This window comes from Pleuronectes platessa, chromosome 7 (assembly GCF_947347685.1).
Source record: "Pleuronectes platessa chromosome 7, fPlePla1.1, whole genome shotgun sequence".
Classification (NCBI taxonomy): domain Eukaryota; kingdom Metazoa; phylum Chordata; class Actinopteri; order Pleuronectiformes; family Pleuronectidae; genus Pleuronectes; species Pleuronectes platessa.
The window spans coordinates 10,894,189-11,035,911 of record NC_070632.1 but is presented as its reverse complement, the minus strand read 5'-3'; the positions used below and the strand labels follow the sequence as shown (position 1 = coordinate 11,035,911).

At 43.7% G+C, this 141,723-nt stretch overlaps 8 protein-coding genes across 14 annotated transcripts in view; 3 read left to right on the top strand and 5 right to left on the bottom strand.

Moving 5' to 3' along the window:
* The window catches only part of kras (v-Ki-ras2 Kirsten rat sarcoma viral oncogene homolog), a 12,097-nt gene extending 7,858 nt beyond the window's left edge, over positions 1-4,239 (bottom strand). For both annotated transcript variants that reach the window (XM_053426287.1, XM_053426286.1), the window contains exons 1-3: positions 4,067-4,239; positions 1,396-1,513; positions 325-503 (exon numbers count right to left, since the gene is read on the bottom strand). In XM_053426287.1, the coding sequence (XP_053282262.1) occupies positions 325-503; positions 1,396-1,506 (290 nt within the window). In that variant the 5' untranslated portion in view covers positions 1,507-1,513; positions 4,067-4,239. The remainder of the gene's footprint in view (positions 1-324; positions 504-1,395; positions 1,514-4,066) is intronic.
* A 5,249-nt stretch (positions 4,240-9,488) lies between these two features.
* On the top strand, positions 9,489-23,792 carry LOC128444738 (ras association domain-containing protein 8). Of its 4 annotated transcripts, XM_053427365.1 has the most exons (7): positions 9,489-9,844; positions 13,728-13,943; positions 15,759-15,960; positions 17,768-18,567; positions 18,767-18,964; positions 19,711-19,849; positions 21,885-23,792. In XM_053427365.1, the coding sequence occupies exons 3-7, from the start codon at positions 15,858-15,860 to the stop codon at positions 21,998-22,000; spliced, it is 1,356 nt and encodes a 451-aa protein (XP_053283340.1). In that variant the 5' UTR covers positions 9,489-9,844; positions 13,728-13,943; positions 15,759-15,857; the 3' UTR covers positions 22,001-23,792. The 4 variants fall into 4 exon arrangements, with proteins under 4 accessions (XP_053283340.1, XP_053283342.1, XP_053283339.1 ...); XM_053427367.1 differs by lacking the exon at positions 13,728-13,943 and having other exon boundaries at positions 17,768-18,561; XM_053427364.1 differs by lacking the exon at positions 13,728-13,943.
* A 1,186-nt stretch (positions 23,793-24,978) lies between these two features.
* Positions 24,979-29,521, bottom strand: bhlhe41 (basic helix-loop-helix family, member e41). 2 transcript variants are annotated; one of them, XM_053427569.1, is made up of 5 exons: positions 28,455-29,521; positions 28,289-28,355; positions 28,055-28,165; positions 27,840-27,951; positions 24,979-27,505 (listed from the first exon to the last, which is right to left on the bottom strand). In XM_053427569.1, exons 1-5 carry the CDS (start codon positions 28,514-28,516, stop codon positions 26,556-26,558), a joined length of 1,302 nt encoding a protein of 433 aa, XP_053283544.1. In that variant the 5' UTR covers positions 28,517-29,521; the 3' UTR covers positions 24,979-26,555. The 2 variants fall into 2 exon arrangements, with proteins under 2 accessions (XP_053283544.1, XP_053283545.1); XM_053427570.1 differs by having other exon boundaries at positions 28,055-28,162; positions 28,455-29,517.
* Positions 28,871-35,968, top strand: sspn (sarcospan (Kras oncogene-associated gene)). Its single transcript, XM_053427571.1, has 3 exons — positions 28,871-30,602; positions 32,263-32,349; positions 34,450-35,968. The coding sequence occupies exons 1-3, from the start codon at positions 30,381-30,383 to the stop codon at positions 34,807-34,809; spliced, it is 669 nt and encodes a 222-aa protein (XP_053283546.1). The 5' UTR covers positions 28,871-30,380; the 3' UTR covers positions 34,810-35,968.
* Positions 35,969-38,609: 2,641 nt separating this feature from the next.
* itpr2 (inositol 1,4,5-trisphosphate receptor, type 2) lies at positions 38,610-95,026 on the bottom strand. The gene is made up of 57 exons (XM_053426980.1): positions 94,563-95,026; positions 89,083-89,153; positions 88,602-88,720; positions 88,420-88,506; positions 87,208-87,366; positions 86,314-86,412; positions 85,744-85,827; positions 85,491-85,637; positions 84,636-84,731; positions 84,271-84,315; positions 83,057-83,208; positions 81,899-81,998; positions 81,644-81,804; positions 81,403-81,544; positions 80,975-81,133; positions 79,646-79,818; positions 79,274-79,393; positions 78,857-79,039; positions 78,452-78,703; positions 78,223-78,370; positions 77,967-78,114; positions 77,185-77,372; positions 76,956-77,079; positions 76,801-76,858; positions 76,538-76,703; positions 76,145-76,312; positions 75,589-75,675; positions 74,835-74,960; positions 74,620-74,742; positions 74,236-74,436; positions 73,336-73,587; positions 73,050-73,175; positions 72,623-72,751; positions 72,201-72,321; positions 71,822-72,003; positions 71,523-71,665; positions 70,822-70,930; positions 60,014-60,134; positions 59,549-59,736; positions 59,266-59,446; positions 58,385-58,635; positions 58,087-58,287; positions 57,871-57,981; positions 57,510-57,605; positions 57,309-57,428; positions 56,084-56,218; positions 55,784-55,976; positions 55,444-55,569; positions 54,434-54,609; positions 54,149-54,313; positions 53,844-54,027; positions 51,683-51,769; positions 50,111-50,232; positions 49,790-49,955; positions 49,543-49,703; positions 41,660-41,821; positions 38,610-39,888 (listed from the first exon to the last, which is right to left on the bottom strand). Exons 1-57 carry the CDS (start codon positions 94,652-94,654, stop codon positions 39,811-39,813), a joined length of 8,064 nt encoding a protein of 2,687 aa, XP_053282955.1. The 5' UTR covers positions 94,655-95,026; the 3' UTR covers positions 38,610-39,810.
* A 3,039-nt stretch (positions 95,027-98,065) lies between these two features.
* Positions 98,066-113,943, top strand: plekhg7 (pleckstrin homology domain containing, family G (with RhoGef domain) member 7). Its single transcript, XM_053426979.1, has 17 exons — positions 98,066-98,435; positions 100,572-101,346; positions 102,530-102,552; positions 104,725-104,843; positions 105,809-105,849; positions 106,144-106,245; positions 106,756-106,905; positions 107,145-107,240; positions 107,441-107,539; positions 108,580-108,693; positions 109,601-109,775; positions 111,116-111,231; positions 111,387-111,474; positions 111,952-112,031; positions 112,138-112,291; positions 112,461-112,558; positions 113,157-113,943. Exons 2-17 carry the CDS (start codon positions 100,717-100,719, stop codon positions 113,265-113,267), a joined length of 2,196 nt encoding a protein of 731 aa, XP_053282954.1. The 5' UTR covers positions 98,066-98,435; positions 100,572-100,716; the 3' UTR covers positions 113,268-113,943.
* A 761-nt stretch (positions 113,944-114,704) lies between these two features.
* Positions 114,705-131,478, bottom strand: eea1 (early endosome antigen 1). Of its 2 annotated transcripts, XM_053426977.1 has the most exons (29): positions 131,327-131,478; positions 128,647-128,724; positions 128,405-128,517; positions 128,236-128,290; positions 128,067-128,132; positions 127,913-127,943; positions 127,721-127,825; positions 127,347-127,468; positions 126,657-126,812; positions 125,431-125,547; positions 123,885-124,223; positions 123,358-123,507; positions 122,992-123,111; positions 122,547-122,750; positions 122,233-122,433; positions 121,962-122,075; positions 121,653-121,808; positions 121,395-121,534; positions 120,959-121,289; positions 120,773-120,874; positions 120,483-120,677; positions 120,115-120,297; positions 119,719-119,904; positions 119,503-119,634; positions 118,813-118,998; positions 118,488-118,726; positions 117,604-117,724; positions 117,381-117,479; positions 114,705-117,231 (listed from the first exon to the last, which is right to left on the bottom strand). In XM_053426977.1, exons 1-29 carry the CDS (start codon positions 131,348-131,350, stop codon positions 117,109-117,111), a joined length of 4,188 nt encoding a protein of 1,395 aa, XP_053282952.1. In that variant the 5' UTR covers positions 131,351-131,478; the 3' UTR covers positions 114,705-117,108. The 2 variants fall into 2 exon arrangements, with proteins under 2 accessions (XP_053282952.1, XP_053282953.1); XM_053426978.1 differs by lacking the exons at positions 128,236-128,290; positions 128,405-128,517; positions 128,647-128,724; positions 131,327-131,478 and having other exon boundaries at positions 128,071-128,128.
* Positions 131,479-131,693: 215 nt separating this feature from the next.
* nudt4a (nudix (nucleoside diphosphate linked moiety X)-type motif 4a) lies at positions 131,694-141,388 on the bottom strand. Its single transcript, XM_053426397.1, has 5 exons — positions 140,961-141,388; positions 136,720-136,830; positions 135,168-135,212; positions 134,794-134,881; positions 131,694-133,328 (listed from the first exon to the last, which is right to left on the bottom strand). Exons 1-5 carry the CDS (start codon positions 141,057-141,059, stop codon positions 133,102-133,104), a joined length of 570 nt encoding a protein of 189 aa, XP_053282372.1. The 5' UTR covers positions 141,060-141,388; the 3' UTR covers positions 131,694-133,101.
* Between the last annotated feature and the right edge of the window lie 335 nt (positions 141,389-141,723).

The window sequence follows — 141,723 nt, the reverse complement described above, 5'->3', positions numbered from 1 at the left end:
TCCATTGAGTTTAATCCAGCTCAGAACAATATCTGTAATCTGATGCTATTTATTGTGATGTTCAGAGTAACTAGAATGAAATCATAATCAAAGTGAGAATAAGAACATTACTGGCTTTTCAGTTTAAACATTTCACCATTATTAGATAGTGGATTGCTGACACATGACAAGATGTAAACGGTTAGAGAGAATAGAAAAGGTTTTGAAAGAAGGTCTATGACCAGCTTCAAATTAGGGATATTGAGATTATACGATAAGCACCTGATTTATCACTGCGTCCACACCAAGTGCAAATATCTCATTCTCTTTGGTATCTTAGCTCACCTATAGTGGTGAATGTCCTCAAAGGACTTGGTGTTATTGATGGCAAAGACACAGAGGAAACCCTCCCCTGTCCTCATGTACTGGTCCCTCATGGCGCTGTACTCCTCCTGACCTGCAGTGTCCAGGATGTCCAACAGACACGTCTCTCCATCAATCACTACCTGCTTTCTGTAAGAGTCCTGGAAGAGGAAGAAGTCAGAAGGTTATCAGGAAGCTGTAGTTAAGTGGTTTTAACTGTCCAACGGGCAGCTTAAGAAACATAGGATGAAAAAAAAGAATTAAATGTAATACTTATTGATATATATATAGTTTTATAAAAAAAGGAAACTTCCCTGTGATGATCATAATGCTGTGCTAAAACTTTGTCTATTTAATGCATTTTAGCCCATTTAAGGGATATTGAGACCAAATTTCCTGCAATCTACTGGTTATCAAAGGCATACATAATAATTATTTCTAGTTTTCATATTTCTTTATACAGTTGCGATATCAAATTTTAAAGCATGATGAGCATTTGTAATAGTTCAAAAACAGTTGTTGCATCCTGGCATGACTTAACTTACACAGGGATGCATTCTCAAGTGGTAGTAGGGCACTCCACTTTCCAGCAGACCTCAAATTATAATGAGGTTCTAATTTCCACAGTCAAAGCTCTCTGGCTTTTCATCACACTGATGGCTGCACTCAATCTGATTCCACACAAATAACTGCTGTCTGGTCCAGTGAGCAGCCATTGTTTCAGATGTTATCTTGTTTTCAAATAATCTATAGTGAAGCTCTAACCTGCAGCAGCATATCAATAATTGATTGCACTCATAATGAGACTGTTCATTCAATGCGGGCTGGCCCCTTGAGAGAGCAGACAGGCATGGAAAGTTATTAAAAACCTGTTTGGTGTCTTTTTAAGACTTAAACCAGAAGAACCTGCTACAACTCTTTTTCTTCTTCTTCTTCTTCTTCTTGTTCTGCCCCATACCAAAATACACAGAAAACCCCGGAGACTCTTCTGGACCTGATCGCACAAACTTTCACACATATATTGACATGCATGTACACAAACAGTGTCTTTACCTCAATGGTGGGGTCGTATTCATCCACAAAGTGATTCTGGATGAGCTGAATGGTAAGTGCGCTCTTGCCAACGCCACCAGCTCCCACCACTACCAACTTATATTCTGTCATGATTCACCTGCAGGAAAATAACATAAAATAAGATCAGTACACTCAGGTATTTACACAGGCAGTCATCTGGCCCAGCATTTATACATCTTTCGCACCATCGAACACCTTAAAAGGAATTGTTCAGAAGTGTATTCCTCAGATTGTTAAACCCTTCTGCACTGAAGATGCTATTTTCTGTTGAGGGGGGCAAAACACAATTTGAAACCATTTTGTCAGCTAGCTGCATTTTAAACTTTTCATCTCTGTCTAATGAGCTGTCAGCTCGCTGGGAAATCTGCAATCTCAGGTTTGGTGAACTGAGGAAAATGTCCATGTATCATCACTGAAATACACATTATGTAAAATGTATAAAATCCCATTTTTATTTTGCTTTAGTATTTTACAAGACGACCCCTTTTAGAACTAAGCCAATATCTTGCAGAAGAAACTACAAGCACCAAAAACAGAACACAACAGTTCAACTACAAAACAGTATGGGCAAATGGGGAGTGATAAACAGCCCAGAAACTGCTGCAGAATGCATGAGACGGTCATTAAATCTATCCATCAGCCATAAAAAGTAAAACAATACTGATGAAAAAAGACATGAAGGTAGTTGTGAATCCCCTGTATGGAATCAAATGTCTAAATCCAGCAACATATTCCCTGGTATTTTCTGAATAGCATCCACACATAAGAAACCGGCCCCAGGCAGAAAGCTATGACATGACATTAAGGCTCAAAAACTGACAAGCAACTGGGAGGCTCTCTGCTGTCGGACGGCTTTGTGGAGCAGCGCCCATCAATAGCGGCAGCTGGCCTTTTCAGAAGTTACAGTACATACTGCTCACAGCGCTGCACGGCCTGCAGTCAGGGAGGAGTTCCACTGAATATTGTGGCTTTGTCTAGACAAACAAAAACCAGAATGCGGCTTGTTTGGTGCTTGGCTGACAAAAACTTTACTTTTCCTTGTTCCTTTGCTTGTTATGTCAACACTTTAAAATGCACACATCACCGTGAGGTTGTTCTGTCCATTAGGAAACGGTCTAATCTTTTACCTGAGCAGATAAGACCAGTGACTGTAACACAAATCATTCCAGTTAACACTTTGAAAGTTGTCTGCTGCATGCTTGTCATGCCTGTACTTGGAAACGTTTCACTTTAAGAGGCAGTGAAAGTTCCTTTGATTTTCTGAATAGATATCTGTTAAGTCTGTTCAATATAATGGGATAGTGCTTATTTTATGGTACATTAAATAAGTTAACACAAGTTTCTCATCCTCCATTGAGAAGTAGTAGAGGAAACATTATTTTAAGGTTGACAAATTCAGTGAGCAAATCAATGTTTGTTTCAAAACTACGTGATATGCTGAAGATAAAATAATTGTATCAGTCCATGTTGATTATGATTATTATTTTTGTTTAGTTTAAAAGGTGATTTTTGCTGCTGTGTGTAAGTGTTTGGATTTAAACTCTTCTTTGTGGGCAGAGAATGACAAATATACAAATCTTTACACAAAGCATAAGCAATATATCACTGTATATTGAACCTTTGCTATATATATATATATATATGAGTAAAATTATATTGTGATGATTGCTGATGTTGTTCTATTGCCTAGACCCGCCTTAAATGTGGTTAAGTTGTGAAGTAGTGGTATTTAAATGGGAAATTAATTTCTGTGAAACGTGACGATACAAGCCATTGTTGTTGTTGTTGTTTACTTTATGCTGACATCATCTGAATGGCACAAGTGTCCCCACCTTTTTATTTACTGCATAAATGACAACAAGGATTCACCAAACCGACCAAGCTACATTCAACAAACTATATCAGGCAAAAGAGTCCGCAACATTAGGAGAGGACCAACTGAGAAATGGAGTTTCAATGGACACACATGTAAATATTGGGGTAGTTTTTACATTGGTTAGCCTCCTGTGTGAATTAGCTAAGGTTACAACACGGCCCAACTTTTAAAGTGGAAACCTTTTATGTTTGTTCAAGCAGACGACAACACGTGGAACAGGCTTTAAAAAGCCCGAGAGGAGTTTGTTCTGGACCCGCTGCTGTGTGCCCTCGGGTCGGTTGTATGAAAACCTGCGAGCGCTGTGTTAGCTGTGCGGCTAGCTAGCGTAGCACCGACGCTCGCTAGCTAGCAGCCTCGAAGGCTAAGCTAACCAGCCGCTGCGAGGCTAAATTAAGTGTCACATAGTTAAATATTAATCTGAGGCTGTAGTTTCTTCACCGCGTCTCCGGACAGATTCATTACAAGTCATTCAGAGGGGACGGGGAGAGGTGTCGGAGCCGCCATTGATACGCTAGCCCAGCAGGTCTGCAGTGCAGGGCCAGACGTGAGGTTAACAATTGGGCGTAGTTTGCACTCACAGGCGAAAATGAGAGATCTCCACCGTAGGGCTATTCCTCGGCGTTCGCACTGCGGACATGGTGACAGACCCAGTCCCCAGAACCACACCGCCAAACCCCGCAAGGACCCACTATAAAAAAAAACACACACGTACGAATCCCACCCGTTGGATTTTTTGGGGTGTTTTTTGTGTGTGTGTGTGTGTGTGCGTGTTACCTTTTAGCGAGTGGAGTTCCGCGTCCGTAATAAAGTCAAGCTGATAATCCTCCGCTTTCACACGATCTCCGCATTTCCTTCTTCACGCCGAAGCGCCCGCATGTAAAAGTCGTCCTATCGTCGCTCTTGCGGGAACATGCGTGGTGTTGGGGTGGGGACGGGGGTGTCGGGGAGGGGGGGGGGACGGGGAGAGAGAGACGATTTAAAAAAAAAAAAAAAGTGGACAAATTTAATCGATAGAACTTTCCATCTGATCCAGCGTCCGTGCGTCCGGCCTCGCTGCTGCAGCTCAGGTTGGCCTCCTTCACGCGAATATGGGCGGATACCGGGTCGCACTTTACCCAGAAAGCATAGCTGGGGATTTCAACCGGTTTGTAGCTTATCGCTCCTCCGCTCTGTCGCAATAACACAACCACACACAATCTCCCCTTTATCTGGTCTTCATGCACTAATTCATACTTTCTATTCCAATAATCACGCCGTCGGTGTACCTCCGCGCGTTTTATATAACACCAAACACCCCGTGTTACTACGCACGTACACGCTGTTTATTTGTGTCGCTCCACGTTTTTGCTTTTATTAAATCTCAACCGAAACCAGCCAGTGAGTGACACGACAGCTTTGATGGGTATAAAGTGTTCCAGTAGGTATGTAGGTCACAGGGAGAGGGTTTCAGGACGTCTCCTCTCAGGACCGTGATGCTCCGCCGCTGCCGCCGCTGCCTCATGCGGAGTCAACACAGCCTAGGGGGCGACTCCACTATATATAGGCTCTAAATATAACTGGAATGTGCAGGAGAGACGTCATTCCCAGGCACGGAAATGATTTGGCAATCCCCTGTCAGTTTTCCGGAGTGTCCACTAGGCTCGCTGCATATGCACCGCGCATGCGCAGTCTGTGACACACAAACATGGGTCCCTGCACCGGTGAATGGAAACCCTGCAATATCCACTGGATGAGGCTACACTACAAATCTTAGCCTGTAGCAGCAATGCAGAACCATAAGAGGTGTAAAAAAGAACACAAAGATATGATGCAGTATTTATTACTTCGAATACACACGCGGATGTCACGCGGATAAGACGAGATACATTTCCAATTGGCCCCACAACAGGGAATTTGCAATGTTACAGAAGCAAGAGGGCAGTCAAAAATAGATACCAGTAAAGCAATAACAAGTACACATGCAAGATTAAAGGTCCAGTGTGTAAGATGTAGATGAAAGGGATCGATTGGCAGGAGCTGAATGCAAAATAATACAAGATATGTTTCATCTAAATTGTACGAATTGTGGTTTTCTTTACCCTGGAATAGGTATATATATGGCTATATATTTGTATCGAAATACTTTGTAGTAACATCAGGGGCGTGTCCTCTTCACAGCCGCCCCATGTTTTTTACAGAAGTCCAAACTGGACAAACTAAACATCTTTTGAGTTTGTATGACAACGGAAGGCTACCACAGTTTCGCTTTAATATTTGGAAGGGGAGTGTGAGGAGAGGGGTATTCAGCTGCAACATCCAACTTCACCACTACATGTCACTAAATTCTACACACTGAACCTTTAAAAATGTAAGAAAAAAACAAAGAATTAAAGTGGAATAAACTAAATATATACAGTTTGAATACAATATGCACAGTGTGAGAGTACACACACACACATATATATATATATATATATATATATATATATATATATATATATATAGTTCAATGGATTGCACAAAGTCATTGAATCGCACAGACAGAAATAAATATTTCACAGTCAAGAGAGTTAAACCTGAGTTAGAGTCTCTGGCCCAGGGGCGTCAATGATTTCTTTCGAAAGATTCAGTATTCCCTGTCTGGTAGTTTTAATGATGGTGGTGGTAAGAGTTGTCTGACAGGGTGCAAAATCTGTCATTGGTGTTTAATTGGGTTGAGAGCTGCTGACTGCAAAGGTCATAGCTCACGTCCAGCTCATTACCTCGGCCAAGCAGGTCTTATTTCTGTCTGCCTTTGTTTGTTTCTCTGTTATTAGGCAAAAACAACTGAATGAATTACCAAGAAACTTGGTAAAAGGCTGTAAGCTCATACAATTTGGGTGCAGATCCAGGATTTTTCATTTTCACTTTCTTTAACATTGCGAGATCAGAATATTGGTAACTTTTTCATCGATTTCTCAGAGAAAAATTTATGAATCTGGATTTAAAAAAAAGAATCCGGCATTTTTTGGGACTAATATTTATTAGTTTGTGGGGAATTTGGTGAAAATCCCCCCAAAAATCTGGATGTAGTGAATTTGACTGTAGATTTGTAGAGGGGCTGTTGGGTCTTTGCGGAGGTATGTGCCCTCTGTGTGTCCTTCTTGTTGTACCCATCAAACCATTCAGTAACCGATCGTGGCCCATGGAAGGGAGCATTGTCCTTCTGGAGGAGACCCCTCCCACCTGAATAGAAATTATTCCTTGATGAAGGAGATCACTCACAACATATTTTGAATTCGCAGTGATTCTTCCCTCTAACGAGAAAAGTGGATTAAAACCAGGCTATCGACATTTTCCACACACAACAAAATAACTTTGGGTTAGGTTGTTGAAGGATCATTCATTTCACCACAATGAACCAATGAACTTGCATCACAGTCATCAAATATGCGCCATCGACCGCGATCTCCACACTATCCGACCACTCTCTGATATATTCCAGATCTAAATGCATTTAAGCTATGTTCATTGTATGCACCTTCAACCAAAACAAATTCCAGGTAGGTGTAAAACTACTTGGCAATAAATACATTCTGATTCTGATTCTGATTCCCAATTGAAACAGTAGCCAGCTGATCAGTCTTGTCTCCTGCTGCAATAATGAGCTCTCTTTCAGCCCCTTTCATTAGACATCTTGATACAAATCAGAGTCAACAGCTGTGCATATTCATTCATGCCACAGTGCAGGATCAGATGTTAATTGTATAATTGTGCCTTTCAGTGCACCTGCATGGAACCACTTATATTAATCATGTTTTTCATTTATTCAGGTTTTTGATTTAATTTGTCAGCCATCAGGATGTTTTTAATTGAAAATATGTGAAGGTAAATTTTAAGCAAAGACTAAAATTAGGTGTTGTCTAAATTTCATTTATCTCACAACAGGACCCTTTGTCAATAATAGGAACTGAATTAGCAGAGGCCTACAATTTAGGCTATAGTGAATGTATCATAAACATTTACGGTAAATAAATGTTTAAAGATTACTGGACTGTTTTTGAGACTGGAATTAATAATTTGTTTTCTGGTGGTGTTTTATGAGGTTCTTTAATCTACATCACAAAGAAACTCGTTCTGACTTGGCCTCACAGTATTAACTTATAGTTATGCAAAATGACAAACTTATATGATGCACTGTTTGTGAGTAACCCGTCCAACAGAATTCAAATGTTTATAAAATAAATGTTTTCACATAAAACCGTCAATAATTTCACATTAAGAATAGAAATTAACAACTTTCGCAGAAAGGTCACTTGAACGAGAATTCATTCCTATTAACAACCGCATCACACAGGCCATTCGTCACTCTGTATTTATATCACAATGGATATGCAGTTTTATATCACTCACATAATTTACAGTTATAGTTTGCAAATTAAAATGTAGTTTAACATTCAGCTCTTAAAATGTCTCTTCTTCGGTTCATTTCCACAGTTTCATACAGAACAATAATATATGCATAAAATTACTAAAAACACCAGAGAATAAAACGGCCTTAATTTGAAGGGATTCCATAATGCATATGTAAAATAATTGATGAATCAACAGTACTCACAGATGTACTTGATGAAATAAACAATGGCTGAAATTCATGCAGATATCGTGACTCACTGGAATGTACCAATGCTTTATTGAAAAAATACTTTATTGACTTTGTTGAGTTGAACGTCAATGCTGTAAGATTAAAATGGCTGTAATGAAAGATTTCATTTCACTTATATAAAATGAAGCTCATCTTTCTAGCATTATAAAAGTCTGTCATTTTGATATAACTAGACTTGACAGTAAAAGCACTTAAACCTGCTGAAGACATCACCCTGGTTCCTAGAAACCCAGCAGACTCCTGAGAGAGAGAAAAGACATGACAGCTCCAGCTGACATTTCATTTCAATAGGAAGGTCTATTCTGTCACAAGAGGGCAGTAGGCCTCCATTTATACATGGTCCCATGGTTCAGCAGCTGCTTGATTTTAGGATATTAATCCTTTGCTTTTGCAAATATAAAGAATGTGTGAGTTGAAACGGAAAAAAATATATTATACTATTCATTTATGTAAGTTGACTTGTGAGAAACCCTTTTTGTAGGTGTTCTTCTATACAATTTTTCACTTATGGTATATTCTGGCTAATGTGTCTTGTTGCAACTGCACGATATTTAAGTAATTTTATTATAGTGTGTTATAGTTAAAGTTATGTTTTTTTTAAAATTATTATCCTGCTGTGCCTTTAAATTAAAGCACTGCACATGTTTCAATGTTTTCAAAAGTTCTGCTTTGAAAACTTTCAATACTCCACTTTGGACACTATCTATTTATTTTAGTCCAATTACATGATACTTTTATAGTGATAGTGGCTGAAATCCACTGCTGATCATTTCCTAGCTCTACGACTACATTCACACGGCCAGGCCCAAATGGCCTGAATCAGATTTTTTTATTTGGGAAGGAGCCCTGCGAAAAGAACCATGGAAGACAAATGTGACAGAGGTGGTCAGTCAAGCAACAGTGAGGCCTAAAACCTGACTGACTACTGTGAAATGTCTGTACAAGCAAAACTTGAGTGGTCGTGTAGGGTGACCGGTCTGTGTACGCTCACGTCTGTGGCCTCCATGTTTATTACCGACTCCTTCTCTGTGTTTACCTCTGTACACAGCGTGCTACGTGGGACTTCTTATGGTTCCTCTGCCAATGCACACATGGCGGCTGTGGGGTTGACATCCAACCAGAAGGTCAGCGGTATGATCTACATGCCGAGGCGTCCTTGGGCCAGATACTGAACCAATAGCCCATAGATGGACTGTATGAATGTGTGTGAATGGCAAAACTATACCGTAAAGTGCTTTGAGTGGCCATCCAGACCATTCAAATCCAGACCATTTACATTAGGGCAATGACCAGTTCACATTGGAGTCTGATCCTGGCCACATTTTAAAAGATAAATGTGAACAGCTACATAAAAAAAAAATCAGATCAGGAGGAAACACACACTTAAGCAGTAAGTCTTTCAGTGTGAACGCAGCTCTGTGTGAGTATCTAATGGAGGGAGGTGTTTTAATGTCCTGGAAGTGTAGGAGTTGTCTTCGGGCTGTAGGTGGCCCCTCGGCCCCTCGGCCCCTCCGCCCCTGTAGAGTGCATTGCAGCTTTAAAACAGTCCACAATGCCTTGCGGTGTCCCACTTCCAAAGCACAGTATTTACCAGAAGGAGTATTGAAACGGGGAGAGAGGGGCAATTTCCGCAGCGACCGCAAAACACCAGCGCGCAGACACCGGACGGACTCAAAGTTTCGGACCATAACACAGCAGTCGGCTGTTTTTCGGTCACGTCCGCAGCCTCGAGTCGTGCGTCGCGTTTTCCGTCGTCCCGCAGCGAAACGTTACTTTGTCGCAGTTGGTCTGAAGTGATTCACCGGGAGACGGTGAGAGGAGAGGAAACGCTCCCACCGCGGATTTGACGTCTTTCACCTCCGGTTTCCCTTCGTGAACTTCTCCCGGGATAAGGAGCCCTTAAGCCGGACCGGCTCTGCGCAGTGGAGGTGAGATAAGAGCGGATATAACGGTTTGGGTATAACGGTGATGGCTGGATGTGGAAGACGCGTCGTATAGTTGTGACGCCGGATAACGGAAACATTTCTGTAGTAGAATAGTTCTCCTGCCTCCGGGAGACCACTACAGCTAATTATCGCCATTTCTCCAACCTCGTCCTCCTCCACAGCAACTCTGAGGCGGTGGTGCCTTTTAATACTAAAACTAACACTGGAAAACACCACTGAGGAAGGTCTTCTAGGATGTTTAGTGGCTAATATAGTTGTGTCCTCATCTGCTACCTGGCTGAATAAAACGATAATTATCGCAATGTAATTGTTTCTCGATAACAATACCCAAAAGTTCAATATACATCGATATATTGCTTGTCGATTGAACTGCAAAGTAAGGAGGTAAAACACATAACTGATCTTCCTCAGGTTTGGAAAAGGTTTCTCTGCCCACCAAGCGTTTGTCATTCTCTGTCCATGAAAAAGAGTCTTTAAACTTGAGAGAAACCACAATTTATCGTGATAATTATCGATATCGATTGATATGAATGTTTCTTATATGTATAACTTTTTGGGCCATATCGCCCAGCCCTATTATTGACCTCACAAAGGCATTGGTTTATTCTGCCTTAAAATAACTTAGTAGGAAAATATTTACTTTAACGTTTAGTTAAATTGTTATTATTCCCCACATAACTGTGTCTCTCCAGATTGAGCCTCTTCTGTAAACACTACAACCTCCCATCTTCTGAAATGTTTATATTTATCATTACTCATGACAGAGTCATTATTTAAAAAAGTCAGCCACAGTTATTTCTACCTATAACTTCTTCTCTAACATACACCAGGTGTAGCAGAACCAACCTGTGGAGAAGCTGCATTCAGTCAAAACACTGTTTTTGTCTTACTGCTTTGTGATCTATGAGGATTGCTTTATTTTGGTAATAGAATCCTGTAATTCAGAGGTCTTTGCTGTGTTTACTCGTGTCAAAGCACGAAGAAGACCAGGCTGCAAACTAAACTTTCACAGACTGGATAAATAGGTTAAAAAAAACAATTTTTCCTCATGAGTCTTCCGTTACAGCTGCTGTTGTTTAAACCATTTTCTCTCTATATAAATGCTTATATTTTGGAGTGTGATTCAGCTACAAATGCTGTTTTACAAACCGCTGGAACATGTAAACTGAAGCCTCGGAGGCCTCTTATTTTTTTGTTGTTGCCCCGCTGTGCCCCAGTGCAGGAGCCTGCTGCCTATGCCCTGCTGGCTCTTCAAAGCTGGATAGAGAGCAGGGAACATGGCAAGGGAACAAAGGCGGCATTATAGCTGGCTGAACGTGCCGTCCAGATGTTCCAGATCCTGCCAGCGCTGACCTCCCAAATAGGGGAATAGGGGAGGCTGCTCCAGCGCCTAATAGTTTAATATCAGCCAGGCAGAGAAAGAGAGAGAGAGAGGGGGAGGTTTGCTTCGGGGCAGGGGCCACTGGAGCGCTCTCGGGAGCTGTGGGTTTTGTGTATAGCGTGACTGGAAGTGGGTTTAATTCCAAACACCCAGCCTACAGATTGGTGCACCAGCAAAACTTAGGAGTTGTAGCTAAAATTCTGCAGAGGTGCTGGCCAATGCTAGCACCTTTTTTGTCAAAATGTTGCGGTTTCTTTGACTCTGTATGTAGTTGGGCTCCCATTCACTGTTCTCAAAAAACCTGAGACGCAAAAAAGGTGAGTTTGAATGGTCTTTCATCCTCTCTGAAATGTACAATACCCCCTTCAACTGCATTTAAGTGCATATTTATCTTTATTGCAGCCATTAGGTCTTGTAAAAGAGAAAACATTAGGAAACTGGGGTTCATCTTTTAAGTTTCTTCAGAACCAGGAGCTTGATCTTGCTCATTTCCTTTATCCAGAATGTTGCATTGAACACACTTTATCTTGGCTTCAGCTCGTTGAAGTGTCACTGTGTAGCTGTTGCATGGTGCATAGCAGAGATCAGAGAGTGGACAGACCCATATAGCTTTCTTATCTCTTAGTCAGGGCCGGTTGCATTCTCACAGCCCAGGAATGCATACCCAGGACGTTATCAGTTTCCACCCTCCAGGATCAAGGCCCATCTCTGGCAGCAGTCTTTCTCTGTCATGTTCTGTTGTGTTTATATTTACAGAGAGTATTGTGTGCGGGCCCGGCTGGCATGTTGACGATGAGGGACTACTTTATCTTGTTCCCACTGTAAGACTTTTAACCAAGGGGCTGTGATCCTTCCAGCGCACCACTGTTACCACCCAAATATACCTGATGACTCAGGGATTAGTCTGGGCCGGTAGCTCCTGATGACAATCTGAAGGAACTGAGTTGCAGGGAAAAAAAGATTTATCCAATTTGTTCCAACCAAGTTACCACCAGGTCCTCCACAGTAAACCAGTGTCTGTCTCTGGCTGCTCACAGAAATCGACTTCACAACAGATCTGTTACCAATTACAGCAGCGTATAAATTGCTAGTAATTACATGTTTCTCTACAGGGAGTGCAATTTGAATTAAAGTTTGGTTAGCAATAGGGAAAGGAGGTTTAAAGACTAACAGACTGCTGTTTCTCCAGTCTTTAAGAAGTATCCCATTGTCTTTAATTAAAAGCAGTGTGGTGGAGTTTTGCATGTCAGAATCGTATAATAGATAAGTGATAATTCTTCATTAGCTAACTGGGTATTCATTCCTTCAAACTCACAATGAGAAAACCTCCGTGCTGCATGAAATGGATGTGTTGTTTTCCCCCTCTAGTGAACAATGGTCAACAAGTCGGCCGGGAACCAGAGGGTAATGGCATCTATTCAGGGTGGCAGTACTTGTGGAACATTAGTGATTGGTGATTTCCTGTGAGATCATTTTTCTCAGTTTTGTTCAGCTACTGCCCCACAGTGAGCTCTCCTGAGTAAAACGCACTCTTGGTTTTGTTTTGTACGTAACGCCCATTTTGTTTTCCCCCATGTTCAGCAAAGTGTTCAACTGCACGATACACTGGCTTTGTTTTTTTAAAGCTCCTACATTAAAGACTCCTCAGTTTGTCTTAGCGGGTGCTGCAGTGCGTTGGTCATGTTGGAGCCCCCACAGTAGCATATGGTAGGTTGTTGTTTACACCAGCAGCCAGTTGAAGTCTTTTCACTGCCAGCTCAGTGGGCTCATGTAGGCCTGGAGAACTGTCCCCAGCAGCCGGGTGTGCAGCGGGCAGGCTCACACACCTCGCTGTTCTGAGGGGGGATGCATCTCGAGTCAACCCCGCTCAACTGACTGAAACAAATGAATGCGGGGGCTGAAAATCACCTCGCGTCGGAGGTTTTTACTGCAGGAAGTTGATCATCTCTCAACTGAGCTTAAGTGGAATTCACAGGAATTTAAGCCCTCCTCTCGCCTCATGAAATGCTCCTCTGGCACAAGACGGGCTGCACAAATCAGGGAGCGGGCATCTCCCCAGGCTGTGGCTTTGACAGGCCAGAGGAATGGAGCTCACAGGGCTCAGGATGGCACTCTGCCCCACGCCACTGTGCCTGTATCATAAGTTAGGTTTTCTGGGTTAGTGTTAATGGATATACAATAAATGTTTTGAGTCTGGGGCCGAGTGAGTGACATTTGTAAATGCTCCCCTGAGTTTTCTCTGAGGAAGAGACCTTGGATAAGCCTGTTTGTTTTGTCTGTGCTGCACATGAAATGTTCTGCTGTGGCTGAGCACTCTCCTTTTTATTGTTTGTGCATTTTGATACAAATTAAAGTTTCATGACCATTCCCAATGCACAGAAATTCATGAAGTGCTCTGTGTTTATCCATTTTGACTCGATGACATTAGTCTTTACAAGTGTTGTAAAACACAGGAAGTATTTATTTTTCGTCTTCCGCCTCCAGAGTATCCAAATGTTCTCTCTGGCTAAATCCCCTGTGCCTGCTCTGCATCAAGACTTCTCATCCCCATTACTGTTTCCTCATCCGCCCAGAAAAAAGGGTTAAACAAAATGGTGACAGGGTTTTGGGTCACTGCAGAAAAATCTGGCTTGGTGTCGTGCCTGAGTGTCTGACTACTTTCCTGTTCCTCTCCATCCTCCATCCTTAACGCCATTTAAGGTCAGTCTGAATGAAGGACAAAAGCACTTTCCAACCAGCTGTGAATACGCCAAGAATAGAGTGATCAAGAGTCTGGCTGCCAAAAAAAGGGACACTTGCAAACTCACAGACTGTACGTACTCGATTGATACAAAATGTGTGCACTTGAAACACATCTGGATAGTGGCAAGAATTCCAACATTTGCTGTCTGACTGTCAAAAGTCAGGATTTGTTCCACCTTTTGCTTTTTGCTCTGTTAATCAGACCAAGTGGTTTTTATGTCAGCTTGGGAACGTAGGACTTGTGATTGACCTTTAAAAAGTAAACGATAAATTGATCTATTCAAAAAATCAACTCAATAACTACAATAATCAATCATGAAAAGAATCGTTAGCGGCAGCTCTGGTGGTCTCTCTCTCTCTCTCTCTCTCTCTCTCTCTCTCTCTCTCTCTCTCTCTCTCTCTCTCTCTCTCTCTCTCTCTATCGCTACAGATGTTACCTCGCAGCGCTGTTAATGTCTTAACCACATTTGGAGAAGCAGTGGGTTGTGGGTAGGACTGTCTGGTGACTTAGAGTGTGGAGAGAACCCGTGGGCCAGGGGAGGTGTAATTAGTGGGGGGTTGGCGAACAAAAGGACCTTTTGACTCGGCGGTGTAGGTGCAGTGAAGGTTAGATCCAAGGAGACTGATACGGATCTGGAGAGATGCCACTCATTCTCTTCCTGTCCTTCGAGAACGTTTCGGAGAATCTGTTGCTTTTAATGGATTTTCGTAAGCTCTCACTGGTTAACCTTCACATTTTAAGGTGTGCTTATTTTATAACAGCTTATATGATGTATTTATCAGCTGTATGCTACTAAACCCGAAAGAAATTGATTCAATCTATTGTCGATGGCATGCTTTTAGGTTTTACCATTTGAAAAACATACAGAGAATGAATGCCATTGAGCTTCTTTTATTATCTAGATTGTGAGTCACACCTGAAAAAGAAAATACAGATGTATTAATCTAGGAATACACTTCAATTACTTGAATCTGAAGTGTTGCATTTGGTACACGTCGCCATTTAACTTGCAGGACAGCGTGAAATGTTTCCAAATTGCTGACATTTTAGCTACGACTGATTAACGCCACTCTTCATCACTCTAAGAACAGTACTTGCCAGTGGCAGTGCAACCTAACTGCTGTTTTGGAGCAGACAGGAGAACGTGATTCCTGAGGAAATTGCAGTTTTATCTGGGTGAAACCAGTCTACTTTAAAGACAAGGTATTGGATCGATACAAAGATATGTGAACTCGCTGATGCCAAATCCAACAGTTTCAATGCTGGCATCGGTATCAGAACATCTCTTGACACTCTCATTCCTTATTTTTTTTTACATTACTTTACATGTTCTGCCTTCTCTGTTTCCCTCTCTCTTCCTGTCCTTGTCTTCCTGCTCTGTCTTCGCTGCCTCTATCTAGTTCTTTATACAAAAGCAGGAACTGGGCTTGGAAATGTGTCTGCGCACACTCATCTTGCACCCCCAACAGACATGTACCTATTCATAGAGAAGAACAAAACAACAGCGTTTTGGCCAGCTGGTCTTGGCAGGCCTGTCTATCCATTCTCAACTGGGCAACCCTCACCTTACCTAAGCTGTTGCTAAAATAGCCTGACTGCATCTTGTAGTTTTTGCTTATTTGACCACTTGTGTTGGCCAGTATAACCAAAAGGCAGAACTGTTTGTACATCTAGGAAGACTTTTATCCTTAAAGCCGACTGAGCATCATAACTCTGGCCGTGAACACATCCTGACTCACCGTTTCCTGTTTTCCCTTTTGTTTCCTCCCCAGTGAAATACCTAGAGCGGTTTCAACTGCCCTGCACCGCTGGAGCCTTCAATAATGTCGGGGCCAACACATCACAACCGGCCACCTCGCTTCTGACCCAACATGGAGCTCAAGGTCTGGGTGGATGGAGTCCAGAGGGTCGTCTGTGGGGTCACTGAGGCAACCACGTGCCAGGAAGTAGTGATCGCTCTGGCCCAGGCTATAGGTTTGAAAAAAAAAAAACACACACACTTAAGATTGAAGCTACCGTTAAACTTTTAACTGCACTAACTTGGTCTTAATGAATTAGGCTACTCCATCATGGGAAATTTCCGGCTTACATACAGAATTCTATATGAATCAATCATCAGAATTCATAAAGGACTCAACTCAACTGCTATTTAAAGAAATTATGCTAGCTGGTTAGCTTTGGGTTTCAAACTGTATCATGAACATATGCGTCCAATGATTGTATAGATCAGATGGAATTGTTATGTAACACATCAGATTTGTGTTCATTGGGAACAGTATTAATTGAACCGAATGATTCTTAATCAAGTGCCACTTGTCACAGAGTGACTACTTTTGTTAAAGAATAGAGATATTGTTTAGTTACAATATGCTGCATTTCAAGCATAGCAGAACAAAATTTCACTCAGTGAATGTGTGCAGTGCAGTGTAGCTCTTTTTACCCAATAATACAACTGAAAGTAGGCCTGGTGATTTATATGTCATTCACATTCATTTTGCATTTCTGCGGAGAAAACTTCCCCAAAGTTCTTCACACTTGGAAAATCCAAACATGCAAAACAATGGAATCATCAACCCACAACTGTCATCTGGGTTTGCAGCTCTCCAAAAAGCCTTTTGTCAAGTGAGAAGAAGTCGTCATGAAGGACATAAAGAAGGAGTCTCCTGCCTACATGTTCAGCTCCTGCTGAGATTCAGTGGATCTAGTCAGAGGCTTTATTGGTTCTCTGATCACCCCCCCCCCCCCTTCCCATATGGTTCCTCCAGGAACGGGGGCACTTGAGCAGACTTTATTGACATCACTTCCCACAAAGCGCGGGGTAGTAGGAGGGAAAGTCTGACTCATCGCTCTGTGTCCTGCCAAACTGAGAATGCAGCACTTCTGAGCTCCGTCCTCTACCGTCACAATATATTAAACCATATACACGATAGTAAGTCAACATTGATCACATTGATTACACATTACTCAAGTGCTCTGTATAGGTTATTAACACTGAATCATATGTGATGTAAAGATGTTTCTCTTAGTGCTCAAGCCACTGAGAAATACTGTTACACCAACCAACCTATAGATCTATCCAGTTCTTATTCTCGTATTGTTTTACTAGTACATTACGTTTTGCTCTCCTCACTTATAAAACTGCTGCAAGCCGTTTTCAGAAACCACAATTTCAACTTTCTAGTGGAAAAACTATGAAACATTACACCAATGGGGATGATGATATTCCTCTGTCTGCTGAATATTTAAGCAGACGGTTGTGTGCCAACCAGAGACTGTATGGACAACATTTCTCCACTTCCTCTCACTATACAGAAACAAAGCCAAAATATCTCATCTTATTTGGAGCCACTCCAAATAAACAGTGTTTGGGGGGTTTTGGTGATACACGCGCTCAAACAGTCGTGAGTCACACTCTGAGCTGTCATCATGATGTTACACCCTGTTTTAATAGCATCAAATAACTATTTCAAATAAGATATACATCAGGGTAATGAGAACTAGTTTAACCAGAAACAATCTCGGCGCAAAGTCTATTTGACGTTTACTTTATACTCTGTTCCATGTCCCATCTCCCAACATGGAGGAGGCCGGATTTATGACGTTGACCTCAAACAGCCACTAGGGGGCGATCAAGACACTGGCTTTTCTTTTGGAAGGGGCCACCATGCCGTCCATCTTCACAGTCTATGTTTCGCACATGTTAGTTATGTAAGCTGGTAGAGTATTATAGCTGTGTTTCTATGTCTTTGACTTTCATAACCATCTATTGTGATGTTTACAGGTCGCACTGGGAGATACACTCTGGTAGAGAAATGGCGGGACTCAGAGCGCCACCTCGCCCCTCATGAGAGCCCTGTGGCCTCTCTGAACACTTGGGGCCAGTATGCTGGGGATGTCCAGCTGATTCTGCACCGCACAGGCCCCTCCCTAACTGAAAGACCCCCCTCTGAAGGGCCCGGTTTCAGGGGACCTGAACGCGGGCTGCACCGGCAGAGCCTCCCTCCCCTAGCAAAGCTTCGTCATCCCAATGACCGCTCCCTCCGGCGCCGCGAACCGCGCCGCAAGTCTCTCACTTTCACCGGTGCACCTAGAGGACTGAGGGAGATACTGAGCGGGGGTCGCATCGGGGAGGCTGAGGCCAAAAGGAGACTTCTCCTTGGAAACAGTGGGAATCAGCACCATGGAGGTACGGCCATCGGGACCGCATCTCCCAGCCTGTGGGCCTGTCGCATGGAAGACTTGGTCAGACTTGTAGGTCTACAAAGAGAGACTCTCAACGTGCTGGAAAAGAAGCTGGAGGCCTATGAGAGTGAGCTGCAGTCCTGGGCTGAAGGGAGAGGGGTGCGTGGTGGAGTGTGCATTGGAGACCTAGGTGCAGGAGGAGGCCTGAAGGAGGAGATCCTGAGGCTGGAGAAGCACCTGAGGAAGACTGAGGTGGAGATGGAGGAGGAGGAGTTTTGGGCCACTGAGCTGCAGATTGAGCTGGAGAGTGAGAGGCAGCTGGAAGAAAGACTGCAGGAGCTCCGAGGACGCCTGCAGGGCTGTGAACACGACATTGAAGAGAAACTGTCAATGGTACAGGTGTGCTATATCTGGGATAAAAACATGTTTTTGTGTTGAAAGATTTGGAAAGGAAAAGTTGAAAGATATAAGCAGCCAAGAAATAAAGAATAGTTGTTTCGTTACTTCATAGTTGCCTAATTATTACCAGATGTTCCAGTCACGTCTGTGTATTGTCAAAGTTCTTCTTTTTCATGAAGTGTTTTTGTTGTTCCATCAGGGTGTGGAGGCCGGTCTGGAGGAGGAGCGGCTGCAGAGGGAGCGGCAGGAGACCCAGTGGGTTAGTGAGGCAGAGGCTCGGGCTCAGGTCCTCAAGGTTAAAACTGAGCTGAAAGCCCAGGAGAGACAGGCTGTGCAGCTGGAGAGTAGCTGCAGAGCCGTGGACAGGTCCCTTGGACAGAGCAGTAAAAAACTGCAGGTGAGCATTTAAACACCTATTTTCACTACCAGAGATTTTCAGCAAACGAGTGCTGCAGGGCGTTACAGAGATGAGACGGATCATCTTTCAAGAAGATGCCTTTAAAGGTTTCATATACACTATTCATTGCCAAGATTGGTTTTGCACAGAGCTTCATAAACACACACAACCAGAAGCAAAACAGATTAAACTCACACTATCTTTAAGAGACCTTACAATAAACAGTCCATCTAGGCAGCTGCTGTGCAGACTAGTCAAATAGATCTATCAAATCACATCTGCAGGTTAATGTTCCTGTTTTGTCTGAGCCTCTGTGTGAGACACTACAGTGGCTAGCACTTTCAGCTGTGTGTAGCCCATAGACTGGTTGTAACATCAATGTGGGCAGGTGACGGATGAGTTCTGAAAGATGTCACAGTGTGGAAAAGGGGTCAATTGAGGGTGTCCACATGTGTGTAATCCCTACATCACTACCATCTTTCTTTATAACGTGAATGTGCACCAGAGCAGCAAACCAAAACAAAGAACATGGCTGCTCATATCACAAACACAGGGCGTGACATCATTCTCTGCTCAGGTCTCCATCACTCTGCTCTAGACCTTCACATGTTGGCTGCTGTATTATATATATATATATATATATATATATATAACCTCAGTTTCTTGTCACCTGTTTCTGTAGAGGTCAGATTCAAGCTGCTATTAATGATTTACAGTTTTCTGAATGACTGATTGTTTCATTGAAGGACATGCATCATGATCTGGAGCAACTGACCAAGGAGCTGAGGCAAGTTAACCTGCAGCAGTTCATCAAGCAGACAGGCACCAAAGTCACGGTGCTGCCAGCCGAGCCCAGCGAGGAGGATAGTAACCACATCACTCTTGGTATGCATGATGACGATTTTTTTATTCTCAAAAACCACGCACATAAAAACCTTGCATGTGATACAAATTTGCCCTGTGTGCACACGTGGTTCTTTAAGCAGGAGGCTATGATGAGCACAAGTTCAACCATCCCTGTGTGATCGCAACTACAGAACTCTCGCTCAGCAACTCGACTTTTCAGACTTTGGATGAGGAGACAGGGACTTACAGCTCATTTGATCGGTCACTTTCGACATCCTGAGAGACTAAGATGCAATTTTTAATAATCATATTGACAGTTGCACTTCTATTTTTGGATTCTTTAAATGTACGTTATGGATATTTGGAATGTCTGAATGGCTTTGGCCGCCGTTCATCGAGGTGACAAATAGCTCACTTTCAATTAAATGGCAGTTTGACTGTGCATTAGTGAAATAATGAGTTTCCATCTAGAAACGTGTTATTTTTCTACCTAATGTCTTGATAGACTGCTGAGAGGAAATGACTTAGCTGTGTGTGTGTGTGTGTGTGTGTGTGTGTGTGTGTGTGTGTGTGTGTGTGTGTGTGTGTGTGTGTGTGTGTGTGTGTGTGTGTGTGTGTGTGTGTGTGTGTGTGTGTGTGTGTGTGTGTGTGTGTGTGTGTGTGTGTGTGTGTGTGTGTGTGTGTGTGTGTGTGTGTGTGTGTGTGAGTGAAAGAGAGAGAGCAAGAGATTGTGATGATAAAGTGAGGAGGGGGCAATGAAGTATTATATTAGTTTTTACCCACTCCAGTGTCAGTTATAGTCTCCATGCCAACAGCTGCCAGGATACAGGCGGACCTGGCGTCATTCCTTCACTGTTCTCTCTCCTCCTGACTCCGCCCATCACACTGTGCCTCTGTCACATGCTTCTGTGATGGCATTATAGGACCAAAGCTCTGTCGTCCCACAGGAGACCAGCACAGAGCAGTCACAATGCAACAGGGGCTCACCACATTAAATTGACTAGCTGCTTATATAGTTTAAGGGGAAATTAGAGTGCATTATGTGAGGTAACAAGGGACGTAACCACCAATTTGTCAAATTAAGCCCTCCGGGCAAAGAGGTGCATATCCACTCTTGCAAAGCAAAGTTTATAGTCTGAAAAAGAAATACACAAACTTACAAATAAATGTGCACGCAAAGAAATAAATGTACAAATCCAAATGTACAAGCACAGGCCTCAGGTTTAAGCTCTTCTATAGAGCACTAATGAATTATTTAGTATTCTGCATTCCCTCTGCATTAATGAGCAAGTAAATGCAGTGTATGGGATTTCATGTTTGACTTAAACTTGATTGAACAATTTATATCCACTGTAGTCGTAAATTAACTGGGTGGCTGTGTGAAACAGTGGGAGGTAACCTGATTAGATTTTTGGCTCAAATCCTTAACACAACAGTTAACAGTCTTTATCAAACTTAAATATTTGACCTCTCCCAAGAGATTTTCTTTCTGCGTGACACGCACTCCATAGTTGGATTATCAAACTTCATGGTAATGGTTTCCAATTAGGAAAAGTAATGAGTTGAGTGTTCATGTCCTTCTAGTAACCTTCTTCTTCATGTGTGTCAAATCTTTTGTGCTGGGCCATAAACCCCTTGCATCTGCTGATTCACTGCACGGCTCAGCAGTGGCCCCTGGTGGCAAATATATCACATAGCACAAACTTGAAATCTATTTTGTTATCAGGGTTATTGTTATTGGCACTTTTTAGGGATGTCAATAAACGGGACACATTTAAAAACAATGTAATTTTATAAAGAAATTCAACAAAAATCTGAGAAAATCACAGGGAAAATATGTTTTCCTCAAGGCTTATTTTTGACCGTAGGTGTGAATATGTCACTGGTTGTATGTCTCCTTTGTTAAACCAACTTTTTAGGTTGTGCCACAATTCTTGCTCAGTGCCAGTTGGGCTTTGCTCCAGCTCCCGTGTGACCCTCAAAGTGATAAGCGTAGACAATTGATGGATGGATGGACTTACATTCAGTGCATTGTTTTAAATTAATTGTCTGTTGTTCTCTCATTAAAATACAGTTCCCCTCACTGGCTCTCTGAAGCGCCCTGGGTCGACCCACACGATGTCTGGTCACCTACGGGTCCTCCACAACCCGCTCACGTCTGGCCTGAACCCGGAGGGGATCTATGTGTGAGGCTGCTCTGATTGGAAGGAAATGCATCTTGTTTCCCTTCCAGAGCACCCACCCCCCCATCCCCCGCGCCCAAGCCCCCGAACCCATCAATGCGTGGAAGTCGTATAGTACAGGATACCTCAGTAGCACACTACTATGCACTGTTGTTTCAATCACCTGGAGGCAGCCGTGACTGTAAAGACTCCGATAGCGGAGGAATGATGTCGATCACGGAATGGAAGTCATTTAGCACTTAGTGATGAGCCGTCAGAAGTTAGAGCATGAAGAATAAAAATGTTCAGACGTCTCTGAACATGTCAGGACTTTCTAAACATCAGGCTGATGTGGACTTTATTCATGGACATATCCACTCAAAGTACTTTTACTCTCACTTTAGTACCTGCTGAATGATTTGTAATGTTTTCTCACGAGCATCATGATTGAGAACTGTTGCCTTTTGAACAATATTCTTGGTATGTGAATCTATGAACTCTATATCTTTGAAATCATGTTATCTCTGCAGTAAAATGCATTTGACCTGGGTCTTATATAAGTAAAGAGAACTCCTCCTGTGTCTGTAGATGTCTAGATCTGATCGTTTTGCATATGAGAATCTATCCCTGTAGCTCGGACTGTCTGTTCATGTTTAAACTATGCACAAATAGTTAATAGTTTTGTTACTGAAGAATGTTCCCGTCTGTGTGTACCAAAATGATCACTTACTGTAAATGTTTTCTTACTTTCTATCATTATTAAGTGAATGATTATATATTTTATTACGAAGCAGAATGCAGTGCCCTCAATCCCGCATTATGCACAAGCTGCATAATGAAGCAGTATTAATTATCCTTTTGAGCTGTTTTTTTTCTTTTCTTGTCGTTACACAGATTATGTTTTGCCAAATGTATTGTGCTTGTTTTTTCCGTGTGAGGATTGGTGGCCAAAGATTAGCAGGTCTTGTTGCATGATTGTCATGTTATTATAGCCATACGAGGACGTGCAGAGCAGCCACAGTGTAATAAATCCGCGTGGTGAATCTAAAATCGCAGGCATGTAATAATAACACAACGGATCGCTACAGTTACAGTGTGTGTGTGTGTGTATGGAGCCAGAGTAGCCAAGATTAGACACCCCTCTTAGGTTGTAGTTCAGCTACTAATCACATCAAAGTGCCTTATATTCTCAGTAGGTGTATTGAAGAGTTATACAGTAGAGCTTTAGCGGAGACATTGAAGTAACGCTCGTAGTCAGTTAAGCTAAAAAATGTTCGATAGTTGCATTAGTGCCACGTCGCCGCACAGACGATAGAGGAGAATTATAGTGACCTTGTGTCTGTCAGTATTCTGTAAAGATGTCAATGGAAAGAACATAAATGAGAGTACTTTCCACTTTGATACTGTATTACCATTTCCTGTCGTTGGGATCAGCGTTGTCCACCAGGAGTAACAAAAGTTGACGTGAAAGCGAGGGGAGAGAAAAAAAATAAAACCTTTGTCTCTACTTCTCAGTTGAAGGAGAGACACATTTTAAGATTCTTATCCACGATAGTCTATATTTTCAGGTGGATGTGACCCTTTAAGAAACCACTTGTGTGCATTTTTTCCACCGAGGGGGATGAGACATACGTAGCCGTGTTCGCTGTTTACAACTGTATATGTTCAAGAGAACTCTTAAAAGATGTTGACTGTACATAACCTGTTTTTATTTTTTTTCCTGCCTTAATATACTGCAACATGTTGACAGATGTACGGCTGTGTCTGGCTGCTGATATGACTTGGATTGCATGTTTCAATAAACCATCTGACAGATATTATATGTGTCACAAATGGTGTCAACAATTCACTGAGTGTTGGGCTCGTAGGTGTAAATTTGGAATTAATTACCTCCACCCAGGAGATTTATGTTTTTCATTTAGTTGTATTTATTATTTAGCAGGATTATGCCAAAACTACTCAACTGATTTCCGTGAAATTCTGAGGAGAGGTGGGGTACGCCCTCAGCAGCAGTCCATTCAAAATAATTCAGAGAATGATTTATGAATCTTGGTGAACGCTACTAGGTAAGGGACTGATATTTAAGATTGTGTGCAATTCAGTCCAGATTCAAATAATAATCTGGATCAAATTAATTTCAAAGTGGTTTCATAAAGGAACTGTCAGGCCCTAGTGGAGGTATAAACTCTACTGAGTGCCATGATCTCCAAACCTTTCACCAGTAGATGGAGACATTTGCTCAGTAATGGAAGAGGCAAGGGACTCAACATGGCTGGGAGAGAGTGAGAGGAAAACCACTTTTTGAAGAAGAATATTGTCGCGGTATAAAACAGATATTCAAGCAGTAAGTTAACCTTACTTCATATGAGGTTTATAGGAGGATGGTTTCTAGTAAATTAAAGACAAAAACTACACTTGTTGAAGTTTTCAGAGCTCTGGGGGAATAACTTGAGCTCAGAAAGAAAACTTGATTTTTAAAAGTTTGTGGGAACAGGGCCTTGCTCCATCACTACACTGGGAATTAACTGGAAAACGGGCTGCACCTTAAGGCAGCATGCACACTCCTCGCAAGCTTTGAAAGACGTAAACTGGGACTCATTTTGCACGTCTCTAATATCACCACGAAGGCGAGATGTCATTATTCATGAGGATTAAAATAATATTGCAGTTTGTGACAGTTTAATGGGGACAACAAAAGAGTGGATTTGAGTCTGCCTGAAGGTTCTGACTGGTTTGGAGGAGGCCTCTTGTTTTTCATCATGAGGGTAATCTGACTTCATCATCCTTTTATCACATGACATTTGCTAAAAGCCGTGGCTTACTGTACATTCCTCCTCTGTGACCTGTCAGCTGATTAAGTGTTGCATTTCATCTATTTGACTTCCAGGAATGTTTTTCTGTGAATACTGTACTTCTGCTTTTGGCAAGAAAACAGTGAGCTGACCCCCGTCACCTAAAAGTAGCATATAAAGTCCAAACTGTGTGTTAAACAAGAAGAGGCCTGCAGAGTTTGCTTTTGATGTTTATTTTACAACTTATCAGCAATAATTTAGAACAGCATATGTGTAAAGCATTAACGAAATGTGCAACAGTTGCTCAGTTATATATCTTTTCTTTTTTTTTTAATCCATAGACTTCTACAACATTGACATAGACATGTATACTTTATGGTATATCCACACAAAAAAATAACTATTTACAGACGCACATGCCACTTCATAGAACAGTTGATAACAGATTTGAGGCAAAAACAGCTAAAGAAAACTACAAAAGCAACGTCATGTATTGAAAATAGCATGAAAATCATCTGTTCATTCTGTCACGTGTGGAAAAAAAAAGCTGATGACACAACAACTGCAGGAATTAATCTCTTAGAAAATAGACTGAGATAAAGTTAAAGTTCTTAAGACAGTGAGAATCATGGCTGAGGGTCACAGGACCACAGCTTCTCTCCTGTCTTAGTCAAATATATGAAGAGAGGTTTTACAGAGTGGTGGCATACAACACAGAGGATGGAGACGCCTGGCGTGTGATGGGCTTCTCACGTCGGATCATCATTCGAGTCGTGTTTTATTAAAAAAAATCTATTTACTTCAAGAAATCATCACAAAGCATCTGGTCACTCTGCTCCCTCTTTTCAAATCGAAATTATGATTATTTTTTTGTATTTTTTATTTCAAGACAACTCACACAATGAAAATGTTCAAAGAGAAATACAGTGATTGACTTTGAGAAGGATGAGCTGACGTTCGGGTGGGGGGGGGGGGGGTCAAAGCGGGGGAAAAGTGCACTTTACATCTCAAAGAGTAAAGATCATCTTACATTCAATATCATTGATGCCTAAGGTACTACATCCTACAATGTTTCCTGGAGGTCACAGGTCACTGCACCTCTGGGCAGAAATGCCTCAGTCAGGGGATTTACAACATGTTGCTCTTTTATGATCGTTTTGTTTTCTTTAAAGAAAAGATAACCAGAATATCCAGCACCTCTCCATTAATCTCATTATTATCAATATGCAACTGTTAAAGTATATCTGTGTGTGTTGTGTTCCACTAAGAATATCCCCGTGCAAACTTTGGGATGAGGTCCTGTCAGCTTCCCGGGGCACTTCTTTATTTCATAGGCCCGTTTAGTGCACATTTACACGTGAATGAATCACACCGTATTCCAGGTAGTAATATTTACAGTCAAGAGTCAGCCAGGCTCTTAATAACCTTGGCAGAGGTCAGTCGTAACTTCATACATCCAAAAAAAGACTCGCTGATTGGGAGACTGCGCTGCGCACTGTCCAAGTATTCAAAGTTTTGGCACCAATGCTGCCATTTCAAAATATTTTTTATGAAAGAGGATAAAAAACTAACTCCAGCACAACACAGTCGTGTACTAGTGTCAATCATTGTCGATGATCATTCTAACATGTGTGCAAAAGGCACGCGCCGTCACAACTGTCCCCTTCTCCAACATCTTGGACACGAGGAACTCTTCAGTGAGACCTCGTTTTTTTTAAAGTACCCAAATTCATTCGTTTTTACGGAATACATACATTTCTCAGCAGGACGCACAGAGGTAACACGGACAGATTAGCTCATCGGACACGCGGGGAACTGATCACGAGTGCTGCTCTTGTTCTCCTGGAACGCGTCACCTGCGTCACCCTCCCCGTCGTCACTGGCGAGACTCTCCTCACGCTCGTCAGGTGAGCTCGCCTCAGTCTCGTGGGACTCCTCTCCGTCCGGGGAGAGGCAGTCCTTGGACTGATCAGAGCCGCCAAAGTGCGCAGACAAGCCGGGAAACGCGGCTGCAGCAGCCGCCGCCGCAGCGGCTGACGCGTGTGCAGGGTAAAGCCAGGGGAATGGGGACGCAAGAGCGGCCGCTGCTGCTGCTGGGTACATGTACTTTTCAATGTTGCTTTTGTCGAACAAAGGCATGTAAGAGGCCGCGGCCGAGGGGTTGATGAAGTAAAAAGGCATACAGATTGGTGTCTGCTGTCCCACACTGCTTATTCCCATCAGAGAGTTCATTAGCGCCAGGTCAGGCCTGGAGGCGTCTGCGCCCCCTAGCCCGCTCCCAGACCAGCTCATCTTTGGCTTCTTGGCAGCGTGCTCGTCTCCAAACTCTTGCTTGATCTTCACAGCCTTTGGCCCCTGCCCCTTGTTGCGCGCACAGTCTTTATCTTTGCCTTCGCTCTTCTCTGCCTCGCCCCCGTATCCACTATCCGTGTCTGTGTCATTCTCGTTAAGCTCCCCGCCCTGGGTCCTCTGGATGACCGGGACGCAGTTGGCTTGGCTGTCGGCTTTCGGCCCCTCCTGTGCGTCCCCGGCTGGGAGCTGGTGCTGGAGCAGCGGCGCGCCGGGCTGGACCTGCGCCAGCACCTTGTGAAGGTGGCCGATGAGCTGCGCGCACCTCTGCTCCCGCGCCGTCCAGTTCTCAAACTGACTCAGGTACTGCAGGACCTCCTTGGCACAGGCCTGGAACCCGGAGTGGAACGCGTCCAGGTCCGCGTGAATGGAAGATTTCATCGACCGGTCCCCTGCGAGACACGCAGTTCAGAGATTAACAGAGCACTATTCTGTAAAGTGGAGCTCATCAGAAGTCAATGACGAGACGAGGCGGACGTGTGTCAACAGCACGTCTGCCTGTCTGCATACTAACAAGTAAACACGTCCTCGATCAACTGCGTAAATCTAAGGAGTTTTGTCCAAAAAAAATGATATTTGCATAATGCATTTACATTCTCTATGATTTCAAACACTTTACATGGATTCATAGATTTAAATTTAATCTCACAACTTTGTTCATGCGACCCGAGAAACCCACGCAACCGCTTCTCTTACATCACAATTGTCAATAAGTGTTTCTCTTACCATTCTGCAAAGCGATGATCTTCTGGTGCTGCTGCTCGGTCACAGCAGTCAGTGCGTTTAAGTGTTTCAGTGTTAACTCCAGGACAACTGCTTTCTCCAGGTGCCCGAGCGTCTGTGGAGGGAAACAAAACATGCAGCTGTGTGTTCACCATGATTTCTTGTTATAACGGAACAGGATCTGCGCAAGGTCGTGTAAAAAAGTTTGGTGAGCTCACCGACAGCTTCAGATGCTCGGGTAACAAATCCTTCAGCTGCCCGATACATTCGTTGATTCGGTCTCTCCTCTTCTTCTCTATCAACCGGTGTGGTAACTTGTACGCGTCCTGCTGGGGGAAAACACAACCGGTTACTGCTTTATGGCAGAAATATTAAAGCCAAAAGTTATTGTATGCGACAAGCGGATTGTGCGTAAAAAATAAGGGGAAAAAAGTGGATTTGAGGATTCTCACCTTCCCTCCATCCTCTCGTTTTATTCCTCTTTTGGATTTGCACATGTAGATAGAGGGGTAGTCCACCCTGAATAAAGAGCAAAGTGTCCCGTTATTCTCCGCACCGCCATCACAGTTTACCAGAGGTAGTTTGACAAGAGTTTTTGCCCAAAAAAGCGACACTCACCCCAAGAAGTCTGCGTGCTCCATGAACTGTCTGTCCTGTAAATGCGGTATTCTTTCATCCATCACTTCTCTGCTGCTGCTGCTAATGCTGCTGCTGCTGCTGTTTATCCTTCCCGAGCTTCTTCTCCCTCTTCTGCAGGGAACGGATTTGTCCACACACGGGCGGCTGCGGGGGCGACAGATGCACAGTGCGTGTCCTCCGGTGGAGCTGCTTCCTCAGACTGATCTGTCTATGGTTCCCTGAGCTGCCACTTTGCAAAGCCGACAGTGCTTGTGGTTAGAGCGCACGCGCGCCTCCGGTGGGGAACAGCTTCCGACTCACGTGTAGCCTGCACCAGCACAAAGTCCGGTAATTAGAGCTTTCTCTGTGTTGCCGCCGCTGTTCCTATAGCGATGTCGTCCGAGCCACGCTGACCTGCTGGGGGGAAACGTGATTCGTGCGCGGAACGTGGCACAAGGCGCACAGGCGTGAAGAGGAGCCGAGAAGGAAGATCAGGCTCACGACAGGTTTAATGCTGAGCAGTGTCAGTGTCCTCAAACTTTGCAGGAGTGGCACGTGGTGTGAGGGCTGATGATGAGGAATTATCCGGAGTGGAGTCCACGGGGTTAAATGTCCACGTCTCTTAAATGGTGCACCCCCCCCGCCATTTTAACATCAGATCTATTTTGGTTTGGCAATAAAAATTCAACTTTCAACATCCTAATCTTTCCAAACCACCAAAACAATCCCCCTTTCTAACGCCTTTGGTGAAAACACGGGGATTAACGGGAAGTAAACACCGCGCGTAAACACGGCGCGACCTCTTCCCAAGGTGTGTGAGTGTGCGCGCCCCTGTGAATGTGTGTGTGTGTGTGTGTGTGTGTGTGTGTGTTGTTGCCCGGAGCAGGGAAGGTTTACCCACTCAGAGCTGCGTTGTCAGTAACCATGGCTCCGGCCCAGCTGTGTGCGCCAACACGTGCCTCTCGCCTCTTTATTAATCTCAGCATGTGCGCTGCTCTCCCACCTTCATCTCGATGTCTCTGTCTAACTATGGGGAAATGACGGTGATCGTAATATTAATGGTGATTATAATTATTTCTAATGGAAGGTTTAATGACTTTGGCCGATTTTTCAGATCCACTAAAATAATCTGAGCCGATTCACCCCCCAAAATAACCCAGAGTCACTGGTTTGGTGATGTTTTTTTTTACTGTTCTCACTAATGACACAAGTCAGCAGGGTCTGGATCTGTGAATATACACATTACCAGTGATTTATCAACCTCTCCGGGAAGTTAATCTGATATTAAGTGACACCTGTTACCCTCCTCGGAACATTAAACTGTTCAAAAACAACCAAATCCGAGCCCCTGTAATGCCCTCACATGCCTTATGATCACATTACTTCTCCCTGTGAGTCATGTGACTCTTGTCGGGCTGGCAGCGTATGGCTCTCTTGTGTAACAGTGCTGACAAAGAGGGATCCAATCACTCCTGATCTCAAATGAAGTGTGACCTCCTCTGCACTGGCTTTTCATTAACTCGTACCTGCTGATGTGGCCCTGCACTTTCCCTTTCTCGTGTTTAATGTAACTACAAGAGAAACCCTCTCGCTGCCGCACGTTGGAGTACCCCTTTGTGTCTTCCTCCCCCCCACGCCTCCTTCCCCTCTCTTGCTTTCCTCCACAGTATGCCGCCTGCTCTATATGTGGCACTAGGGCGGCTCTAGGAATCCAGTCCAAATGTTTTCCATATTAGTTCAGAGCCTTCTCTGTTTCCAAATAGCAACCGGGCTGCGGGCTTTTGGTGAGAGGAGGCCTCAGCAGGGAGGGGACGGGGCAGGAGGCAGTCGGCAGGCAGACAGGCAGGCTCATCCACCCTAAACACTGCAATAGTTCAAGTTGAGAGGGACAGAGGGGGGAAAGGGAGTGAGAAGACAGGAGGAGAAATGGGGCAGAAAGGTTCCACAGAGAAGACGGAGGCCAAGAAGAGGAGAGATGGAAGTCCAGAGCCAGGACAAAGCAAAAGGTGCAGAGGCTGCTGCTTCCCGCTGCTCGTCGCCCTGCTCCAGCTGCTGCTGGGGGTGGCTGTCGCAGTCGTGGCCTTCCTCATGTCGGCCATCAGCCCCTCGCTCCTGACCCGGGAGACCCCACACTGGGCGGGGATCATCGTAAGCTCCGTCCTCACGCTCTAACATCAGCCTCTGCATGCACACGTTTGCATGGATACTTCTCTCCACACTGCATTTCAACACCGGCCCAGACCCTCCTCTCACAGTCACTGCTGTTGTCATGTTCTGATAAATCTCATCTGTCACATTCGTCTGACTGCCCACACCTGGATCTCCACTCTGTCTCCGGGGTCCTGCCTGAGCCTCCTGGTGCTTCTGCTGCATGTCCGGTGAATCCTCAACATCTGGGCGGATGAAACAAGCCAGCCAATCCCAGAATGCCCTGTTCTGGCTTGACCTTTGATCAACTAGTATCTAAACACCTTGTTGTTACTTGCAAATGTGCTGCTGTGCTTACTCACATGTCGTCATCACTGTCAGTACACTCAGATAAATTAACCACACGTTTTACCTACGTTATTATAAGGTTTGACTTTGACGAGGTACGCTCTAATTCCCTTTATCTGTAACTGCAACAATGATATTTTTGATTCAGCAGGATGGGAAAGGCAACATTTTTCTTAAAAGTCTAAAAAACTTTAAAAAAAATTATTAATGTGAAATCAGGTTTGGAGTTTTTGTTTAGGTTGATGCACTGAGTGATACTGAAATCAGTTTAACTGTTAAATCTCAGTAGTTGAATGTAACAGCTGAACAGGGTTATTGCTGGAAGCAGCTGAACTTTTAACGATACACTAGGTCGAAATCTCCGTCAATGTCAGAGGTAATGTAAGTGTGGAGGGGGGGGGGGGGGTGTAAGTTTCATTCGATTTGAAATTTAATTTAAAACAACAGAAAGTTGAAGTGCGCTGACAGATCGCATGTCATACATTAAAAACAAATGAAGTGTAATTTTAAGTCTTCAAATGTCAGTTTCAGTCGAAGCTGTAGAGGCGAATCTTTCCGTTGACAACAAGTGAACAATGATTAACTGTCTCTGATAAACAACAAGTGACGTTCCAGTCTTATTTTGAATCATGAAACAAGTAAAACATCATAATTCTGAATTAGATTTAAAATCACATTTCAGAGTTAAAAATAGAAGAAGAAAAAAAACCCCGTGGTGTTCCTGTGTGTGGCTCCTCGCCTGTCACAGATGCAATTTCCTCTGTCGAAAAACATCCCTAGACACTAACATCCCGAGTCCGAGGCTCACGAGATCCAGCCCACTGAAAAACACTGAGGTCATCAGGAACTTTCCACAGAACCCTGAACACTTACAAACCTGGGAAAAACATTTAAATAAGATGCTGAACGTTGGTCACAAGACTCCAATTGCACTGAAGAGACAGAGTGTGAGTGTGTCTGAGAGAGAGAGAGAGAGAGAGAGAGAGAGAGAGAGAGAGAGAGAGAGAGCAATGTAATCAGATGACAGCTTTCTGCTGAATCATGCAATATTAAGAGGAAAACGTGGCCACGAGAGGTTTTCTTCAACAAACATCCTGTTTCTATAGCAAGAATGCAAACCTGTATATCACATCTACAGCAACACGGTGCAGAATATATAAATAATATCATCCATCAGAGCTCAGGCACAGAATTGAATGGGGTTGATCACATTCCTTTGGATCGTGAGAGGCCACAAAATGACTCAGAACTGTTCCACTAAGAGTGGATCTAACCAGACTATGCTGAATGTTGTCTGCTGTTGTTGTTGCAGCTCTTTTTCGTCTCCATCGTGGGCTTCGTCCTCTGCTGTATCACCTACGTCCCCGACGAGAGGACGTCTCTGCAGTTCATTGTCAAGGTGATTCACAATCGCACATCCTCGCACACCCTCTGCAAACAAATGAAAGTAGGTGGGATATGTGATCGAGTGTCACGTACGCAGTCAAACCAGGTTCCTTGAGGATGCACAACAGGACTCTTTGTAACCGGATCAGTGTATTTTTCCATTTTCCTCGGTGACCTTCGCAGGAACAATGTTTTACTCAGTAACGCTGTTGTTGTTAGATCTCTGTTTTCTGAGAACTGCCACTGTCTGAGGCGTGGAGTAAGAGAGAGAGAGAGAGAGAGAGAGAGAGAGGGAGGCATTCAACTGCATTCCTGTTTAACGGAGCTCTGCAGGGATTCCTATGAGTGGATTAGTGCATTGATTAATGCGACCGGATTGTACGGCTTAATTAGCTATACAATATATGCAGTTGGAATTTCAAGGCAATTAAAATCAGTCCACCATTGTTTGCCGCTGAGAAGAAGGTCGCTGGAAGCAGCATCCTCCCGTTTCTCTCCTCCTGTGTGGCTGTTGTGTGCATACTGGGTTCAAATATGTACACAGACTGTTTCAAAACAACTCAGACGCATTGTCTAGAAAGATTTACTGAACGGTATGAGCACAGAGAAAATGGTAAACTCTCTGAATCACAAAAATTACATTTGAATGTACATCCTCAAGTTGTTTGAAATTAGGGATGTTTGAAAAAATTAAGGGATAAATAACATATATCCAACACTTTCTTTCCCTGTAACTGATAAGATATATTGTATATATATATATATATACAGAGAGAGAGAGAGAGAGATTTTCAGAAGTAGAACCTATAATTCTGATGTTCTAGTGATTCTATTCTATTCTATTACTTATTCTTACATACACTATATAGAAACATTAATATTTAGTTTTTCCTGGAGCAGTTTTGTTCAACTAAATCTTGTGCTGTATGATTTTTGTTGACTAAAATTTACCTTTAATGTTTGTGGTCTTATGTGTTTTCACTGACATTGTTGTATCAGCATCTAAGTCTTATAAATGTATAAACCAGAGTAGCTGCAGTCAGTCCACCATGTGTCTCAAAACAACTGAGCTTTACTGTGTTTTTGTGATTGACTCAAAGAGCTGAATGAAACCAGGGCTTTAAGATTGCATGGCTTTACAGTCGGACCGTTAATTTCAGTTGCCCTCGGCTCAACGTTATCAAGAGGGGAGATACAAGTGGAGTTAGTAGCAAATGTGCTATAAGTAGAGATATTCCTGAAGTTAAGGGTTACTGTTGTGGCAGATACGGATCCTGGCTCTCCGGTATCCCCGATCAGCCTGCCCTGCATTGTGTCCAGACACTCAGTTTGTCAAATGGGAGCCCTGTGAGTTCCTAAGTGCTCACTAAAAAAGTGCTGCAGTGTGCAAACACGGACTGTCAACCACAATATGAATGTTGATGCCTTTCGCTTTCTTCCCGCTTCGGTGTTTCATTTCCACTTAGTGAATCACATTATGCTTTACAGCACTTGTTGAGGCGCTCGCTGTACATACGTCTCCCTGTAACCAATTATAGCCCAGATCTCACAGCTGCTCCCAAATGAACATAAATTCCGTCTCAAAGCGTGTGCGGCTCATCACTTGCATAATTCCATAAGCATAACAGAGAGCAAAATACACCAGCGAATGAGCGCCGCCGCTGTGTAAGTCCTGGATTAAGATGAAGGTTTAGTGTTATTGAGATTGTGCAATTGCATAAACAACACAAAGCCTCCATCACATTTTACAACTGTATTTTTAGACTCGCTCTGAGGCTACACACACACTCACGCAGGATGTGCACGGAGGTCGGAAGCCGCTGGAGCTGCAGGGCCTGTCTTTGTCTTACTTGTGCTGTGTCGGCTGCGTGCTAGAAGTTGGGCTCCTGCTCTGATGGTCAGACCTTGCCCTGTGGTATTGTGGGTAATCTCTTTGAAATGAAGTTGCCATAGGCACTGAGCCGTGCACGTCGGTTTCTAAGCTACAGTTTTGGCTCTCTGGGTTGATCACGAGACAACAGGCTGGGGCAGGAGTCAGATTTCTAGGATAAAAAGGAGGTTTTTTTTTAAGCTTTCAAGGTTAAATGCACGACCTCATTCTCCCCCTCCACAGCTCCTCTACTTTATCCTGTGTGTCATCGGCCTGGTCATTTCCGTGCTGGTTATAGCGTTCGCTGGGCACCACTACTCACTGACCAGTAGCCTCAGCTGCGAGCAGGTGGAAGGGGACTGCGTGTGCACCCTGGACCGAGACGACCCAATCGCCCGCACCTTCGTCTACGAGGCCGCCGGCGACTGTGAGGCGATCAGCGGGACGCTCACGCTCTACTTCCTGATCCAGATCATGCTGAACGTGGCCCAAGCGCTCGTCTGTGCCGTCGGGGCCTTCATCATGTGGAAGGACCGGTACCAGGTGTTCTTCGCCGGGCTTCAGATCGCCGCCCCCTCCACTCAGCACTGGCAGAGGGTTTAATGTGATGAGGACAGGGTAGATGGGCTGAGTCTAATCAGCCGGTTCAGGATGGAGGGAATCTGCTTCTGGTGTGTGTGTTTACTTTGATCAGTTTATATCAACCTTGAATGGCTTTTTGCACAGATTTTGTATAAGTAAGATTTTTCACTTCCAGCTGCTGATGTTATAAAATTGTATAGTATGAAAAGAAGAAGATCTAGTATCATGGAAAAAGTTAAAGTGATTATCTGTGTTCCAGCACGATAATGAACTCTTCACAATGTTTCTAATTATGTTGATGTTGATCTTGAGACATATGATTTATATATAATTACAGAACGAGACAACACATGTATTTGTTTTGCACTTAACTCTCAAAATATATCGGCAAAAATGTCCTTTGGTTTGAGTGACATTGTTTTAATGATCCGAATTAGCTGCTTCAATGATTGAAACAACAAATGGTGGTTTGCAAATACACAAAGATGCAGCCTCAAGCTTTATTAGTTCATTGCTTTAAAACACTGGAGATTAAACTCTGTATTGCGACTCACTTCCATGTTGTTTATCACAAAAAGAGCACAAATTCCACAAATAACCATTTTTATTAAGTTTGCCACCGTGCTCACAGAGATCCAAAACCCAGACAGCTCAGTTAGACACAGTGAGAACTGATCCTGACAGACTCTCTGCTCCGTGACACTGGATCCGGACTGAGCCGGGCTGTGGCTCGTGAAGGCGGATGCCAGGCCGGGAGCCAGCAGTGACTCAAAACAGCCTGTAGGAGTCAAAAGACTGCAGCCACAAAGGGAGGAGGGGGGAGGGGAGTGCTGGGGTGAGGTGAGGGGGGACTCAGACAGGCAGCTGGACCCAACTATGTTCTCTGTGTGTTTACAGCATTTTCACATGTTGGGACGAGCACAAAAAGAATGAAACAAGCACAGAAGTTTAGGGACTGGAGGCCTCAACGTGACTCAGTCTCCTCTGCAGATTCAGAGGAGTGTAATCCCTGTGCAGTTTTGAATCTAATTTGTCAGTGATGAAAAAAGTTTGACTGACTGTTTTATTTCTCGGAGAAGCCAGAAAACAGCGTACTGTCTGGGAATAAAGAATCCAGGATGTGCATTGCAAGCTGTCAAACGTTTTGTGGTTACAAATACAAATCTTTGATTCAGCTAAATGAAGTTTCCTCATTTTTCCGTTTCGTTACCACAAATATGAAGCTAACGGACAAAAAAAAAGAAGGGATTTGCTCTGTAGAGAATTTTGAAAACTGAGAGCAGGAAAAAGAATCTGTCACACTCTATGTATCCTCAAGTCTCAACCAGTTTCCCTAAACATGAGGCCAGAAGGGAAAACACAAATTATATCAGAAGTTGCTCAGTTTTCCGAATTAAGACAGATTCCAAACCCTTTACTGAGTCACTTTTACATTTTCCCACTTTTTTGTTTAATGTATCTTCACAATAACAATCTGGTATATTGAGGAAACTGGTATCTATGAGTGTGTGAAATTTGGTGCTGCATCATTGAATTTAAGGGCCTGTTTTCACCTGTACCTGTTCACGTTGGTTTCCTCAGGGATCATGTTTTGATGAAACATCGTCACCACTTTCTCTTACAACACTCAACAAATCATGAGGATATTAAAATAGCTGCCGTTTAATTAGGGGAGTGAACTATCATGTCTTTGTAATGACACATTTCACACATTCCATAAGTTGATTCTGTGACACTGCAGTGTGCACAGCGTGTGATCAGGGTGGGGGTTTGCAGTATTTTTCCTCGTACTTAAGTTTTGTGATGTTGACGCATATAATGTGACTTAAAAAAAAAGGCTGAAATCTCACAATCGGACACAGGAAGTCACATGCCAGTCATCACGGGGGCATGTTTATTTATAAAAGATGACAGCGAGGAGGGACCTTCCAACCTCCTGCTCTCTGTGTGGTCCGTCAGTCGGTCATAGCAAAAAATAAAAAGATATCTTACTCTTCTTGAGACACAACTTTCTCTTCAACTTAAAAAAGCGACAGGGTGAACTCCCGTCCAGTGTTTTGATTGAAGAGCCAACAACGTTACATTCACTTGTATATGCATAAAGTTATTGCCAGCTATTCATATGGTTGAGCTTTAATTTCGAAGCTTCCTGTGAGATGTAGTTCTGCTGCGTTCCCTTCAGGGAATTACAGTCGATACAAGTCCCTCAACCTGCTTCCAGCCTCACTGGTGTTTTGGGTGTTTCCTTGTATTTACTGACCTTCGCTTGGTGTTTTTCTCGCTCTCACCACCGAACACACACAGGCCCGAGCACGTGACCCCCTCGGCTGTGGCTCGCAGAGAGATAAAAAAAATGATGGGATCCCAATGTGTCTAAGGTTGTGCTCCAAAAGTAAATAATACACTGCTCACGTGTGCACGGCTGCTTCGCTGTGCGTTCGGAGGACAAAATGAAGCGGAGCGTTTTACCCCTAAGCTGATTTCCCCGAAGTAATTTGACAAGTTTTTTGGCTAAGGGGACACCGAAGTTTAATGTCGAATGTTCTGCGTGATCCGAATACAGATGGCAGCTGAGAGAGAGGCTGCTCAGGAGGCAGCGCGTGTTTGCATGTTTGTTGGCTATCACACGGCGGCCCCGGTATTATCCTCTCCCCTCCCTCGCCTCTCTGAGTCCAGCACATTCCAGTCGTGATGCACTTTACCCTTCTTGTCTATGCAGTGACAGCTGCTCACCATTATGGCGCTGCATGAGCTAATTTTAATGGCTGTCACAGGCAGCAGGAGCAAACGCAGGCCTGCCAGCGTAAACAGCGAGCTGCAGCCAAGAAGGACGGGCGTCTCTGTGGAGGGTAAATGATAGCACGGGATGGAGGAGCGGTCGAGGCCTTGCTGGGATGACTGTGTGTCGGCTGAAATATGCTACACAAGCACAAACACACCAGCAGACATCCAGTCATAGGTTTGACATATCCACAAAGACTAAATTATATTCAAAATACTGGTAACATGCCGACATATAATCCATTAACATTTTTCTACATCAGTGGTTCCAACTTTGTTTGTCTTTATCCCTCAGCTCTGTCAGATGAACCCTTTCTCTGACACATCATCACCTTCAACGATGAAGTTATGTTTGCATCTGCAGTATTTGTTACATGAATATATATTATTACACAATAGTCTTTGTACAGTTGAAATGTCAATATTAAGTTCTGTTTGGATTCTCACCTCTGCCAGTTGGCGTTTTATAACTTTTAGCCACTTGTATCACATATCCACGACTCTTAGCCACTGGTCAGACTCACTTTTCACACACCCTCAATGTGTGTGAATAGTTTTATTTTGCCAAAGTTAATTGAGCCTCTCTGAAGTTTTCAAGGTAGCCCTGGTTGGAGATCACAGTTTACATTCCTAATCCCATATTTCTGTATTTTAATAACTTAGTCTATTCAGAAGAGTGTTAGAATTGAGAATCAGCTTTTAAAGTGGACTGGGGTGAGAACAAAGATCGAATTCAAGAGTCTGCTGTTATCTCCATGCCTCATATCAGATGTTTATTAGCTGCAGTAAAATTACAATTTGTGATGACAATTAACAAATAGAAGCTTGAGCTGAAATGGGATCACTCTGAATATAAGTATTTTCCAAGGTCCTGTGCTCCCTGCATTGGGACAAGTACATGTGTGAGTAAACACCGTGTGGGTGGTTGCAGAGTGGGTCAGGGTGACTGTGTGTGTGTGTGTGGGGGGGGAGGGGGGGGGGGGGAGGGGAGGGGGGGGGGGGGTCACTGAGGAAAACAGCTCGAGAGCAAAGCAAACGAGTCTTGTTACAAATTTATTACAACCACATAAAATATGTCTATACAGTTTATTTCAACAGGAAGTGTCACAGGACAGTTACCATCAAGTGCAACTATCTGCCATTCGCATGTGCAAGTTTTTTAAAATTCTGACTTAACAATCATCTGCAGTCCGACAGGGACTGATAAAGATTAATTACACTGAGAAAAAAACAACGTTAACAAACAGTAGGAGATTGATCTGAGCAGACAAGATTTTCAGTATTGGCCGACAGCTTAATAAACATGAGGACGTCCATTTTGCAACAAAGAACTGTAAGCTCACCATCATCAGTCAGCACCACATCATGTACCAATATAAGATTTAGATTAAAAAAGAAATTTCAAGTAAGTTATGAGCAAGTCATTATTATTTGTATTCACATTTAGTTTAATAGAAATCTGTAAAAAAAAAAAAGGCGTCTGAAATGGTGCAGCGAAGGCATTTTAAAAAACAAGACAAACACACAAATAATACCCCAAACTACGCTTCCAGTTCAGTTACACGCTCGACTTTTTACCCTTTTTATTAGTGCACATTCAGTAATTGCAGTTTACTGATTATAAAATGAGTAAGGCAGCATGAATCCTTTTTTTTTTATTATCCAAAATGCAAAAATAATACTCCAGTTTATTAACAGCACATCTTCTTATCAATACCATCTAAAAGGTAAAGTTGTGAATAGATGATAGTTAGTACTCACACTTGTCCCCCTGGAGGCCAATCAGAGATGCACAAACCCCTCGGCCTCTCTTATCTCAGCCAATCCCTGACCTCTGGGCGACAGGTTGGCCCACGCTGAGGCAGGTGAGGAGCGGAGGCCGAGACATGTCCATCCACAGACCTGACAGCACTTAACCAGTCACCTTAACACCTCCCTCCGTCTCTGAGTGGCGCACTAACACGACACTGGCAGATGTGTGCCGTGCCTGGTCAATCTTTCACAGGGACGACTTCCTCAGCCCACGAGATCCGGTGAAGGGTTCTCCCCCAGGCACGTCTTATATCCGATAAGACAGTGTTGTGTCACAGAAAAGGCACCGAGTGTGAAATCTTGCTGCCATCAGTAATTATAGGTTGACATCTGTGTATTGTTAAGCTGGAGTTTGTGTGAGTGCATTCCTATTGCAGGCCTGCACCCCCGAGAGGCCCGTGTCTGTGTCCTGTGGGAACCTGGAGTCCGTCAGTGTGCAGGGATGTGATGGTTGGGCTGAGGACCCAGGAATCCCATCCTCTGCTTGTTCTTCCTCTGCTCTGTCATCTGCGGAGGATGAAGAGAGAATAAACATCAACCTTGAGCGCCTTTTCCTCTGTTGGTTTTTTTTGCATGTCGCATACACCATGAAACACTAACCTGTGTTTTTGCAACTGCTGCTCTAGTAGACACTTTATCATGCAAAACACAATATTCCCACTGCGTTCATACATAGTTATTAAATTCAATGGGGGGAAATTTGGGGGCAAATTTCATCCATTTGAAAGTGACGTGTAGGTAAAATCACACTCTGAATCTTTTGACGTTTCAAACAATACACACAATTATTGCGACAGTTTTGTTTTAATTCTAATTTTCATCCGACTGAAATGTTATAAAAGAGGTACATGTTGTTTCCACAGTGGTATGCAAATCACTCCATTCAGCGCCAGTGTTGTGACTGGAAACTAAAATGTTCCTCGGAAACTTCACCGGAGGACACAGCCGTGTGTGGGCGTGTTTTCTTGCAGAACTGCGACCTGCACGTTTGTCGTTGTGGAAGTGTGGAGGAAGCGTCTGATCACACACAACAACCGCATTTGCAGAAACGAAGGTTTGTACACGCAGATCGAAGGATACGGAGCGATCTGTGCCGAACCCCTAAACCCACACAGAAGCACAAAGGCGGGATATACGATCCCAGCTTGGATAGCGCCGAGGTCAGCGGAGGTTGTAATGGGAGGAGCTGGAGCAGAACATTTCTCCCAGTCAGAACTGGTGTCGGACCTGCAGCCCCCCCCGTGACTGCTGGGCTGTAGAGATCCCGCCTAAACCCCATGCCTCCATATTGGCGGCGGCTGTGGCTCGGGGGGAGAGCAGCTGTCCTCTGGAAGGCCGGTTGTTTGATCCCAGTCTTCCCCATTTCACATTGGGAAATGTCCTGAGGCAACATACTGAACCTCAAAATTGCCCCTTCTCATTAAGAAGTGTTGCACATAGATGCATTGTATGAATGTGTGTGTGTTTGTGTGTAAATGGGTGAATGTAAATCTGTACTGTAAAGCACTTTGAGTGGTCATCAAGACTAAAGCAGCTTTATATGAATACAGTCCATTTAGCATTAGACCTGGATTAGAAAAACAAATGACCTGAATTCGACCCAAACTGCATCTTGCTCAAGGGCACTTCAACAGCACATGAATTTTGCTGTATCAAGGAGAGGAGGGGGTGGGCTGTTTACACGGGGGATGCGGGCCAGAAAAGAGATGTTAAGAGACTTTACAGCCCGCTGAGTTTGACAGAGGTTGTTGTTTTGTTTACTGGAGTGTGATCCTCCCCCGGTGGGAGTTGTTTTCGCACATCTGGCAAAAGAGGAACAAGGACAGGCCTGTGACTGGAATCACATGCAGGGGAGGCAGGTGATGAGGATGATCAGTCACACTGCAGCAGCAGAGCCAGACATCCAAACAGCCAGAGGCTCAGTGGCGGCTCCGAGTCGCGCTGATCGCTGACATGATAGTCAAACCGCCATGCTGCGTTCAGGAGCATCAAGGCTCGGATAGAACCATCTCGATTCCCGAGCTCGGCACAGGGCCGGATTGCAAAATGGGAGAGCGCTGACGTAGCCCCTGCAATGTGACCCTTTGTACGGGGGGGGGGGGGGGGTTTAGGTGAAAGAAGTCTCAAGGTCAGGTGGCACGTGGACTGTGAAGAACACAGCCAAACCTTTTGTACTTATATACTTTTTAAAACAGGAGGATTTTGCTTATCTTCTTGCAGTGAGTGCTACCACGGTGCACACACCAGAGCTGACAAAGGGCCTGAAGTGGCACTCTACCTGTTCCTTGAGCTCGGCCAGCTGGCCTGAGAGCTGAGTCACCAGCGTGACGGTGCCGTCCAGTTTGTCCTGCAGGGAGCGCATCTCGTTCTGCTCGCCGTCGCCCTCGCTGCTCACCAGGGACATGGCTCTCATTCGGGGGAACCACTCCAGGTTCTTCTCCTGGGGGGAGAGAAGAGATGCAAGAGAAACAGTAAGAAAGGCGAAAGGGATAAAAGGCTGAGATAAAGCAACAGTATGAAAGATTTGCATGGAAATTAGCCGTTTTCTGACATGACCTCGACAGGAAGTCCGCAGAATTGGGTCCAGAGTCTCTGCCGGTTTTCCTCTCACACATGCACAACGCAGTGGGAGATTCTCCTCTCAGGCACGTTCACAACAACACAGCTTGAAATCTCTGGGGCGTTCATGTGAGGGATGGTGCAGCAGGACTGAGGCAGAAATATATACGTATAAATTCTGCTGAGGAGATCATGCCTTTTGATTACCGCACATGGACACAGGCATTTGGTTATTATCACCAAAAGTATGCTTGAGATCGCTGTCAGTGTCTTTTACTTGTATGGCTCCGCTTTAACCTGAAATATTCTCTTTATCTTTTTACTTTTCGTTTTGCATCTGTCACGTGTTAGAAACGTCTCCACTTGGTCATGGTGAATCCTTTGGAGAATCCTGTGCTTTGTTCTCACATCCCCTCCAGACATCCCCTTCACAGCCCCTCCAGACTTTCTGCGGACTTTATACTCGGGGGGGCCAGGCAGAGAAAATCCCCTGAAACTTGCACTCGGACATTTGCGCTCACACATACAAGCCCCTGCATTCGGAAAAAGTGCGGAGATTCTCTAGAGTTCAGTGCCTGTCTGAAAGCAGCTTTACGGGGACTGTGTGCTTTTTTCTTGTGCATCTGAAAGTGAGGGGGGTTTCATAGACACAGACTGCCATCAGATGATCTTACGTAATATTCCTTTGCCATTTCTTCCGATAAAAATTACTTAAAAGGTGCAGAGAGTGGGATTTGACTGGCACCACGCTAGGTCCAGCGGGAGGAGTGAGGTAGTCTCCCACCTACTCTTATGTAAAAATAGACTGGAGCGATAGAGAAACTGATCTGAGTGTGAGACTCCGAGGACAAAAGAAGAGGACAGGAGGCGAGTGGAGTCTGAGGACGGAGACAAATGTGGAGTGTGAGGTTTTCTTTGAATGATGGGTTTATCTTACTTTAATGAGTAAGACATTAATGGCTGTGAAATATCATGCATCATCCCAAATATAATTCTCTCTGTCAGGAAAATGCCTTTACTTTCTATTCTAGGAACTCAAATCATTTTGACATAATGGTTAGCATTGATAAATCCATGCTTTAATTCTAAAACTGAAGTCAGTCCAAAGCTGGAACATTTTGAATTTGAAACGGATTCTTTTTTTGGCAAAAAAAATGCAGTCCGTTCAATTATTAATTTTATATTTATAGAAAAGCAATGGAGCGCAAACATGTTAACAGGCTAACTTTTTAACTCACAATGCTAATTAAGCTTATCGCTCAGCTATACGTCAGCATATATATACAAACAAAATCGGACTTCTCCCATAAGTGAAGCTAAAGCATCTTGATCACCACCTGGTGGCGGACTGCAGTTTAGGTTATAAATCCTGCCTCCTTCATGTTAGTGGATGGGACCAAACAAAAAAGTCAAAATACACGTCACACAAAAGGTGGCTTCCGTCCTTTTAGGTAGTTCTCATCACTTATAACCAAACTTGTCCAGCAAGTTTGTTTTTAATTAGTAATTAGTTAACCTATTATCGTGACCAAATTACTTCCTGTGTATTTTGTAAGGTCAAAAGTCATGTTACTCTTCTTACACGTATTTCTAAACTGCAATATGACATATTTCATTCCTCTCTATCACCCCCCCCCCCCCCCCCCCCAGTTTTACCAAGTCCATGTTAGCCTACATGCACACAAGCAGATACTCTAGAAAAAAGAAGCACTTGTTTAGTGTACTTGTTTTCAACATTTGGACTAATTTTCCTATTGACTAGAATACTTGTTGACCACAGAGGAAGCAGTTAGACTGATTACGACTGCTCAGCTATACAGTATGAATCAACTCATTCTATGAGCGCTTCCCTCAAGGTCTTTGGCTAATTTAGGCCTCTGGCATCAAGAGGCCGGTTAAAAGAATCGTTTCTTTTCTCAATTTTTTTTCGAAAAACACAGCAAAGTCTCTGTGAGCTCAAAGATAAAGCGCCAGCATCCCTGGAACTGGGGACTATATTATAATACACGGAGTCATTCGTATATAATGGATTAAGTAACCTTAAAGATTAGATAAAGAAACCTAAGAGCTGCTATTAGGGGTGAATGCAATGTCCTGTTTGAATATACATTAACTCATGTTGGTTGAAGCCTCATTTCTGGGTTAACGACATTACGTTGAACAGTTGCTGTACACAAGCTGAATATCGCAGAATGCCCGCATGTTGCTATTCATTAGAATGTACAGTAGTCCAGTGTGTGCTGTGCTGCACTGACTTGATGAGTCAGGCTTTAGTGATGCTTCACTGATGTATTTAAACACCTCAGTGAGCGTGAAGTCAGAGACATTCACGAGCACATTACGGTGGCCTTGAGGGTACAAACACAACAGCAATTCACAAAACTCAACATCTCACTAAACACCACCTTTAATAAGAACACGACAGTTCAGATCCTGGAAGGGGTGGGACACAGCTTCCTGTTAGTGATGGGACAGAATCCAAGTCAATTCAGGGTTTAATCAGATTATTCAGGGTTTAAATGTGTTGAAGTGCGTTGTTGCTGGATTGGATCGGCTGAAGGGAGGCTCAAAATTCTACCCTGATGTGATTGGTTGTTTGGTTTACAGGTAACTGACGTTCTGGGCATTTGTTGAAGTTCAGCTACACTTGGACGGCTCACTGGCCAACCCCTAACACAGGTCTGTATCCAAACATCTGTCAAGGGGCCTGTGCCACTAAACAGGGTTTGTGGGTTGTTTTTATCTGCATCACATATTCATTATAGTATGAATATTTGAATATAATAATAGAATATAGCCACCCTCTGAAACTCAATAATATTCCTGTGTTTTCTTTACAATATATCCTCAGCCAGACTTTAGTACGGTAGCCCTGAGAGCTCAACGAACAGCAACTTAAGAAAACACATGCAAGTTAAGAAAACACATGCAAGTTGACAAAACGCAAGCAAAGTAAGAAAACATCTTCATCAAGTTCACAACACAACACAACACATTACAGAAATATGCAGCAAATAGACACACGCGCTGCAAATAGACAAACGCGCTGCAAATAGAGAAGAAACGACAACGGAAGTGTTTCCAGAGGACAGCTAAAAGGGATGGACACTGCTGCCACAGCAGACACAAAAACGTCCAATACACCATACAAATTTTGTTCCACACAGGGGTCTGCCACCCGCGGCTCTGGAGCCGAATGCGGCTCTTCAGCCCCTCTGTGTGTGTGTGTGTGTGTGTGCGAGCGAGCGCACTGGCACCTGGGCTCCGACCCCGCCCACTCGCTCAGAAGAAGGGGCAAAATGTCTCTTTTGATAGTAAAGGTTTCCTACCCCTGCACACTATGGACAATACATTGCCTCCCAAATAGGGGCTTGCTTGTTAGCGCTGTTTATTCAGTTTAACAGGAGAAGACGGCATGTCTCTAGATCGGACCATCTCCGTGATCAGATCCCACTGTGGGTCTCTCTGAGCGAGTGGGCGGGGTCGGGGCGCCGGGACACACACACACACACACACGCACGCACGCCCGCCCGCCCGCCCGCCCGCTCCTGGTATTTCATGATGGCCTGATACGATGATGATTTAAAAAACGAACATGACGTTCACTCACGTTCATCGTTACGTTCACGTTAATAATATGAAAACTGATTCGTTAAGTTCAGCGTTCGCGAAAAATATGCACAACACTGTATCTACAGCCACTGCAGAGGGGCTGAAGAGCCGCATTCGGCTCCAGAGCCGCGGGTGGCAGACCCCTGTGTGGAACCGAATTTGTTTGGTGTATTGGACGTTTTTGTGTCTGCTGTGGCAGCAGTGTCCATCACTCCTAGCTGTCCTCTGGAAACACTTCCGTTGTCGTTTCTTCTCTATTTGCTGCGCGTTTGTCTATTTGCAGCGCGTTTGTCTATTTGCAGCGCGTGTGTCTCTTTGCTGCGCGTTTCTGTAATGTGTTGTCTTCTGTTGTGAACTTGATGAAGATGTTTTCTTACTTTGCTTGTGTTTTGTCAACTTGCATGTGTTTTCTTAACTTGCATGTGTTTTCTTAAGTTGCTGTTCGTTGACCTCTCAGGGCCACCGTACTTTAGAGATGGGATATTATTCCCTCCACCGAGGAGGATATGTTTTCACCCCTGTTTGTCTGTTGGTTGGCGATAGGGCAGGATTACGTCAACTGGATTAAACAAAAACTACGTGACAGATTTTCATGGAACTTGGAGGAAGGATGGGAAATTGGCCAAGAAATAGCCCACGGATTTTTGGCACAGATCCAAACAATTAACTTACTAACTTAACTTGCGAGACTTGCAGATAGTAGCGTTTCTTTCTTTCTTCTCGTTTCAAATTTGGTAATTTCTTCATGGCTCAGACGACAGCGCTTGTAATTAATTATAGGAAAGGATAGGAAGACCCAGAGTAAAGTGAGACCATAGATAACCAGCTTCAGATTATCCAGGATAAATTCAGAGAAGCTAGATAAGGAACTGATATCCTGGGTGTGCTGAACTGGCCTCGTAGTACAGGCCTCCACTCCAGGCAGCTCTGATAAGATAAACTCCTGTAATGTCACTCGTTAAAGCGTAGCCGCCACGTCTCCAGGTCCTAATGTTTTTAAGCCACGGGACATTTATTGTCGAGAATGACATCATTTTAATGTCCTTCAGTAAAGAAATCAGTGACGATTTCAAACTCATTCAAACACTTAAAATTGGAATCAGGCACAGAAACAGGAAATGATATTGAACTGTCATAAGGGACTTGGATTCTGTCCAATCACAAAAAAGAAATATTGTCCCTCCCTTATCATCATCTGAAACATCTTTTTGTTTTGTGAAATATTGTGTTTTGAAGCCAGTAAAAAATGCTCTAGTTGCTTGTGTTGCTGCTGTCACCACACAGCTGGGGTGTTTCATCAAAGACTCTCTCTCTCTCTCACACACACACACACACACACATCCCCACACACGCACACAGATAAGTTATTCACCTGATCAGAGACCCACGTTACGTAACAAAACAATCTTTGACCTCTGACTTCAATTTACATCATCACATGTGTAGGCTCCTTTTTATTTATCCATTATTTAGTTAGTGCTGCTGTTAACATGTCACATGTGTGTTGTAAACGAAGAGTGTGATGTGACGGTGACTCACTGTGGGTGAGTGAGGGCGTGTGTGTGTGTGTGTGTGTGTGTGTGTGTGTGTGTGTGTGTGTGTGCGTGTGTGTGTGTGTGAGAGAGAGACAGGGACAGGAGAGCACGTGCCAGGCAGGGCTGAGCTATTAGCAGGCCACTTGAGATGGGTTATGTAACAGCATTGTGGCTGCTGCAGTACCTGCTGGGCCTGTAGTCGCTGTCATAATTTTACACACAAACACCCCACACACTGATTCACATCCACATGCACAACACGGCAGCAGAACAGACACTCAGTGTAACGTGATCCTACTCTTTTGCTCGGCACCGCATCAGTCTATCCTAGCTGGTGCACTCATTATAAGAGTCAGTGTGTGTGCGTGTGGGTCTGTGTGTGTGTGTGTGTGTTCGGTCATCGAGTTTCAGGCGTGGGGAGGGGAGGGTAGAGTTTTCCTCAGTCCAGGAGCTTCACACTGAGTCGTACTTTAGTGCAGTGAGTGTTTCGAATAAAGATAGAGTTTAACAAGTGGAGCCACAAAGTGAAAACTGACAATTCCTGACTAGACACAAGTCAAACCTGAGTCTGAGAGGACAAATGAAGCCGGGCGGCTGCAGACATCATGAACTCATCTACTCTACAATTTAGAGATTAAGAATTTGCCGAAGTCATTCAACACTTGATTTCTTCTGGATGCCATTGTTTCGTCATTGCATCGTATGTTTCTACTGCACATCTTGTAACCATGATTCAAATCAAAGGTCAAAATCAAAGCAAAGGGTAGTAGAGGTAGAAACCTTAAAAAAAAAAAAAATGTCTGAAAAATAAAAAACAATAAACACATTTTATAATTTGTTATTCATTATTAGAAGATCTGTTTTATAACCTATATCTAGCAAACTGTTATAGATCTGTCATTCTATCAGAAAGATAACAACAAAACGCCAATGTCCGACGCACGCCAGTCTACAAATCAATCAGTGTCAAGTACATGCTGACGCAGCACATGAAAGTGACGACGTCAGGACACACTTAATGAAACAAAGCTAGTGCTCTCCCTAAATTATAATGTGAAAGTGATCAAATGTTAATGGAACAAAGACATGAATCTTGGACTTCAGGTGTGAAAACGCCATCAGGGACTATTTTATTCAATGTTGAACGTAAATTAGATCAAAATAGACGACTACAAACTGCCTTAGAATCGAATTGGTCTAAAACCACTAGACCAAATACTAAACCTGAATACCCAGTGGCTGCTACATACAGTACGTAAACTGTATGTATACTTATAGAGTAAATACATGTTTTTCCCCCATATGCTTCATATATAAATGTTGTTTGTATTAAATGTGATAAATTAAAACTCAAAAAACGTTGGTCTGAATATAAAGTTGTTTGCAATATTACAAATGGAATTATGACCTTTTATGTCGTTCTTAACCCTGTTGAGCCATTTTTATGAGAATGGAGAATTGCATATAAAACACAAGTTGACACAGGTTGTTTCAGTCCGTCACCTCCCTGTGTTTCTACTCTGCAGGTGTGAGTATGAATTCCTGACTCATCATTACCTCACCACACAGTAACACTGTGGCCTGGCATCACAGAAGTGACCTGGAGGAAGACCTGCTGATGCATATTAACTCAATGTCCGTGACTTGTTTGTTATGCAAATCGTTGGTTATAATGCGACCGATCTCATGCCCATCACGGCTGAATGGTAATCAGAAAATGTGCCATTTCGCTCCTGGGGGGGTGTCATATGAATCCATTAACCTGATGGCAACACCTTTAACTGGCCTAACATCCTTCAACTTCTCTTCTGTGTGTCACAGCAGCAAGTTGGTGCATTGATGATAATGGACCTGGACTGGGTTTAATTACTATTTAGCCACACTGTGTCCCAGCAGGTTAGGAGCCCAGTGAAGCTCAGCATAGCGACGACTACCTCGCCACAGAGAGCCATCTCACTCTCTCTCTCTCTCTCTCTCTCTATCTCTCTCAGTGAGGGGGAAGGAGAATAAATTGGGATGCTTGGCACAGGCCTAGAGGCTCAGTCTCATTTTTTCGATCGCTTGTCTGCTGTGGAGGCGCACGCTCCTCTAGCACACTGTGGACTTCTGCTCAGCGAGGAGGGCTGCACAACTTTCAGACTCCGACACTCAGACATCTGTATGCTGACTGGTGCAGCTCGCCGGCAAAATATGAATTAGGCTGTGAAATGAATGTGTTTGTGTGTCCATATGCTCCATATGGAATAATGAACACAATCCCTCAGGCTCGGGTGTGTTTATGTGCTTGTGTGCTACATTAACACAACTGTGCAACACTCTTTTATACACATTGCAAAAGTAAAACACTGTAGCAACATTGATTTCAAGGTGACTGTGTGCAGCAACTTTTAAGCTGATTGAAACTGCATTGCAACAAAAGTGTGTGTGTGTCTGTGAGTGTGTTTCTTCTACTGACCGCAATCATCTGAGCCACGTAGCTCTCAGGGCCGGTGTACTCGGTCGGATCCTTCACCCTCACCAGGACCAGGAAGTAAAGGTAGTGCCACATGCTGTGCTCAGACTTGATGTGCTCCTCAAACGACACCGTCTTGTTGTCGAACTTGTCTCTTTCCAAGCCTGAAAAACAGCAGCAGCCCTTTCTATTTACATGCTGTTTTCACCATTTGCACACGATGGGAGGTGAAGCGCGCCACTGAACTCACCACAGATGAAACAGGAGGTTTTCAGGATCTCCTCCTTCCGTTGTTTCTCACTCCTCAGGTCCGCAAAGGTGTCAATGATGACACCAAAGATGAGGTTGAGGACGATGATGATGACGATGAAGAAGAACAGGAGATCGTAAACGACGCGGGCGGCAAACAGAGGCTCCTGGAGGGTGAGGTTATTGGTTTAATATGGAAATGTGTCATTTTAAACAGAAGTTGGTTCAGCACAAGTGACATTTATGTGTCGTTCAGGCCATTTAGCATTCAAACAATTTCCATAATAAGTAAATTCAGCAATATATTGTTTCATCTGCTCACATCTTTGGAGGGTCTCCTGAGAATGTCTCCCACACCTCCTCCGTTACGCAGCCCCTGGTTCAACACTGTGATTATACACATGAGCAGCGTGTCGCACACCCGCTCTATCCCATCATCATCACCTTTAACGAGACACATGCACCGAACAACATGTGAGTGGCAGGTGACAAACAACAAAGACGTCATTAACATAAAAAGAAAGAAACAGAAAATACATCACAACATTGGTGGCTCCTTTATATCTGAATTTGTGTTACAGCAAAGGTTGCGGTGGAATAAATACACATTTTCTTCTACCAGAACTGGACATGTGGATCGGCACCACACTGTCCAAACTTATAGTATGTCTGACAATTTTTCCTGATCAACTGGCAGACGTCCAGAAAAAGCCTGTTCTCACAATATTAAATAAAGGGTTTAACCAAATTCCTGAATCTACCCCTTTTACCAGATCTGCACCGATATTTTACTGGGATTTTTTTGGCTCATGCACCACCCCATGACCAAAATTGGTTTATTTGAATTTTGTGTAATCCTACGGACAAACACAACCTATTTACTCAAATGAACACATTGTCCACTTAGATTTAGTCTTAGTCTCTTTTTCATTACCCTTGTCCTCCTTCTTTAATGACTTGATTTATGTGACTTTCATAATCACAAATTGTGATTTCATTTTCCATATTAGTTATATGAATGGAGCTGAAATTCACTGAATTAAATTAAAGTAAGTGAAAGGGTGATTTTGAGAAAATTCAAGTTCAGGAAAATCAACTGTTTAATTGGTTAAAATGCAGTCGGACCTCATTTCAAACAATGATCACCTAGCTTTTATTACTGACTGATAATCAGCTGTAAACAAGTCTGACTACAGATAAAATACATGTCTCCACCTGATCAATAAATGTATCTGTATCTGGTTTTTCTCTTTAAATGTGAGACTAAAATAGAAAAAAGATAAAAAGGTGCTGAAAATCTATGACTAACTCAAATATATTATTCATATCAGATGTGAAATGTCCGTATGAAAGGGCTTTGGAGAGAACATGCCATGTACAGCGTGAGAGCTTAGGAGCAAGGGGAAGCGAAGGATGTGGATGAGATCACGTGCGTGCCCCCATAGTGCAGGTGATCCATGGAGACGCAAGAGAACAAACAGGAGTGTGAGTCACCCACTCTGCCTCATCAAGTTTCTTTGTGTGCACACCTCTCAGTGTGTATGTGTGTGTGTGTGTGTGTGTGTGTGAGAAACAGTGAGTGACAATTGGACCGTGTGCGTGTGTATGAAACTGTTTGACGTATGTATGCATTTCTCAGTGTGTGTCCACTTGCAAGTGTGTGTATGAAACAGTGTTTGATAGTGTGTGTGTGTGTGTGTGTGTGTGTGTGTGTCTCAGTGTGCGTGCCTGTGTGTGAGTGTGTGTGAGTAACCTTTCAGGAAGTGACTACTGCCAGAAAGGTCACAAACTGCAATATGTTGAAATTACTGTCCTCTTAACGGGGATTTTCGTAAGTGGTAAAATGAAATAAAATAAAATACTAATTTGTTTTTAATTTAATCTTTAAACTTACCAGCAGCAGATTTGGCTGTTGAGACTGGGCAGCCATCTTTTATACATGTGTCAGCAACTTCACTGTTACTCAATAAATCCCTTTTTCCTACAAAGAAATACAGAGAAAAAAAATTCAAAATTATGTAGAGTGGATTAATGGTAAAAGCACGGAGAACTTACAGATGAAAGAAGATGATTAAATTGTGCTCTAGCGTTTGAACTCCTCCCTGATTAATTCTCATCAGCGGCAGTAAAATCAGCCAGAAGGATATAGACAGACATTATGTAAACTGAGGCAGCAGCTGCTGGGTGGGCGGTGAAGTGTTGCTGAAAAAAACCCTGAACAAATCATTTGCACACCGGCAAAGCAGCAGAGGAGCTTGAATGAGATCAGCTCACGCAGATGGGCAGAGCTGTGCACATGGGCCAGAGTGTCACCGAGAGGTCCGTGCTCGCTGACGGGCAGGAGGACAGAGGACAGGGCAGGGAATCAAGAGACAGAGGAAGAGGAAGAGGAAGAAGAAGAGCGGAGGAGACAGTCCGACTGAGACGGGGCATAGGGGGCGTAGGGGTCACAGGCCTGAGGCGGCAGCAGCCTGGACCGGGTGCTCCTCTGCTTTGATGGAGCTCCGGCCTTGTGTCTCGGCTCAGCCCCCAGCTAACAGACAGACAGGCGCGAGGCAGGCTGGTTACATAACCCGCCACTGCTCTGCTGTGCCTGCTGCGCTCTGTTCAGCAAAACACAGGATGGCACGGCCACCAGGTTATGCAACAGGTGCACATGTGCTGGCAGGTTGTCTTCCTGACCGTCGGAGCACCGTGCCGGAGCTCATTAGCGCGCCCCTGCTCTCCACAGTGTTTTCAAAACATGTGTCTGAGAATGTACAGAATATATACAGTGGAGGAGGTGCAGCGATTCTGAAACCAAGACCAAACCCGTGACACATACGTCCACAGTCTCGTATCGTGCTACAGGAAGAGGAACCGCCTCCCCAGACCCAAAAGTAGAAAAACAATTTTAAGGCTCAAAAGTTGAGGTTTTCAGGAATTGCTACACACAACAGCGAACTGTAACACTAACAACTCTTTGAAACTAACACTTTTAGTAGCACTTAAATGGCACTTACTTATAGCACTTTGTAGTTTTGTTTTATTTTCAAGAAATTGTACTTTCTTGATTCTTGTTGTTCTGGGTCTGTACCCTCGGGGTCGATGCACTTATTGTAAGTCGCTTATGATAAAAGCGTCAGGTAAATGAAATGTAATGTAATGTAATGTACCTGATCTACTATTTTGATGTAGAGATTGTACGTATGGAATCATTGATTTGACCATTTTTATGTAAGAGAGAGAGAGGGTAGACAACGGTGAACAAATTAGTTCAGCAAGTGATTAATTCTGACCCAAGAATCCTTGATTAATGGTTTAATGCAGACCAAATATTAAGATGTTTGATATATGTCGAACTGCCCCTTCTGTATCAAGTATCTTTAATTCCTTCCTAAGTTAAAACCGATAACCATTGACTGTATAAAAAGATAGACGACATGATAGCTCTTCAAACGTGAAGCCAAAGCGTCTTGATTGCCACCTGGTGGCTGGTTGCAGCATAGGTCCTAAACCATTGCAATGGATGAGACATCTATGCCATCAAAACGTCATAACTGACAGCTGAGGCTGACTCATGAATGGTCGAGCGTGTGTACCGGCGGGACATCGCTACCCTGGTACCATCACCCTGTTAGCTACTGGCTCCAAATACACAAAATGGCAGCTTTCGTATCCGGAATATTTTGGACTCTCAATAATGACAGGAAGTAGAGATACGGTCTATTTAATATTTAAATACCTTCTTTTCTATAAACCAGTAGGACAAACAATCTCTTAAGATATTGATGACTTTTTTTATAGATGATAATGACAGGACAGTGAAAGAATTGAGGTTTAGGACATGTTTTAGGTTAAATGTTTCAAGGCTTAATTCCAGAGCATCCAACCAGGAATATTAGAGTCTCAGATCACTATGGTTGACATGACAATTCCCAAATAAGTGAAGCCAAAGTGCCTCGGTTTACCCCCTTTGGTGGAAATATTACAAGACAGAAAGTCTGGTCCCTTCACAGTTCACAGCGCGGCTAAATAATGACTGAGAGTGTTTTAACAGTCGATGGAGTCCAGACCTGTTGCAGGAAGGCGGTCCACCTCCATGCGGAAGTCATCCTTGAGGAACAGGAAGCCGATGATAGAGAAGAAGTAGACGAGGAAGATGGCCAGGACAGCCGTCAGAATAATGGAGCGGCCATTCCTCGTCACACTTTTTATCACATTGAGCAGCGTCTCCTCCCGGATCACCAGGTCGAAGAGCTGTGGAGGATTATAGGCAAATTGATTTTAGAACTCTTGAGTACAGGGAACGCTTGTGACGTGCTGCGCCGATCCATCAGTCTTAATATCATGGAAGATAAATGGGAGAGGGATTTCTCACTAAAAAGCTGTAGAAGAACTCGTGCACGAAGAGGCCCAGGACACAGATCATGGCGTAGCTCAAATGGTAGATGAAGAGCATGTCCATAACCACTGCTTTGTAGCCTCGGGTGAACGTCCCCTGGTTCCCCACAAAACTTACAAGAAAGACGATCTTGTTGAAGAGCTGAAAGAGAAGAAAATAAACCAGAGGAATAAAAAAGAAGAAGAAAACGATTTACATATCCTTATATGTATATAAGACCTTATATGTTCCTTCCTTTTCTTTAAACCTTCCTGTACTTACATTGATGGTACCCAACAACAACAGAGCAGGACCGAGGCCCATTGTGTAGATGGCCCGTAGAATCAGGGAGACCAGGAAGAACAGGATGCCACACGGCTTGGGTAAGACAGGCAGTAAGGCAGTGAACACCCCCAGGGCCACCCACAGTAGGATGTTCCAAAACGAGGACAAGGTGCCTGGACAGAGGAGGGAATCATCAAAACATGGAACCAGCACATCGATAATGTGAACATGGTGTTTCTCAGACCTGAGTTTAGACTTTAATTCAGCACAGTCAGAGGCAACACTTGAAAATGTCAAACAGTGGTTCACTGCCAACTGCATTACTCAAAAAGCACTTAGTACGGCTGGAGAACCACAGGTGTTCACATTGTAGTGGGACAATAAAACTCATTTTCCTCACATGTGTGTAAGATGTTTAAAACCGATATATATATATATATAATGTGATGCATTTTATTAACCTATAAACAAACGTGCAACACTTAATATACTATAAATACCGTGTAAAGAGTTGAAGAGGGAAAGTAGGACAAAGTAAAAGATACTGTTTCAAGGTTTAAACTGCCAAAGAGATCATAGTCCCATTCTTCAATGACTTGGTTTTCAAGTCTCATCACACATATAAGAGAAAACACATCTGTGGGTGAATCATGGATCTGTGGGGCCATTAAATAAATACCAAAAAAATATAAATATAAAAAATTTGTATATTTATATTACATAAAATCTGCGCAATGTTATGTGAATTATATCATTAAGAATTTTTCATTTAGTTTGAAAAGTACTTTTCCTGAAATTTGTTTTTATGATTAATAAAACTGGTCGATATTTGAGTTAATCCTGGTGTATCATAGCACTTTTTAGCATCATTGTTAGATTGTAAAAAAAAATTCTTGGGCGGAAAAATAATTAAATAAATAATAATAAACCTTTTTTTTTAATTAAATTTCATCTAAACGTCACTAGTTGTCCACTCTTGATTTATTCAATTTTTAACTTCATCTCACCCTCATCTCCGTCATCACCAAATGGGTAAAACACGGCCACAGCGATGTTGAGGAGGCAGGCCAGGTAGAAGGAGATGCTCCCCCACAGAGAGATTTGGCGTGAGAACCAAAACAGAACCTTGTTTTCTGCACAAACAAAACAGGGAGGTTACAGCATGAACGGAGACACAGACCAAACACACACAAACAACACAACACCACTGCAGGCCCCTTCAATTTATTCGGAACATAACACTAGCCACACACTCGGGATGATAATCATTATTTACCATCCTGCAACCGGCTTCGGCTGCCACCATCATTATTTTCCATACACTGGATTCAGGGGGATACAACTTACTGCGGATCTTCTTCTGCCACGTCATCTCATTGTAGAGGTTGTCAAACTGTTGGAAGAAGTCGTTAACCTTGCTGCCCTGGTCGTCTCGCTCGGTGGTGGTGAACACGCGCACCTTGGACTCCTCGGTGAGGTACTCGCAGATGTTGGGCACGGGGAAGACGATCTGCTCCATGCTGCGGTCATGACGCACAATCTGGGAAATGGATTTATAACATGTCCTCGTTACAGGCTACCGTGGATTGTACGCTACAGGTTTTTGAGATTGAGATGATAAAAGGACAAAGTGACGATGAGGCTGACCTCTATCTGAGCTGTGTGTTTGGCATAGTAATGAAGAGCGTCGTCCTCCTCACTGTCGGAGTCCACCAGCGACACCTGCCCCAACACAGAACCTGGCCTCAGGCTCTGCTGCAGGATCTTGTTGTGTCTGGCTAGCTAGAATCCAAAGAAGAAAACACACACTGACTTATTTCAAGAAATAAGGATCATAATTGACTCAAAGGTCAGAAAGCCTCCAAATATATATATATATATACACACACAATATATTTATCATTTGGCCAATAAAATCGTCCAATATGAGCCAACACTGACATATTGTTGGCAGTTATGTTTTTTTTTAAACTTTTCCCCAAAAACTTTTTTAACTTTTAGTTACAGAATAAAAAAAAATTACATTTATGCTTAAGTCTTTTATTTTCTTATTTTTGTTATAGCAAGACTCAATTATATTTCTGTGTCATGAGGGTCTTTGGTCTGAGGAATGATGGAGGATTTTCACTATTCGCCTTCAAAAGTCTATATCGATCAGCCTCTACTTTAACAGTACAAATAATGTTTCTGATTTTGAGTCTTTTGAATCTTAAAATGAATCACAACAATCTTGCGCCAAACATGCGTGCGTGTGCATGTTATTTTCACATTTTCATACTCTGAGGTCAAAAATGAATCAACAGTGTAACAGAAAAAAAAAAGAAAGAAACATTTCCTCTTCATCATGAAACTCGTCTGTTTGGACTGAAATACCCTGTCTGACACTGAAGAAGAAGAAGAAGTGAAAACCCGCTAGACTCTGCCTACCCTCTTCAAATTACATCAAGAGGCAGAGATGCACAACAGACTCACAATACCACCACTCTCTCAGTGGCGCGGCACCAGTCTCATTTCCATTTTACTGTTGGGACCCTGGTAAACCACAGTGAACACTGGCAGTCTACCTCTGTGCACAACCGGTGTAGCAAGCCGAAAACTAATTTAAGCAAAACTGGCAGAGCGGCTCAGTCACAGAAGAGCAGTGTTCCATCATTTAGCACAGACAACACACTCTAATAGGGAATTGCATGTTAACACACACGCACCCGCACACACACGCGCACACGCACGCACACACGCACGCACACACACACATACACACCAGCTCCTGCAGCAGAGGGCCCTGAGGTGAGCACATGGTTAGACAGACCGAGAGAAAACGCAGTAATGGCCCAAGTCACAGACAAAAACAAAGCTCAGGCTCTTTTATTACCTGGTGGGCCAGGATGTAAATGTTGTGTCCGACGTCTTTGGGCTTGATGTGGTCCCCGACACTGTCCCCGTCCTCCTCACTCTCCAGGCCCTGAGCGTACGCCTCCTTCAGCACATCCACCTGAGGCACAGCAATTATGAAAAGTCACTGGTCCTTTGGGTGAAGCGTTTTACGTCCTTGTGTACACACAGACACACTCACCAGCTCGTTGGGTCTCATCTTGTAGAGGATCTTCTCCGCGTTCTCACTGTCATGGCGGCTCTCCATGATAGCCAGTAGGAGCTTGGAGGCATTGTTCTAAATCGGAAAAAAGGCTCCGTTAATGAGCTCACAAAACATCATCAATGATTCAGGTCTTAGCGATTCCTTTTCACTAATAATAGATTAAGTCTTTAGCAGAATCCCCGTTTGAATCTCCGCAGTGCAACAAACAAACAGGACAGCGCAACACAAGAATAAGCCCCTAACATTTATTAAATATATCACATTATATTTGAAGTACTAAAGGGTAAATCAGTGTCACGGTTCCGGGCCTTTCTGAGAGCAACACCCTCCATTTTACCTTGAGCTCCAGCACCAGGTCCAGGCGATGCTTCCCCAGTGGATTGATGGAGTTGACAATCAGTGCGATGATAATGTCAATGCCATTGGACTCATGCCTGGCTATGCAGGTCTAGGAAATAGAATAGAAAAACAGTTAGAGACAACAAAATCCCCAGTCATAAATAATCTATGACCCTCTTGACTATTCACTACACCCAGCCTATTGTCCACTCACCTGGTTTTCGTGGCAGGGTCCCTGGCAGTACTCGGTGATGGTTTCCAGGGTTTGGCGAACCAGACCCACGTTATTCTCATTTATATACAGGCCCAGCAGCCCGAGACCTCCTGTGGTGCTTCCGCAAATACAGTCCAGGAACTGAAGAGTCTCACACACCAGATTGTAGTTGGTCTTGTTGTTCTGGTTACGCAGAAAGTTCTGGATTCAGAGCAGAAACAAAAGTCAGTCAGAAGTCAATTCAACGGCAGCTGGACTTAAAGGTTGTCTACTCTCAATCGCAGAGGGGGTGTAGTACCTGTAGGCCTAGATTGTGGTTCTCGCAGAGCAGCTGCAGGTAACGCAGGATGGGATTCATGATGGTGATGGCCAGGCTCATCTGAGTTTCTTCGATCACCTCATCAGGCCCAACTATCTCACTGTTCTGGCCAAGGCCCTCGAGTTCGGGATCCGTGTTCCTGAAGTAGCAGAAGGCCTTCGAGGTTTGAGAGGAAGCCTCCTTCAGCTGCTCTCGCATGTCCTCCCTCATGTGAAGCCCCGAGTCCTTCCCTGCAGCATCCGGGATGAAATACAGAAGCAAGTTTCCTTTCCATTCATGATTGGACAGTACAGATTTGGCAGAGGGTTAAACGTGCATTCGACACGTTCTAAAAAATGTAATCCAGAGACCCCCTGGAGAAAGCATTCAATCTCGATACAATGGTCTTTTGATAGGCTTGTGATGTGGGCCGTCACATGGCCTCTGACATGTGACTGCAGGAGTCGGGAACAACAGTCTGCACAGAGGTCGGCAGAGCAACAAAGATCATTTTTGGGGATTTATCCGACACCATTGTTTAAAGTCGAGGCCGAGCCGAGGGAGACCACACATGCTGTAGAGGCACTGGGATTTCCAAGTTTATATCTGAGCAGCGTCTGTGGCTTTCCGCTCACCCCGTGGCCTGTTTCCATTGAAATGCTTGGCTGTGCTCTGGACATGACCTCAATGACTCAGTGTTTTCACTTCTCAATGCACATCTCTCGGTACCTGTGACGTTATTATTCCTTTAAAAATCAACTTCACTGAGGTGCTCTCACCTTCGAGTTGACACAGAGGTTTGCTGTATGTTCCAGGCGAGTGGAGGAGATACATGATTTTCTAGTTTCACATATAAACACGTACAAAATGAATTCCTGCACCTTTTCTTAACCTGATGCCGCTGTTGTCAGAGTCGTCGTCCCATTTCCTGCAGCTGAGCTCAAACATGTTGACGGACACGGTGGCTCGGATCTCCTGCTGGGCCAGACGCATGCGGTCGTAGAAAACCTTGAAGAAGCGCTCGGAGCTCTTCTGCTTGTACAGGAGGGTGTAGAAGGAGTTCTGGGCGGGAAGCGGAGTGGTGGTGAGTAGAAATCGTCTAAATCTGAGATTACGCATTTATGTAAATGGCGGAGAAATGAAGGACTTGTGGCGCACACCCACCTGTGTCTGTGTGTTCCCCCCCTGCAGAAGGGCGATACCCAGCAGGAGGCTCTCCTCAAACACCCGGTCGTTCTTAGTGTTGACGATGAGGTCGATCACCAGCTCCGACGCCCCGACGTTGTCAAGCAGACACTGGATCTCCACTAGGTTGCTGCTTGGTTTGTCAGAGTCCAGCGCGGGAGAGCCTCCTGCAGAGATTCAATATCAGTATTTAACATAATTGTGCTCTGAAGAGACATAGCTGCAGACATTACTGATATTTTTCCATCATAATAAAAATGTTTGGACAGAAATAATGTATATATTTATGTGGCGCTTTGAATGTGGCGATTCCTGAAGTCTGCCAGCGACTGTCAAGCAGCACTTCTTCCATGAGGCAGAGTGCTGTCATGTTAGCTTCTGTGGTTTCTCCTGCTGTGAGCAGTCTCTGCAGTGTCTACCGGGTTTATTTGGGGTTCTCAGTACCTCCGGATGACGGCTTGACAAAGCCGCCAGATGAGCTGCTTCCACTCCCGAGCTCCGACTTGGAGATAAGCTTTTGATTTCCAAAGTATCGTGTGAGGAGAATCTTCCTTAAGTCATTTCCCTGTGGGGACAGAAATCATAATGTTGGATCCACATCACAGTCTGAGAGAGTACACATTCACATTTTACCACATTTGAAAAAGTAAAATTTTGTGGGACATGAACATGAAGACAATGACAAAGTGAAAGATGCATTAACAAACATGAGGATACTTATGTTGAGGCTGAGGTGTCATCACTGTTATCTCTATAATAGCAGATTTCATCTTGCATCTGAAGTGAAGAATCACATTTATGCTTTTCTTCCTTGATCCAAATGAGTACTTATTAACCAGGAATCTGATTGAGGAGCATGACAATGACTGTCGCCCAATGAGTAGATCTAAACGTAGCTTTGATGGGAGGTTTTCATCTGAAAAAAATATTTCAAAACCATTAAAAATATATATTATATCTACCTCCACAGTGAAAATTATGTTTTCATTGCTGTCAGTTAAATTACAGCACTGCTTTTCATGAAACACAGTGATTTCACACAAACGGACAAATCCAGGAAGGATTTTTTTTTTCCATGTGTTTCACCAGGAAATAATTCATAAATCTTGAAAAAAAAAATGATTTAGCTTTAGGGCAATTTACTGGGACTGTTGGGCCTTGGCAACGATATGAATCCTTCTAATTTGGTTTGTTGTAATTAGTGCTGGTCTGTCCTGAAATCTTAAATATTGATATTTTCTTTATCCTGTGTTGATAAATTTGACCTTGATATTAAAGTTCTGGACCAGAACCGTTGTCTCATTATTACACAACCTGACAACTGCACAAACTATGGCCAAATTTGTGCCTCTTCCGTTCATTCCAACGTATCATTTTCAGTTTATGACAATTTCATTCACCGACACTGGTTTCAGTGATTGTTTATGGACACAAACTCTAAAGTGGAAAGTGATGAAATGCAGCTGGATGTGGTATTCTTTAAGAGATGATGATGTTCTTTGTTCTTCAGGGAAAAACTACATCACAAACCTCCTGAGCTTTGTACGGCACATCTTTATAGGGAAGGTGATTTCCATCTCTTGAAAACATTTCCTCAGCATGAGATTAGATTCTAAATAGATTTTCTCCCTACAATGCGAGAGTGACTGACGGGTGGGTGATGTGTCACCACCTGTTTGTTAGTGAACAACAGAAGTAAGGGCGAGAGGAGGACATGTGAAGAAGAAGAAGAAGAAGAAGAAGAAGAAGAAGAAGAAGAAGAAGAAGGTACGGACACTGAAGGTGGTCAGCATCAGTTTCTATGACAACCCGACAACTCAAAACCGGCCTCGTCATTTGCGATCAGTGGGGGGGAGGGGGGGCAGGATGGATGAATAGACTGAATGAAAGGTGGAGCTGACGGATGAATGGCCAGCAGGGAGCCACCTGAGGTTTCCATGGAAACGTGTTAGTAAGACAATCAGCCTGTCCCCAAAATGGCGTACAGGTGGAGGACAAGATGAAACAGAAATACCCCCCCCCCCCCCCCCGAAATAAATATCTGTTCTACTAAACTCAAACAGTCTGCGGTGCTGAATCAACCGATCATTGCGTGTGCATGATGGTGCAAACACCATTACACATAATGCTGTTCACCATATTTAAATTTTAAGCTGTAGGCATCAAATTAGTGCTGAATTATTAATTGATTAATCAATTAGTGGATCAGCTGAAAGTACATCACCAGGGACGTTAATGCATTAGAAATGAAAATAAATAGTGATGAAACTCTCCTCGAGCTTCACAGGGTGGCTGCTTCACACCCAGCTGCTCAGACAGAAAAGGCAATCTGAGGACACCGTGCAAGTGACGGGCATTTTTATCGGTTTGATAATTTATCAGAAAGTAAAAGGTCATATTTTGTGCATCTTTATTGTTGTTTTTTTGTGATTGATGCTGAAGGCGGTGATTTTTAAGCTTACAGGTGTCTTATTGGGATTGTCTCGCCACTGTTCATAATCTTTGTAATTGGTATTCAGCTCAGTGTGACTCATTTGTGTAGATCATTATATACGTGTTGTTTTAAGTTGCTGCTTCCGATATGCAAATGTCATAAAACTGTAATGCAGGAAGAAAATCTCCTAGACACTGAGACTAAATTATCAAAGATCAATTGAGGGTAGGTTTTCTACCGAAAAAATCCAAACAGCACCCTTTAATTATCTGACAGTGACAGATCAGGCAAATTAGATCCGTGCTTGGCCATGAGGGGCCATCCGGGCAAAGTCCAGCTGAAGAGCCTCAAACTAAGCAAAGCTGGAGAGGAGCACGTGCAGCTGATGCTCCCTGTGTCAGTAAACACTCCATCTCATCTGCAGTCAGCAGAGACGCTTGTCTGCCTGCACTGTCTGGCTGAGCTGTCTCCCAAACACACACACACACCATCCGACACACACACACACACACACACACACACACACACACAAACTCAGTGCAAGTGCAAATACAATCTCAGCTCCACTCTCTATGAGGCGGCGCATCCCCATGCTCTCTTTAACTGATTGCATATGTTAAACTTCTGACAGAGGACGTGTCTTTTGCATGACTCTCAATCACCGGTGAAAGACACATCCCGGTGGGGGGGGGTGGGGGGGCTGAAAGTAGTGACAAGTTTTTTTCTGCTCGCGTCCACGTCCCTTCGGGGGGTGATGCAGTCTGTCTGCAGAGTGAGAGGGGAGCCGGGGAGAGGAGAGGGGAGGCAGCATGGCTGTAGAGGAGAGTCAACCGAGCCTGACTCATCTGCCTGCTGCTGCATTGACAAGAAAAACTCCAGTCAGGTGATGTAAGAGCCACGATAGAAAGAAGGGAGATAGAAATAGAGGTATGAGAAGATCTGATAGAAGTAAGGGGAGGAGGGGGAGGAGGAAAGGAACAAACAAAAACCTAGCGAGGAGCAGACAACCCGTGGTGTTTTTAAAATGTGCCCCGGCACGCCACACTGCGGCTCTGGTGTCCAGGCTGGAGAGGAGCTGCCGATCCCCACCTCTGGTATCCTCACTCACCCTCCCTCCCTCCCTCCCTCCTCTGTCTGCAGATCTCTCCGGCTCTGGAGAGTTGCACGGAGAGAAAGACAAAGACACAGACCGCCCTGAGCTTCTTTAGGTGGTTTGAAACACTCGCGCAGGCAGCGAAGGGCAGCGCCAGCGGAGAAACAAGACAGACGCTGCCAGGAATAGGCAGGAGGAGGCTCGAGCCGCTCAGGTCACACAAGGTCGATTATAGACTAGAGCGGCAGCGGAGAGGGATCTTACCCAAACAACATTCAAATTGGCGGGGCTAATAGTTTTGCTTCTGTGTTACTTTCTCCCATGACAGAAACATGAGAGGACACTGGGTGTGTGTCTTTTGTAAACACCGTGATGGAGTACAATGTGACACAGCACAAGTTTCCCCCGCAGGCCATGTGAGGCCCGAGCAACATCCGACAACCTCAGGAAGCAACACTTAGATCCCGTGTAGAAACGCCAGTCAACACACTTTGTTCAGCACAGAGTTTCATCCGGAAACTTTACCCTCAGAGTATTATTTTCTATCACTTCCACTCGATACTAAAACTCGGTTTGAAATTCAATCTGATCATGTACAGTGTCGCAATGTGTGTTTTCAATGTTATCTAGGAATTCAGTTTCATTCTCTGAGGAGTCACTGGAGGGAAAAGGAGCCCTCTGTAATATAAAACAATTTCAATGTTGTTGTTTTTTCCCAACAGTCACACTAGCCTGTGGTTTCTGTGCAAACACGATGGGAATATGAAGAGAGAGAGTGAAAACAGACACTGAGGTCATGACATTTGCAGCATTGCAGAAGTTTAATTTCCAAAGGTGAAATCTTTTTAAGACAGATTCCACATTTGTTAGGACGAGCAATTTTTTCCCAACTAAACTATGTTTCTCAGTCTCACTCCTGACAGTTTAAAACACCATTTACACATTATTAGAAACTAGAAGCACTCAGTAACCAAACCTCCGCCAAGGACCAAGTCTCCTAAGATTCAATCAAGCCGCTACAAGTTGAAGACACTCATAAATATTAGTCCCTTAAATATGCCTTATATTTTCATCAAGATCCCTGAATTATTCTGTGAGGTAATTAAAGTAAAAAAGAGAGTCCTGAAGCCGACCCTTTGTCTGGATCTGTGCCAACATTTAATGGGTTCTCTCTTGGCTCGTGTCCCATCTTTCCACCCGGTTTCATGGAAATCCGTTCAGTAGCTTATGCGTAATCCTGCTGACAAACAAACCAACCAATCAACCAACAAAAGTAGAATGTCACTCAGTAGAGTACATACCTTCACAAAAGGTCCAACAGACCCCTTGTGAAACCACATTAAAACCAGTAGATCCAGATTTTTTTTTAATGTAAATATCAATTATTGAAAATGTTGAAAAAAGGCCATCTCACAATATTCAAAAATGATCTTCCTAACCCATACCGCATCCCTCCACTAGGTTCTGTAGTGATCTGTCCAGTAATATTTGCACAATGCTTCTAACAGACAGACAGACAAAGAAACCAACAAACAAACGGTCAGGTAATAAAGCTATTATGCTTAGTTTTCCAGCAGGTTCAGCCTCCTGGAAGTACATCACCTAAAAGTAAAAAGGTTTTGGCCACTAATAACAAATCTCAGCAATATAAGTGGTGGCGTCTTGTCTTGACAGTCGTGCATCTGAGTAAACAGGAGCTGGATCAGCATGGCCTGCTGCTGTTGCTAATCACTGAGTGAATTACTGCTGAAGCACTGTGATGTTTGGCCGTGCTACACAACAGTATGTTCGCTGATCCTGTTTAAATGAAGTTAGGATAACACAGACAGAACTGTCCCTGCTCCCTCTCTGCTCCGTTTCATCCCAGCTCTCTTCCCCTCTGTGGGATAAGAAAACGTCTCCTGGTCCGTGGTCACAGCTCTGCAGCTTAGCACACAGGACCGGTCAGGTGTCTGCCGTGCGCCGCCATGCATCTGATGAGATCCTGCAGGAGACACACGTGCTGACGTACGCATCATGTGCGGCCATTTACACAGCTTTCAAGCTGCAATCCCTCAGCACATGAGATGAGTGAGTACATAAGCAAAACAAATTAGGGGCCACATGTGAAAGGAATTGGTGAAACGGATTCAGGGAAATACAGGACCAACAGGGTCAAGAAGCATTCAGCAAAAGGCCATCTGTTAGCCGGCAGAGTCACTGTGGAAGCGTGCTTAACGCTATTAAGCACTGATTGTGTTTGTTGGGTGGGCTGTAATGTTGAAGAATGGTTGGCTGACAACAGGGACGGACTGAAACGGTAATGGGAATTTGATTCCATCCCAGGAAACCCTGTTCGTGCGATTGCCATGACGTACAACACTCGGGATCGTGGAAAAGCTACGGGCGGTTCACGTGGAGCAACGTGAGGATATCATCTTTCACACCGAAGCAAGGCAGCCTTCAACTCATTCCTGTTAAAGGTGCACACAGGCAAATGGAAAATTTACTGGACCGACTGGTGCCAAATGTTATTCAGACTGTCATGGTTTCCAGATAATGCGTCCTGATGACTGTGGTGACCTCTTGCACCACCGTGAGGTTCACATTTATGCTTTTGAGTGTAACATATCCAAAACATTTATAGTGAAAATGTAGCCACACTGACACAAGCTTTGAGCTCAGAAAGCCGTTAGTGTAGCTGTAGTGTAGACTCTTTGACTTCCTGTCAGTGTCTCAGGACTACGCCGAATGTTGCAACAAGTTTTCAGCCTTTTGCCTTCTTCAAACTACAGATTTGTTTGTTTGTGTCTGATGCAATTCTGTCAATCAATCAATTATATCTCTAAATATACATCTATATATAAAGTACATTTACAGATTCTGCAGTGTGGCGAATCCTACAGCCATGACACCTACTGAAACACACTTAGCACTAAACTACAAACTCTGAACTGGTCAACGAAGGTCAAATGGTGTGAACTTCCCCAAATTGTTGATTTACTTTTGGGCTCTTGTTTTGAGGTATTTCTAGGATTTTGTGCAGCAACTCTTCTGCATGAGCAAAATTGAAAGCCAGCAGCAACTGGTGAAAACTGTCATGTGCCTCCCTGAGCACAAGTGACCTAACTCACATGCAAATCAGATTCAAGTAGCACGCCACATGTCGAAACAATCTTCACACTGACAATTCATCTCTTCCACAGCGGCTCAGAACTTTTGGTAAGAGTGTTTCTTATTCCCATTTCATCTCTTTCCTTCAGAGCTCAGAGCAAAAAAAAAAGTCTGCAAATCATCTGTGGTCTGAGGGCATTACTCCACACGTCCTGTGCCCAGTCAGGACCAGACCGGAGAGATAAACAACATGGGCTAATCCGTCATCGCTATGGCAACCAAAACATAATACTCAACTAACAGACACCTGACTGGACGATCGAGAGAGAGAGAAAGTGAGAGAGAGAGAAACTCCAGTGGTAAAAACAATAGACGACTAACAGTTTTGCACTGAGATTGTTGTTATTGTTGTTCTTTGGTGTTTGATAATAAAAAGGTATAGAGATCAACATTTTCTGAATTGAGATTTTCTATTACTAGCCATTATTGTTACCATCCATGGTAGACTTAGCACAAACTACGGGATTATATAATGATACTATCTGCTCCTGTTGAAGCCACAAGTCTGTATGATATCAACTGCATTGTCAAGGATAAGGACTACATTACCCACAATTCCCAGGTGTAAAAGCCACGCATGTTGGTGGAGCTCGCTGTTACCATTGGAAATATTGACAACAGCCGCGAAAATACAGTCCAAAGGCACTAGAAGTCGAAGGAAATGGACCAATCACAACGGTTTATTGGATGCATAGTTCTTACATTCTTAAAAACCTATGTACAGAGTCTTGTACCTTCAACTTTTGTCCATTTTCTAATATATATTTTTGCTCTGAATCATTCTTATAGTCACGATTCATCTCATAGCTGGTCGGCCTGGTTCATCACACCAATCTATTCTCAAAACTTCCAGGGAGAAAACAAATGGGAACCCTAACCCTAACCCTTACTTCCTGGAACCACAGCCGTCACGCTCTGTTCAGGTTGCACATTTTAAATCTCTTTGCTCACAAGTCCAACTTTCTAATTTGATCCACGCTGCTGCGTCATCCTGGAACCGGCCAAAGGTCAAACCATCCCTGAGCTCAGATTGCTCCCTGGCCGCTGACCTGCTCCCTGTGGATGAACCTAAGCCATGTTCCACTGCTCCCATCAACAGACAGATAATCAGGGAAAACACTACAGGATGAGCTCACACAGGGACAGCCAGCGTGACACTGCATGCCCAGGAGTGAGTGTGTGTGTGTGTGTGTGTGTGTGTATGTGTGAGTGAGTGACTGTGTGTGTGTGTGTGTGTGTGTCTAAGTCAGGCTTTCCATATACATGCATGTGATGCACTTAGGTGGTAATCTGTAAATCAGCTTTGCCTTGGGCAGGTGGTGCAAAACTTGGCGAGCAGGGGAGGGAGAGAGAGGGGCGGGAAGACGAGCAGAGATGGTGTGTTAATGACAGGGATGAGTGTGAAAGAGAGGGAGGAATGAAGAGAATGAGTGATTTGTGTTACATAACTGGCTTTTTGAGTCCCGGCTAAACAGGACGACGCAATTACATGATTGCATGCACATTACATGCGTACTGTACATGCAGGTCTTCACAGAAACAACAGCTACATTATGAACTACACGCTGGTGTCATCTGCAGAGGACAGACGTTTTATAATTTCTCTTTTTGTCAACAAGTTTCCTAATAAATCTTATTCCTTTGCACATGGACAAAAATCATTAAAAATATTCTGACTGTTCCTCCATCACAATTAGCGTGGGTGGTGGTTTATTTTGAGCAAGTCCTAAACGGTCCTACTTTTGTAATTAAATTCTCCTGTCAAATGTTTGATGAGAATCATCCCAACAAGATATATTTACCCCTGTTTGAATGACGTTGGCTAAATCTATAGCGCCCGGCTGTTTCTGAGAGTAACTTAATTGAAGAAAAAAATAAAGGAATATATATGTATTAGTGATTTTACTGGTAGGTTTTTACAGTTCTCTGTAGAAAGGATTGGCCCTGTGGTTGAGTGCCAGAGTCAGTGTAGAGAAACTTGACATTAGGATGCATCTTGGGTAATCTGATCACCACTGGACAGCTCCAAAGTCGTTAACTCACCCTCTCACTTCTCTGTTGGTGGTCTATAAAAATGTACAAGACTGTTAAGGCACAGATAAAATACTTTGTTTTCTTTTAACCCTTTTGAAACACTAAGAAATAACTGAAAAGAAAATGATCCTCCTCTAAAAATTGAATCAACGTTTAGGGGAAATCGCAGACGTTTTTGGTTCCCTGTGAAACTGTAGCGTGTCAGAGGATGTCAGCTGAGTGGGCGGTCCTTCACATGTGGCCTAAGAAGCTTTTGCGTTGACACAGTTGAAAGAACCTCATTGGATCTCAAATGCATCCTCAATATGTCTTGGATGAGTTCACACCTGATGGGAGCTGATCCCATCACCTGAGACAGATGTTAGTGCCTGGTCGTCTGAGCCGAAGAGAAGGACCAACAAACAACTGGGTGTGTTTTTTCCCCCCATTGTTTACAACAGAAAAAACAGAGACGAATGTAAGTGCATGTGGTGAATTGAATTTATATCGTCTCAAAATAGTTATGCATCAAGTCATGTTTTCTTCAAGTCTTTACACATTGAAAGACGCCCCGAGAGGTCTTGAGGGCGAGTGAGAGCACGAGCATTTGCAAAGCTTCGCTTATCTGACAGTTAGGTGCAGGAATAAGAGCCAACACATCCCCCACACAGCGTCTCCTGCAGACTTTGTCCTCACTGCCCGACCAGCACCCTGAGTGTGACCCAAAGTAAACAGAGAGCAGGGCTTGGGTGGAGCAGAGAAAAAATAATTCAGGCGGGCAGACAGAATGCGATAGACCGAGACAAAGCACGGAGGGGGCAAAGGAGGAAGAGAGAGGCAGCGAGTGGACAGAGCAGCGAGAGTAAGGAGGGAGGGAGGGAGGGAGGCGGGGAGGAAGGGAGGGAGGGAGAACGTGATGATCCACGTGACGCTGGCTCAGCCACTGCAGGCTGTTACGTAAGCGCACCCCCTGCCCTGTCTCCTCATGGACTGAGCAGACTCTGCTTCTCTCCAATCCCTCACCCTGCAGCCGCTGCCCACTTTTCTTTTTTTCCCTTCCACTCACATGGCTCCTCACATGGCTCCCTCACTCACTACCTCCCTCCCCTCCCTCCCACCATCACTCCATCTCTTTCTCTCACACTCCTCCACCCACCACTTGCACCCCAGGGGAGCCACCAACCTCTGCTGCCTCTGCTGTCACTCTGTCTCTCTCTCTCTCTCCTTCTGTTTTTGTCTGTCTGGTTCTCCCTCTCTCATTATTTCCATCACCCGCTCTCTCTCTCTCTCTGTTTCTTCACTCCCTCCCTCTCTCTCTCCTCCTGTGCAGTGATGCTGCAGCTCCACGCTCAGGGCTACAGGGATATGACAAAGAGCGGCTACAAATACATGCTCGATCACACTCACACACACCTACACAAACTGACATTTCACATATCGTTACCGCACTGTCTGGCTGCTCGAATGCGCAGAGAGGCTTTTTTTTTTGAGAAAGTGAATGTTTTTCCACTTTGAATCCGTCTGATCCTCTTCCACATAACTGTTGAATCATTTGCCTTTTGAAAAAAATAAATAAACATCTTGGCTGAGTGACATAAATAGGGAAAAACAAAACTGTGACTCCTCCAGCTGCTGTAAGCGACACTGGCTGCCTGGCCTGTTACTATACAGAGAGAGTTAGTCCTGACAGTGTTATGAATGCAATCACACCCACGGAGAGAGGGTATAGCAACATGCATACTGTACGTTCTATTTAAATAGGTGATGCAACAGAAACAGGCCCAAAAATATTCCTATCTGCACGGAGTCCCTCGTGGTCAGAAGACACATGTTTTCTCACTTTACTTCAACTTGTTGTGAGCAGGAGAAGAAGCAGCTCCGGGCGACGCCAAACAAAGAACCATTCTCCGGAGTTGTTTCCCTCTCACTGAGATTTCATTACCCACACTGACTGAAGTCTTGACTAGAGTTCGGTTAATTGCACGGTGTCACCTCAAAAACTAGATAACAGACTTTTTGTATACTTTGGCTGTCACCTTGCACACATACTTCGAACCAGCATCAGTCTCTTCTACCGACTATTGTCTGCTCGCACTCCTGGTCTCTCTGGCTGAGAGGGGGGGCAGCAGGAGATGGGCTCCCGCGCCCCAAACTCGCTGCAGTATTGATTTGCTTGTTCAGTGTTTGTGCTCCCCCCCCCTGCTCTCAACCCTCACTCCTCCTCCTTCCCTTACTTCCTCCCTCCTATTCTCCCTCTCAGTGCGAGTGTGTCCTCAAGTGCCTCCCTGCCTTATGTAACACAGCGAGGCCCACAGCATACTGATGAAGGGGAGTCTGGGCTCTGGGCCGACAGACCTGGGAGAAAACAAGGACTACACTGCACTGCTGGTAGGATCGCGGCACTGCTGGCACATGAGGTCGGGGCTGAATCCACCGCAATCTTTGCATTGATTTCACCCAATTATAGAATCCTGAGATTTTACTTCTTAAAGTATCATATTTTTTTATTAAAACCACGTTTGAGTGACGTCCCCCCCCCCCTCAGGGTCCGGTACTCACAGCTTCCTGGAAGCACGCCTTCTTGTCCAGCATCTCTCGGAGGGTCTGCAGGATCTTGATGCACAGCTTCTCCTCTTTGTCCATGAGCTGCTTGGTGTGTTTGATCAACCTGGCAGAGTCACGACAAGCGCTCGGTCATTCATCATGGCGTCCTGCTAATGCAGTCACTGGCTCACACGTTAAAAACAAAGCAACATTTCATTTGTCATCACAGGTGAACTCTCCTCTGCTGCTCTCCAGGGAGGTCAGAGAGCTGCAGCAGAGTAACAGCACCCCTAGAGGCTCCATCATGTATCATCAATTTGTATGTCTAATATCACAGTGTGATTAGTCCAATATGAAGAGATTTTAATCAGTTTTTCTTTATATATTTACTATTTTGTCATTTAAACCTATTATTATATAAATACAGCTCTTTATGATTTGTTTCTTGGATTTACTGTTACGTCTCCAAAGTTTATGATGATAGTGAATAAATATAAAATTATAGTTATTGGTAGTAATTCATTTGTGAAGATTTAGGTTGATCCTAGATTTTCCATCCTGCCCCCCCAAAAAAATCAACTGTTGCTTTTTTCCACGGCAATATCTAGAGAAAGACATGTTGAATAAATACTAGCGGAGAAAAAATAACTGCTGTCAGCAACTCTCTGAGTTCATTCCTGAAAACATTGATGTCAGACGTGCCGACGCAGACTCACTTGGACATGAAGGCTCCGCTCTCACAGCGTAACCGAGCAGCTTCTGGAAACAGCAGTTCAGGACTGTGGAGAACGTCCACCAGCACGGAAAACTCTGCCTGAACCTTTGGGCTGAACTGCTCCTCCAGACGGGACACAACCCCCTGAACACACACACACACACACACACACACACAGATGAATGCTGAGCTTAATGCTGTCCTAGAGATATTGACTCTGCTGAGTATAATACATAAAGCCCTCATAAAAGTACATGTGGAGTCTGGTGTTTTCATTCGACTCTTTTCTTGTCTGTGCACCTGCAGCTTCTCGATGATGTTCTTGTAGTCAGGGTCACCCAGCATCTCCTTGCGTGGCCGCGTGCGGGCAGTGCTCCTCCAGTCCTTGGCCGCTCGCTGCACCATGTTGGTGTGGACCCTCAGGGACAAAGTGTTGACCTGACTATCCAGGTCCACTGGGATGGCGATGGCACGAGCTTTGGCTGTGGAGGAACATGAAGCTATAAATGTCAGTGTGATAGCTCAGGCATCCAAAGGCCACAGCTGCTGGGACATAAACATGAGAATTGAAAGAAATCTCTAAATGGATGGCGGTACACAACGGTTCACTTTTAATGAGGACAGCATTAATGGATTTGAAGTCTTCTTTCTCCATCAACGCTGGAGGAGCGGCACTCACCCACATCCGCCAGTGTTTTAATACAGCTCTCTATATTAGGCTTCTGAGCCGAGTTGAGCCAGGTGCAGTTGTGGAGCCTGAAAGATGACTGGAGCAGCTTGATGAAGATAGACTGGTTTGTCTATGAAAACAGGAGAGAGGAGGGGATCGAGTTTTTTATAGGACACAAGTGAATGGAAAGTTACATATAAGCTTAATGGGAACACGTTAAGTCAGACTCCTGCATTTCACAGCTCAGACAGCTGCTCTAAGAACGAAACAACACAGTCCCAGGTGGGAGTCCTGTTAACGCAGCTGTCTGCTGTCAAATACTTTTTTACTGTACAGAGGGAAAAAAATTGACAAAAGGATTTAGATGTGGCGTGAGTGAGCCTCCTGCTGCGGGCACATTTCAGCCGCTTGTCAGGGGAGGAAAACAATACCTGAAGGTTGGAATGGTTGACGGAGAAAGGCGAACTGAAGAAACCCTTAACTATGGCCATCACCGTCTCTGTCACATACTTCTCCAGACCCAGATCGGCATGGTTACGGTCGGTGGTTGAGTTGCAAACCTTAAAAAAGCAAAAAGCAAATTGACGAGCGTTCCTTTACCAGAAAACTCTCACATCCCGTCGCTGTTATTGTCACTGAACATGCAGTTTTCCAAAAAGATTTACAATATAAGTTTAGGTCCTTTGGGGCAGTTCAACGAAATAAACCAGGGAATCACTTGTGGATCTTGATGAAACTCATCAGGCATATTTACGCAACTGATATCAATGAGTGTGTGAAACTTGGTGGAGTTTGATTGTATTTAAGGTGACTGTTGGGCCTTGAGGGATGTGTGCGCTCTGGTTGATTGAGCCTTACAGTGGCCATGTCCACCAGGAAGTTGTCAAAGAGTTTCCAGATATGACTGGAGGTGTAGATCTCCTTCATTTCCACCTCTGTGTCCACGTAGCAGTGATTCACAAAGTTCACGTACGCAGTTTTAACCTATTGGGGTCAAGAAAAAAAAGAAAAAATGTGATGTCTTAAACTTTAAATTAACAAACGTTTTTTTTTTAATAAAATTACATAAAAAATATTGTTAATTTTAACAATGTAAAAAATCAAGCTGTTCTATTATTTTCTAGAAAAACTATCTGGCTACTACCTCTGGTATACAGTTGATGTCAGTGACAACTTTCACTATGTCGTCCAGCGGCAGCAGAGAGTTGCACTTCAGCTCCGTGTAGACGTTCTTGCCCTCGGTGCAGGCAGCCAGCAGCTCCACCAGCATGTTGTGATAGGCCAGAGCTCCGTCTTCATCCGCCCGCTCGCGCTCCGAGCCCATCATCTGCAGCAGCACGGAGAACGAGGAGCGGTCGTTGTAGAACACCAGCACGTCCTCGCCGCCGTTCACCAACTGGACACAGGAATAAACAGGTCACGGGCAGGGTCAACCTCCATCACCAGAAACATTCAACAGCTTGACTGGCATATTTCTAAAAGTTACTTTAACCTTTTTTAAGCATAGAATTATATTTTTTACACATTTTTACAAATCTTGAGTAAATGTCATCCAATCAAACAAAGTCCTCCTGCAACAGTACACACACTTATATGACTGTAAGGTGTGTGCCCTAGAATGAATGTGCTCAGGTGATAATATGAAATCCTCTTCCCGATATAACTTCCCACAAAGATCCCATCTGTACGATTTTCCATAATTAATATATTTTTTTAAATGTTTACCTTCTAGAAGTGAAAACCTGCACATCTAGAAGCAGCTGTTTAAGTATTTTATTTGCCGTAGCGATGTTTAGGCAATAGCCTCGTCCTCAAAGTTCTGATCATTACAGTCGCCAACTTAAATACCCACAATCCATGTTATACAACTCACGGGATATGTCACAACGGTAATCAGCATCAAAGAATACATATCACAGTAAACACCAAACTAAATATGTGCAAAAAATTATCAAAGATACTAGATATTTTTAGTTTTCACCAAACAATAACCAGTATCCATGCAATGTGGGATTAAATGTTGATTACAAAAACTAAATCCCACCTCTGTCATCACTTTGTCCTGACATTTCTTCGCATACTTCCCATCAGCTTTCACAATGGTCTGCAGGAACCTGAGGTACTGCACGTGGCGTCCGTGGGTTTCGATGCAGTGGACGAAGTGATGAACCACTCGGTCGCTGATTTCATTGCACAGCTGGAAGTTGCTCATGAAGATGTAGCGCATCGTCTCAGCTTCCAGCAACTGGTGAAGAAACAGCAGAAGTCAAGTTTAAGTCTTAAGTGGAGATCGGGTTTCACGCAAACAGAATATTGACTCATTTGTGTAACAGAAAAAAAGTAGTTTAAGAAACCTTGTACTTAATATAAAATGATGCCACTGGACATGTCAACAAAGAAGAAGAACCTCAAGGTCATATCCACATACCCCCGGAGTGAGGAACAGGTTGAAGTGTTTATGTAGCAGAACTTGATTCTGAGGATTTCCTCTGCAGAAGTTCTGCAGGAAGGTGTGAGCCAGGGTCATGACCTCATTCATCTTCTCGTCACTCTGTGCCAAGGCAGAACCAGACACGAGCAAAGATGTTTAGTGAGACAGCTGCACAGGAAGATACCATCAAGCAGGAGGACACATCCATTCACCTTCTCATAGGGGATCTGCAGCAGGTCCAGCACCACAGTGTGAGCCCCCATGTTCTTCAGGAGCCTCTGCTGCTGCACACGACTCTTCTTACCGAGGAAACACAGCTTACTGAGCCGCAGTAAGATCTGGAGATGACACGGAGAAATATTATTACCTCAACCACTGTTATGTTTTTTTCTGGATTTATTTGTCAGGTAGCAGGATTACACAAACACAAGACAGACTTCCTCAAAACTTGGTGGAAGGGTGTGAAATGGGTCAGGGAAGACCCCATTACATGCTGGTGCAAATCTGGATTAGGCAGCAGATCCAGGAAATGTTTTACTTTCGCCAACTCTGAGAAATATGTATATTTTGTTTCTGTCTCAGAGTGTATAATTCAGTGGACCAATATTTATGAGTTTGTGCAAATTTATGTAGTATGCACTCTCTTATGTGTCATTCTAATTATTAGTTTTAATGCTGCTCTAAAGATATTTTCAGACACTTCGGACAGAATCTTAGTGGGAAAGAGGGAGAGAGAGAGAGAGAGAGAGAGAGAGAGAGAGAAAGAGAGAGAAAGAGAGAGAAAGAGAGAGAAAGAGAGAGAGAGAGACCCTGTGGCTGCTGCAGAGAACTCAAGCCTCAGTCTCAGTGCATGAGGTGCACGATCCACCAGGTGAGTTGACAGAGAGAAATATTTGATGTAATATACACAAGAGCAGAAAAAGTCATCGAGCAAGAAAAACTTGGATTTGCAGACATGGAGCTCACCTCTTTGACAATGTTATAGTTGTTTGCCTTGTTAAAGTCAATCTGAGGTTTATTATCACCGTCCTGGACCGGGCTCAGAACAACCTCCTGGCAGAAACACAAAGACAAACAAAAACACAACAACACTTTAGCAACATTCAGCCCCTGACAGTTTATCTGCGGCACAAAGCAGCCTCTGTATCCTGTGTCTAATTAATGGGCATTTATCACAGTGTAGAGAAAACCCAGCAGTCGTAACTTTCCTCAAACAATTAAAGTAAGAATAATGTTTGAGAAATGAAACAAGTTGCAGGCTTGACTCTTAAAACGTATTAAGCTGTATTCCTGTTCTGAAGAGCATTGCTATTATATATTATATACGTGCTATGCTACATAACAAAACAGTTTCCACCAACCCTGTTTCACAACAACAAAGAAAGCATTCTTTCCCCATGCAGCTGACTAATGGGACGTTAGGCCACACCCACTTCCTGTGGAGCTCTTAATGTCACTGTGAAGTCGGGAAGGCCGAACTTTGTTCTAGATGATGGATACCATAAAAAGGATGGTGCCGCACCTCAGTGTTCTCTTCGTTGCCCTGTCTGACCACCAGGTCCTCGCTGCTGTAGACGCTGCTCTTCTCCACCCACAGCTCCGACTTCTCCACAGTCAGACGCAGCTGGTCCAGGTCCGTCTTGATCTGCTTGTAGTTCTCTACATCCTGCGCTGACACCAGCAGCTGGACCTGGAGAACGCACGGACACACACAAACACACACTCTGGGTGAGAAATAAACCAGACAGAGAGATGTTAAAAGAAAGAACGCGCGTGAAAGCAAGATCTCTGCCAAGAAATCTCAGAGCACCACTTTGGAGAAATGATCAAAATACATCAACCATGACAGACAACTCACTTTACACTCACGATCCCCAGCTATCAAAGGCTTGTGTGTAACCTGCTCTGTCCTCACCTGTTTGAAGGCCTGCAGCACCTCGGATCTCTGGCTGAAGTGTTTGAAGATGAGCTGCAGCGAGCCGGACACCAGCGGGGGGTAGTCTTGCATGATGAGATGGATCAGAACCCTCAGAAAAGTCCTGCCGCCCTCGTCGTCAAGCTCCACTGCTCCCAGCTCAGAGCTGGAATCAGAAAACCGCACTTATCCAGCTTTCAAGTTTCTTTGGCGTGGGTCGAATAGCGTATTAAAAAGAAACTGGCACCCTGAGCTTCACCCACCTTCCTGCAAACATGCTCTCTGCTTTGGTGGCAATCTCATCGATGTCTGGCTCAGACGCTACAGACAAAATAAAGTGAACGACAGGTCAGTTCAGTACAGTTGGCAGCAAAAGGCCTGATTTAGGATATTTGCAGTAAGAGTAATTCTTTCTCACGCATCACGAACGGCATCTCAGCCACTGAGGCCGAGGTGTCGATGACGGACTTGTCCCCAAACTCTTTCTTGTAGATGGACAACAAGTACGTGATCCTGTAATCTAACCTCACGCTCAGGATGAACTAAACAGCAATTAGAGAAAAGCACAAAAATAAAGTCACTCACTTATGCAGGAAGGTGAACATTTTTTTAAATAGCACCACCCACATCCAGAGAGCAGCGCTTACTTGCAGGATCTCGATGATCTTTAGCTTGGTGTCCATCACCATGACGTCCTCGTTGTCCGGCAGGAAGTGCCCTTTGCTGTAGCGCAGAGAGGGGGGGGTGTCGGCGAGGCTGTGGGGCACCCCGCGACTCATCACCATCTGAGTCATCAACTCTCCAACGCCGTGGATAGTTCGAAGGACATTGTTGCCTGAAGGAAACATTTATCTTTACATATTTGTTGCTTTATGTGTGTGTGTGTGTGTGTGTGTGTGTGTGTGTGTGTGTGTGTGTGTAGGCGATCATCATCAAGTTAAATTTGCAGCCTGTGAAAATTTGATAGCCTAGGAGAACATTGTGTTATTCTCTTCAGTCCATTAAACTGAGCCAAAAGTGTTATGTTATTAATGTCTTTGTCCACTTTGAAACACTTCCAAAAAAACTTTTGTCAATCCAGTTGCATTTTTATTGTGAATCATTTCCTTGAACGGATCAATCTTGTGATCTGCAGACAGATGATCTTCATCCTCATATCAACATGCCTCAATTTCAGTATCTTTATATATTTGTTCCACTGATACCTCAGCTTCTCGATCAGGTCCCCATGTTTTTTCTCCCTGATACCTTTAGAAATCACCTTAAGCTATTTTTTTATCTCCTGCATCTAAAACCTGAAAGCTCTCTCTGCCCTGTTCAATTATCTTACCCCTTAAATAAGGAAACAACAAAACACAACATAACTTGTTACCTTTAACTTTCTATTGAATATTTAAAGGGCTTCATTACAATGTAATAATGCACTGACCAGCCTCTGGGCTCTTGTTGAGCTTGTTCATGAAGGCGAGTGGCTGCTGGACAATATCCAGGATGGCCAGCAGGGTGCGTGTTAGACGCAGCAGCTCACTGAAGCTGTAGAAACCAAAGTAAACCAGGTTCCGAGCCAGATTCACCACCTGGAAGAGAGAAGTGAATTGAGAGCAGTTCAATTTGAGCCTATTCAAGAAAATGTGGTTGACAGTAGGAGTAATCACATTTGAAATATATGCAACAGTTGATGTTACCTCTAGTGTCAGCTCATTCTTGTCTTTATCCCCGAATGGAAAATTCTGGCAGACCACGTCTTTGAGATAGTCTTCCACAAACTCCATCGTGGGAGCAAACTTCTTCTTCATATCCTCTCTCGAGCTGTCGGTGGAATCGTACTCAAACCTGCGCCAAACAAACACAATCTGTCTAATTGTGCATCAGACACCGTACAAGCGCTCACTCAATCTCAGCAGGGTCTCTCACTCGTGGACGGTGATCGTGGAAGGGATCTCGGTCCAGAGGCGGGCGTAGCGTACGGGCACCACAGCTTCCTGCGGGTCGCGGTCCACGTGCATGTGCAGCATCAGGCGGCAGAACGAGGCTCGGAGGTTGTACGGCAAGCAGTCGTCGAACATGCTGCGTAGGATCAGATCCACGGGAAGCTGACAGGAGATCTGGTTGATGGCTAGATACTGACGGTCCAGACACATTTTAGCAAACAGGTTCAGCTGATATCTGCAGAGGAGGTGGAGGAGAAGAAACCCTTTTTTTATTTTGCAGATTGAACAAAATTTGGTTTCTCTATGTTTGTTTCAGCCATTTTTGTGTTTCCGCGGGAAATAAGGCTCAGCACATTGGCACAACTGAAGGTAAGAGCGCAACCGCCACCTGTAGTAGGTGATGATGTCGACATCCATCTTGTGGTTGTCCTTGGCATCCTGGGCCAGGTGGCGGATGGACTTGCCGTGAGGCTCCTTGTGGCTGTCGATCCAGTAGAGCCAGACCTCCTCGTCCTCCACCTCGTCCTGCAGCAGGGAGGGCTCTAGGGTGTTGTCTGTGTTAGAGATTAGTCTGGGGGGGGGGGGGATGATGAGGAAGGAGGGAGAGAGTGTGACAGAAAGCGGTTACGAGACCAAACTGCACACGTTACACTTTGACGCAGAGGTGCTGCTGGAAATATCTATCGAGCGGGAGGAAACAGCAATCGCACGTGCTGGGGAGATTGAACACGTTTTAAAAAATGAACGAGGGAAATGCAACAGGAGCAACTCTGACGTTTTTTTTTTTTTAAATAAACCCACTCACTTGGTCTGGATGAGGATATCTGCATTGGCGGGGTTCAGCATAAATTTACAGATGAGCTCCTGTGTGACGGGGATGGCCGTCTTGTTGGACACACAGAGATCAGAGAGATAATCCAAGAACCTGGACGAGCAGACACGAGCACAGAAACACACAAACCGACAAGTTATAGTTGGTGTAAGTTGTCTTTAACAGGATATACGGTATTGTGGATAAGACGCACATATTGTGTTGTGTTACGTGATAAAATGTAACCTCTCGCTACATAAATGATGCCTTCTAATTTTCTTTCACAGCGTCGGGGTTGTTCTGTATTTTCTGTAATTGAATTGTCCCCTGGGTTCTTCTGCTCTCTGGCGGTGGAACGGGTCTGACCTGGGCTCTCTGTTGCGCCGCAGCAGGTTGACAAACGTCTCGATCTCTCTGGCTGTGATGTGTTTTTCCAGCAGCTTGCGGTTGTTGTGCAGCAGCGCAGTGATCGTGTCCTCGGCCAGGATCTCATACCCGATCTGAGACTGCATGATTGAGAACTTTTTGGCTATATATTCCTGCGAGGAACAAGAAACATATGGTTTTAAACACTGCACTTTTGTAGATGGTTGTGAAATCACGCAGAAATAGTCAGAGCCAGTAACACAGAAGGATTAAATTAGCTGAATCACTGCGCTAAGCTTGGTGTTTGTTTGAACATTATCTAGAGAGAACTTGTTCAACAAGTTTATTTTGTTATTTTTAGGCCTTATTTCACATTCAAGAGGTTTTCCCACAGTTACAAATGACAGCTGCTTGTAAGGTTCACATTAATTTCATCACAGTTGAGGGTTGGAATCATCAATCACAACTGATTGATCTTACACATGAGTGTCAAGCTAAAGTTCAACAGGTTTCACTGCTTGTAGGTTTTAACGAAAGACTGTACACAATAATGGACGAGGTGACAGCTCCTCAAAGTGAAGCCTACCACCACCCGGTGGCAGGCTGCAGTATTTATCCCCTCTCCTCCATGTTAATTGATGAGACACACAAAAGTCAAAGCACAAGTCAAATAAATTTTGAGTAGTTCTTATCACATTGATCCATTTTGGCTTTGATTAGTGACCTAATGCTATAAAACGGGATGAAACATCATGATTGACAGCTGACATTAGCTTGTGATTGGTCAAGGGTGTTTATTGCTCAGAATCTGACTCCAAATGAGCAAAAATGGCCAAGGTTTACTTTGGATATTTTAGCTTCATTTCTGGATAGTGTAAGAGGAAGTTGAGCTGCTTCGTCCATCTTCATACAGTCTATGGTTGTGCCTGATAGACGAACACAGTGTAGCAGAAATACCAACGAGTGCCCTGAGTCCCGAGTGTATTCAACATAAATTCAATCTTTTCATTTACGTAAAAGAAACTGTGCTGTGAGCTCACGTTCATTATGAGATTTGTCATGAATTATTTATGTTGATCCACTGATCTATTGAAAGACTGATTGACCACTGCTTGGGTTTTTTTAATAGGAAGCATCATTACACCAGTTGCTCTGCCCGCATAGATTTTCCAAGTCAATCTGGAAGAATCTATACTTCTAAGCTCCCAGTTAAATCTCCACCTCTCTGTCATCGCACTGCCCTGCATCCTGTTGATAACGACCATATTAATGAGCCGGATGACAACCCAGTGAACAACTCAATAGTAGACGTGTGTAGAAAAACCATGCCTGGTTTTTGCGGTAGTCCTGTTGGGAGTGCCGTAGCACCCGGTAGCAGAGTCTCAACATGTACTTGAAGTGGGCATAGCGCTGGTCTCCCAAATCCTCCAACCTCAGCATGGCACCGTCTCCCTGATCGGTGAAGGGTGCCTTCAGGACGCCAAAGATCTAGAGGATCAGAAACCCAGACATGGCAATGAAGAATTGAGGTTCTACAGCCTGTAATGCAATAAACAGACTTCCTGAGGCTAATCTGTAGCTATTATAAAATATCTCACTAATGGAAACACAATACAATTAAGATTTGCTCTGGGCATTACTGTCCTTCTGTCACACTTCAGTTGAATCTGTCTCAACATAAGGGACATAAAGGACATAAAGAAAAGTGTGTGTGTGTGTGTGTGTGTGTGTGTCTGTGTGTGTGTACTTGTGCTGACCTGGGCAAGGATGTTCTGCTCCCTCATGAGTTTCTGCCTCTCTCGGTTGGGTGTAGAGGTGACAACCGATAACACATCCTGGCCATTGTTTGGAACCACACACACAAAGAAAACCAGGTCCTCCAAAAGTTTAGTCACAAACCTGAAATAGATATTAATGCAAAAAATAACACGTGAACTCATGGAAATATTCACACCACCCCGTACGACCTGCATCAACACGCTCATATCGTCTCCGTACCTCCTCTCGTTCTGAGCGATGTTGCCGTACTGAAGCTTTCTCACGGTGGACTCCAAAACTTTGCTGGCATCGTTGGCAAAGTCCAGGTCCCTGACCTCCGACAGGGGAACTGACACGATGGCAAAAGCCTCTTTGTCCTCTTTAGTGGGACAGGTGCCAATCTGTTGTGACAGTCCAAGAAATTTCCAAATAATGAATCCCTTGTCTTAATTGAGTGAAAATATTCAGAATAAGTGTGTGTGTCAGGGTTCAGACCTTTAGCATAACCTGCCGCTCCTCCTCTGCGTCAATGGGGACGTTGGTGCTGGTCACCCAGGTGTTGGTGCACAGGTGCCGAAGCCTCACGTACGAGTTTCTGAGGAAGGATGGTACCAAATATATACAGCACGTTGATTGGATGACCTTGCTGCTGTTATTAAATTGAAAAGTAGACATTCTGGTGAAGTACTAGAACATGATGTCTTGGCCGGGGTACCAAGATGGCTCTTGGTGTATGTGTCCATGTGGTGTGCTTCAAAACCATTGAAATAACTCGACAACTACAGAATAGTTTGCGTTGGTATTGGGTAAAACCATTCATGATCCACTGAGGATATATCCAGTTGACTTTGTTGATGACCTTACTTTTACTTTAGCTCCACGATGTGATCAATACATAGCTCAACGTTTACTAGGCACAAAGTTTGGTGCCACAAATACAGTTTTCCTACAAGGAATCCCAATTATTGTTTCTCTGGCGCCACCATGAGGTTGACATTTTTTATTGTTTTTAATCAAATTCTCAACAACTGGATGAACTGCCATGAAATCTGATTAACCTCCAGAGACATCATAAACCTCGGGGTTTTCATTTAGCACAATCCTTCGATCCGTAACTATAGTTTATCAGATACCTGAAAAAGATGATATTCCAACCGATCACAGTTCTACTATGTCTTTAGCATGAATTAGCAAATAGCATGCTAACATCCTAAAATAATATAAACGCGCGTGAAACAACCTCTGCTTAATATCAGCATGTAACACATTCTGTATCAAGCAAGCACTTAAGCATGCTAATGTTAGCATTTAGCAATAGGCAGCATTGTGCAGGTGCAGCGTCACTCGCCTACTAAAATGACTACAGACTCTTTGTCTTGGTATGATATATTAAATATACTGCAATTTGAATGAGAAACTTCAAATATCTTTTATTTGATTTTCACTTCAGAATTGATCCAGTTATGTATACACACGTATTTTAGACTGCTCTCATAAAATAATAATAATAAAATAACATATGAGCAGATGATTTCAATTAAGTAACAGTCTTCCCTAACGGCAGATTTTCTGAAAGGACCTGTTGTTGGTCCCCCTGTGGCTGGTTAGGGTTAGGTTGTTATTGTCGGTGTTGCCCCCATGTGAGTGACTGACCTGGGCACCAGACAGTCGGCCCGCTGCAGGGTGGTGGCATCCAGCTCAAACAGAGAGGCGATGTCATTCCCGTGGGGAACAGACACCAGGGTGAACGCAATCTTCTCCGCTGCCTGATGCTTCCTCTTGGAGAACACAGCGTCGGTTTCATTCTGCAGCCGCACACACAAGGACACAGGCAAACAGGCACACACAGGGGCGGTGAAAATGATTATATACACTACTTGAAGTAAGTGTCTCTGAACTTTGTGACCATGAAGAGGAGCGTGGACATGATTTGTCTCTGGCTTTCATATCTCTCTGCGCATGCGCCCCTTAATACTGACAGATGAGCTCCACTGTGGATAAACTCCATCAGTGAGAGTGGATGGATGATCAGAACTACATTTAACAAAGACATGATGCCAGAGATCTATGACTTCTCTGTGCTGCGTGTGAGACTCTGCAGTACGTCTGCAGGCTGCAGATGCAACCCATAATGACGCGGGTTCATTTCTCCCGCTGTTCGCTGCATGTCAATGGAAGGGTCCCTAGAGCTGCCTCCGCGCCTCAACTTCTCTTTCTTCCCACTCCTTCCCCTCTCTCTCCCCGTCCCCCTCCGCCGGTGACTCACCTCACCAGCTTAGCACAGGCAAGTGGAGCAGAGCAGACAGCACGTCTGCCTCCCCTCCATCCGCTCTTGCAGGGCACCCCCACACCCAGATGTTATGTAAGGAGCCCCCAGTGTGTCTGAAACTCGGCATGTGCATGAGTAAGTGTGTGAGGCGGAGAGAGTTTGTGTGCGGGTTCCTTGCATTGCCGGAATACAAATGTGCGAGGCAGTGAAGAGCTGAAAGAAATGTCTCGATATAGATGCAGACTTTTGGCAGACTTTGCGTTTGCGTGTGTGCGTGTCTGTGTGTGTGCACTTGAAGTGTGAGAGAACTGGTGGTGTTGCTTAACCAACGGATGAGGAGACAGAGAAGGGACTGAAATTCAACCAAAAAATGTTCAACTGCTGAGATAATAACTCTTTGCACTAAAACACTTGATTTCTTAGTCACAAACTCATTTTATCTTTCAGTCAAGTGCAATCTGACTCATTCATGGTGAGAAGTGACGACCTAATTGCACTGCTGATGCACAGAGCTGTAATTATCAGCCCTGTAGAGTAGTTAGTGAGACAGTCAGCTGTGAGTGGTTTGCAGCTACATGTGCTTGTTTGAATGACTCACCTCTCCTTGGGACTCCACTGTGGTCTCTTTGAATTCAGGGTTCGCCTATAAAAGATATTGAACAGTCTCAGATCTCGGATGTGGAGACAATCATCATGTCATTATCGTCCTTATCACTCAAATCCAGACTGTTTTACAGCAGAAGATGGGGGATACAGGCCATATCAATGGGAACACTGCCACCTACAGCACATCACCTAAAGTCCCCCTCAAATGTGCTTACACAGACACTGAGAAGCAGACAGTGTCATTCTAATAAAAGGTTTTGCTACTTTTCAAAAAGAACTATTTAATTTAACACAATGAGAAGCATCGTTAAAAAATGAAAGTAAAGGCTCTGACACGAGCGTAAGAGCAGAACTCACCTCGGATGCAAGATAATTCCCAGTCGCAAGGTGTTTAAAGCGGAAGAGACTGTTCCACTGGCCGGCTCCGCCTCTACAGGGGTCATAGTGCACGACCTGGGAGCAACAAATGACACATCACACATCTGGAAATAGTGTCAGTCAGTTCCTCCTTCAATCTAACTTCTAATGTAGCAGGGGGATTTTCCGTTTTATAGTTTTTCAGTTTGTCTGTATGGGGATTACTATGACATTTCAACACACATAGATAAGGATGAGTTCTGTTAAATATCTCTGGTTCTCCTGAGTCAGGATTACTTCACAAACCAAATGGAGAAAAAAAATGCACGTCTTCATCTGCAGCGTTTGCACCGACTTCAGTGCAGCGACTGAATGAGTCAGAATGCGAGTCATCCGATTCGCTTAGTACAAAAGGAATTTGTGTTTTGTCATACTGGTACTAAAACACGTCAACCGCAGATATGTTAAGAACATGCAGGAACAAACAGCAGAGGGACAAGAGGAACTCAAGTTTAGAGTGTAAACTGATAAAGAGGAACACGCAGTACAACAGATAGAAGATGACAAAGAACTGTAGGTTGAAAGGGACGAAAGAAGGACATTATAATAACGTATAATAAAGGGAGGGAATAACGGCCTGAACCTGTGAGAAACTGTCCTTAATAATGAAAAAGCTGTTAATCTAAGTGTGTAGGAATATATTAGGTTTATTAAGTAGGGTCTTTATTTTGTTGATGTACCGTATGACTTTCAATTTCCCAAAAAGTCATGATGATGATCAACTCCAGCTACATTAAGCGTCACTGATGAATTCAGACTGAGAGTGAGACGTTATTAGTTGCGTCTGTGTTTTACCTCGACCTCCCACAGAGCCTTGGAGCTGGTGGCGGAGGTGGCCGTCTGCCTCAGCGTGGTCCTGAGGAACACGTGCTGCTGCTTCTTGTAATCGTCCGAGGTGAGAAACTTCTCCTGCTCGGCGTGAAACAGCCTCACGACGTCTCCCTGACAGAGGACACACGCAAAAAGGATTTGGTGTTGATTAGCCGTTACAAATTCTGCTAAAAGACGGACTGAATAAACAGACTCAAATGTTATAAAAACTAAATACCCCCTTGAGGATATCTTCCTTGTAGTCGCTAAACTTCATAAACAAGGTGACCTTCCAGCTGGTGGTACAGCTGACAGCATTAACCTGCAGCATGAAGAAAGAAAGTAGAAAAGAAAAACAGAAAACAAAATCAAGATTTTATTTTATCATGCACAAGTCCCATGCAGTCTCCTAAATCCTTGAAAGGCAACTTTTTTTGTTGATTTTCACATTTTAACCACGGTTAGAGTATTAGAAGCTTCTCTCTGGGCCAACACGATGTGTGTATAATATTCCATTCCATCGAATATAGACATATTTCATCGATATATAACATTATAAACTATTCCCTAAACTACGAGCTGTTTTAATATTAATACATCTTATTTCGTAAAGTGCTTTGAACAATGCTCAGACACTTTTCATAGAATAAAAAAAAAACTGATAAAGCAGATAAAAGCAAATAACTTAAAAAATATAAAAATACACATCTCAATCATACATGGAGATATAAGATAGAGATCATCATTTAAACATTAAAAGTATCTTGTTTAACAGACTCTTGAAATGATATAGATGAATTAGTCCCACCTCTTTGCAGCCGGGGTTGTCCAGCAGCTCGATGTTACTGGCGTGGAGCGGCTGACCAGCGTTCACCGGCATCAGCACCACCTTGTCTCCAACCACCACCTTGAACCGAACCATAGACAAGTCACATCACAGCAGGAGACAGAGGGTGGTCAAGTTCCACCAGAGTTCAGATGGATTCGAACAGAGAGTGAGAGTGGGGTCCATGCAAAGGAAGGGGTTTGTCTCAGGTCTGCAAACATCTACTTCAGAACACAGAAGGCGCTAAGTGCAGCGGCTACAGGCCGAGATTCACACGAGAGAGAGAGCGGTGTTTTATTCAGACCATGGTGAGCGGACACGAATGCAGCATACAGAGACATGGTGGCTGAAAAGTATACAACCTGTTATTGTATCGTTGTTTTGCAAAATACATGCCCAGTCTACTTATAATAAACAATTATAATAGACTGTCCACAGTCAACTGTATCTCATTGAGCAGCTGTGCACAAGCACACAAGGTTTGATGTGGGTGGTTCATCACATCTGTTTCAATTCTGTGCAGGAATATTACAAACACTTGACAACAGCTATGATGTCACTATCAATGTCATACAGCAGACAGGAGGGAGAAACTTACCGAATACTTTTTTAAGCTCAACCTGAAAATCGACATGCAATGGGGAGGCCAGTGCATCCATGCGTTTAACATGATATTCTGTGTCTGACCTAATATTGCACAAACACCATGCACAATCAAGAGCAATACCTTTAACCATAGGATGCTAAAGCCAAAAGGGGGGAGGACAAAATCAGAAATGTTACTGGGACAGGACAAACGATGACCTGACAGTGTAAACAGAGAGACACGTCATGGCTTTGTACAGAAACGTGATTCCGGCCGGAGGGGACACCTACATTGTCTCCCTCGCTGCGGAGCTTCCAGAAGGGCTGGATGTAGAACCAGGAGCCCTCGTTACCGTCCGTGTCCAGGGACACACGCATGGCGTTCTTCTCCAGCAAAGCAGGGAGTCGCTTGTTCACCGTCAGGTACTTGTTGCTCTTAATGTGCAGGAGCTGAGACAGAGGAACCAGAGGGTTGTGACAGGGGCTGATCTACGACTTTTCTAAACCAGGTGCAACAGAGGGGGGGGGGCACAGTTCACACAGGCCCCAAAGGGTGCTGCACTATTATATATTACATCATAAGATTGTTATTACTCAAGCAATAAACAGTTGATTTTATATAATTGAATATAGACAGGCAATTTCACATTGTATTGATTAAGTATTCATCTACTGATTACTTTATGATGAATATTTTATAAAATTCAGATTTCTTAATGTTACAACTCAAACCTGAAAACCTGTGGAGGTTTTACATCAGAAAATATTTAAAAAACTCATAAAAATAGTTGACATATCATCAACTGATCAATTAATGAATTAAGCAATTTATATTGTATGTTTTGGGTATATTCCAAAGCATCATATTTTATAAGTTTTGTGGAAAGTAACTAGCAGCTAAGGGTGTTGGATGAGTATATAGTATAGTAAGTAATGCACACAAATATGATTATAATATTAGATAGAAATAAATCACAGTTTTAAAACTTAATTAAATGTTAGTCTATAAACAAATAGTAAATAGCTAATATTCAATAATTAGTGATCTATAGGTAAGTGCTGCGTAAGCACTTAAATACCTCCCACCATTTTACAAGAGTAATAAGATATCCACTTTTTAAATAAAAAGTTTGTTTATCACCTCAAGGTAACTTCAAATTTCATTCAGTCTGACAGTCTGAAAAAAGTGTGTCCGACCACCCTGCACATGACAGGACTCCACTGATCAGACGAGAGGTGAATTACACCAGCTTTCAAAGTCAAACCTCATAAACTGTTTGAACATGTTTTTTCCAACAGCAGTTTGGATGACGTTTCTTTTCTCAACTCAACACCTGGAACAAGAGCCAAGTGATCACTGACAACACGTCCTATTTTTCAGACTTTTACAGACCTGCCTGGGTAATCAGACTGGATCCCAGTAACGTAACCCTGGTTAAACAGATAAACAAAACAAAAAGCTGTGGACTGGAGCCAGTGTGACATTGCAGTAGAGATCTGTACCTGGATGACATTACTGTATTTGACAACCTCTCCGAGCAGCTTCTTGTTCTCTGACTCGTTCTGCTTCTGTTCCAGTTCTGCTGCATGCTGGGTAATACAAGAGAAATCTGTTAGAGCTTTCGGATTCACAAGAACAAAGAAATCTAGATGCAGACTGAGATTAAAAAAAAAGGGGGTTGTACCTGTAACTTCTTGAAAAGATCTCCCTGTGTGTTGTTATTTCCTTGTTTTCCTTGTTTTGCCTTCCAGAACTGCTTCTGGGCCGAGTATCTGTTCATGGGACACACCTTGAAGAGGCAATCTGCAGAGGACGAGAAGCATTCAGGCACAAGGGAGTCACTCCCTGTAAGTCAGGTTGAGTTCCACTCAAGGTTCTTAATGTGGTGAAGCTGCCTTTTTGAGGTTAGTGGTTGTTTACCCACCGGGCGACTGCAGAGCCAGTTAAACCTATTAAAGCTTCATGAAAACCACAATGTTGTGTTTAAAAACAATGCAAGCAAAGGATCTGGTCAGCTTTGACAGTGTGTGTGTGTGTGTGTGTCTGTCTGTGTGCCTGTGTCTGTATGAGGGTGTGTGTGCGTGCGTGCGTGCTTGCGTACGTGCGTGTGTGAGTGAGTGTTTGTGTAACCCTGAACCAGTGTGACTAGTCTAAATCATACATACCTCTAAATTTCTTAGGCGGGTTTGCAAGGTCTCCGGCATCAGGCTGAACCACACACCTGTCATCGACAAGCCTGTAGAGAAAAACACAAATACAAGATTTCACTCACCATCATTTCTTAAGTACATTACAGTTGTAGCAAGAGGAGTAAAGAATCACCCTCTAATCCAATAAAAGTTTAGATTTTTTTATTCAATATCCATGATTCACTCTCTGAGAAACTATTTTTCTGAAAAATGTCCTATCTCTCAAAGTTAAAGAAAAAGAAGAAAACACTCCTGGATCTGCTGATCCGCACAGAGATGGTTCCTCCTTGGGTCATGGCTCACCTCTCCACAACATTACATGGAATTAGGTAGGGTAGTTTCTGTGTAATCCTGCTAACTAACAAATAAATAAGCAAATAGAGACGAAAACACATTATCTCTTGGCGGAGGTTAATATGCAATTTTCCCACACTTCAAAAATAATGATGAATGAAAAATGGCAGCAGGTTGCGGCTGTATTGCGATACAAGATCATGGACGTATGATTTAGTGTTTAGGTGCAATTCATACGCCATGTTTTCCACTTGCCAGTTATTATCCCTGAAAAATAAAGATTTACATGACACAAACAGTCGTCCAATTATGGTGCCGCATACAAATGCAAATGCATGAATTCTACAACCACTCATTTCAATCCACGGCTCAAAACCGCACTTGAGTGGCAGTTCACCTGGCACCTGCAGGATGAAAAGCTCAGCTGGTGACACAGCTCTCAGAGTCTGGACTGATGCTCTAAACATTTTCTGGAGCTCATCTAATCTAAAGCTGCTCTGATCGCTGTTTACCGAGCCAGCGGTGGGAAGGTCTGCTGAGTCTCGTGGTTTGTATTTAGATAAATGACATCCGACTTTCTGTTGTGTCAAATATATTAAGAGTAACAATCAAACAAGATGACAATGCACAGTGTCTGCGTGTAAGATGAAGCGTTTAGAAACACCATTGTTTAGGTCACTGGAGGATCCTCAAGGCCTCTGGAGGAAACCATGTGGTTTCTGTGCAGGGTTGATTAGAGGGAATTTGAAGTGGTGTCATCCACTGAATAACGGCCTAGTTACCCACATCCTAGACTTGTATTTGCTCTTTGCTGACTGCTTTACACACTACAGACTTTTCACTGGCTCAGCAGGTCTCTGCAATTCACAAGTTAAAATCTACACAGACTGTTAAAGCTGCAAAGCTGATGATGACAGATATCTAGAGTCACTGCCGTGGTTCACAAGTTGTCAGTTTGTTTTGTTTTAACTTGTGATTATGAAGTCGATTCTGATTGCACTCTGTGACGGCTGCACGATTTGTTTTGGAATTGATTCCCTACAAGAGTCACCCCAATGTAAGAAATCTCATGGAAAAAAATTTGGCAAAATTTTCGTCCGCCACTGTCTAACCAAAACAGGAAGAGGATGGCACTTTTGTTTCCTCGGCAGCTATCGGTAGCTTTCCCCCCAAAACTGGAAAAGGCAGATGGAACCAGCGGAGTGACTGTTTGAAACTCTACCCGGCAAAAGAAAAGAAAAAGTTCTCGATGTCTGAGGAGGAAGAAAACAAGGTGAACAGAAGGACAGATGGAAAACAAGTAGTCTCTCTCTGCACGCCGCGAATGAGTCACTGATAAATAGACTGATTAGGCTAGTGAAAACTTGACGGATATTTTTGATGTTCCATCAACAACGCAGCCTTATCACTTCCCTGCCTTTTAAAAGGGTTTAGTGTAAATAGGGATTTTGCACCTCGCTGTTCCTTGCTTTGGGCAGGAACCAGGCTTTTTGTCATGTTGCGCCCAGTAATACCACTTAGAAACACTAGGGGTATTACTCAAAGTAGGGACGGTGCCAATTGTGAACACTGCTGGTATTTGTAAACACAAGCTAATTGATCCCATTCGCTACAAGGAACATTTGAAACACTGGATTCAGTCGGCCATTAGTCAGTGGAACTGAATGCGTGAAACCAGAAAATACAAAGGGTAATGGAATTTCCCCTGAGGAAATGTTTAACATGCTCATTATTAAAGAGTTGGCTTCTCTTTCTGAGAACAAATTCAGATCTGGGCTCGAGCAGTGAATCTGCTTTTACTTAATTTTCCTCGTAGATGTGAAAAAGGTCTTATTTTATCTGAATGGTTGAACTTTAAGGTTTCTTGTGTCGGTAAATCAGTGTCTAGGCTGTGCTGTTTGTTGGTCTTCGTTCAGACAGACCTAATCAGATTCTGAGGCACCATGTATGACTGATCTCAGACTTTATTCCCATGCACAGATGCACAAGCACATCCATTCATCCACCGAAGAGAAACATAATGCAACACACAATTCCTCAAATTCATTCAAAGAGAGCAGCCATGCTTAAATTAACTGAGCCATTTCCTTTTTTTAGGCCACGACACTTGATCAGTGTGTCAATTCACGGTGTGTGTGTGTGTGTGTATTATTTCTTCTATCTCTGTATCAGGGTTACATCTAAATGAGAAACAATAGGGCCCAACAGGAAACATTATCATGTGCTACATGGCTAAACAGGAAGGCCCCGTGGAAAAGGCCCTCCAGCTCATTAATAAGTCATCCTAGGTCCGCAGAGGGGCTGACCCTGCAAACACGGGGGCTTTGACGGTGGCTGACACTCAGCGAGCAGGAGAGGTTTTCTGTGTAACCGAGTTAAACATGAACCAAAGATAAATCTACCAGGCTGGACACAGACGAGCTAATAATAGCTGCATAGCTTGTGTGATGTGGACTGAGACAACAACACAGAGAAGGCCACATTGTGTGATGACGACCAGAAAAAAAAAACACTCTGATATGTTGCACAACAACTACATAGAATGACTCTAAAGTTAAAAAGGTTTTACAACCATTTTCTGTCACTGCATGTTTCAACCTGCTGACCGAGCAGACTCAGTCATGCACTTCCTCTTTATTACCCTGCGATTACTTCATTTCTGCAGAAAGCTACAGGCTATTCCATGGGAAAACCCTCAAATACTAAATGACGTATGGAGTATGACATCTTGACGTAACTACAAAACAAATGTCCAGTTGCTTGTGATTCAAACCAATCTTGGATAACACCATGAATCGCTTGATTACTGAGAAACATTAAATGTCACAGATCTCCAAAATAAAGCCTCTTGACAACCATAAACATGGGAAAGCACGATATCCAAAAGGTCAAGGACACCTGTGGATTTTAATCAACCTCATGACCTTTGTGTTCCTTATAAGATCATCCGGTTTGTGTGTGTTTACAGTATAAGGTGTGTAAGGAACTCACTGATTCATTAATATATTCCTGAGCAAACAGCCTGGGTAGCCTTGTGCGGCCGTGGCAACATTGTGCTCACCAGGGCCGAGGTTCCTGCAGCTCTTTGCTCTAGATACTTATTTCTCTAGACCTTGGTGAGCTCAGCCCTTGATAAAATACACAGCGCCCCTGTCAAACTGCATGAGTTATTCAACGCTGATAAGAATTTCACTTCTTTGCCTCACAAAAACAGGAGGTGTGAACAATTGCTTTGGGGGGATTTTATAATGTTGTCTGCCCCGGTGTGCTGTTGTCATTGGCACAGAGCTTTCTAGACACATAAAATAGTTTGGCTGTGTGTTGTCCTGCAGACAGTGAGTCGGGGAACATTGTGTAAGTGAAGGTAAAACATTCTACATCTGCCATTTACTCAAATACTCTCTAGATCCTCCACAGAACAAGACCTTAAAGCTGAGGTGTTTACATCCAAACGTGCATGCTCTGCCTGTTGGAGGAATTTAAGGCAGGAACAGGAACAACCGAAAGTAGGAAACAGAAAAACGAGGGAAAAGGGAGAGAAGGTGGGAGGGGCAGGGCTCATTCCTCAGGGCCAGTCGATCTTTCCACACTTGTTCTGTGGGTTTAGGGGCCAGAGAGCAACTGGAACCACGAAAGGTATTTCACCTTGCACTGACACTTTACCCGGTCAGCACAGGAGGAAATACAGCCAAGCAAACCATAGTGATGCTGCAGGAGAATGACCCAATGAAAAGTAGTTTCTATCACAACTACACAAAAGCCAGCTGAGAGATAAAAGAAAAAAAAACATTGAAAAGTAGTGGTCGACATTACATGAGTATGTACCTTGAAAATAAAGCAGTGTCTACTTATTCCTATGAGCAAATTACCCCCCAAAAAAGATATTTTAACTTAATTAATTATTAATTATTATTTACAAAAAGAAGTTTGAAAAATGTAATAGTTAGATTAGTTAATAGTTAATAGGTTTTTTATCCTGACCCACCACTTATCTGCTAATCTCTATTAACAGATTCTACAGTTTAATATGCAGAATCTCTTTTCACGGGGCAACATTTGGGGGCCAGAAGCCTTCAGGTGTCTGTTTCTAGTTTGATCAGTCACGTTTGAGCAGCCTTCGGTCGTCCACACACACAAACAGTAAGTGTAGAGAGCAAAATAGGCAGAACACAAACCGGCTATCAGCTTTTTAACTAAACTGCATTCATATGAAGGTGGCTGTTAGTAGAGATCCTCCCAAAATATAATTTGGACCGGAAACACCTACAAAAAGAATCACTGTTTGTGTTTTGTGTGAAACAGCCTTTAAACGTTGAACTACATACAAAGGAAGGAGTCTTGGCCTGGATATTGTCTGTCTACACCGGAAGCCCCAAAATATTAGTTGTTTCCCCCAGAGGCAAATCCTTGACAGACAATAGCCAATTGCTTATCTGGTGACCCCTCAGATTCTTCATCCTCGTGTTAATCAGCACAGACACGGAGGATTTTCTTTCGCTGACTATTGTATCTATCACTTGTGTTTTTGTTGTCCTTATCTAATTTATCGTTACAGTCTGCACCACTGGGACAATTAATTTGGTTGAACCCTGAGCAGTGACAATAAAGGAACAGAAATTAAATGAATATAATCACAGTATTTTAAGGGGAGACATTGTGCTGCCCTTTAAAGTCACTAAGCCCCCATACAGGCACAATGTAAATGTATGTAAATGTCTCAGTTACTCTAAACATTTAGTTGAATATCGTCTGCATATCATTTGATCTTCATTATTGGATCTCCCAGACGTTTTTTTGAAAGGGGCCTCCTTGAAGTCTTCTCGTGTCCTCAAGTGGGTCCCCGGGTCCCTACTTTGACTACCAGGTGCCACACAGAGCTCCGGTAACATTTAGCAGCGTCCACCTGGGCAACACGCTGCTTTGCATTCCTGTTGCGTTTGCGTAAACGTGAAGAATTTCCTGAGAAGCGACCGATTACGCGTTGACAGGCCTGTGCCACAACAAGTCCCACACGGGAACCTCTTCCTCGATCGGCTCGCAGGGGCCGATCAAAGATCAGGAAAGTGACACAGATGCAGCGAAGGCATTAAAACACAGCACATGTGGGGGGGGGGGGGGGGGGGTAAAGGTGAGAATAAGAGGAGAAGCACGGAGGAACATACCCCAACGTGCTGATGAAGCCATTCACCGAGCCTTCCGCGTAAAGAGACACAATGTCTCCGATGTGAAGGAAACTGGATCTGTGCTCTGACATGTTTCTTCTTTGAACTTTTGCGCAAACTACGAAGAAGATCCCCCCTGGTTCTCCATGCGTGAAAGTGTGGCTCCTGCCTTCGTCTGAAAGTAATCCACACGCGTTAGAGCAGCGCCTCCTCCTCACATTCACCTCCAACTCCTCTTCCTCTTCTGCATTTCAGCCAGGGCGCCAGACAGGAGGCGAGGGAGGCAGAGAAATCAAGAAAATAAATACACAACTGAAGACGTGCGCGTAAAAAAAAAAAAGCGTTTCTGGGTTGTTGCTGTTTTCTTCTTCTTTACACTTGTTTAACTTCTTCCTGTATGTGAGGCAGAGCCGAGAGAGAGAGAGGGGGGGAGAGAGCTCCTCTTCACATCCACTTCAGGGGGAGGAGACTGCTGCTGTCAGAGCTCTGAGCCAACTCTGCTCATTGACATGTTTTGGTTTCATTCAGATCGCAGGGCCTCTGATGAGGAGGAGCTGCTCTTCATATCATCGCTGTAAACTGCACATCCCGATGTACCTGTGGATGCAGAGAACGTTTAACTATAGTGTCGCTAAGGAGCATCAAACTAGATTAAAACTATAAGATTAAATCCAATCCATACACTTAAAGGTCCAGGGTAAGATTTTAAGCTAAGGGATCGATTGGCAGTAATGTTTTCACTGTTGTTTTTCATCTAAATGTACAAATTGTTGTTTTTTTCTCCCAGAATGGACCTTTTATATTTAAATACTTTATATTTACATCGGGAGCAGTTCCTCTAGGACCACCATGTTTCTTACAGTAGTCCAAACTGGACAAACTAAACACCTTTTGAGTTTTTCTGACAACTACAGGCTGCCACAGGTTCTCTTTTGATGGGCAGTGAGAGGTGAGTACAAAATGCAAAAGTCACCACTAGAGTGTGTAAATCCTACACACTGAACCTTTAAACCAATGACGCCAACTTGTCTCCATTTAAATATTGCACTATGAGTCTTAAACCTGCAAGGACCAAAACATACATTTGTGTGTGTGTGTGTGTGTGTGTGTGTGTGTGTGTGTGTGTGTGTGTGTGTGTGTGTGTGTGTGTGTGTGTGTGTGTGTCTGTGTGTGAGTAGACAAGCAGATAACATTATATAATTGACAGCGTGGACCCATAGTGATCAGTATTAAATAAATAAGCTAATATAGGCTAAATAGAATCATGAAATGACACAATATTTTCTAAAACAATATTTAATTTTGCTTCTTTTCACTATCACAGCTTTTATTGCAGGTCATTCCACAATTATACAGTTGGTATAAATTATGTCATTAAAACATTAAATAGTTTCTTGGTTTCCAAGAGGTGAAGTAAGGCAGCAGCTCAGAAATAGTAAAAATCTGTGAAATCCATTAAAAGTAAAATCACAAGCCAGGAGAACACTAGATGGCGATGCAACTGCAGTAATCATAAATCACACATAAACAGTCTCTTGACATGTTTTCAAATTGTTTCTTTTATTTTCGTCGGAAAAAAAGTAGGGTTGTGCAAACATTTGGCAGGAAATCAAACAATGACACATGGTCGGAGAGAATCTGTTTCTCAGGCCTCCACACTGATACAGGAGCAGGACTGACAAACAAAAATACACACAAAATAATAAACGTATCTTTTTCTCTTTGCACAAAAGCCAAAGATTGTCATACGATGTAATTTGTCTGTTTTAAAGTCTTTTGTTTTGACATGTATTCTCAAGTCTTGTTGTTTTCTCCTTTGTTCATTTGTTCCTTTCAGACCAAAATCTTCAGGCCTGAAATACACAGCCACCAGAGGTGGAAAGTAACAAAAATACCTTCATTCAGTACTTTGGCAGAAAATAGTATGAAGTTGTCGAAAAATACAGTCTGATCCTCATTTGAATAGACAAATGCAATCTATTTCATTTAATAATACAAATTATTGTGCTGTTCCTTTTAGGTACATAATATTATATAGACCATGTATGTGAGGTAGTTAAACGTAGCTCCACCTTCGCCTGCTAAACATTAAAATGTTGCATAAACTTGGATTTGTCAGTATTGATGAAGTTATAAAGTAATGATCTAATATCAGTCACAGGGAACAGAATGAGTATTTTTACTGAGTTTTAAAGAAAGTAAAATCCTATTACATCGTTGTAATAGTGCTTTTACTGAAGTAAAGTATCTTTGATCAGCAGTAAATTATCTGAATGAGCTGCAGTGACAGGAAAACAGTGGCCGATGCTCATGTGGGATATTTTAGTGTACTACCTACATTCATACACCAGAGGTCGCTAATTATCTGCTGCAAATGTCACACAGACAATCCAGTTATCTCAACTATATCACCCTCTAGTGTTCATCTTAGTGAAGTGTCAGGTAACTCAGCTGCTGTTTTCTGTGTGGTATATACAAACAAGTGGGCCATGAAAGGTTAGCTCTTACAAAGACTGGTTCTTCAGGCCATACACACAGTCTGCAGGTGAGACAGAGATTATCACTGACCTTTTTATGCTGTAACGTCATCAAATGATACTGAAATGTTTGTATGCCAACACGGACCTAACGTTTACATGCAAACTAAGGCACGCCGTCTGGGAAGTCAACACGGTTACAGGCTGAAACAGTGTGATCCTCATTGTGATGCAAACAAATCTGTAATAGAAAATAAGAAGTTAAAGAACACTTCACATTCGGGTCAGTTAAAAATGGCCTCTGTGGCAAAAACCTTCCTCAAGAACAGTATTACCCATAGATACTGCATCTTATAAATACACTGTAATTTTTACCTTGTAAAAGAAATACATGTTACTTCCTGACATACACATTAAAGACAATACAGAGGTTAAAAATTACAAAGTACATTCATTCAACTACTGATCTCAAGTACTTACAACTTTTTGAGTATTTCTCAACAGGGGATTTATTAGTTAAAAAAGGAGAACTTTTTTTTTTTGACCAGGCCGACTACGCTGCAGTTCACTACCAACTGTTTAGTGGTAATAAATTACAAAGAAAAATGTAATATATAATTCTAATCCATAAAAAGAAAACTCTGTGTTTCAAGATAAACCAGATAGTTGAAAGTTAAAGTAAAAAAAAAAAAGTAAAACTATGTTTTAACTTGTTGTCGACGATGCTGATATTTAGGTCTAAATACACATTGTTATGATTTGGTTTCAAATAGAGACACATTTTGAGCATCTGTAGCTTACGTGTAGTCAATGTAGTAACACATAACTTCATTCATAGATTTCCCATATATAACTAGGCTATATTCATATATTCTATTTATAATCGTTAGGGAGGGGTGTGTTTTGTTTTCTTCTCCTATGACAGCACTGTGCGTGTGAGAGAGAGAGAGAGAGAGAGAGAGAGAGAGAGAGAGAGAGAGAGAGAGAGAGAGAGAGAGAGAGAGAGAGAGAGAGAGAGAGACATTGATGTTCCATGTAGTCAGTCTGAACAGTCGCACCTTTCCTCCTCCTCCACCGCCTCCTCCAGCAGTGTGATCGGCTCCCCTCCCTCCTCCTCCTCCTCCTCTCCCTCCACTCGGACCTGAACCGTCGCCACCAGAAGCCGGAGCGTCTCTCTCTCTCTCTCTCTCTCTCACACACAACCAAAGAAGAAAAAGACGAAGACTCTCCTCTGCTTCTGGATCAGCGATCTTCTTTATACATAGAGAGTGAGTGTGTGTGTGTGTGTGTGAGAGAGAGTCCGTGTGTGAGTCTCTCTCTCTCTCTCTCCCTCTCTCTCTCTCCCCGGCTCCACTCCTCCACCAGTCGGTCAGGTCGTCGCGTGGCTCCGGTGGATGTAAGTAAACCAGACTTTCTCACGTTAAAATGTATTTAGAGAACACGTGGTGTTTTATTCTTTTCCACATTTTCTTACCTCGTGGACATGATTAAACAATGGCAGTAATCCTACATGGTGGGCAAACAGGAGTAAAGACATATTATAGCAGATACAGTGCCTTGCATAAGTATTCACCCCCCTTGGACTTTTTCCCATTATGTACTGTTACTAACTGGAATTCAAATAGACTTAAATAAACTTTTTCCCGTTTGATCAACAAAACATGCATAGTACTTTGGAGGTGCAAAATAAATTTTATTGTGACACAAACAATAATGAGAACAAAAAAGTTGACATCTGTTGGGTGCATAAGTATTCACCCCCCTGTGTCAATACTTGGTAGAACCCCCTTTCACTGCAATTACAGCTGCAAGTCTTTTGGGGTATGTCTCTACCAGCTTTGCACATCTAGAGATGGAAAGGTTTGTCCATTCTTCTTGGCAAAAAAGATGAAGCTCAGTCAGATTGGATGGAGACCGTCTGTGAACCGCAATCTTCAAGTCTTGCCATAGATTCTCTATTGGATTGAGGTCTGGGCTTTGACTGGGCCATTTTAAGACATTAACATTCTTTAATCCAAACCATTCCTTTGTAGCTCTGGCTGTATGTTTAGGGTCATTGTCCTGCTGGAAGATGAACCTCCGCCCCAGTCTCAAGTCTTTTGCAGACTGCATCAGATTTTCTTCAAGGATTTCCCTGTATTTGGCTCCATCCATCTTTCCCTCTATTCTGACCAGTTTCCCTGTACCTGCTGAAGAGAAGCATCCCCACAGCATGATGCTATACCACCATGTTTCACTGTTGGGATGGTGTGCTCAGGGTGATGGGCAGTGTTGGGTTTTCGCCACACATAGCGTTTTGCATTGAGGCCAAAAAGTTCAATTTTGGTCTCATCTGACCAGAGCACCTTCTTCCACATGTTTGCTGTGTCTCCCACATGGCTTCTGGCAAACTCCAAACGGGATTTTTTATGGATTTCAACAATGGCTTTCTTCTTGCCACTCTTCCATAAAGGCCAGATTTGTGGAGTAGACGACTAATAGTTGTCCTGTGGACAGATTCTCCCACCTCAGCTGTGGATCTCTGCAACTCCTCCAGAGTAACCATGGGCCTCCTGGTTGCTTCTCTGATTAATTTTCTCCTTGTCCGACTCTTCAGTTTGGGTGGACGGCCTCCTCTTGGTAGGTTTGCGGTTGTGCCATATTCTTTCCATTTTCTTATGATGGATTTTATGGTGCTCAGAGAGATGTTCAAAGCTCTGGATATTTTTTTATAACCTAACCCTGCTTCATATTTCTCCACAACTTTATCCCTGACCTGTTTGGTGAGCTCCTTGGTCTTCATGATGCTGTTTGTTCAGTAATGATCTCCAACAAACTCTGAGTCCGTCACAGAACAGGTGTATTTATACTGAGATTAAATTGCAGACAGGTGGACCCTATTTACTAATTATGTGACTTGCAAATGTGACTTGTGAATGCAATTGGTCGCACCAGATCTTTGTTAGGGGTTTCACAGTAAAGGGGGTGAATACATATGCACTCAACACTTTTCAGATTTTTATTTGTAAATAATTGTGAAATCCATGTAATATTTCCCCCCACTTCCAAATGATGCACTATTTTGTGTTGGTCCATTACATGAACTCACGATGAAATAAATTTTAATCTGTGGTTATACCATGACAAAATGTAGAAAAGTCCAAAGGGGGTGAATACTTATGCAAGGCACTGTATGTTGTGTGCAGTCGAATCCATAAGGAAGGAGGATATACACACCAGAGATTAGTCTGGGACATAGGAGCTGTGGTCAGGTGCATTGTCTCCTTTCCCTCTTTGTGTGTCCTAGATTCACACTGTGCAACACATTTCATACATTTTACTGTTCACTGTGATATTTGCGCCGTACATCAGGACCAAGTCTAATCCACCCTTCACAGACACATGAATTATTGCACCTTATTTTTGTTTAAAGCTCTGATAGTTCTGCACACCCCTGATCAAATCCCCTCTCAGAAGATTAGGAGCTAAGTCTGTGCCCGGTCTGCTTTATTTTGTGTGTGTATTGACGCATTTTCTGCTCTTTTTCTCCCAGAGGCTTGAGAAGTGCACGGTGTGAAGAGTGTTGGAATGCGACAGGATTATCATCTGACCTTAACCCAGAGGAGGCGAACCCAGAGCAGACCGTCAGATCCCAGGTTTTCTGATCCCCGCTGCACTACCATGCCTGTGAGGCTACAATGTCTACGCTGAAGCACGTTATCCTGCAGGGCAAAGACGAGGACGTGGAGAAGACGCTGGACTGGAGTTACATCAATTGGGCCGAGAATGAAGACGTGGGCCCAGGTGTCGCCAACGCACAGACTCAAACGGACTGTGGGCCCTTCGAGCACAAGGAGAGCCAGACCAGCAGCCCGGTCATCATGCACATTGACCTCACACGGACACACTCCAGGCTCAGACAATCATCCCTGGTGGACACTGACAGTTTGGTGGTACCTTTGTTCCAGTTTGACCGGCAGGCCCCCGCACGCATCTCCACCTCTCCCACTTTGAGGAGGATGAGGAGCACCCGGCGTCCTCTGATGGACTTTCGGGACCCTGTGAGGATGGGGAGCACGGAGGAGGAGCCCCTCTCTGCCGGCACGCTATCCAGAGCACACAGAGCCAAATCTCCTCTAGCGGCAGGGACGCTCTCCGATGGCGAGCTCTGTCGCGATCACCAGCCCGTTTCATCCTCAGGCCGACAGAGAACCAGATCACATAGATCAAAGACGTTTGACAATGGTAGCAGCTCCGCGAGACTGGAATGTCACAGTGCTCTTCCTACTCTGGAGAAAGCCTTTGGATTTCTAGATGGGGAGGAACAGGTGAGCTTATACTTGCAGGGCAAAGTGTTATTTGAATTGAGGCAAGCCCACACAATAAATAAGACCATTGTCCAGCATAAACCATTTGTTTCCCCCTAATCGCCACACAAACATCAAGGAAGACCACAAGTCATGTGCTGCGGACTGGTGTGGATTTTTTTTTTTATCCCAAAGCCTGCAAATGAAATAGTTACACATTCCTTCCTGGGAGAGAAACCCTTCTCTCCGCCTCATTCTGCGTTGCCTCCTGCGGTGGTCACTCACAATGCGAGCTTTTGACAGCAAATGAATCAGCAGTTACATGCACTGACAGCTCTGGCCAAGCCCACTGCCCTGGAGAGCCCTGGGAAGTGCTCTCCTCGGGCCCCCATTCACCGCAGTCAGCAGTCACCCAATAATGGAGGGGTCAGTGAGCGATGGGGAAAGATAATGGAGAGATCTATTCATCAACTGGCGGTATTCAAGCGCGCACATTCTCAATGGAGTGCCGACATTCTCCTCAGATATCAGAGGCTTTTGAATCCGAGCGGCCACTTAAAACACTGATTGAGATTTGAATGTGTTTGAAAGTGATACAGTGGTGTCGGTAGGGGGTCCCCGCGGCCCCTGTTCACTGCTGAGAGGACAGTGAGACACACACTCGAATTAAAGGTTCAGCGTGTAAGATTTAGGTGAAAGGGATCTATTGGCAGAAATGAAATATAAGATAAACTTAGTTATGTTTTCACTCGTGGGTTTCATCCAAATTGTACAACTGGTTGTTTTCTTTATCCTAGAATGGGCCATTTATATTTAAATACTTTATATTAACAACAGGAGGGGGTCCTCTCTATGGAGGCCGCCATGTTCTTTACAGTAGCCCAGACTGGACAATCGAAACAGGCTGAAATTGAAGGCACAGGTTCTCTTTCATATTTGGGGGGGGAGGGGGAGGTGAGGGGTGTTCAGCTGCAAAATGCAACTTCACGAGTAGATGTCACTAAATTCTACACATTGAACCTTTAAAGCTTTGTAAACTTTTTTCACCCTTTTCAAGGATAGAAGTAGAGGATTCATTTGTACTAAAGTAAGTGAATCATCTCTCTGTGTGTTTCCAGTGAACAGTGATGTATTGGTGTGTAATGTGGGCACAGTGTAAAGTGTTACACTGGCTGATGCTGAGTTGTTTTTGTTTTTTTTGCAGGAGAAGGACCACTGCTGTTCTCGGTAGGTGAACCTCGGACTGATTTGCATGTTGCCTGTGTGTGAGAACATGTTTGCATAACACGAACGTAGTAAATATTCCCTGTAACCGACAAGCTGCACGCCGGCACGTTTTTTTTTTTTTTATGGAGGTATGCAAAATACTTAAAATGACGCAGAAACGAAAGCCGTAACTTATCACGACGTAGCCTCAGGAGCGGCCTGCGACTCGGGATGACAGGAACTTTTGGTTTGAGGGGCCCCATTGTGCATTCATTGTCATTCATGCCTTTGTTAATGGAGCATAAACTTGGTGGGTTAAGTTTTGAGAGTCCCATGGTTATGGACGGACTAGACAGGCTCTCATTAAGGCGATTTTCTCTCACTGCCACCCACACCCCTGCTAATGGGCTGCCTGGGCTCTTCCCCTCACTGGATAATTAGGCAGCTATTGTCCCAGTAATTACACACTGGCACTGCGCCTCTTACAGTGGCCGGGCCTCGTGAGCCATTGGTTGGGACAGTTTTGTTGTGGGGCATCATTATTTCTCGTCTTGGGCGGGAACAAAGCGCCTATTTTCCCAAGTGCCCTGCGTGGCAGAGAGGCTGACACAGAGGAGACTCTTTCTGAGCGGCCACAAAGCAACAGGATGTCATTGTGAGGATGCCGCGGAGTGAACTGCAAGGAGGCACTGACCTGGTTTACAGGAGTGCCTCGCTCACTGTCCCATCAGCTGCACATTCTCTACAGCGCCCAGGTGCTGCTGACTGTTTACTGCGGCACCCACTTGCGGTTGTATCAGTTTACCAGTCGGGGAACACGGCCTCCGTCAGGGAGCTCGGTGAACAGTCGGTGCCTCTGCAGCTCAACAAAAGCTCCCTGGAGGAAAGTCCTGGTTTCTCCTGTTCAGCTGCAGACCAAGTTTCCTCCTGGCCCCTGCAGCCATGTGGCCTCACATGTGTTTGTCTCCCCTGCTGCTTGTGCAACCGTGCAGCAGAAATGTGCAGCTACTGTACCAGGAGAGGAGAGGGTGACCTTTCAGTCCAGCAGAGCCGATTTTACATATACTAGTAGACAGTGACTCAGCAGAGCCAGCATTGTTCCTCCTGCTTGTACTTCTGCTCCAGTTTGTTGAATCACCATCATAAACACATTAACTGTAAAGTCAGACTTCCTTTATGACCCGACCTTTATCAACCGGAGAGAGTGTTCTCCAGAAATGAGGATGTTCTTACAATGCACCACCTGATTTTTACATAACAAGGATCTAGTTAAGTTTCCCGTCAACGTTTCTTCTTTTTTTTTTTCTCGTCCTCTTATCTCTAAACTCTTCTTTTTTGAAGTCAAGCCCCTGAAAACTTTAGACGTGACATCGCAGCGTGACTGCATGGGTCACTGACAAGCTGTCGATCAATGTCAGCCGGCTGAAAGTGAACCTAACTTTTGGCAAAACCAGCTCGTCCGGTTGCCGCACGTCCTATTTCTGACGACTGATGCAACGTGAAACTACTGCAAATTTTTGACAGCGATTCTTAACCACACAGTCTGTCAGATTAATTGTTACTGCATGCGTTAAAACCTTTCTCGTATCAAATCGTTCATTCAGGGGATCGGTCTGCACACTGCGTCTCAGCCACAGCTTCGTCACATGATTGAATTCTATTTATTAAGGGTCCTTGATTTGTGATTGCAACAGCTTTAATCCCTGAAGTGAATTTGTAAGAGATTAAGTCAGAGCACTTGAGAAAAGTGGCTGTTTGAGTTTTGCCTGAGGTCAAATGGCAGGCCGGAAAAAAACTATGAAAGGGACACTTAGAGGATTATAACTGGTTAACACTGACGGTCGCCTTCTACACAAACAGGGTGATCCATTAATCAGCAGCTACCCCCCCCCCCCCCCCCCATAATCCAGACACACAACACTTATCCTTTATGAATTCCCCGACTCATGTTAATCACCAATTTGCCGCACAAAGCAGATGGTAGTCAGTGGTATTTAAAACGACAAAAGGAATTCTGTTATCTCCTGTGGGCTCGCATTAAGTCTGTGCTCTTCGTGCTGGATTACACGGACAATAGAATAATAACGCTGCTTGTTACAGTGACTCACGGTCGCTGGTTGTAGAATGTTCAGCGTCGCTTTCGGTTTTCACGTCGGCACGAAGACGCTCACCTGTCGGCTTCTGTTCCCTCAGGCTCCAGGAGAGGAGACGGAGTTCTGTGGTGGTCAGTTTGCCCGGATTGGATGTTTCCCCCGGAGATCTCTTTGTGTCCAATGGAGCAGCAGGAATATTAAGTGGTGTAAACTTCTCTGGTAAAATTATATATTATTTTATATATATATATATATTGTTAATATTGTTTCTCATACTGTGAATTCCACCATTTCAGCTCCAGCAGGAGACCTGTGTTTCTAATTGAGGCTTCCCCGATTAACTGAAATGAACATAGCTTGTTACATTTCAACACCTCAACAGTTCCTAGAAGCAAACGTTGCATTATGAGGAAAGAGGCTTTAGAGAGCTCACTGATTATATTTATACTTAATCTGTTAAAGCCTGTAGTTAATCAGTTACATCAAATCCCTCACAGAAACCCTACCCTATAATTAACTTTTATCATTCACAGTTTAAGAATAAAAAAAGATATCCTTGGCAAACCCAAATTCTGCATGTGAATGATCCAGCATAAGCCTGATAGTTCCCTTATGAAACCACATTTAAAGTCACTAGATCCAGATTTTGGTGATCTGCATCAACCTGCACATCATAATCACAAAATCATATTTTCATCAGGATCCATGAATTCATCTCTGTGAAAAATAATAATAAACCCCAGATCCACATCAACATGTATCCTCCAACCCTCCACAGCACTTCATGATAATCAGATGGGTAGTTTTGGGTTCATCCTGCAAACGAAAAAAATCACACATCAAACTTTTGTTCAGGGACCACAAATTAATAAGAGAGTCAGATAAATGGAATCAGCTCCAGCCTGAGGATGACAGATTTTAGCCGTGTCCAGTTTTTAATTTGTCTTAATACGCGAATGAATTTACATTATCAGTGTTTCTGATTGTGGTGTCAAACCACAGATCATGTCCCAAAGGCACATCTGCAACACACTACACTATTTGTTCTCAGTTCTGTGTGTTTAATCAGCCGTAATTACTGTTTCCTCACAGTTTTTTATCCCAACACGCTGATGTGTTTGTTTGATTCTAATCCCATTTGCTGAACATGTTAATAACCGGCATTTCATGTTTGCCTTTCACAGATACAAAGAAGTCGAAGTGGCCGTTCTCGAGGCGCAGCACGGTGCGTGTGTTGTTTGTCTGCCGCTGGTTGTTGTGCGGCTGCCTGTGTGAAGCTTGTGGTCTGAACCGATTGTTTTCTCAGTGAGCGGTTGGTTCGGGACATTGTTCTCTGACCCACTTCTCCAAGCAGATTAATGTGGTTCCTCTTAGTCCCTTCAGGCCCTTTTGTAATTGGCAAACACTGGAATTGCAGAACTTTAGCCAAATCTGTTTGTTTAGATTTAGAGAAAAAACAACACCTTTATGTGATAATATGTTCCTTTTGTCATTGTTTTCCTTGTGCTTCCCATTTCAGACTAAAGGGAAGTCGCAGACAGGCACGGTGTCAGACATAGAGAATTATCTCTCCACGGCACAGATTCAAGACTGGAGAAACTCTGAGCCTCAGAAGTATAAGGTGAGAAATGATTACTGTCATCTGTGCTGTGTTGTAAATCATCAGGTTGGTTCTTTCTGCACAGCGACTTCTAATCCAAGCAAAGTTTGAACAGATCCAGATTCCCAAACCAAATAGAGTTCAGTGTTTAACAAGTGACTCACGAGTAACAGGACTGAGGTTTGTAGCTCGAAGCTGTTTCTGCAACGTTGTGCAAAAACCTGAATTTCGAGGCGGCAACTCGCCCGGTCGACTCTGAGCTCGTATGTAAACAAACCGTGACATGTGTTAGATGTGTGTCAGGCTGGTGGATGGAGCTCTGCAGTGACAGACGATACAGCCGTTATACAAATATGCTGTACATGATGTTTGAGGAACATGTGAAGATACAGATCCCCTTCGTGTTTGTTCATTTATTCGTCTTCTTGCTGACGCCGTGATTTGTCTTTCTGTCCGTGTCCGTGTGTTTGTGTCTGTGTGTTTGTGTGTGTGTGTTTGTGTGTGTGTCTGTGCGTTTGTTTGTGTGTGCAGGACTTCACTGTGGCAGAGTTCCTGCGGGACCAGTCTTCCCAGGTGAACACCACCTCGTGTCCTCAGGGCTCCAAGAGAGAAGAGGCCATTTGGGAGCTCTTCACTAGTGAGTGTGTCTACTTCCTGGATCAGCTCATGGTGCTCAAAGAGGTGACTCTAAAAGCACACAAACACACACACACACACAAACAAACACACTCATGCAAATAGACCCAAACCAAATGAAACCCAACACCTGATGCTTTGTGTTTTTCGTGCTCTCACTGAATTCCTGTCACCGAGTTTAAAGTAAAGGTTTCTTTCTTTTCTTTAAGGCCCTGGATTAGAAATCGGATGCAGTAGATAGTGTGAGTCCATTCTCTCTGTCTGACTCCTCTTGTTGCTTTCAGGTGTTTTCGGCTACACTCACAAACCTGCAGATGAGGAACTCCCTGACAGACGTCGACACCTGGGGACTGTTTGCAAACCTCAACGAGCTCTGCCTGGTGAGACTGGATCCCAATAAGAAGCACGAGCGCTGTGGTTTATTAACTGGTTCATTCAGTGATGGTGTTGTGCCGCTGCTCGGCCGTCTGCTCGCCTCCCTCTCTTTCTTTTGTGTAATGTGATTCTGTTGAAACTGAGCGAGGACAGTGTCTCATGGCTCCGCGCGGACATTTGACACTGAGTGTTTTTCCGGCTGCAGGTGAGCTTCGGTTTCCTGACCAACCTCCTCCGCGTCATAAAGGACACGTTGGCGATTACCAAGGGTGGCGGGTCCACCCTGCTGGAGCTGCTGAGCAAGGCAAGTGTGACCAACCTGTGCACGCACACAAACACACACACACACAACACAAACTCTTTGATCCCAGTCTACACTCACACAGTTGTACAAAAACAACAAGCAGACAAAGGAAGCATTTCTCCCTGAACTCTCAAAATATTTGCTGGAGAGTTGTGCAAATATTGCGAAACTAGAGAGATTAAACCTCACACGTTTAAGTGAATAGATTCATTTTGTAATGCCGAATAATAATAATTAGGAATATTGATAGAATTACTATATTTCCTAATCATGCACACATTTTTATTTGGTTTGTGTTTTGTATTATTTCTACCCTGACTATAGAAAGCAGGTAAAACCAGAATGACAGTTGAGTGCATACCTCCGCCAACTGTCCTTTTGAATTCTGCAAAGAATCTGTCATATTCATTTAGACATAGTTCTGTGGAAGATGCATGTAAACTGTTGCTTCTGGCTGAATGCATGTTATCTCAGCTAGAGCTTTGGTGATAGTTACAGGTTCTCATTCCTGTTTGTTCCGGTTCAGCAGATGAAAACGCCCTAACTCCGTAAATAAAAACATATCTCAATCTAAATTTGGATCAGCACTGAATTTCACACACTCATAGTAACTCCTAAATCCTGTTTTTTTTTCATCAAGATCCATAAATAATTAGGTGAAAATTTTAAAACAAACAATCTCACATCATTCTAGATGTGCACCTGTGTTCAGATCCAGGTCAAAATTCAACCTGTACCTTCTCGACCCATCCTTACTCCAACTTTTGCAGCAATGTTCTGAAGTTCTTGTGTAATTTTTGTATAAAACAAACAAGAAACGGAAAGGGGGGGAGTATACAGACTAGTTGTTAAATGTCAGACTCTTGATTTGATTTAATGTTCCGTCAATAATAAAGTGAGTTCCAAAGAAATCTCTGGAAGATAATGATAATGTTTTTTTTCCATCACAAAGTTAAATGATTCACAGGTTTCCCTTTAATGATCTGTTTATCAGCGGCCTGTAGGGACAGCTCTACTGTAACAGCGCTTTCTGTTGACAGGCTTTCCAGGAGGGCATATGTCACAGTCTGCAGACGTACTGCCTGAACTACTCCACCGCTCTGCTTTATCTGGACAGTCTGAAGCCTCGAGAGGACTTTGGGACCTACGTGAAGGTACAGGAGGGCAGCTGACTGGGGGGTGTGTGTGTGTGTCTGTGTGTGTGTATGTGTATGTGTATGTGTGTGTGTGTGTGTGTGTGTGTGAGTGAGTGAGAGCGGTGGCAGGGACACCGTGTACCAATCGACAACGCGCTGCCAACTATGAGAGAGGACACTCAGCCACGTTGCAGCCTAAACAGCAAACAACCAATTCAGTGTCACCACAGCTCAGCAAAACAGGAATGTGAGCATTTGTCCCTTGTGTAACCTCGTCTGTCGTGAGAGGCAAGGAAAACGATTACCTGCTTTACAGTATTACTTGGTCATAAAATGTGATTATCAGAAGTACTGATAATCACTGATAATCACGTTATGCTTCAGTTAGTTATGTAGAAACTCCTGCGTCTTTATTACTTTACTTAAGTCAAATGTTTGTTCACTTCCTCCACCTCTGCCCTCGGAGTCCTTACGCAGCTTTATCCTCAAACAAGAGCTCGAATCAGACTCGGACTCGGCCGCTCCGAAAAGCCTATTTCTTTCTGATCAGATTCGTATCACCACTCTTTTGAGGAGCTTGTGAAACATTCAGCTTCGTGCACGTCAACAGCTGTTGATCAGAAAAATCTGAGTAAAGTAGCTCCAGCTCACACCCGACTGGACTCTGCTGCCTCCTGACTCCAATAAGCTTTTATTGATGTCATTATCCTTAAATAAATAAAATTTTATTATGTTTTGATCTTAGATATCATTTCTGTTCACAATCTTTTCTGTGCCCATCCTCCCCCCCTCTCTCCTCTGTTTCAACAAACACCGTGACAAGCTCCCTCACCCCTCTGACCTCCCTAATTTTCGCAGCCCTCCTCTCACCCTCTCCTCTTTTCTTTTTTCTTTCTTTCTTTCTCCCCCCCTTTTCTCTCTCTAGTGGTGTGAGAGGAACGAGCAGTGCCGGCGGCTGCAGCTGCGTGACCTGTTGGTGGCGCCACTGCAGAGGCTGACCCGATACCCACTGCTGCTGCGGAACATCGCGAAGAGGTGTGAGACGGAGGACGAGACCAGAGGCCTGCAGGCGATAGCAGAGCAGGTGGACACGTCCATATGTGAGCAGCACACACACACACATCTTCACGGATGGTGGATGGACGGATGGACAGATAGATAGATAGATAGATAGATAGATAGATAGACAACAGATAGATAGATAGATAGACAGACAGGCATCATTGTGTTGTTTCTCAGGGTTCTCAGTCCGACTATTGTTAAAAAGGGTGTTCCACAAGGTTCTACTCTGGGACCATTTTTTTTTTTTTTTTTTTACTAATTACCTTCCTCTAATATGTTCAAATTTCCATGTTCATCTTTATGCCTAAGGCAGCTATTTATAGTCTGAGAATTCTCCTCAGTTCATTTGTTACTTGGTAAACATCTGGTTTCATAGCAACAAACCTTTTTGAAATCAGAAGTCCTGCAGCAGGTTTGTTCTGTACACGACACAGTCACTCACTTCTTATACCTCGTGAAAATGTTGTTGTTTAAATTTGTCTGTTTAAATATCTCGACCTGGAACTTTCCTTCTCTTAACTGTTATAACAATCGTTTTTGTTTTTACTCTTTTCTTTTTTAAACGATTCCTTTACACCCTGAGCCTTTCAGCTCTGCCCTATCAGCAGAATCTAAACGACAGCGTGAGTGTGCATTGTGTGACTCACCACCGGCACTTAGATATTTGTCAGCTGCTGATGACAAGTGTTCCAGGTGTCAGGTGTCTCAGCGGAGTCCCACAGCTCAGTAGTGGGACTACAATGTGCCGGCGGTGTGTCAGCATATTAAGATGCAGGAATGATGTTAAGTGCATGTGAGGCGGTTTATCTCCGTCAACACAAACAGAGCAGCTCGTGTGTTTTAGAGCAAACAGGCCTCACGCAGCCTTGAACCTCTGCCAGCGGCCCTGACGGTGCACTCACCACATCGCTTCCTGCAGACCGGCTGGGGCTGTTTACTCTTTAACTAGACAGACAGGCTGTGGGAAATTGCATTGAACAAACAACCCAGATGAAGCCGACCAGCGCGGCTTCACAAATCTTTAATTGAAGCGTTTCACCTTACCTATAAAAAAAAGGTGCGGCTGAGCTGCAGCAGTGACGTGAAGCATGTGCAGGCCAACGTCCTCTGGGTGTGGAGGGATATTTACTGTAAAACCAGAGTGAGCTGTGATCTGTCATGATACCGTCACGCCTGTGTTTGGCAACCAGGTAACCATCACTACAGAGGCAAACACAGTGTTTTACCATGACGTGCTATCACACGGCAGAGAACAGTTTAAATATAAACATTAGAATAAAAGGTGTCATTAATGTGACTAAAGTATGTACTTATTCTTAATTACAATAAGGTAGGTCATTAAGAATATGGGTTTTAAGCGTCCTTGTCTGTTTTCCAGGTGATTTAGAGGGAAAGGTGAAATGGCTGGATAACTACCAGAAGGTGAAGCAGCTGCGGGACGCCCTGGTGTGGCTGCCCGTGTGGGAGAGAGACAAGCGCTCCTTCGTCCCTGAGGTCTGTTTGTGTAATATTCGTGCATGTTTGCAGAGCAAAGATTAAAACCGACAGATCCGCGGCAACGCTTCATCCTCCAATACCTCTCGCGGGCAGATAAGACGATGAAGGTGAGATGTGTTTTCTTCTTATCTAAACGGCTGCTTCTCTTTCAGAATCTGAAACATCTCCTGAAGACCGTCACGCTGGAGAATCTCATTTCTCACAGGAGTCTGCTGCATGAAGGGAAAGTGCTGCTCACAGGTTTGTTCAGCTGCCGCTAGTCCCACACATTTGACCTGTGACCGGTGGATTCTCACGAGGCCGGCGTTGGGAATTGTTTTGACTCAAAAGGGCCAAACCGTGAATGTGTTTTTAAGCCGATTTCTAAACAACAAAATCCTCCTACACAACTTAAACATCAAAACCACAACACTTTAGTTTTAAACAATCGAGGAAACTTATACACATACTATCAGAGAGGCTCACAGGGGTTTAGATGTAAAGTATTTCATGGAGCTCATTAGAAAGAGGGGAAGTGAAGCAGGAGACACACTCTTTATAACGAGGGGTCCCCCAAAAGTGGACGTAGGGTTACAGGTCAAACGTTCCACATATTGACATAGAGGACTATTTACACAGATTTGCTTTAGTTAATAAATATTACAAATGCATATTGGACCGCTGTATTATTTGCATTGTTCCTCTCACTGATTCGTCCTCTGTTTGGTTCCTGTGCAGAGAACACAAAGCCGGTCGATGTTTACGTGTTCCTGTTCGATGAGTTCCTGCTCATCACAAAGATAAAGAGAAACAAGAAGGTACGTGGCTCCCTGGTGCTGTCCTCACTGTCCTCTGGACCCGTGACAGATGTCCAGTGGAAGTGAAACAGCTTCCGTAATGTCTTCCACTCGTCTTCCTGTGTAGAGGCTGATGGGTCCGGACCAGAATCCTCTGAGGCTGCCGCAGAACCTGGAGCTGGATCAGCTGCTGAAGGAGGGATGCACCTTCACCATTCTGGACCAGCCCGTCTCACTGGACCGACTCCAGCTCAAGAACATCGATCAGCTAAATGCATCAAGTAATTAGAGCACACAGAGAGAACAACATATTTATAGTGACACATTCACCTCTGTGCCTCTATTTGATGTCAGGTCAGATAGTTCATAAGTTTGATTTGAGCCGAACTCAATGGTGCTCTGTTCATTGATGTTATTTGATGTTCTTGTTCTTCTGTGTGTTCCTCACAGCATCGGGGCTGCCTCACTCCTTCATCATCATGCACCAGAACCGCTACCAGCAGTGCATCGGGGCCTTCATCCTGCAGGCGGCGTCCGAATCTGCCAAGGTAGATCAGTCCAGTGAGAAGTCTGTGAGGCTGCAGTCCACTGAGAGCGGTTCTGTTCTCTCTTATACCCTCATGTCGCACAATGTGTTAATTAAACAAAAACATGTCTGCTTTGTGATCACATCTACACAGAACCACACAACGAACAAGGAATTGTTTCTCACCTACTTTAACATTTTCGTTGATTCTTTTTGAGAAAATAATTCCTGGATTCTCAATGGAGGAAAAAAAGTCTGACATGTTTAGGGGACTGACATTTATGAGAGTGTGTAATTTGCTGCAGATTCAAAATCATGATCTTGTGAATTAAAAGGTGATTGCATTAGGGGAGTCTACTGAGTGACATTAGAGTTTAAAAATGTTAAAATCTCTACATGGGTTTTATCATAATGGATATTCCAGTTTTATCTCCATACATTACTACATATGCACATATTTTCACTGGCTTGTTGCCGTTTAAATGTGAAATTCAGCACAGTTGAACTCATCTAAAGAATAAAGATCTACACAGTAAAGTTAAATATTCAGTATAATCTGATCAATCCACCCAAACTGCTGCAACTAACTGGCGATCATGTCCACTTCATGTGTTTTCCAGAAAGTGTGGATGTCAAAGATAGAGGGCGCTGTGATGGCGCTGCTGAAGCTGGACTCTCAGCAGCCGCGAATGAAGAGCTCCTCCCTGTGGCTGGAGTCTTCTCAGATCTGAGCCACTGTGCAGCATCTCCACTGTCAACTGTGCACTTCACCGACCCCTGGACTCTTGTAAATGACTGTAGTTGCACTAGGATCCTTTTGTACTAAACCTACCGTTGGCCTTTAAAGGCGGCAGCTGCTGCAGTAGTGGACAATAAATACCTGAAGGTATTGTTCTGCAGGGTGGTTCCTTTTGTTTAAGAACACGTCACTTCATTTAGTTTTTTTTAAGCTTCTCATCTGGTTTCGTCATGGAGAGATTCACAGGTTCGATAAATCAATCTCACCTCAACGTCCATCTTACTTCATTATACATGTTTGTCACCAGCAGAACAGTTTGGTCATTTTTCACATTTTTCAAACCAGCATGGACAAGAGGACCTTAAAAGTGGACATAAGGTGACAGCGCCATCTGCTGACCAAGATCGTGTGATGCGAGTGAAAGCTCCACAACAGCTACTAAAGGGACCTGGAGTTGAAATCGTCCAAAATCAAGAACTTAGATCCTCAATTTCAATGTCTGTCTACATTTAGTTTAGGTATCGATTGTTTGGGAAGTCTAGCAGGGAAGAGGAATCAAGTTTTTTTCATGAAACTTGGTTTAAGCTGAAGTTTTCATTCTCAATACTGGATGCATGAGTGAGACCAAGCTGATTGAGAACTAATAAATTCAAAGCTGTCGACAAGGAGCATTATAATCTGAGTCTTCACATGGAGCTGCTGGACAAACATCTAAACCTGGGCCTATCTTGTCCCTTCTTGCTGTGCCCAAGAAAGTCAGTGTCCTCTTGTAGATATATTATGTTTTCAATCCTGCTTCCTAACTCAACCTTGGGTCCTACAAATAATAAAAATATAGAAAACACTTAGAATTACTTTACAATTGTATGATATAAAATTATCCTACATTTAGGACAATCATCCTCTAAATTTAGTTCCTGGATTACAGGCCCAGAAATAAGACAATACAGATAAGGTGAAAAATAAAGACCTGAGTCATTCAAATGTCCATAATATTGATAGATCCGTTTGCTAAACCTTCAAATGTTATGTGCACAAAATAACAGACAAAAGTAGAAACATACTGTAGGTTTTATTTATGTCATGACATGTTACAAAATCAACTGGTGCATGTGAACATAAATTACATGAATCCTCTCGTGCCCTCAGGTGAAGCCAGGTCCCCTGACTCTGGTATCGCTCGCCGCACGTCACCGCCGGCAGCGAGCGGCCACGTGCGGCGAGTCGAGGGCCTGAGGCAAAACCTGGCCACCACCAGATATGAGTCTAAACATGGAGACAACATTAAGTGTGAGCCACAGGCCAGTTAAGTCATCATGCACGATAACTGACAGCAACACGAAGCAGGCCACTATTCAGTGTGTGTGTGTGTGTGTGTGTCTGTGATGCCGTTTAGTAGAAAATGAGTAAGACACTGATGAAGCCACAGTTTCATGTTTCTACATCCATGTGTGTTATATATTTCCTTTTTTCTCTTTCATTACAAACATTTACAAAGATAATTATGACAGACTGTGTATTAATGAGCAGGTTAAAGTACATCGGGGGGGTTAGAAACGCTGAAGTCTGAATAAAGTCCTAATGTTTGTGGCCGGGTTCTCGTACGGACGAGCCCAGAGCAGAGTAAGGTGCAAATTATCTCTAGAGGTTTTCTGGACTGTACAAGTTGATGGATCAAATTCCTCGAACGCAGGCGATAATACAACATCTGTGACATCTGTAGAAATAGTGCTGTTCCTGTGCCAATCTGAGGTAGACGAAACAAAAGTGAGGCGACGCAACTAAAGAGGCAGGCGCTTCTGAGAGTTTGCAACTGAGATGGAAAAGTGTATCGATCTAAATTCGGTTCAACCTGAGTCTGAAACAAGCGGCATGTTGCAAAACAACAGAACCAGAACCACCTGCGTTGTCGCCGGGCTTTCAGTGTTGTCGTCCACTCCGGTCTGTAGACAATTGCACAAAAAGATCTTAATGACATCTGTCAACACATTTAAATTAAACAAAGCAGGGAGGAGCTTTTACAGTGTTCTCAGCTGCAGGCGTGTTGGACAGAGAGCAGACGGTGGCCGCTGCACCTGAACGCAGCACAGACGTCTCAACGGCCGACATTCACACGGTGCATGTGAGCAGACGAGCACAAGCAGGCCTAAAAAACTAACACACACGTACTCGGTTACAGTGATGCCACACCCAGCTAAAGCCCTTGCTCTCTCACACAAACAAACACACAAGCGCACACACACACACACACAGTAGTCAGGGCTGTTGTGTGGATGAAACAAGCAGCAAGAAAATAAAACATTTATAAAATCAACATGCAGACACCTTCGATGACTGAGTCTGCAGAAAGCACCACAATCTGTAGAAAACAACACAACTGTACATTTAAAACAAAACAAAAAAAAGCCTCTCAGATCGTCACACATCTTCTGTTCGAGATAAAATTGTCAGACCCTGGGATTTAAAACTCAAAAACTTCGTAAAAATACTGAAATGTGAAGAACCAAACTCTGGGCTTTTCGTCGTGCCTGTTTTCCTGCTGCAGACATTCTTTGGTCGTGAAATACATTTATTAATTCCCACTAGTTCATTAACGCGCTGCCACACAAAGGAATCATGCAGGAACTGATTTGACATCGAGTTATGTACAGAAGATCGCTGGTGCATAAACTGACGGATGGCGTGTTTTCTTTAAAAGGTTTTAAAAAACTGTTTTTACTGTTCGAGACTAATAAACAAAACAAAATGCTCAGAGAAAAATCTCAAGCTTTCCCTTCCTCCCTTTTCACTCTACAGTGTCTGTACAGTGTCCACATTTACTCATGTGCGTGGACACAACATCATGGACATACATGAAACCCTGTCCACAACCCTAAAATTCTAACTGCAGCTGTCCAACTGTTAACTTAGTTTTTACTGCCAAAGGAAATGGAATCTGCGTTTAACAAATGAACTATTACAACAGAGAATTAGAGGCATGTAAAGGCAACACAAATTTGAAGTCTCACGAAACAATGACTTGGGTTTCAGACTTTGGATCCAGAAGGAGTAGATCTTCTAAAAGATTTCCTAATACTTTTTAATTAATTCATGTACAATTACGACATTAAACTCAAACTCTATGAATTAGTTTTTCTTCAATTTGGCTCTAGTACTCTGTTGTAAAATAAAGTTTGTCTGCTTAACCGAAACGTGTTAGAAAAATATTTTCATCATCATATTACTTGGGTTTAACTATAAAAATCGGATTACTTAGTTAGTGATTAATTTGATGTGAATCTTTACAGTTGTATTTTTAATTATATTTACAGATATTTAATTTTTTGGGACACAATCGTTACCTGCATATACCTTTGTAGGGCAGCAGTGGTTTTCAGCCTCACCACAGTGACTTCTTCATTCACTCTCTCAGACTCACGCTGACCTCTCTCGCCTTCAGACGTATCACAACGCACAAGAAGCAGCCGCCTTGCAGTCGCGCTGATGAAGCCAAACAAAGATGGAGATGTGAAGGCAAACGTAAAGAGATGGATGGCGTTGGGTTCCAGCTGTCTCCGCTCTCTGGCAGTCCACAGGAGGAGCAAAGGCACAAAAACAGATACAGACAGTCCCGACCCAGATCCCACGCCATCTCGCCACGTGGCTCCCTCCGGTCACTTCCCTCCGCGCCAGAGCCACAAGTCGCATGCAGGTGGGAGTCTGTCCTTTTATAGTGCACAGTAAATACGACAAAGACCTTCTGCCCGCTGGAGTAGGTAGGAGGAGGGACGGAGCGGCGGGAGGGGTAGGGGGGGTGGGGGTGTTGGGGTTAGGTAGAACCCATGAGAGGGGGATCAGCCTTGGAGATCCTCAAAACATGTCTCACACACCCGTACTGGCTTTTTAGAGGACGGCGTCAGGGCGTTCTTCGCCGAACACTCGTTGCAGAAAATATTCCCACAGTGTCGGCAGTGGTGCTGGATGTTCCCAGAGGAGGAGGAGGAGGAGGAGGAAGAGGAGAGATAGAAGGCACACGATTAATCATGTGCAAAACATTTAAGAGGAAACTGAAATTATGTCCCTTTGATGTCAAACTAAAAGCTCTTGAAGGAAACTGAAGTCTTACCTTCCTGACGGTGACACTGAAGCCCTTCCCACAGGCCATGCAGTTCTGCACCTCATGATCCTCGGCCCACTTCCTGGTCAGAGACTGGGACTGCTTGATCTGAGAATAAGCAACAGACAACATTCGACTTTCCCCTGTGACAAACTACTGACTAACTGTGGCACATCACCGCTACATAAACATACAGACAATATTTGTCGACGTCTGTGGTTTTGCGACTGACCTGCAGCGACTGGTTCTCTCTGCCCAGCTCCTGCATGGCTGCCGTCGTGTCGTCCACCTTCCTCCTCATCTCCACCACCTTGGCCTGCAGCTTCTCTATCTCACCCTCTCCCTTGACACACCTGAAACACATCCGCAGAGCATTGGTGATGTGTGTGTGTTTGTGTGTTTGCGTGTGCTCATGTTAATTAATGTCTCGGAGAATTTCCCACCACCACCACCACTTGGCTGGTTTGTTAATTAGTACTATGTTTAGGACTCAGGGGACTAATGATGATCCCAACTGCCTGATTGTTTATTCACCACAGCGGTTTGTTAGCAGGTGTTTCTGCCTCACTTTACATTACACACATTCACTTCAGCATGAAGCACTGGGACAAATTTAAATAACCTTTAATTTTCAGTATTGACAGTTAAGAGATGAATAAATGTTTTCAGAGGTAATTCATCGATTGTGCTATTAGAAGTTGAGATAAGGAGTTAATGCTGAAACACATCAGGACTCAAAGGTCAGTCAATCAAATATAATAAATAATACAAATTACAAAATTTGTTTAATGAGTACAGATATATGGAGAAATTATCTCTTCTATTTCGAACTATGTACATTTTTAGTTTTTAAAATCTGCCCATTGAGATTTCCTCAGCTTCTCTCCTGCCACTCTCAAACACCACTGCATGGAAGAGCCACATTTTGCATCTCAGGAAAAGAAACATCTGAGGAACTTTCTCAGGTAACCAACTCAGACAGAATCAAAGCTTCCTGCTGCTGCTAATCTTTTCAGAGAGCACATTCAAAACCTTTTTTTAAGATTTAGATTATCAATTAGAAGAGTAAACACCTGCAACGTTACACATAAGTCTAAGGAACAAATATCAACACACCTTTCCAGAAGAGCCCGCCTCTCGTCCTGGTTGTTCTGGACCGTGGCCTCCAGCACGGCGATCTCTCCCCTCAGCTCGTCCGTCTGCTTCTCCAGTTCACCGACTCTCCTCTGGCTGCCCTGACACTCTCTCTTCAGCGTGGCCACGTTTTCATTCAGCGCCGTCACCTGCACGCCCAGCTTGGCTTCAGCCTCCTCTCGCAGCTTCACCTGCTCCTCTCTGGCTCGCTTCTCTGCAGCCTTTATCAGAGACAAACATCATGTCACCAAAAAGGAAATCAAAAGGAAAATGATATTTAATCCGCTTAATCCAACGGATGGTCTACCAGCTGATCATGGACAGCGTTGGTTTTGGAGAGGAGCTGGTCCTCCCTGTGGCTCCTGCTGTCCGTGGTGGCCTGATGTTCTTTCTGCTCTTGCTCCAGTGCTCCCTTTACCGCCTCCACCTGACCTTGCAACTCCAGTTTCTGCTGAATCAACAGTTGTTTGGCTTCTCGCAGCTCAGCCAGCTCCTGTAAATAAACAGATAAGAAACCACAGGCGTAACTGGTGGGTATCTGGTTTGGTTAAGGAAAGAAAAAGGGCCTCACATATGAAAAATGTGATTGGAGATTTCAAAAGGGTTTGAGCTGATTTGATCTTTGGGAAATTCTTGCTCTGAGAACTGCTTGCGATCAATTATAAGGCTTAGTTTACATTTCTCAAGTCCTCTTATTTCTAAGTTCTTTAGAGCAAAATTTTTAAAGCTTTAGTTTTAAGATATGAAGAACTTGTCAATTCAAGTATGCTCAGTTATAGCGTTGAGGAATGTGGCCCTGATGACCTGCAGTGTCCCAGAGTTAAGCTGTTTATGTAAGACACAAGCATGGGAAGCAGGTCAAATCAGAATGAGACCATACTGTGGTCGTTGCCCACAGGAGCTTTAACAGTTGTAATATTAAGGATTTTTCTGAGGTGTAGTTTGAAATGAAAAGTCTCTCTTCTCCCTGAAATAAAAACAACATGGTGGAACTGACCTTTTCATTCCTCTCTGTTAGTGCTTTTAACTCCGATGTTAACTTGCTGTTACTCTTTTCCAGGACACTCTTGGCTTTGTTCAGCTCCTCCACTTTGCTCTTCTCCTTCTCCAGCTCTTCCTTCGACTGGTTCTGGGCGAGTGGATGAAATTCTGAAGTTATTAACCTTATCACATAAAGTCAAGTGTGTATGTGTGTTAATCCGTTTTGACTGACCTGTTGCTTCTGTAGCTCCTTCAGTGTTTGCTCCTGCTGGTGGCGCTTCTGCTCCTGTTTGGTGAGCTCCTGCTCCAACGAGCTGCGACTGGTCCTCAGCTCCTGGATCTGAGCCTCCAAACCGGTCAGATGGGTTTGATTAGCAGCCAGCTCCTCCTGGGCTACACCCAACTTCTCATCAGAGGCCTTCAGTAACAGAGAGGTCAAAAGTTAACCAACTAACGTAGCCTTAGTGTCGGTGAGAACAGAAATCATTAAAAACAAGAAGTGACCTTGTGAGAGCGCCTCAAAAGAGTTTCAGACGTTGATCTCTATGAATTCAACTTGTAACATAACCTCCGTAGATCAAGTTGTTATCAGCCTGTAGCTCCTCCTTCCCGTCCTGCATTAACGTACCTTGAGGTCTTGACGTAGAGCCGAGACCTCCGACTCTTTGCCATAGAAGTCGGACTGAAGCTTGGTCAGACCTTCCTGACTTTGCACAAAGCTCTTCTGCAGCTCGGCCACTTGGCTCTTCTCAGAGGTCAGCTCCTGGCCGAGTGCCGACACCTGGGCCCTCAGCTGACCCTCCTCCTCCGCCTGGAGATAAAGAGGCAAATCCACACGTTTATAAACATATACACAAATATAGAAGAAGAATATCATCATACAATTCCCTTTACAACAAGCCTGTGGAAAATAAAGTTAATATCAATAATTTAAACCCGTAAATGTATGCATGTGGTTCTGGATGATAAAATACAAAATGACAAAATACTACTGACTTTCTTGGCATTGACTTCCTGTGACTCTGTCACTTGTCTGTTCAGTTTCTTCATCTCCTCCTCAAAGGACCCCTGGGCTGTCTTCAGCTGTGCCCGCAGCTTCTCCAGCTCTTTCTCCTTTTCCTTCAGTGTCTCCTGAGTCTTTGACTGGTGCTTCTCTAACGAGCTCAGCTGCCCTTTCAGCTTTTTCTCTGCCTGATCATTTTTAGACAGAAAAATTGTAATTAAGGTGTTGCATTAAAAACATTAATGCTGTGTCTTTTATGTTTGTTCTTTTAGCAGAAGCTTACCTCTCTCATCTGCTCCAACTGTTCTTTAGATTCTTGCATTGTCTTGGTAATGATCTCATTATTCTTGAGAAGCTCCTGTCGGGCCTTCTCGTTGGACTTTTCCTGAGGGTTGAGACAGATGAATGTGATTATTGATTATATGTTTCTGAGCTGCATCTATCACCGTCTTTAGGTTACTGAACCTACCTTTTCGTCCATGGCTGCCTTGTGGCTCTTCCTCTCCGTGTCCAGTTGACTCTGACTGTCTTTCTGAGCCTTTCTAGCCTTTCCTAGGTTCTCCTGAGTAGAGCCAAGCTCCTTCCTTTGAGCCTCCTTCTCCTGCTGGGCTTTTTGTAGCTCTGCTGCCAGACTCTGTGATTTTCTGTCCAGCTCTGCATGCTGAGTCTTTCCCTCCTGTGTCACCTTGTCCAGGTTCACCTTCAGAGCAGCTTTGTCCTGCTCACAGCACTGCAGCTGCTGCTGGGTGTCGCTCAAAGCCGCAGCCTGCTTCTTTAACTCCTCTTGTAGCGTAGAAGCCCTTAACAGCGGAACAATTCATTTTAAATATAGTAAAATAAACAAAATATCCCTTGAAAGGATTAATTGTTTTCAAAACCAGTGCATCGGAACACTTCTATCTCACCCTGTTTTCTCTGTTTCCAGTGAGCGCTGCAGCTCCTTAGCTTTCTGTTTAACCTCTGACCCTTCCTTCTGCAACTTCTCAACTTCCTGCTGCGCCTGATCACGTGTAGCCTGCATCTCCCCGACCTGTGACTCCAATTTCTGTCAATGTAAAACATCAAATTCACATTAAAAAAAATGTATTCATACTCATGACATTAGACAGAACAGTCACTGGACTCTTTAGTTTCCGTATTAGTCACTCTATTAAGACTCAAACCTTATTTAGCCCCTCCACCTGCTCTACACTCTGCTCTGAGGCCAGCAGTTTGTCTTTGAATTCTTTAAGACCCGCTTCCAGCTGCGTGCACTGCTCCTGCCTCTCCTTGAGCCTCTGGACCTGCTCTTCCACCTTCTGCTGAACTTTATTCAGCTCCTACACAAGAAGACAAGCAAGAGTTTGGGATAAGAGTGATAAATAAGTCAGGAGGGTAAGGAAAAACACAGCACTGAGAAGTTAGGGCTTGAGTGGAGTGAAGGGTCGAGAGGAATATGGGGTATGACATGGGACACTGCAGCGGAAGCTCACCTGCTGCTTATCCTGCAGTGCATGCTGGGCAGTCTCCAGGTTGTTTTCCAGGTTGGCCTTCTGTGCAGCTTTAGCCGCCTCAGTAGAGAGCAACATTTCTGTCTTTGCCTTCAGCTGCAAGTAAACAAACCAACTAAAGCTTTCACTTCTGTTCTCACCATCAAAGAATGTAAATCAAAAAGAACATACTGTGTTTAGATCAGCATTTTCCATGAAACCACCATCTTGTATATATCATGTATTACACAGACATGCTCATGTAGAGGTTTACCTGGGCGTCCAGCTGGGCGACTTTCTCCTTGCTGTCTGTGAGCTGGGTGGTGACCTCTGTGACTGACGTCTCCAGGGTGTGGGCTCGGTCCTGGGCCGAACGCAGCAGAGTCTTCTGCTCCTGGACCTGCTTGTGTAGGTTATCCTGGGCTTGCTTGTTGCTCTCCGACTGGTTCTTCAGCTTGTCTGTCAAGTGCGTCACCTTAAGATCCACACATACATAGTCAATGTGACTGACGAGGGGGTTAGCATATGTCTGCTGTCATTTCACTTTTTCACAACCAAAAAGAGGAAGTAATCTGTGCTTTCAGCCACCTGTTCTTGTAGTGCATGGTTTTTCTCTTTCAGCTGGCTCAGCACAGCCGTCTCTCCCTCCCCGGCCTGGATCTTGGCACATAAGTCTTCTCTCTCGGTTTCAAGTTGGCTCACAATGTCTTTGCCCTTCTGCAGCAGAGCCTCCAGGTTCTGGATCTTCTGGTCCTTATCCCCAATCTGACGCAGCACCTGCTCCAGGTCGTTCTGCAGAATGAAGAAAAGTAAAAAAGGGTGAAGGTTTTATTTTGTTGTTACTAGTTTCTTCTAAAGCACTGGCACACAACAGCAGGAGCTGAATAACTTAGTATAAGACTATGTCACACATTGTTCCAAAGAGGACCTCTTAGTGATTTTAAAACGAACTGTTCTACACTTTTTCTCTTGGCTTCATACTCACTTCTATTATTATCTAATCCTGATGTGAGGGTGTGTCTTGTGAACAGACCTGTGCTTCGCGGAGTTTGCCGTTTGTGTTTTGCTGCAGCGCCTGGAGCTCCTGGTGCTGCTGCTTGGCTTTTTCTAGCTGGTGCTGCAGGTCGGTGTTCTTACTGGCACCTTCCTTCAGCTGAAAAGGGAAACCATATTATTTCTACAATAAACCTGAAGTCATTGTTGATATCATAGTCATTTTGTGAATCTTACTACAGGTCATTGATTGACTTGCTTGAATCACTCTTCTTTCACATTTGCGGATCTCACAGCATCTATCACATCTTACGAGCGACACCTTTTTGCACAGATGTTCTGACTGTTGTGCTGCATTAATTAAGTGTCCCCGCAGTGATCTTTTAACGTTTCATCTGACACCAACCTGTTCTTCTGTACGGGAGAGATTGAGCTGCAGGTCGGCTGACTGCTGCTCGCGGTCTTTCAGTTTCTCTCCAGACAGTTGCCTCTGTTCTTTCAGACGACCTTGCACCTCGCCCAGCTGTCGCTCTGCCTCCAGAAGTTTGGCGTGAAGCTAAGATGAGTGCAGAGAGAGGGGTGACGATTAAGATGGAGAACAAAAGGTGACAAATGGCAAGCAATGTGTCAAATACTATGATGAAGGATATGGACATCGGGAATCCTCTTTGACATTAGATTTTAACGTTACAGGATTTGTGATGTCTTTTTTGGTTAACTCTGTTATTGTGAATTTTAAAAAAACTAGGATTAGCGTGATGAGTTCTTTGGTTTTATTCTTGGGTGGGTTAAATACTACTGGGTTTCTTAATTAGTGCTGACATATAGTGTGTTTTTTGACATGGTGAAGATAACAATGTCCTTTCTATATAATTTGTCTTGTTGTCCTACATGCAGTCACCTGTATTTGTCTCCGCTATGAGTACAACTCACCTGACTGATCTCGGTCTGCTGCTGAGCACCTTGACTCTCTTTTTCTTCCCTCTGCTGGTTAAGCTGTTTCCTCTCAACCTTCAGCTCTGCATGCTTCACCTCGAGCTCACCAATCTCACTCTTCAGCTTCGTCACCTCCTCAGTTCTCTCTCCAAGCTCTGTCTGGGTCTTGTGCAGAGAGGCCTCAGCTCCAGAGGCCCGAGCCTGGAGCTCTTGGACCTCCTGCTCTCTTTCGCTCAGGCTGCCCTGGACTCCCTTCTTGGCAGCTTTCTCAGCTCCCAGACTCTCCTCCAGTTGCTGGTGCTCCTTCTCCTTATGTGCCAGTTTTTCAGACAGGCTCTGTTGGAGAGGGAGATGACAACATCAGTCACAGGGCCACTGGTTGACCAGAAATATGGATGAAGGCAGCCATGGACACCAGGCTCTTGTGAAAGGGGATAAGGATTGACAGCATTGAAAAAATGAATCAGGAATTGTTTGAGTCATTAATTAAGCCACGTAGAACCAAGAACCATTCTATATTAAAACGGTTGGTGTGATTGCAGCAACAAGGCACAAACACCAACACGTGTGATATAACCAATGGAAAAGAACAGTGGCCTGTCGGGCGAAGGTGTGGCATTTCTAATGGGAGGTTTATGACTTGGAAAACTGGGATATTTGCACAGCACGGTATTAAACTTGGCAACAAGGTGATAAAGAACAAAATGTTGTTAATAGAGCAGCGGGCTGCTAACTAAGGAGTTTGACAGGGCACCTGGAATCCACAGACATCCAATAAACCTCAGCGGGCCAACACAGCAGCTGGCCAACATTAACAACCTTCCCAGTAAACGTTGTGCGTTGCCCTCCTCTTTTTGTTCTCCCTCTCACAGCCCTGTCATTTTGTCATTGTCACAGCTTCCTGCTTTGTTACTGACCTATGAAATCCTAATTGGTGCTTTGACTGTCTATTCTTAGACCTGACCGTCTGTGTTTCCCTGTTTTGTATCTGCATCAGGTCTCAGGGTATCCTGTTCGGAGTAGAAGCTAAGAGAGGGGCACGGCACTGAAGATCCATTTTTGTAACCCTCTCCCCTTACCCAGAAACCTATTTGGCTTAGAGGGCACTGACGTGTCTGGTGTGGGAGGATTTAATCTTGCAGGAGACCGGTTCTTTCAGTTCCCATTGCACCAGTGAAGTTACCTATATTTGTATTTCAGCCACACTGGCATAGCTGGCATGGGCAGAGACGCCACCCTTTTGGTTTAAATATAGAGCTCTGTGAAATTGTTGTCATTTTAATGTCACAGCTGCAAAGGAAGACCGATGACACCTGGGCATTGTGATCCTTCCAGATTCTGAGGAACACAGAGCTGACAGAGAACAGTTACTGAAAGTGAGAGGGCGGTTGTGTTTAAGGGAGTCTTGGCAAGGCTTGTTAGTCAAAGTAAATCTTGCTGCATATCGGGCAACACTGTCACATAACCTTATCAACTGTAGCTGTTTGGTTTTGGCAGTGTGTGTGTTTGGGTGTGTGTTTGTGTGGCTGTTTGGGTGTGTTACCTGGCTTTGCTGCTGCAGATTATTCAGATTGCTCTGAAGCTGGTGGATCTCTTGGGTGTAGACGGCTGCTTCTTGTGGACCCTTCTCCAGCTCTGCTTTTAGTTGGGATATGGTCAACTGAAAATAAAATAGACAGGAGCATTACAGTCTTTCTGCAGTGAATTGTAGTGTACAATAATGGAAGTGAAGCACCACTGTGAAGGACTGAAACAGAAGTAAAAAGATGTATTAAAAATATATATCGGGTTAAAAATAATCAGGCATGAGTCGCACAAAACCCAACAAAAGAGCTCATATAATGTTTAAAAAAACTTTGGTGAAACTCATAAAGATGAAAGTGAATTTGGGGTCAACTGGTAACGACATGTTTTACCTCCAGGTTACGGATCTTGAGGAAAGAGTTAAGTGTTGCAGAGGGGTGGATTATTTGAGAGGCAGAAGGAAAGGGAAAGAGAGACACGACCAAAGGTAAGACACCAAACAACAGCAGCAGGCAAGTTTGTACCACACAGCTGCTACAATGTTTTATACAAAATAAGAGAACAAAGCAAGATGTTCTTGCTTTGTACAGTTGCAGCTGCCTACGATGCACGAGGCTGAATGTGATGTTAGCTGTTAACCTTATATTTTGAAATGTCTTTTTTGAGATTCCCCTGTCTGACATGAAGACTACTGATTGCATCAATTCATAACATGGAAATTAAATACAGATAATGATCAGAACCGCACCAAAACCTCTTGGTTGTAACATATTTAAGTTGCCATGTAATCAAAAACCAGACAGTTTTCAAATATTTTATAAAATGTGTTTTCTTATTGTTCAGAGAAAATGAATCTGTGCTTTGAGATAATTTCCAGAGATGTGCAGGAAGAGGCCTGGAGCTTCCTGACAGAGACTTATTAATAGTTCTCCTGTTCAGGGATCAAAAATGCAGGAAATTAGGATGAATTATTCACCAGATATTAATTAATTAGAATTAGGAACAAAGTTCTCTGATATGACATAACTACAGTAGTTCCACATTATTTCACAGCTATCTTTCAATAAGGATCTAAAAGGGAAAGGGGGTACAATCAGAACTACACTAGACTATATTTTCTAGTGCTATAGATGATTATGTAAACTGTGGGAATCATTGTGCACATTTATGCCCTTGAAAAACATAAACTTAAATCAGCAGAGCTACATTTGACCTTCATGACATTATATCATGTGCCCTCCTCACCTCTGAGGTAGTGTAGTTAGCCTGCAGTTGCTCGTATTGGCATTTGAGGCGTTCAGACTCGTCCTCCCTCTCACGCGTCATTTGGTCCATCAACGTCTGCACCTGTATTAGCTCCTTCTGCAGGACCTCCACGTCCTCCACTCCCGGTCGCTGCAGCTAGGGGGCAGAGAAGAGGCTGAAGACAGGAAGATTGGGTGGCAGAAAGATGAGCTCGAAACTCCACGTTTTACCTCCAGTTTAAGATGTTTTGGTATTGAGATAAATCTAAAATCGGTGTCCTGAGGAATGGCTGAGGTGCTCAGGTGTATATAGGAGCATTCAGACATTCCATTAAAATCAAGCAACAGATGGAAAAATCAGCAGGGGGTCTCAATTCTAGCACTACACTCAATTTAATAGTATTTTTAAACCACTCTGATTAGTTTAGAACATTTCAGATCAGATAACAGGTGAGTGTGTCTAACTGTGTACTCTAGTCTAAAGTAACCTTTTGCTCTTTTGATATACATTTTTTGGATAAAGTTCTTGTTTGTGTTTCTATAACAACGATGAGAGGACTGAACGATCTGAATAGGAGCCGTGTCAATTCAGCACAGAGCCAAACTGATTTCTTTCAAACTCCAAACCGAGTCTGTTAAGCCAAATAAAAAGAGTATACATAGCAACAGAGACTTGAAGTGTGTGTTGTACCAGTTCTGTTTTGAGTCTCTCGATCTCCTGCGTCTCTTTCTGCAGGTGCTCTGTCAACTTGGCCAGCCTCTGGTCCGCAGCCTCTTTTAAGCTCTTCTCCTCATCATAGCGGGACTTTAAATCTGTTGCATACAAGAATCCAAAGCAATCTCATTGAATATCATTCAATTTGAAAAAAACAGATATACACTTGATTAACAATTGCCCTAACTGAATAGAATGGTTCACACAGAGTCAAATTGAACATCTGTGCCAACAATTTATGCACAGCTGCATAAAGGACAGAGGGTTGATTGAGTTGAACAGTGGTAAGATAGTACTTCAGTTGTTAAATGATGGAGACAGGCCTTCCACTTGTCTGGGCCGACACTGACCTACTATCTCCGTGGCTCGCTGTGCAGCCTTCTGCTCAAACAGGTCTTTCATCTGCTTGATGTTGAACTTTTCTGTCTCTGCTTCATTCAGCTTCTTTTCAAGGACTGCAGGAAGAAAAGCAACACATTTTGTTTTGAAACTGACACCGTTTTATTTTTGTCAGGAGGTATTCTAAATAGAAAACCACTAACCTGCATCCTCTGAGGTCACCTGTCCATCATTCTGTGAAAGACGAAGGAGAGGAGCATGTACAGTAAGAGCAGGCATCACCATTATGTCTTATTAAGCAGTTGTTTATTCAGAAAGTTTCATAATGTATCATGTTAAATATCTTGGTGGAATTACTTGCTTCAGGTGTCCTTGGACTTTATCTAACTCCTTCTTTAGCTCTCCAGAGAACCACCTTTCCTCCTAATAAAATGAGAAAAACACACACACGTGCACACGCACACGTAGTGAGTCTTTGTATTAACCCATCCGTTTACACACATCTGTAGCAGCCTCAGTTCCATACCTTGAGAGAAGTATGCAGGTCCTGAACTTCTTGCCGCAGCATTGTAAGGTCTTCCCTAAATTCAGAAAAAAGTCCACCAACCAAAATACAGTAAAGTAAAATTCTGCACAAGTGCACAATGACGTCAGACACTATGTCACAATTTATGTAACATAAATATCTGTCTCACCGAGTGGGGGCCATGTGAGCGGGGAGGTCTCCGGTATCATGGAACAGCTCGTAGTGCTTGAACAGCTCCTCTGCAGAGTTGTGCGACTTCATGCACTGAGGACAGATGAAGCCCTGGATACAGAAACACACCATGAGAATCAACCATGATAACTTATCAGACAGCTTCGATTCAGCACCTCTGACCGCAGGCTAGAAAAACAGGCCAGTTATTAATAAGCAAAACCAAAACATCCGTGTTACCTCAGATGTCTCATCGTGGTTGAGGTCTGTGGTGGGTTGCTCTGACTCTGCATTCTGGGAGCCTCCCTTCCCAGGAGTCTGGAGAGTAGAAAAAAGACGTGATTACTCTGAATTTAAAAACATATACACACTCAGTTTATAAACACTATGAACAAGAGTCTGAGACCACTCAAGTGGAATGGGAAAAAATATTTATAAAAGACTGAATAATGACCTGATGAATTATTATAAAACATGATGGAAAGAGTAATGTGTGAGGAAGAATCAACATTTTCCAACTTGTACAAAGCTGCAGCTGGTGAAGCACCCAGGCTAAAGTGTGCACAGTGTCTAACATCTGTGTCTAAAGACAGTCTGATCAAGCTGGTTTTACAGCTTTCCCAAATATTTGTTCCATTTTTATAACTAATATTCACTGCTGCGGAACTTTTGTGTCCTTGATCCGACTTCTCCCCCCTGTTGCTTTTCAAGTCAGTTATTGTGTACATATTTAGAAAGTTCATATATCGTTTGAACAAGCACAATGACTAACAAGCTGTTACACATTCTAGATAACTGTGTATTTAACCTCAGGTTTTCTCTTTTCCAGTTGAACTTTGTGATTAAACAATTAATGACTTTTTTTTAATTAATATGCTGTAATTCCCTTGTTGGTCTTTGGCTTTTGTTTATCTCAGCCCTCCAAATAATGTTTGTCATTTAACAGGCAGTGGGCCAAGCTCAGAGAGCACACCCCGGCAATGAAACAGGAAAGGAACAAGAACAAAAATAATCTCTATACAACTCAGGAGTAGGTTGGGAAGTGTTCACCAGGAATCAGCTAAATCCACTGTCCTGAAGTGCAAACACATGGGGTGGATGTGAAGTTGCTGACCCATTCACAAAAAGGGTTTGTTTGGGCTGGTGTTTGTCTGCATGAATGAACTAGGTCAAAATATGTGAGTGTGTGTGTGTGTGTGGACCTGTGTGTCGGGAGAGGGGACTGTTAGCACTTTGAACCAATCATGTCAGAGCCTAGAGGAGGGCTGTGGTGGATAAACACCAGGCAGGTGGAACGTTTACATCATGGAACAAAGTGGACCTTATTCAAACACGCTACATAAATAACATGAAAACAGCCCTGGAAAGACCAAATAATAATATTGATATAAATAATAATATTAAATTAAATGAAATTTAGGGCTGGCCAATTCGGGCAATAATTATATCCAGATAAAAAAATAAAATAACAATTATTATCAATGATTCCCATGATAAATGTCACATTATTATTTATTATAGGTTTAAACACAGATTTTTGCTCCTGAGTGAGGGTTGTTTCAAGCAGATCTGCATCGAGCTAATCTGTGTTATACTTCCTGACTGAGCCTGTTCAATGCATAAGCAATAAATTTATGTACAGTGTACTGAACTCTTGTTGTTTTACTACTGATGAAGATTAAACAGCAATAATTGTTGATGTTGTTTTAATACCCAGCCCTGAACAAAATAAGCAAATTCTCTACAATATTTACGTCAACCCAGGACCTATTAAGAAACTGAAGCTTATGAAAAAGGTAGAGAGCTGTTGTGACTGTTGTTCAAAGGTGACACAGTCATAAAATCATTTGTAATCATTATCTTGCCAGTGTGGCCTGCATTAGGAGGAGTGTCTCTGACCATACAATGATCCCAGGTCAGTGGATCAACCGAAGTATTACATGAAGGACAGATGGTCATACATGTGTCCTGTTTAAATCAGATTGTGTCATACAAGCTCCACTGCCCATGATAATGTGTTGTTAACTACGTGGTGTCAAAATGAATCCAACCAATTGAAATTTAATTTAATTTATCTCCCTAAACCCTTTCAGACCTAATCCCTCTCATATAACATCTCACAGTCTCATGATTCCTCATCGAAATGGAAAGTGATGAAATGTGGGTTTTCCTGGTCACCAGGCCAGGAATTGAAAGTGTACACAATACTGCTGCTGGCAATGCATGACGGTAGATGTAGTCCTGTGGGGAAGCTAGCCGGGTAGCTAGCCTCTCTCACTCCCACTTGTAACCTTAGTGACAAGTTGGTGTTTTATCCAGACAACCATGGAACTATTAACACTAGTATAAGTCGTATAGATTAAAACAGGTATTTCACCTGTTTACGTGAAGCTGCTGACACAGCGCTTCACAACAGTCTGATGCTAACGTCTATGCTAGCATGTGACGACTGGACGATGAATTAACCTGCCGCTATAACACAGCTAGCAAACGGAAAATAACCCGAGTCAGTGACCCAGGTGTTGAACCAGCCGAGCTGTTCTTTACCCAGCTAAGCCTGAGGGTGGACGGGTTAGCTAATTCATTAGCTGGTGGGTTATATTCTCGCTACATCTCTGCCAAGTGTAGCATCAATCAAACGAACCGTATTAGCATTTGGTGGCTAGCTGTGTCAATCCCACGTAAGGAGCGCTTGATATGCCGACTGCAATCAGTCGGGGTGGCGGGGCTATTCCAATCGGGCGACTCCCTTTGGCTAAAACTTCTAACCCCCGCCCATCCAGCGACGCACCGCGCGTCAAAACGCGCGTCCCCGCCATGAAAACAGACAAGGACAGGCCCCGCGTCTCCGAGGAAAACGATTCGGTTTTCAGTCAAGAACCGTAGCGACACGGTTGAGTCCGTCGCGCCGGTCTCTTACCATCTGAAGTATCCGTCTGAGCATGGCCTCGACCGGGTCTGTCCCGCACACTAGATCCAAGCAGTTCCCAAAACACGGAGTTTACGTAGCTGCAGCAAGAACACCTGACCTGGCTCAGGCAGCGGCGGCGGATGGGCGGGTCATGGAGAGGATGGTGGACACAGCCTGCTGCCTGTGTTCAGGACTCGAATAAGCACCAGTGTGTGTGCTGCACTCATTCAAACACTGTGGCAATGAGGAGTCTTTATCCAAAAGGGTTTATATACAACGTGATGGTGCACAGCAGAATATCACAGACTCATTCACACATAGAAAAGGGTTTATTAAATGATCTTTCCAATGCACCAGAGTACAAGAAAACCACTGATCATCAATAAACTGAAAATATAACATTATTTTCTCTCTCTCTCTGACTGAACTACCGTCTAGTTTCCACAGTATTATCCTTCAAATCACTTCAGTTAGCGTGTACTTAAAGGTCCAGTGTGTACGTTTTAGGAGAAAGGGATTTATTGGCAGAAATTGAATATAAAAAATATCCCAGTGATCTTTTAATTTGTTTGTTTCATCTAAATTGCACAAATTTTTTCTTGACCTGAGAATGGGCCTATAAAATACTTTATATTTACATCAGGAGCAGGTCCTCTCCACAGAGGCCGCCATGTTTCTTTTTACAGTAGCCCAAACTGGACAAACTAAACATCTTTTGAGTTTTTATGAAAGGGAAAAGGAGGGTGATGCGGGATCTCACTCAATTCCACACACTGAACCTTTAATACTGTGCAGTGATAACGACAAACCCAAAGTTTCAGTTCATTACCGGTGCTGTGAAATAAAAAGGGTCAGCGGGTGTGGTAGGCAGTCGGCACTGCTTCCAGTCAGCGCTGTAGGCTGCACAGTGTTTATAATCCAAACACACATCACTGAGTTTGTGAAGGCACACAAAATAACCAGACTTGAGCACAACACATTAATGCTCCTGTAAAACAGAGGTCTCCAAATAATTTTCTCAGACATTTATCAAATGCATATAATAGTGATAGTTTCCTCCGATGTGTAGTTTGTCTTTCTATGATATCTGCACATTTATAGTGTTAAATACGGTCTTTCTTTTTGCAATTTGTAATTATTTGACTGCAGATCTGTTCCACTGTGCATACGTTGATATGCATCATAACTGTGCCAACATACTGTATTCACCTTTAATTTAATAGTCAGGCTTGCAGCAGTTGTGATATGTACAAATGAAAGGATGTTTAAGGCAGGACTATTTCAGCGTGGTGTCTGGTTTGCAGCATTTCAGTGTTAGTCGTGCTTAGAGACGATACCGTAAAGTGACAGTGGTGCGGTGACAGTAGTTTTGCTTCCGATGTGTCTGAACAGTTCACAAAACAAAAAAAAATCTATAGTACAAAATATTCACAAACGCGCAGATACTCCTCTTCAAAATGTCTCGCAGGATGACATCACATCACCGTGGGACTTCCTGTGAAGAGCCAACCCTTCCCCAGTACTGGTATCCAGAGAACCAACCGACACTGTGTGCACGGCCAATCAAATATTCAGCTTGTAAGACAAGAAAGAAAGGATCTTTACAGTGCAGAGGCAGCACACCGAGAGAGCCCATCCAGGAACACATTTTCTCTATTAACTGGTGCTGGTTGGTAAAAATATAAAATCTTAAATACACGTTGGCACTCTTCAAGCCCACTTCAAGGTGTCATGAATGCAGAAGAGATCAACCGTGGATCCCGGTGTCGCTGCTGGTGACAGTCCTATCTGTTGACCAGGTCTGAGCCCTGTGTGGCGCAAACAACGCAGTGAGGGCTGCTGTTGTCCGTCCCGTGGGAACTGGGGCTGTTGCCGTTAGTCGGGTTGCATCCGGGGCTGCAGGGTGGATTACAGGTGTTGGGGAGTGTGAGCAGGTACTCTGCGTGGACAGGCTTGTGGCTCTGCAGGACCCTGATGGCTTCATCAACCTTGAACCACTTCCTCTTTCTTCCTGCAAGAACATGAAAGAAAGGACACGTTGTCAGTATGTGAATGAAAGTCAACGACAGGCAGAAGTTTGTTGTTTCATTCAAAGACACTTTTGTACACAGGCCCACGACTAGAAGCTTGTGCAGCCGCAACCTCCGATGCCCAATTGGATTGCAGCAGTGAAATGTAAGTAAAGTCCCGACATTTTCCAGACTCTGCCGTCACCTATGAAAACCGAGCAGGAGATTGTCCAGATCAGATGTGGGAACAACAGGAAAATATGCGGATAATTGCGGAGAGGGAGGCAGGAAATTACGTCTTGATTCAGCTGCAGAAATAATTTTTCACATCACATCGACTGGACCAAAAACGCTGGAATCCCAAGTTGGTACTTTTCCGGTATCATCTGCGTGTATGGCTCCAAATTTGGATTTATTTTTTCCAGTTTTGCCTCCGTCACGTGTTGTATATATCATCACCACGCCCACTCGCTTGCTTTGCGGACATGGAAAATATTCAGAAAATGTGCTGACAGTGCAGCTAACAACTGCTCACTGAGCAAAGCAGTCAGAACTTACTCGTTACAATATTTTACAACGCACTCAAAACTGAAGTGCAGCACATTCCTGATCGTTCCCATCAGCTGTTAATTATTCACAATGTGTTCAAATCCAAACCAGCACTTTTCTTAAAGAATTAGCTGTAGCCTGTGATAATCAGGCGGTGGTGGGAGACAGGAGGAGTCACACACTTTATGTTGACACCCTGAACTACACCATGGCCTCTCAGCAGGAGGGGGTGTTGGACTAGCAGGGCCGAACCCTTTCCGCTCAGTCTCAGCCCTCGCGCAGGGCAGGAGAGGACAAGTAAGGAGGGGGCTGTTGTGAGCGGCGATAACTGGAAAACAACTGGGCATAGCAAACACTCCTCCCCCATGTGAAAAGGCTGAACTCTATTTGTGTAGGTGAAGGGAGCCAATGATCATGACCGCTTCTTCCTGGACCAGTTAGAAGTAGTTTATGTTCCGAGTCCTCTGAGAAACACACATTCCAAAAGGCGAAACACATTCTAAACAAATAGTGGTTATTATTTTGGGACCTTTTTCATTACATGCCTTTAATTAAAGCACATTAACAGAAACTTTTGGAAAGTTGAGGCAAAACATGGCCAGTATCTTCTTTAGTAATTAATTATATTTCGATTATTGTTTATCTGCTGAGAATTTCTTCAATGAGCAGATTCATGTTTTTATCTGTAAAATTAAAAAAACAGTTGAAAATGTTCAGTTTTCTTTATTGGGTTTGATAACCTCAATCAAATTAAGTCAGTTTGAACAGGCCAATGGAGGAAGTGTCTGACAGCTGTGTTTTAAGTCTGTGTAAAAGGTCCATGAAATATTGTATAGTCTCCTGCTTACTTCCTCTAAAGGATTAAATATTAATGTTTTTTTTATTGTTGCAATATTACATAACGAGACTTGAACATACCAATGTTGACAGAGTCCTCCCAGGCCTCCAGCGTCTCCGTCACTATGAGGGTGTAGACATACGTCCTGTGCTTTCTGTCCTGATTGTGCTGCAACGGTTCAGACGAACAAACGACCTCAGATCAGTGTCAAAGCAAAACATGCACACGCTTTTATACAAAGCATTGTGAAAACCGTGATTTACTGCACTGCTTCTTTTACAGAAATATTGTGATCTTCATGCTAGTTGACGGATGGACCGACATATTTATAAAGGCATACTACACATAGTAGTGGAGTTAACAGTCGACACAGAACTATGAACAGTGTTAAATATTTTAATATAACCACCGCATGAGAATTTGTTAATTTTCCATGACAGTTTAACAAGCTCACCTCAAATATCCCAAGTAGTCTGCCAAGCTTCCCCTTCACACCGGCCTGCACACACATGTAGAAAATGGTTCTAGACTCATTCAGTACATTTACAAGTCAATTTCTGATCGGCAGTGTTGTATCACCAGCTCTGAACGTTGCACAAAACTCATTCAGTGGACTTTTGTCAACCTGGATCTAAGTTTGCATTCTCCTAATAAGATCGCAAACATCTCACACGTGCACAAATTAAAACTACCACATGGACGCGATGTTGGCTGATGTGCTGAGCTCGACGGCGGCCTATTAAAACATGACGATTTGACTCGTTAGCTCACCACAGAGGCTGGTTTGCAGCTCATCTATATTCAGATACATGTGTGGTCTGGGAAGCACAGGACGCTGGGTAACTGGAAACCCTTCCCAAATGTCACTGCCATACTTCAAACCTGTCAACACATGAGGCAGAGGCTCACAGCTCACTCCGCTGTGGACACGTACTGGCCAACAACCAGCAACGCCTGCACTAAACCACAGAACAACTTAGTGGTCTTTTATGCATCGCCGGGCAAATATTTCTATCCGTCATCTGGATCCAGCCTCGGGGAGCGTCTCACACTGAACAGTGACAACGACAACTGCCAAGAATTTCTGCTAATGACAATGTGGTCTGGGCCACTGGCTAATGAAGTTTAATACAATACATATTTTTTGCTACTGAGTCGTCAATGAAGATGACCCAATGAAGATGACAAGTTTTTGCTTGTGTTATGTGAAGTCGAATGCTCATACCAGTGGTTTTATAATGGCGACGTTATCATCCCAGGGCCGTGCAGTACGGATATGGAATTTGAAAAACCTTTCTTCTTGATGCATTCAATTATTGTGGTGAATTCCATAATCAGGGAGTCGGCTTCCACACAAGGGCGGGGCCAGAGGGGCAGTGGCACTTACTAACAATACTGACAAAACAATACTGCGTAGGAAATTCTTTGTGTGCCAGAACATACAAATAAAGCAAAGGATGTGTGGCTTTGCTCAAAGCTATATAGAAAATGGTAAACAAGGAATGACCTAAACGTGCACCTTACTGACTCGGTTGTTTGACATATAATTGGCCCCTCTGAGTAAATTGTGGCTCCTTTATGGCCCCTGATTGAGCGAAATTCTTGATCCGCCACTGCTTCAGCACCAAACCTCAGTGCACAATCCCAAAAACAGAATGAGCACACCCACACAAAGCTCCTACTCTAATCTGCATTATCCTGAATGAGTTTTAAAAATATGCCCACCTTCAAGAGTAAATAAAGCTTCGATAAATTACCACTCTCAAGTTAATTCCAAGTCCCTGAAAGATGATTTTCATGTTCTGCTGTGGGGAAGTGAAAGCACACTGCTTCAGGAAACAACGACCATGTGAAACCAGTATGGACCTGGATAAAGTTTAACCACACAGTGTACAACAGGAAGGCAAACATGGAGGATTTCTGTATGTGTGTGCGTGTGCGTGTGTGAGAGAGTTCGAAAGTGTGAGAGTGTGAGAGTGTGAGAGTGTGTGTTTGTGTAACCTCACCTCTTCATACACCTCCCTGACAGCTGCGCCACAGGGCTCCTCCTCGGGCTCCACTCCTCCTCCCGGCACAATCCACTGGTCCGGGTGTCGACTGCTGCTCACCAGCAGCACCTGCCAAAGAAGAGAGGCCTCAGTTAGGTCTCTGCAGCTGAGCTCAGGGTGTCAAGGAGTCCATCATCACATGACACATGGAGCTTCTCTTTCCTTTTCTCCCTCTTTATCACATTAATGACTAACATCAATTCATGTAACTGACTTGACTTCCTCTCTGGAGTTTTCATAGAGCAGAGATCTTGACTGTGGATGGCGAACCAGAGATCATGATGGTGGATCAGGATCGTGGATTGTCAGTGCTGGTGGTGGATCATGTTTGTGGGGGTGGCTGATCATGAACTGTGATTACAGCAAAACTGCTTGATATACAATATGCCTGCTCACATATTCTACCAGGACGAGTAGTGAACATCTCACATGTCATCCCGGTCATTCAGTTGACTGGACTATTGTACGTGACACACTCGTCACCACGTAGTTAAAATAAGGGAATGAGGGCAATTTGTGTGATTTTTCATCAACCAACATGTTGTTAAGTGTTTCCACATTATAAGTAATGACTGATAATCAAAAAGAACACATTACAAGTAAAGAAAGTATGCGTATGAAACACAACAGCCCAGCTCCTTTAAGATATGACTAGGTTAAGCCTGTATAAAAGCTAAATTTAACTTAACCTTTTCACATATTACAAAACAATTAAATATTATCATGAACAACAACCTTAAAATAAAATTTACTTCTGACAAAATCTCTGAGCTAATCTGAAACAACAACTTAAGCCACACACTATGTTTACCTGACCTCCATCACGTGCAGTTTGGTATTTTTTCCAGAAGGCAGTTATTTGACCTCAAACCCCATCTGGCATCACGCTGACCCACATTAGGTTGACATGTGAATACTTTTTGAATCCTGCCTTCAGCTAACCAGACACGTGCAGCCACTACGTTCAGCAGCTCTGGAAATCCCTCTCATATCTGTACCGAGTGTAAAGTGTTTCTTTGACAGGCTAACTGTCAGCCGAGATTATCGTTAACTGCATGGGTTCATGGGTTTGACAAAGTGTGTTCTCTGTATCTGTTGCTGCATTTACAAACTTCTTCCTAACACAGACAACTGTCAATATTGAGGTATGAGTGAGATATTACATTCAATGACCTGCGTCTGCAGGAACTGCTGACTCACTTAAACCTGCTGAGTTAGAGCTTTCCCCTCTTAGAAAAACATGAATTAAGATGCATCACATGTTCATATTGTAATTAAAAAAAATTAAGTATGGACAGTAATATGACAATGCAAAACATAGAGTAGATGAGGATGCATAAATCAATCCTGCACCTTCCTGCTTGAATTCCTTATTGTAGCAGACACTAAATAATACTAAGTAAACCTAGAATTCACTGCCTATGACAACTAGTCTGTCTGTGCCCCTGCACTGTAGAAACACTGGCTGCTGTCGAACAGACACAACACACACACATGCATGCGCAATTTCACACAAACACCACGTGGAACACGTAGGCAGCTACTCGTACACACACTCGCAGCCAAAAGGCTTTTCAAAAACTACTGGATCAGCAGTTGCTTTTCTGTATGAAAACAAAGGAGCTTATGGCAGAGAAGGTGAATGACCCCGACAGGAACTAGCACACCTCACTGAAGGTTCAGAGTGAGGATGATCATTGAGTCGGGACACGTACGTCCGCTTTAGGGTGATCTCACCTGATCACAAGCCAGCTCAAGAGCCTGGAACTGATGTTACACAGGTATCATGAGGAAATGGAAGCTCCAATTCTTTCAGAATATCATCTTGATTTCTGGTACAGTGACTTCTGACGTTGATACTTTCTGTATCATTTAAACATTTTGTTGATATTATGCCCCAGAAATATTCAGTAACAAGTCTGTTCAATATAGTTTACTGGCTTTTAGCAGAAACATACTGGGGGGAAATATAACGTACTGTTTTACAGTTATGTGAACACGACCAATAACAAATAGTAACATTCCATCCCTATTTTTCATATGTATATATATTTAGTTTGCCCCTGTCCGCCTGGGCTCCAGCTGACATGTTGAGGAAGAGACTGTAAACCAGGTATGCAGACTGGATGGATAGATTACAACGTGTGGGACACGAAGCTGGAACAGATCATCCTCCTCTTCCACTGCCTCTTTCATTGCAATCAACAATAATCAACGTAGCTCTCAGCACAGACGTCACAGAAGAATAGAAGGCAGAGAGAGAGAGAGAGAGAGAGAGAGAGAGAGAGAGAGAGAGAGAGAAAGAGAGAGAGAGAGAGAGAGAGAGACAGGAGCACTGTGAGGGCACTGGGAGCAGGAAAGAAAATCTGTCAGGGGACAGCAAGTGCCTGCACCTTGTTTCTATAAATTGCAGCCGATAGGTCACTTGGTGTTTCGCACACAGTGTAACACTCTACCCCCCCGACAACCCCACTCCCCCTATCACATGTGGTCCTGAGATGACCTGCCGTCACTGGGCAGACACGTTGTGATCTAGGACACCCATCTGCCCCCAGTGTACTTTCGTATGTACAAACAACTTATTATCAAGCCTAATAAGAAACCAAATAGCATCATATGTTCCAGAAAGTGACAGGTTTATTTTATGATTGAATGAGGCTGCAGAACGAGTCCAACATATTCCAACATGGTTATTTATAATGTCAGTAGTGTCAGTGATAATTACTTATTCAGTTACTCATTAGCCACACAAGCCTGTTACATGGTCAGTTTCATATTAATGAGAGAACACATAGCCTCTGATAGTGAACTACAGAACTCCCCACATTAATTACTTCTGCCGGGGAGGTGATGTTTTCATTGCTGTCGGACTATTTGTTTAATTTTCACGCAAAAACTACTGAGCTGATTTTGTTGAAACTTGGTGGAAGGATGGGACATAGGCTAAGGAGGAACTCATTTACTGTTGGAGTGGATTTCATTAAGAGGGTGGATACAGGATTTTGAGTTATTGACTATTGAGTTTTTCAATAGTTTCTCTCTAGCTCAAGAAATAATTTGCAAAGTGTTTGAGTCCTGTCTCTGCTAAAGGTTCTTGAACACCTATAATCACATGTAACATTAGACCTATAAATGCATCTGCAGTTAACAGAGGATGTCATGATCTGCACTCTTGAGTGTCAATGACAGTATTTCACACAGTTTATATCTGGACACAGTGAGGAGGCCTCTTCTTCATGAGTTATGACTTATCTGGAATTCCTCCTGTACACGAAATCAAAGTGATGGGTCTCCTGCTGGGCTTTTGGTTCCTGCGGTTGCCAGGTTATGAGACCCCCCATTGTTTAATAGGTCGAACATTTGGCCCCTCAGGCAAGTTATGCTCACCTCAGCTAACATCACACACGTGAATGCACACAATCACACACACATTGAGACAATGTGCATGTATGTGACAGGTTTTGTTAAATTGTGCGGATAAAACAGAGTTCAGGAGTTTAGTAGAAACTGTATCAAAATGGAAAGGATGTAGGTAAATGTTACCTCCTCCTCACACACACACACACACACACACACACACACACACACACACACACACACACACACACACACACACACACACACACACACACACACACACAGAGAGAGAGAGAGAAATTCTTGTTAGGAAACTGCATTGATTGTGGACAGCCTTTACATTAACCTTAACCTCAACCAGGATCTTAGATTTGATATTATTCCATTAAGAGGTAACAAAACGAGTTTGTACCGACACACCCACACACACACACACACAAAGTTCTGTCTCTATGACTTCAGAGAAAATTAAATTAATATTCATGGATTACCCGCAGACTCACGTCTATCTTAACTTAACACTAACCTCAATTTATCCAAAGCTAACCGTAAGCTTTAACCATAGGCTAAACAAACCTTAACCTTAACTTAACCTATTCTTACCTGAATCAAAATATAAACTAACCTAACCCAAACCTAGAACGTACCATAAAACATGTCTTTGTCTTAAACTGTCATTATTCACATGATGGGGAACCTGATTTTTTCACCCATAAGGACAGGTCCCTTTAATGTAACCGTGTGGACGGATTTAGGTCTCCAGGATATGAGTAATACCTGGATATAACACACACACACACACATTACACACACACACACACACACACACACACACCCCTCACCTCGTCCTCCTGGTCGTCTCTGAAACACAGACACGCTGCCCTCCTCTTGAAGCCCTCTCCGTCGTACGTCCTGGTCTGGTTGGGCTTAAACTTCATCATAAATGTCCGAAGTCTTCGTCCAGCGCCAGCAAACGTTCAATATAAAGAAGATAACAGCTGTGACCCGAGAAGGACCGGCTCTTCAACACGCGCTGGGGAGGAGGGGGTTGTGTTCTCCGCGGGAGCAGCGTGGTGTCCCCGCAGTTTGTCCCCAGACTGAGCCTCTTCACACGGTCTGAGTGAAGAAGAGGAGCCGGAGCCTCGGTTCATTCATTAATCTCTGAGCCCCGACACCACGTCACCCTGTCACTCTGCACGTGTGTGTGTGTGGATATATGGATTCAGCGTCCACCATGGAGGAGCAGAGCCGCTGTCAACCACACACACACACTCACTCTCTCACTCACATCTGGGGTGGGCGAGCTGCCACCAGCATACAGACACACACAAGCATACACACACACACACACACACACACACACACAAACACACACACACACAGTAATGAACCAAACATGCATCAAGTGTCTTTATTCCTCTTCCTTTAAACTGATCAGGAATAACTGTGCCTTAGTGATGCATTTATTGCTGCTTTCGATTGCTTTGAAGATCATTTTTAGTTTAAGGCCATTTAAGTCTATTTGTTGTTTTATTTCCAGTACTACAATAATGTGTGAATACATGTATGATCATCTTTCTATAGCGACCCCCTACATTTCATCCT

Bases quoted from the DNA above. Each gene is read 5' to 3' on its own strand.
- LOC128444738 (XM_053427364.1), top strand. From the start codon at position 15,858: ATGGAGCTCAAGGTCTGGGTGGATGGAGTCCAGAGGGTCGTCTGTGGG. The intron at 18,568-18,766 runs GTGTGCTATATC...TTGTTCCATCAG, and splicing joins AGAAACTGTCAATGGTACAG to GGTGTGGAGGCCGGTCTGGA. The intron at 18,965-19,710 runs GTGAGCATTTAA...GTTTCATTGAAG, and splicing joins AGAGCAGTAAAAAACTGCAG to GACATGCATCATGATCTGGA.
- bhlhe41 (XM_053427569.1), bottom strand. From the start codon at position 28,516: ATGGATGAAAGAATACCGCATTTACAGGACAGACAGTTCATGGAGCAC. The intron at 28,166-28,288 runs GTGAGAATCCTC...GTTTTCCCCCAG, and splicing joins AACGAGAGGATGGAGGGAAG to CAGGACGCGTACAAGTTACC. The intron at 27,952-28,054 runs GTGAGCTCACCA...TTCCCTCCACAG, and splicing joins CCGAGCATCTGAAGCTGTCG to ACGCTCGGGCACCTGGAGAA.
- sspn (XM_053427571.1), top strand. From the start codon at position 30,381: ATGGGGCAGAAAGGTTCCACAGAGAAGACGGAGGCCAAGAAGAGGAGA. The intron at 30,603-32,262 runs GTAAGCTCCGTC...TTGTTGTTGCAG, and splicing joins CACACTGGGCGGGGATCATC to CTCTTTTTCGTCTCCATCGT. The intron at 32,350-34,449 runs GTGATTCACAAT...CCCCCTCCACAG, and splicing joins CTCTGCAGTTCATTGTCAAG to CTCCTCTACTTTATCCTGTG.
- itpr2 (XM_053426980.1), bottom strand. From the start codon at position 94,654: ATGTCAGAGCACAGATCCAGTTTCCTTCACATCGGAGACATTGTGTCT. The intron at 78,115-78,222 runs GTAACATCAACT...TCTCTCTTCCAG, and splicing joins AGAATGAGCTGACACTAGAG to GTGGTGAATCTGGCTCGGAA. The intron at 51,770-53,843 runs GTCTGGACTCCA...ATTTCTTTGTAG, and splicing joins GGACCGCCTTCCTGCAACAG to GAAAAAGGGATTTATTGAGT.
- plekhg7 (XM_053426979.1), top strand. From the start codon at position 100,717: ATGTCTACGCTGAAGCACGTTATCCTGCAGGGCAAAGACGAGGACGTG. The intron at 105,850-106,143 runs GTGCGTGTGTTG...TTCCCATTTCAG, and splicing joins CGTTCTCGAGGCGCAGCACG to ACTAAAGGGAAGTCGCAGAC. The intron at 109,776-111,115 runs GTGAGCAGCACA...TCTGTTTTCCAG, and splicing joins GCAGGTGGACACGTCCATAT to GTGATTTAGAGGGAAAGGTG.
- eea1 (XM_053426977.1), bottom strand. From the start codon at position 131,350: ATGCTCAGACGGATACTTCAGATG. The intron at 120,875-120,958 runs GTAGGTTCAGTA...CTCAACCCTCAG, and splicing joins AGGCAGCCATGGACGAAAAG to GAAAAGTCCAACGAGAAGGC. The intron at 120,678-120,772 runs GTAAGCTTCTGC...AAAAATGATCAG, and splicing joins AGTTGGAGCAGATGAGAGAG to GCAGAGAAAAAGCTGAAAGG.
- nudt4a (XM_053426397.1), bottom strand. From the start codon at position 141,059: ATGATGAAGTTTAAGCCCAACCAGACCAGGACGTACGACGGAGAGGGC. The intron at 136,831-140,960 runs GTGAGGGGTGTG...CTTCTTTGGCAG, and splicing joins GAGACGACCAGGAGGACGAG to GTGCTGCTGGTGAGCAGCAG. The intron at 133,329-134,793 runs GTATGTTCAAGT...ATGTTCTTGCAG, and splicing joins GGAGGACTCTGTCAACATTG to GAAGAAAGAGGAAGTGGTTC.